Below are 144,179 nucleotides of genomic sequence, written 5' to 3'. Positions count from 1 at the left end.
AGTATTGAATTTTATTTGGAAAGGCAGTTATTTTACTGTGGATCACCTGCATCCAGTCGAAGCTTGATTTTCACCTTTGTTAGGGCAGGTCTATTTGATTTTTGCCATTTTAAAGCATACCTCTTACTTCTAGAACATGGCTTTTCTGTGGCTCTATTGAATGCTGAAGGTGTTCATCAAAGCTTCTTCACTTGGGCCACAAAGAATCTCTAATGTCTCCCCAACTCTAGACAATCTCTAAAATCTCTGTTCAGTTCCTAGGCCCTACCCCACAGCTCTTTCCATTAGACCTCCTGGAGTCTTGGTTTGTGTATGCACATCTGAGGATTAAGCTAAGGATTCAAGAAAACCCCTACACAGATTTTTGATACTCCTTCTCTGTGACTTTCTTATCTTTAGCATCATATCCCTCCAAATCCCAGCCTTTACGCTAGCAGCCCCAAACTCTAATATCTGTTTCCTCCACCCAGCATGACTTCCTCTCTCTGCTTGGGTTCTACTTTCTTGCATCATAGTTAGGAAAATGCCTCCAGGAAAGAATCCAGAGTAAATATGGAGTTCATTGTGCACGTTTCCCTTTTCTTAAGGTTTGCAACCTTGCACTGTTAGGTATCCAGTGTCCCCCCAAAAATTGGTGGTTATATTTTTCAATATTTAGTGGTATGTGTGTATATGTGTGTGTGTGTGTGTGTGTGTGTGTGGCAAACAGGTTAGTCTTGTTAGTAGATACTGACTACTTCATCATGACCTTAAACAGAAGGATTTAAAGATGAGGAAACCATCAGGAAAGTAGAATGAAGAGACATTGAGATGATAAATATGAGTACAACAATTAGAAAATTATAGAACTAGTTCAGGAGATCCAGCACCCAATAAATGGAGGTAACAGAAAGAGAGTATATATTAATAATCTATTGCTGCTTAACAAATTACCCCAAAACTTAGTGTCTTAAAACAATAGTAAACATTTTTATCTCTCTTAGTTTCTGTAGCTATGAGTTCAAGACTTAGCTGAATGGTCTGGCTCAGGGTTTCTCATGGGGTTCAGATGGACGTTGGCCAGGGCTGCAGTTTTCTTAAGGTTGACTGTAGCTAGAGAATCTTTCAAGGTGACACACTCACATGACTAGCAACTTTGTGCCCTTTGTTGGTGGAAGGTCTCAGTTCCTCACCATTTGAGTCTCTCCATAAGGTGGCTTGAGTGTTTTCATGGCATGACAACTGGCTTTCCCCAGAGTGAGTGATCCAAGAAAAAGGTTGAAATGTCTTTTATGACTAGCCTTGATGTCATCCATTATCACCTTCACAATATCCTCCTGGTCACATAGGTCATCCCTTTCAACGTTGGAAGAGACTACACAAATGCATGAATAGTAGGAGGCAAGGATCACTGGAAAGGTGCAAAAACAATCAAAGAAATAGTAGAAGAAAATTTTCTATATGAGAAGATCATGAAATTCCAGATTAAAAGGCTCTTCAAGTTTCTAGTACTGTGGACCAAAGCAGACCCTCCTCCAATGCACAACATCATGAAATTTCAGGACACTGAAAGTCTCAGAGAAAATCTCACAAGTTTCTAAGAAGGAAGGAAAAGGATATCACATACAAATGTTTAAAATCAGAACGACTTCATAATTCTCAAAGTCAATGTGAGACAATGAAGACATAATGAAGCAATGTCTTTAAAATTCTGAGAAAAAAAATTATTTTAAACCTATAATTTAATACCCAGGACAAATCATCAGTCAAGTTTTAGTGTAGAACAAAGACACTTTAAATATGCAAGTTAAGAGAAATGATCTCCCACACACCCTTTCTCAGAAACCTTGGGAAAACAGAGGATCCAGGAAACAAGGGATTCAATACAAGGAAGAGGAGAAGGAAATTCCCAGAATGATGGAGAAAGGATTTCCCAAGACAACAGCCATGTGCCAAGATATTTTAGGGCAGGGCTGTCTCCCTGGCATTCTCAGATCTCATCTTGTGAAGCAGCAGCCCACTGGGGCCAGGTATCCAGCTTGCCCTGGTTGAGCCTGGGCCCCTGCTGTTCTGAAAAGCTATTTGGAAGGAGTTACCTTTCCTTCTCCAATTGTCCTCACCACGAGGTGGGATGGACTCTGTCTATCAGGGTCTGTCTGCTCCAGGTTAAGCCTTCTCTTGCCCTTGTTCAAGGACATAACAGGGATGTTGTAGAGGAATGTGCCCCCTTGGCTTGAGACAGCTCTTGGAGGAACAGAGAATAACTTCCTCTTTTATGTACCACTTAGGTCGGTTCATTGAGAATGGACCCTGTGTAGGTTCACAGAGTAGAATAATTGAAGAGCTTGAATAATGGTTAACTAGGATGAAGTTCCACCCAAACACACATCACCTCACCACTTCTCTGGTGCACTCCTCAAAGCCCAGAGTCACCGTTCTTTCTCTGTCCATCTGTCTTTCTTGGTATCTGTCTCTCTTTCAGCAGCCCTTAGGTGGTCATCTTCACTATTTTTCGATGTCTCTGTGCCCCAACCCTTTGGAGCCTCCTTACCTAGACCCAAGAGGAGGGGCAGAGTTCCAGCCAGAGTCATTCAGCTGTGGCTTCATCTCGACCCACCTGAGATGTTGGTCAGGCTTTGTTGTTGAAAGCCAGTTCCTGCCTTCCTCCAGGGTAGTTCTTAGCTTTGCTGTGGCCTGGATGGCTGGAAGGCCACCACTGCAGTCCCACGGGGACACTGGCAGGGCTCTCAAGTCTGGGCGGAGCTCCTTCTTCCTCATCCCTGCCATTTTTGTATACCCTGGAACTAGGTTTAGGGAAGATCCCATAGACAACCAGAGGCCATGGGCAAGGACTAGATAGGAAGGGAAGGATGACCCCTTCATGGAGAAGATAAGTGGATCTGTGGGCCAATCCTAGGCACAAATTGGTATGGGTGAAGTTGTCTCCTTCCCCCTCTAACCTCATTGGGCCCCTCTTATCAAGAGCCCATCCATCTCTCCTCTTCCTGCTAACCCCGAGCTGTCTTAGAGTGCCCTGGTTATGGCTTGAGTTGTGCCCCCAAAAGATCTGTTGAAGTCTTAACTCCTAGTACTTGTGAATATGACCTTATCTGAAAAGAAGGTCTTTGAAGATGTAATTAAGATGAGGTCATTAGGGTGGCCCTAATTCAACATAACTGGTGTACTTATAAGAAGAGAGACATTTTGATACAGATGCAAGGAGAATGCCATGTGATGTGGTTTAAATGTTTTGTCTCCTCCAAAAATTCATGTTTAAATTGAATCCCCAAAGCAACAGTATTTCGAGGTGTGGCCTTTGAGAGGTGTTTCAGTAATGAGGGCTCCATCCTCATGAATGGGATGAGGTCCCCTTATAAAAGGGCTTGACAGAAGGAGTTCACCCCTTTTGCCCTTTTGCCACCTGCCACATGAGGACAATGCTCCTTCCCTCTGGAGGAAGAAGCAACGTTCAAGGTGCCATCTTGGAAGCAGAGACCTGACCCTTGCCTTGATCCTTGGCCTTTCCAGCCTCCAGAACTGTAAGAAAACAAATTTCAGTTTTTTATAAATTGCCCAGTCTCTGGTATGCTGTTATGCTAACACAAACAGACTAAGACACCATGTATGTGATCACAGATATTGGTATGTTGCAGCTACAAGCCAAGTTCCTACAGGGAATATGGCCCACTGACACCTCAGTTTCAGACTTCCAGCCTCCAGAACTGTGAGACAATACATTTCTGTTGTGATTTAAGTCACTTGCTTTGTGGGACTCTGTTATGGCAACCTTAGAAAATGAATACAGCCTCCTTCCTTCCCACTCTGTCCTCCGAGAAGGCCAAGGAAAGAGAATGGGTACAGACCTCTCACTTCTCCCACCTGTCTTTGCTGTAGCTCCAGGATTCCCACAAACCTTCCATTACCTGCTGACATGAAGGAGGCCTGGGCTCCCCAACCTGGACTCTCTCTCTCTTCTTCCTTCCGCCCTGACCCACTCCCCGGGCTAGCTCCCTGCTGATGTCACTCACAATCATGTCTTATAATGTTCTCCAACTCTACCCGTTCCCTTTCCCCAAACCTGTTCCTCCTCATGGTCTCTGCACCTGGGAGGCTCTGACTTTCATCTCTTCCCCAGTGCCCATCCACCTATCACCAAATCTGGTCTATGCTACCTTCTTCAGTCTGTCCCCCCACAGCCCCTGCCCAGGTCCCCTTCAGATCCTCTCAGGGTCGGGGAGTGCCTCCTGGCTGCTTTCCATTCTGCTGCCAGAGGGACCTTCCCACACACCTCCAAAACCTCCCAAGTGCCCCACTGTCCTTGAACTAGAACTCTGGCCCCCAACCTGCCCTTCCAGGCTTGTTCATTATGATGCTAATTGTAAAGATCAGGTTGCTTCCTGCGGTGGATTGGGGGGGCCAGGTGAGGCACAGGGGGACCAATCTGTGGCTAGGACTTCTGGCAAAAACTGGGACAAGCCATCAAAAAAGGTCAAGGTGGACAGCAGGGTCAGGGCTTGTGGAGACTGGGGCACAGATGGGGGGGCTCAGAGGTGGGTCCACCCACTCCTCAGCTCTGTGCCCTGTGCTCAAAGAAGGACACATGCCCCTCTGATTCTCTTTTTGCCTTTTCCCTTCTGCTCTCACCACCAGCCAACTGTCTTTTCTTTCTTTCTTCCTTCCTTCCTTTCTTTTTTTTTTTTTTTTTTTTTGAGATAGAGTCTCGCTTTGTTGCCCAGGCTAGAGTGAGTGCTGTGGCATCAGCCTAGCTCACAGCAACCTCAAACTCCTGGGCTCAAGCAATCCTCCTGCCTCAGCCTCCCAAGTAGCTGGAACTATAGGCATGCAACACCATGCCCGGCTAATTTTTGCTATATATTTTTAGTTTTCCAGCTAATTTCTTTCTATTTTTAGTAGAGACGGGGGTCTCATTCTTGCTCAGGCTGGTCTCAAACTCCTGACCTGGAGCGATCCTCCCGTCTCGGCCTCCCAGAGTGCTAGGATTACAGGCATGAGCCACTGCACCTGGCCTTTGTCTTTCTTTTTCTATCTTACTACTTCAAAATCCTCCGGGGGAAAGGATCTATTGATCCAATGAATCCCAATATTCCATGTTTTCGCCAGGCCCCAACTGGACTTGGAGCAGGTGCCCAGGCTGATCCAATCAGCTAAGAGCAGGAAGGTGGGTCACAGTTTCTGGAGCTGGTCTTCCCGTCTTGGGGTGGATGGGCCAGCCCCGAGGCACCACCTCCAGGGGACCAGCTGCTGAGATCACGCGGCACCCTCCAGCCCGCTTCATCTTGCTCATACTCCTCCCCTCACCAGGGACACTCAGCTTTCAAGCTCAGATAAATGCTGTCCCTCCTTCCCCTCCTAGGAAGCCTCCCCAAAATCCCTCTAGCTAGAATGAACCCCTCATTCTAGGCCTTTACTGCTAGTCACCTACAACTTTTTATTATTATTACAACTTTCTCTTATTATTGTGAGTTGTTACTAGTCTGTCCCTTCACTGGGCTGTAAACACTGTGGAACCGGAGGCTATTTTATCCATCTTTGCATACAGTCCAAGCGCCTAACACAGAGCACTGCATATAATAAGCTTTCAGGGCAATATTTTGGTGGACAAATAAGTGAATAAATGATCTGTATAATTCCACAAAATAAGTGGTCCTAAAGTTCATTTTCTTTTCTCTTAGATGCATCTTACAATTATTTTTAAACACTAAAACCCCGAGGGCTCAAAGACCACCCCCTCCCCCCTCTCACCCTGCACCAGCTCCTCCTCAGCCAGATCCAGGGTCCTGCTCTCTGGCCCTGTGGGCCGCGCAGGAGCCTGAGTGCCAGGGCTCTGCATGGAGGTCCTGCCAGGGCATCCTGGGATGAGGCTGGACGGCTGCGGTGGCCTGGGCGGGGTAGGAGGCGTGGACAGCTCCCCCGTGCTCTCCCTCACGTCCTTGAAGTTTCCCCATGCTCTGACTCAGCTCCAGCATCTCGCTTTGTGGATGAATGCCCTGCTCCTAGACAGAGAGCCAATTCAGCCCAGCAGGGCTTCTGGAGGGCTCCCAGGAGGGGGAGGCCAGGAACATGGCCCGCAGACAGTGAAGTTGGGGTGACGGCCAGTTCACTCCAGCTGCAGCCCGGGGCACGTTCCTCTCGGGCCCCCTGCTCCACCCACATGCTGCCAGTGCCCTCCACGGTGCCCGGCCCTGTGGGCAAACAGGAGACTGGAATATACCTGGGAGCCCAGCTGCTAGTGTCCCACAGCTCCTCTGCCCTGACCCTCTCTCCTTCCTTCTAGGTGTAGGTGTGTGCACGAGTGCGTGTGCCTGTGTGTGCTTGTGCGTGCAAGCGCACACACCTCTGACAGCAAGATGCAGATGAAGCCTGCACTCGGGGTCCCTACACCCCACCAGGACTGCCACAAACAGACCCGCAGAGGGAGTCCAGACCCCGTTGAGCTCAAAGAGCCCCAAAGGCAGGCTTAAACTTCTTTTTCTATATAACTGACATAATTATGTCAAAACTTGATATCAGTTGATAAATTAACATATACTCAAATGTACATATCAATTTGATAATTTTTGACAATTTGGGTGCAGCTACCACCCAAGTTGTAGAATAGTTCCATCTCCCCAGAAAGTTCTCTCTTTCTCAAAGAGACAGGAACACCATGGTGCAGGGAAGGGCTCTGACTCGCCTGAGGGAGCTCATGGCCAAGGGCCTGGCTTGCTGATTGCTGGCCTGGGCTTCTCCTGGACGCCTACTGGGACGAAGCATGAGGCAGCGGGACGAACAACCCACCCCAACCCCAATCCGAAGGGCCCCCCACTATGCCGTGCGTGGGTCGGCCTGTGGGCCTCTGTGTCTGCACACAGGTCCGTGCTACCTGCGGTGAGTGGACGTCTCTCCGTGATCGCAGGGAGGCTCTGTTCAGCCACACAGCTCTCTGGGCATCTCTGTGTGTCTGCTGTGTGCACGCGTGTCCCACTGCATGGGCTTGTGTGCATCTGTGCCTGTGTATGTGTCCATGTCTTGGAGCATCTGTTTTTTTTAAAGCAGGCCAGGATTTACAGTGCTTGTTAAATGGAAATGCGGCGCCTTCGTCTCTAAGCATCTGGAGGCCTGATGACTGTGTTGTGGAGTGTCCACAAGGGCTGCAGAACCATTCCTCAATGCAAACGTCTCAGCCTGGTGCTCAAGGGCCTCTGTAGCCTGGCACACAGGGTGTCCGCGACACAATCGTCCATTCTCGCTGGGCACAGACAGGAGAGACTGCCACTTCCCGGCTGTGTGACGTTGGGCTTGTCACTTTCCCTCTGTGCCTCATTCTCTTAAATGTAAAATAAGCTGTGAAAAGTGTCGAGCATGACTTGCTCATGAGGGATGTTTCCTGCAGCTTCCTGGCCTTTGGTGCGGAGTTTCTGTTTTACGATATGAAAAGTTATGGAGCTAGTACTGGCAGTGGTGGCACATTATGAATGTACTTAATACCATTCAACTTTACACTTAAAAATGGTTAATATAGTCAATTTTATGTTATATGTATTTTACCAAAAAATTGGGGGGAAAAGGACTTTTGCCCATGATTTGGCCCTGTGCTGTGTATCACGAGGAAAGCAGGGGATGGCCTTTGTAATCTCTTCAAGCCTCTCTGGAGAGACAAGGTTGGTCTTGGTTACAAGACTGGCTCTGGGGAGACAAGACTGTGCCCTGGCACAGTCTAGGGCAGTGTGGACTAACTGCAAGGGCCAGACAGCAGGACACAACAACTCATCAAAGGGGGTAACAGTAAGGGCCAGAGAAGGCAGGAGATACTTGCTGGAGAGGCTGGCACTTGAATAGAACTTTTAACTTTGTTAAAATGTCCAATCATGTTTCACATGGATGACTTTTCTGCCCATCCTTTGAATTTTTTTTTTTTTTTTTGGTAGAGATGGGGTCTTGCTCTATTGCCCAAGTTGGATGGAGTGCAGTAGTCTGATCATAGCTCACTGCAGCCTCAAACTCCAGGGCTTGAGCCTCAGCCTCCTGAGGAACTGGAACTACAGGCACATGCCACCACGCCTGGCTGATTTTCTTTTTCTTGGTAGAGGTGGGATCTTGCTATATTACTCAGGCTGGTCTTGAACTCCTGGCCTCAAGCTATCTTCCTGCCTTGGCCTCCCAAAGAGCTGGGATTACAGGCATGAGCCACTAGGCCTGGCCTGAATTTTTTTATGTTAGTGTATTAGTTATCTATTGCTTCCTAACAAGTTATGACAAAACACAGTGGCTTGAGACAACAAGCATTGACTATCTCGTAGTTCCTGTGGGTTGGGAATTCTGGAATGGCTTGTCTGGGTAATTCTGGCTCAGGGTCTCTCATGAGATTGCAGTCAAGATGTGGGCAGGGGCTGCACTGTAATCTAAAGGCTTGACTGGACCAGAGGATTCACTTCTAAGTTCTCGCCCATGACTGTCGGCAGGAGGACTCAGTTCTGCACTGGCTGTTAGCCTGAGGCCATGGTTCCTCAGCACATGGGCTACTTGAGTGTCCTCACAACCTGGTAGCCGGCTTCCCTCAGAGTGAGTGGTCCAAAGACAGAGCAAGCAGGATGCTACACGTCCATTTATGACCTAGTCTCTGAAGCCACACACCACCACTCCCACTCTGTCTCTATGAATTACACCCAGTGGTGTGGTCACTCCTCGCAGCTAAGGTTCCCTTCCTTCCCACCACATTAGGTAGCAATACTAATCCCAAATCTGGCATCCTTTGTTCCTTTGCACTCCTTTTTAATAGTCTTATTGTATCTTCCTAAAATGTTATTTTTTTAATTGTACCTATCTGTAACTTTGCAAAAATTATGTGCTACATGTAATTTTGGGGCACATACTTTTTTCACATCATGTTACACTGCTGAGGTTTATTCTTATTGTCTACAGTTTATTTATTTTAACCCTTATGTGAGAATATACCACAGTATAATCTTGCACTCGCTGGAGCTGGACATTTGGACTGTTTCCAGGCTTTTGCTATTGTGAAGGGAACTGCTATGAATACTCTTGCACATGTTTCCTGAGTACATGTGAGCGAGCGAAAACCTGGGACATAGATTATGTCCATTTTCAACTTCAGAAAATAACACAAACTGTTTTTTAGAAATAGTTCTACCAATTTATGCTCCCACCAGCTATGTACAAGAGACCCTATGGATTTGGATCCCTATATTCTAAAAACTTGGTATTGCTAGACTTATAAAAAATTTACCAAATGAATGGGTATAAAATAGTGTTTCATTATGATCTGATTTGTTTTCCTGATAACCAGCAATGTCGAATGTCTCTTCATGTTTATTGGCAATGTTTATGGCTTCCTCACTCTGAAATCCCTGTTCATGTCTCTTGTCCATCTTTCTGCTATGTTAATTGGACTCATCTTATTTAAAAAGATTGTTTATATATATATGTGTGTGTGTATATATATATATATATAAATGTTCTTGAAACTAATCTTTGTCAGTTGTGCATGTTGCAAATATCTTCTCCCAATATAAGACTTGTCTTTTTTACTCTCTTTAAATTTTCTCTTGAAAAACAAAAATTCTTAATTTTAATACAGTCCAATTAATTCATCTTTTGTATTTTAGCCAATGCTTTTTTGTGTTGTAAGAAACTCTTTCTGGCTGGGCGCGGTGGCTCATGCCTGTAATTCCAGCACTTTGGGAGGCCAAGGTGGGAGGATTGCTTGAGGCCAAGGAGTTCAAGGCCAGCCTGGGCAACAATCCTATCTCTATTAAAAAAAAAAAAAAAAGAATAGAAAAGAAAATAAGAAAGAAACTCTTTCCAATCTCTAGGCACAAAAGATATTCACAATAGTCACACATATGGCCTGCTAAGAATATTAAAGTTTTGTTCTTGACATTAAGTTCTAACCCATATGTAGCTATTAAGAAGGGATCTGATTTAATCTATCTCTATTTAGGTAACCATTTTTTCCTAGTTTTCTTTATTGACTTATTCCTCTTTTCCCCACTGGTTGAATGTATGACATCTGCCATATACCAGAGCCCCATGCTGCATGAATCTGTTTTTGAGCTCTCTGTTCTATCACACTGATCAATTCGTCTATCCTTGTACCACACAGGGGTGCCACACTGTTTTAAACACAATAGCTTCAAAATAAGTCTTGATATCCAGTAAGACCATTCCCTGCTCATTTTATTCCCAATTGTCCTAGCTATTCTTGGTCCTATAGTTTTCCAAATAAATTTTAGAATTGTTTCTTAAGTTCTACTAAAAAAAAATCTCTTAATGAAGTTTCAATGGAATTTCATTTAATTTACAGATCTGATTGGAAAGAATTGACATCTTTATGATAATCACTTTTCTTGTCAATATAGTGTTTTTCATCCATTTATGCTTTTTAAATATCTCTTAATAACATTCCCCTGTTCTTCAACATCTTTTGTCAGATTTATTCCTGCATATTTGATATTCTTTAATGTTATTGTAAATGATGTCTTCTCTTCAATTGCATTTTCTACTATTTGCTGCTAGTATTTACAAATGCAACTGATTTTTGAATATTAATTTTATATCCAGGCAGCTTGATGAATTTTCTAGGCTGTTAGAATATTTGTTCTTGCTAGTCTTAAATTTCACTGTACTATAGATAGGTTTCAGTCTTTCCTTTTTTCTCCTCTTTGGCACTCTGTATGTCCTTTCAATCTGAGCTGGCTCAGTTCTTTAATTTCAGGAAATACATTTCTATTATTTCATAAGATATTTTCTCTTCTCCCTTCTTATTTCTGATAACACCTATTATCCAGATATTAGCATTTCTACCTCTAAAATTTATAGCTCCTAACTTTCCTTACATATGTTCTATTTCTTTCCTTTCTCTGTTTGAGAGTTTTTTTTAAATTTCATCTTCTGGTTTGGGAATTCATTTCTCAGTTGTAGCCATCCTGCTATTTATCCATCTATTGTGTTCTTTAATTTAAATAGTGTATGTTTGTAGTTAATATTTCTACTCCGTCCTCTTTTTATGAGCTTTTCAAATGGCTGCCTATTTTGGCTGGGGGCCCATTTTCTCCCAGGGGTCTGGCTATTGTGGCAGGTATGCCATGCAGGGAGGGCCGGCCTCTGTCCATGAAGATTCCTAAAGACTCAAGAGATGGCAATGAATAAACCTTAGGGCAGAAAGAGTCTCAGGTACCTGAACACAACAGTCCCCACCTGGGACCAACTTATCCATTAGCCCAGCAAACACAGTGCCTAGGACCCACAATAGTTTTAAGTGCCCACAGAAGTGTTTTATTTCTAATTTATTTTAACATCAAAAAAGAAATGTATAAAATAATAATAAATAATAATGAATCCACACTGGATTATATTCATCTTTATATCAATGTAGCTGCAAAATATAATTTTTAATATATTTTATGAGGGAAGGGTGCCCAGGACCCACTGAAGTCACAACAGAGCTCTGTCCCATAAAACACTGTCAATCACTGCCCACTCTACAAAACAGCTGTCAGGTCAGGTCTGGCCTTCACCCTTCCTCTGAGAAGAGGAAGAGCATTCCAGAGAGAGCATTGCCTTAGGAGGACACACTCCACAGAGTGTAATTCCCCTGCCCTTGGGGCTACAAGGAGATGGGATAGGAATGAGGCCAGCTGGTCCCCATCTGTTTTTGTCAGCTGCTCTTGAGCCCAGGGCTCTTGCACTGCCCTGATTTTACCTCTGAGGCACCAGATTTTACTTGTGAGGTTTGGGGCAGCACCTGTTCGGCCCAGGGAAATGGTGGTGGTGAAGCAAGAGCAGACCGCCAACATTTTCCTTCCCATTTTATCCTCCCAGGGAGCGTTGGAAGCTAGAATGTTTCTAAGCCCCAGGCCAGTCACTACTTCCCACACCACAAATCAAAATAGCTGCCATCATGCCAGGGGGTCCTCACAGTTCCTCCTGGGTGGATCTTGGGGGAGAAAGCCAGCAGCTATGCTCCTTAAAGATGTGAATCTTACTTTGTTACCCACCTGGCTAAGTAGACTTTGGTGCTTTCCCATTGAGCTACTGGATTCTTACTGACTCATTTAGGAGAAAGGAGAATTTGTTACAGCCTGTTCCAAGTTCATCTCTGCTATTTCTTCCCAGCTGGCTCCCAAGCAGAAGTGCTAACCTGAATGTTCCACGCTGAGGACTGCTGATTTGGTCCCATATAGAGGTAAGAGGAGAGCTGAGCATTGACGGATCAGGAGCATTGTGTGTTCTCCATCCAGCTGATGGGTAAGTTGACTTAGTAAACTGAGCCAGATCTTACTCTGGTCATATTACTCCCCTCTACCCTTGATTTCTGCCAGGCAACCCCAGCCACAAGTTGGTGAGCTCACAAACTTTGGATCTGGGCCTAGGGAGAAATAAGAAGTTTTATTCAGCTTAGAGTTTAAGTCCCATGTTCCAACTCACCTTTTGCCCAAGACTTGCACTGCTGCAGCTATTAAGTGCAATTTTGATTCCTATTTTGTTCCTGTTCCTTCCAGTGGAAACTTTAAGAGGAAGAGAGTAGAAATGATCAGTAGGACAGGGGTGTGACTTTCCAGAATTTCTCACCCTATGCCACCAAATGCCAACCGCACCTCTTCCTCTGTGATGGTAAAGGCTTTCCAGCCCCTCCATGAAACGGCTCCTACCCTGGCATTCCAGTGTTCTTGCCATTTCGCGTCAGCCTGTGGCATGGTCCCTGGCACTTGGCATATATATGTGGAACAGACAAGTTAGGTGGGCATTGCCACCCCCATTTCCTGGATGCAACTCAGAGAAGCTAAGTGATTTCCCCAACGCCACACAGCTAGTAAGAGTTGGATCTGGACTTGACATCAGGCTGGCCTGATTCCCAGTCCCTGCTCCTGTCCGCAGGCGAGGCAGAGAGCTGCTTACCCTGGCACGGCCCCATTTGTATCCGGAGAGGGAAATTTCAGCTCACGGGGATTACATGCTCCAGCACTGACAGCGTGTTCATCTCATCCACTTATCTGCTGTCTATCTTCCTTCCTAGCGGAGGTACTGTGGGCATAGTTCTTATTAAATTAAGCATGAGATGAAATCATTTATTTAAAGCCTTTTACCTGCCCATTTCCCCAGGGCAGTTCTTTATTAAGTGATTTCTCACATTTTCCAGGTGACTCAGTCGGTGTGGTGGGTGCAGAGCCGGGGGGAGAGAGGGAGGACAGAGAGAGAGACAGAGACAGAGAGAGCCAATAAAGGCCGCCTGGGTGGCTGGCAGGAAAAGGTCAGTGTCCATGGTGTGGGGGCAGAGAGGGTATTTGGCACTAACTGGGAAGGCCCTCTGCCCCCAGAGAGGCAGGGGAGCTACCCAAAACGCCCTCGTGAGAAACTATGCCCTCTGAGCCCCTTGCTCTTAAGTGCTGATTTCTCCCAGGAGGAAAAGCAGCTTCTCTGTGTCTCGGGGCAGGTCCTGTGTTCCCAGAGGCCTGGGGAGCAAGATGGAAAGGCCTAGAAAGGAGAGGGAGGTAACAGCAGAGGCCAGACTTCTTCGAGTATTGAGGGGCTGGGCCCCTGCAAGGGAGCAAACCTCCCTCTGGCGGGGCTCAGGGCCTGAGAGAGCGGCAGGGCAAATGACAAAAACATGGCCAAGCTCTCAGGGCCGTTGCTGTCAAGACTTCGAGAAATCCAGGAGAGTCTGTGAAAAGAAGAGGTAACTGGGCTGGAATTCAAGACGCTAGGCTGGGTGTCACTCTTCTCTCAGGGCTAAAGTTCCTGTATGTCAAATGGGGGTGTTAATCTGATGGCTCTCTCAGGCCTTTCAAGCCCAAGGGAGGATCTTCTGCCTGGGTCAGCCTGTGTGTGGATCACATACAGGGCACGTGAACCTCAGGGTAGACGAGACATTCTCATATACCTCAGAGCTCAGGGCAGGCTGGTCACCCAGGCAACCTGAGAAAATCAAGATCAGGACACCTGGACCCTAATACCACCTTTCCTGTTTGACTTTGGTCAGGTCTCTAACGTTTCTGGGCTTCTACTATGAAATGAGGAAATTAATACTTACCCTTCCTACCCCATGGGGGTTGAGAGATCTAAATGGAACCCAACTGTGAAGGAGCTTAGAAGAATATAAAGTTCCCCTGCAGAGAAAGGCATTATGATCAATACAGGCCTTACCATGCATCTATGAAGAGGAGATTACAATATTTCAGAAGAAGAGATGCTCAGTTTTATAAACAAAGAAGTGTCTTTCTTGGATTTATTTTAAAAGTGTGTCATTTGCTTTAAAGAAAGGGCTCATCCCAGACTGGCCATACAAAGTTTGGGTCAGAAACACTTCCCCCTATCCGGACACCTGGGTGGCTGCAGTGCCCACCCAGGGGGTCGTCAGGCTTGGTGCCACATGACAGCCCCAATCTGAGCACAGCCAAAAGACAAGGCATAGGTGTGGACAAACCCAGGCTGACAAAGTGGCATGTATGAGCTCTCTGCCCCCTAGGGCTGTGCTCAGCGGGATGCTGGTTGGGTGACCCATGATACATGGTGTACCATCCCCCATCCCCCAACCCCAAAACGTTCCCGCTACCCCAAACCCAGTACAGCCTCATTCTTCTGCTCCACTTCATTTCAAAACACCTCAAAAGAGTTGTCTAAATTCGCTGTCTCCTACAAGGAGGAGCTCCTCTCCAGTCATTTCTTAAACTCATCCAGGTAGACTTCGGCCCCCATGCTTCACTCCTGTCAGAGCCACCACGGGCCATCGTGTTGCAAAATCATGCACAGTGGTCACTTCTCAGTCTTCATCTTCCTCCACCTCCCAGCAGCATTTGACGCAGTGGTTCAGATCACTCTCTTCCCCGAGGCATTTCTTCTTTTGGTGTCCAGGAACCCCCTGTCTTGGTTCCCCTACACCGTCATGGGCTGCTCCTTCTTGGTCTCTTTTGCAGGCTCCACTTATTTTCTTGATTTTTGAATGTTGGCGAATCCCAGGGTTCAATGCTCTTTCTTTTCACCATCCATACTCACTCTCTAGTTGAGGTCATCTGGTCCCATATTCAACCATGAATATCCTGATAATAAAAAATATATGCTTTAGTCCAGACCTTTCCCCTGAACACCACCCATGTATTCAATTCCCACCCAAAATGTCCACTTGGATGGCATCTCTAAATATGTTCAGAACAAGACTCCTTACATTCCCCACCCCTCCTCTCCAGTATTTCCCCCTCTTCATGTAATCCATCAGCAATTCCTGTCGGCTCCCCTCACCCCGCCCCCCGACAGCCACCACCCAGTCCCAAATCACCTGTGCCACACCCAGAGACCTGCAACAGCCTCCCGCCCTCTCCTTGCTCCACGCTTGGCCCCATCTGCCCGTCACAGCAGCCAGAGTGGTCCTTCATGACGTAAAAGGAGATCACGACACCCATTTGCCAACACTCAGAGGCTAATGCTACACAAAGGGTGACCCCTGCTATGAACTATGGATTTAGTTAACAATAGCATATCAGTACTGGTTCATCAGTGATAAGAAATGCACCACACTAATATGAGAGGTAAATAATAGGTAAAATGGCAGGTAGAGGGTATGTAGGAACTCTGTACTTTCCCAGAAATTTTTCCGTAAACCTAAAACTGCTCTTAAAAAATTGAGTCTATTAGTTGAAAAAAAAAAAAAAAGTAGATCACATCACTCCTGTGGTCTACCCCCTCCAGTGGCTTCCATCTCTCCTGGGGAGGAGAGAAGCAGAGCCCCTACGATGGCCCCAAACACCTCACAGGGTGTGGCTTCCTGTGGCCTCACCATGCCCCACCGCACAGGCCCTTTGCTCCTCCGCAGACACAGCAAGCTCCCATCCCTGCCCCCATCCCCGCACTCAGCATCCTCCCATCTCTTGGACAGCTCCTCCCTGGATGTCTGCCCGCTGTCCCCAGACCTCATCTTGAAGCTCAGCTTGTCAGAGGAGTCCTCCCTTGCTGCTCCACGAGACTCGGCCCCTCCCCTCACTCTCCCTTTCAGATGCTTTATTTTTCTTCTATGCATGGAGCATCTCCTGATATTTTTTAGCAAGTATATCACTGTATTTTCCTACAGATCATTTTTCTATAGCTGCAGCATTTTCTCTTCAAAATTAAATGAGCAGAAATTCACAAAGTTTAGAATTGGATCACTCGGGACTTTCTCCTCTCATCTCCTCCCAATTCAAAACACCTGCTTCTCTTAATGGCCAGCGTCCCCTGGATCCGCAGTCAGGCTCAACACATTCAGCCTCAGCCCAATCCTCTTTGAGGTTTTAGCTTCCTTCTGGAAAACTGGCTTTGTCTGCCCACCCTGGCCGTTCTGCTTCCTTCCCTGGGCACACAAGGAATCCCTGCCCTTCTTACCCTGGGTCTCCGTGAGGCTGATGCCCGCCACAGCTCTTCCAGGAAGTTCCGTGGGTTCCAGGTACATTGACACCTTTGCAGTCCCGACGTCTACACAATCAAAGTGGGGAATTTGTCCTCTGCCCTCTGCGCCTCGCTCTGCCCGAGCCTCCCTTCTGTGTGTGTGATGTTTCCTGTCTTCCTCCGCTAGAGTGTAAGCACCATGAGCACAGGGGCTTTGGGCGTTTTGCTTGGTGCCACATCTTTGTTGCCTAAGAACAGCCTGGTACCTAGTAGGTAGTTAATAAATATTTTTTGATTTAATGAATTAAAAAACTATTAGAGCAAATGAGAGTCCTTATGGAGAGTGTGCCCTGGAAAGGCTCAGAAAGTTCGTATCAGCAGGCTCAGGGCAGCCAGACGACGAGAGTGGCCCTGTGGCCGTAACGATGGAGTTTGACAGAAGGAACTTCAGCATCTGTTGCTAAGGGGGTGACCAAATACCCATGTCACTCCAGCTGTGTTGTTCCTAACAATAACATATTTTCCAACTGGTGATTCAGGCTCCCTGAGATCTGGCTGTGTAGTGCATTTGAGGTTGTTTCCTATTCTTTACTTCTCTGTACTCTTTCAAAAAACCCTCATTTAGCTAACCCTCATTTAGTTAACCCTCATGTCTCCTTTATTTGCAAAGAGAAGGAACCAATTCACACAGAGAGGTCAAGAACCATCCTCACGCTCATGTCTACAAAGTTAGTATTAGTTTAAAAGTTTTTACCTGCTTGTTAGTTTCTTCTTGACCAACTCCAACTTGTTCCAGGTTTCAGGGAATCGAAAACAACAGATGATAATGTTGTCTCAAAAATGTTGATGTTATAGATAACCTCTTTCCAAATAAATCTTTGCTGGCATCTCTGGCCATTTCCTTTGGCTCTGTCTAACAGTAGCATGATGGGGCCTAAGGCTATGAATCCTGATTATGGCCAGCTGTAAGGTGCGGTTTTCTTTTTTAAGGTAAATTGTTCCTCAGAAAAGAAGAAATCCCTCATTGTCAAGTCCTTATAAATGCTTTTATTAGCAGCACTTTTAAAATTATAGTTGACCCTTGAACAGCCCTCGAAAATCCTTGTGTAACTCTTGACTCCCCCAGAATTTAACTACTAATAGCCTGCTATTGACTGGAAGCCTAACTGATAACATAGTCAATTAACACATATTTTGCACACTATATGTATTATATACTGTATTCTTATAATAAGGTAAGTTAGAAAAAAAAATGTTATTGAGAAAATCATAAGGAAGAGGAAATATATTTACTATTCATTAAGTGAAAGTGGATCATCTTGAAGGTCTTCATGCTTATCATCCTCACGTTGAGTAGGCTGAGGAGGAGGAGGAAGATGAAGGGTTGGTTTTGCAGTTTCAGGGACAGCAGAGGTGAAAGACAATCTGTATATAACGCGTATAGTGGACCCACATAGTTCAAACCTCTGTTGCTCAAGGGTCAAACTATACTTTATTTTTAAGAGCAAAGAGTTGCTGCATGGAGATACCTAAATCCAGTGCTTCTCAACCCTGCCTGGAATCTTAGGGGTGGAGGGCTAAGAAAATATTGATGATTGGGTCCCACATGAGAGTAATGATATTGGAATCTCTGAGGGTGGTGCTGGGCATTGGTATTTTTTTAAAAAGCTTCCCAGCTGTCACCAGCGTACAGCTAGGGCAGAGAGCCCCAGGCCCTGAAATGACCTCAATTCTTGCTAATTTTGTATATTTATAAAAGTCACTTCTCAGAGTCAATGCCTAAGGAGCTAAAGAAATTTAACTTTGATTTGTCATTATTCTTGGGGGTGTGATTTCCTTCTCTTCTTATCAACCCATTCTCAGGAAGCTGACAAGCTCAGCCACTGAGGTGTTAATGACTGATAACACTTCATGTGCTCATTAGCTTTTTAACAGGACATCCCTGGCCCTGAACAGGAGAAGCATCCACGCCCCCTTCTTCCCCGGCCTATGGGTGAACAGCTGCTTCCTGTAAGGCCTGTCCAGATTCCTGAAAGAAGCTTTAGGGCTTCCAGCCACAAAAATAGAGTGTTCCAGGGCCATAACCAGCTCTGGGCCTGTGAGCAGGGCAGTGTCCCTTTAATTTGTTGCTGGAATTGGGCAGCATCTAAGATCAGGACCTTTGAAATATTTATCTGTTTGTTATTTATCTGGGCAGGGTGCAGGGGAGGGGGGCCATCCTGGGAATCATATCCAGAGCCAGAGATAGTGCAAGGAAAACTTCACTAAATTTGTTTTAATAACTTTCACTGGACTTTTTTCTTAATATAAAAGTAACAAATGCTTACTAGAGAAAACTTGAAATACACAAGAAAGTGTAGAGAAGGAAATAAATCATCCATAGTCCCACAACCCAGAGATATCCGAATGCTAACAGTTTGGTTTAGTCCATCCAGAGCTCTTTTTTAAGCACACACGTGTACTGTGTGGAACCATATAGAGTGTTGTGTCCTCTTTTTTTCTGTTTCTTGATAAGCACATTCCTATGTCATTAAAAGCTTTTTTGAAACATAATTTGGAATGGCTCCATAATATTCCCTCACTTGCTGTCTCATAATTTATTTAACTAGTTTCCTACTTGTTGGATATTTAGGTTATTTCCAAGTTTTTACTTTTATGAATTTTAAGAATAATGGAACTGGCATCCATTCACAAATCTGTTTACATGTCTGTTTAATTTCTAGTTTAGTCTTTGACCAGAAAGTCAACACGGTATTAAGAAAATCACACTTTTTGTTTTTGCTTGTTGTTTTCCTTTTTTCAATATAAATTTATCTAATATAAATTTATCTAATATAAAATTCAGCATTTTAACTATTTTAAAGGATACTTTGTATGACTTTTAGTACATTCACAATGTTGTGCAACCATCACCACTAATTCCAGAACATTTTCGTCACCCCAGAAAGAAACCTGTATTCATTAGGCTGGACGCCTGTAACCCTAGCACTCTGGGAGGCCAAGGTAGGAGGATTACTTGAGCTCAGGAGTTCAAGACCAGCCTGAGCAAGAGCCAGACCCCGTCTCTACTAAAAATAGAAAAATTAGTCAGGCGTAGTGGTGCGTGCCTGTAGTCCCAGCTACTGGGAAGGCTAAGCAAGAGGATCGCTGGAGCCTGGTGGGGTTTGAGGTTGCAGTGAGCTGTGATGATGCCACTGCACTATAGCTGGGGTAGCAGAGTGAGACTCTGTCTCAAAAAAAAAAGAAAAAGAAACCTGTACTCATTAAGCAGTCACTCCACATACCCCTGCCCCCCGCCCCAGCAACCACTAATCCATTTCTGCCTCTATGGGTTAAGAATTCAAACCTTGATTTACCTGCTGACTGTGCTTATGACTGTAGGAAGTTAGCCTTCTTCAGCCTCAGAATCCTCATGTGTGAAAACTGAGCTGTTGGCAACTTAAATGAGATGTAACATGGGAAAATTCACTGCACATAGTAGAGGCTCAATAATTTAAAAAATGAAAATATTACAGCTAAAATGGACTTTTGGAAAAAATACAATATGATCTATGCTACAAATGAGGAAACTGAGGCCCAGAAGGAGAAAGTAAGTGTGGCCCTCCCAGTGTCGCTATAATTGAGCTTATATCTACACTACTTTGCATGCATGTCCAAAGTGTGCTACTAATCCAATGTGCCCAACATATATAGCTACAGTTCGACATAGCTGCACTTAAGCTTATGTCTACACTAGTTTGTATTTGTTTTGGACTGACAATGCTCTGCTTTTTTATAAAAATACAATTCTCATTTCCAGTGTTTACAGACAGCCCTCAGGCCCAGGGACCCCAGCTTGCAGAGGCACTGGGGTTCCAATGCAGCTGGCCTCAGATTAGTGTTTGAGAACCCAGGCATCTGGTAACTGTTCTACCATTGTCTCTTTTTGTGTTCCCAAGACACCTGCAAAGGTGCTAAATGAACCAGAGGTGACAGTCTCAAAATATTACTCATTAGTTATGAAGGGAAAAGGACTACTTTACAATGGAGAAAGTCAGTGGAAACCACCTTAACATTGTGGTCAAACTTGTCCCACCAGGAGGGTGGTGGCTCACGCCTGTAATCCTAGCACTCTGGGAGGCTGAGGCAGGAGGATTGCTTGAGGTCAGGAGTTCAAAACCAGCCTGAGCAAGAGTGAGACCCTGTCTCTACTAAAAATAGAAAAAATTAGCAGAGTGTGGTGGCACGCGCCTGTAGTCCCAGCTACTCGGGAGGCTGAGGCAGGAGAATCGCTTGAGCCCAGGAGTTTGAGGTTGCTGTGAGCTAGGCTGATGTCATAGCACTCTAGCCCAGGCAACAGAGACTCTGTCTCAAAAAAAAAAAAAAAAACCAAAAAAACCTTGTTCCCCCAATAATGGGACAAACTGACATCATTTACCTCCTGATGGGATACACAAAGGAGGATATAACATTACTTATATAGCATTCTTGCCAAAAATGTCTGACCTTCTGTCACAAGAATACCTGTGATAAATCCAGACTCAGCCTTCAAACAACTATCCTGGGCTCTTCTAAACTGTCAATGTCATGAAAGACAAAGAAGGCAAGGGAACTGTTAAAGATTAAAGGACACTAGAGGGGCTTGACAGCTAAGTACAATGTGTGATTTTGGGTTAGATGGTGGATTTAAAAAAGAAAAAGGAAAGTATTATGACAATTGGAGAAGTTCAAGTATCGAGTGTGTATTAGATAATATTGCACCATGGTTAGTTTCTCAAATGTGACAATTGTATTACGGCTATGTAGGAATATGTCCTTGTTATTAGGAGATACATGCTGAAGTATTTAGGGGTAAAAGATCATGGTGTTTGTAACTTACTCTCAAACCATTTAGCCAAAAAGAAAGTGCCTGTATAGAAAGAGAGAAAAAGAGGGATTAAAACAAGTGTGTAAATGTATAAAATGTTAACAATGGGCAAGTGTAGGTGAAAGGAATATGGATATTCATCTTACTCATCTTTCAATTTTCCTGGATTTGAAAATTTTCAACATAACAAGTTTGGGGGGAAAAATCAAATCTAGCTTATAGAAATGTATTATTTGAGCTTTATAGTGTTTAAAATTTGGCGGGCCAATATTTAAATATTGGGAGATTTCACTTAAAAATCTAATTTCTGGCTGGGTGCAGTGGCTCACACCTATAGTCCTAGCACTTTGGGAGGCTGAGGTGGGAGGATCGCTTGAGGCCAGGAGTTTGAGACCAGCCTGGGCAACATAGTGAGACCCCATCTCTACAAAAAATAAGAAAAATTAGCTGGATATGGTGGTGCATACCTGTAGTCCCAGCTACTTGGGAGGCTGAGGCAGGAGGATCACTTGAGCCCTGGAATTGGAGGCTGCAGGAAACTATGATTGTGCCACTGCACTATAGCCTGAGCAACAGAGTGAGACTCTGTCTCTAAAAAATAAAAAAAAAATTAAAAACTCTAATTTCCAACTATTTTAAGAAAATTATCAGATCTGGCCTCACTAACCCCTGTTTTTGGCAGGGCAGCAGTTGGTGCTGCTAAGTGGTTTATTTCTGCTTCAAAATGTCCCCTGCCCCACTCAAAGAATGCATGCCCAGGCTCATACACTGACTGGTATAGGAGCACAATTTGACCAGGAAAGCCTAGATAAAGGAAAATTTTCACATCAAGTTTTACATGGGGAAGGGAAGAGGGTTCTGGATCAAAAGCCCTCAGAAACCTACAGAGCAGGTTGGGTGGCCAATCAAAGCAGCATCACCTGACAGCATGAACACATCACTCCTTCCACACAGGTGGCTAGCTAGGATGGGGACTGAGCCTCCTCCTCTGGACAGGGGACCCTCACCAAATGAGAGGTTTCCTGAGAGCAGAGACTATAGACTTCTGCCCTTATATTTTTTCCAAAGACAGGTGTTTGCTAAGGCACACATAATTGACTACAGGCACCCAAATAACATTTTAGGAATCTTGACCACACCAACATCCATACAGACCACTCCTAACAAAATATTTCACGCAAAAGCCTGCGGGCTATTGGTGGCCAACATGTCACTGTGGTGCTCATCATGTTGGCCAACCAGTCACACATCAAAGCAGGCTGGGGCAAGAGCAACACCTCATGTCCTCCCAGAAGATTACGATGCTTAATTGGCTGAGATGAATCTAATTAGGAGTCACATACACATGCCTCACATGACATCATCATTAATAGGATAATGTTCTTGTCATCGGTAGAGGGGAAAGAAAATTCCAATTCTGGTCTCAGCTGCACCACTGACTCCCTCTACAAGGTTGGGTGAGACATGTAACCTCTCTGAGCCCAGATGCTTCATCGATCAATTGCAGATAATTGTCCCTGCCATGCCACTTAACATGATGTTGTGATGAGAAAATAAGATAATATGTAGGAAGGTTTTAAAAAATATTAAGAAGTACTGACATGATATTGACGTACTATTTGGGGACTGTATTATTATTTTTTTCTCCCTAGAGATATCTTCCCTACTCTAAGGTCGTCTAGTTTATTTTTTTTCAATTATCTCTCCTTACTTCAAACTTTCCCTAATCCCATCATAGAGTTCTTAAAGCTGTCAGGCATGGCTCTCCTTGAAGACTCTGGCCTCAAAACATGCACGGTTGAGGCCTGGACACTTGAGCTGCAGGACTTCCACAGGAGCAAGGCTGAGTCTTCTCTGTCTCCCTGGCCCTGCACAGATCATCAAGAAGTTCTGCCCTGGAACTGGTTTCAAGCAGGAGCTCAGTTTGTGTTTGTTGAGACAATGAGTTAATGACTCAGGGATGTGGGTGTGTCCCTGCCTGAGGAGGGCTCAGCTGGGGAAGGGAGGAGGTGGCACAGGTACCAGCAGCCAAGTTCTTCTGCACAGTAGGACGGTGCAGGGAGCAGAGAGGAAGGGCCTGGGTTTGGGCTGAAGGAAAGAGAGGCCTTCTGCTCTGTAGTGAGGAGGAACCCCTGGTTTGGGCAGCCTTCCTCTCTCAAACCCAGTGATGTGGGCACGAGCTGGGCAATGTAACTGGATTAATAATGGCCTGTAGTTGGCAGGGTTGAGAAACTCCTCACCTTACCCACCACCCGGCAGAAGGGCCTCCAAAGCCACCGTGCATGGATTCAGCAGGATAAATGGAAAAAAAAAAAAAACAACCCTCACTTTAAAGCTGTGCAGTTTCACTCTGTGTTTGCCTTACATTTCTTTGGTGTGGGAAAGATGTGGACAGGAAGCCTTCGTTGTTCTGCTTAGGTACAAAATGTCAGCTAACTGGATTCAGCTTCGAAAACAATAGGTTAAGCAAGGTGAAGTGGGCCCTGCTCTGTGAGTGGGGGGGTGTATGCAGGAGGTAGGATGTGGTCAGCTTCTGATACGTTCCGAAGTGAAATCCACAGGTCCTGCTGATGAATAGGATGTGGATATAAAAGAAAGAATGAAGTCGATGGTGACTCCAAGGCTTATGGGCTAGGCTACTAGAAGGGATGGGTGACCAGTAACTGAGGGGAAGACGAGAGGGGCTGGTGGGGCCTGGGGAAGAGCAGGAGTCTGGCTTTAGATGTTTTAGTTTGAGAAATCTCTTAGACATCCAAATGGAGATGTCAGATAGGCATCTGGAGATGAGCATGGAATTGTGGGAAGTGGTACAGGCCAGACACATAAATTTGAGAGTCATCGAATTTATATTATTTGTATATGGGTAGATCCATGAGGGCAAAAAAACTATGTCTTACTCATCTTTGAATTCCACATGACCTAGAAGTGGCTTGCTTACCTTACCCATAGTAGACATTCAGTAATATTTCTAGAATACATGAATATATCTGTCTGTGAAAATAAAGTCAAAATTATTAATAATTGAGTACGAAAACAATAGCACCCTCACTCCCCCAACACACACACACACACACACGTATGGATAATGGCAAAAGCACAAGCTCTAGAATGACTTGACCGAGACAAGAGTCCTGGTTCTGCTGCCTATAACTGGGTAAGCCTGGGCAAGTCACTTAACCTCTCCCAGCCAGTTTCCCCATCTGTAAAATGGGAATAGCCTCAATAAGTACCTCAAAGAGTGGTTTTCACGAATAAAGGAGGTTGTGGTGTGAAATAAACAGGTACATTGTAGACGGTAGTGACTAGTTCCAAGATGAGGCAGAGATTGGTGAAGACATGCATCCTGCTCCTCAGGTCTGTTGCTGTCTTTTTGTTCATGAAGGACTTTGAGCCCTGGGGTCCTTAGGGACCCCAGCAGCTGGGATTCTGCCTGGCCAGATCCTGCCCACTGCTAAAGGGCCAGTGTAGCAATATCACTCCCACCCCACGCCCATCATCCGGGTGCTTTGCTGGACTCACCTGGCTGAGTTTTCCATCCTCTCCCCCCCTACAGCTTTGGTCTCCAAAGAATCAATAGTTACATAATATTGGGGTAAAGCTAGAAAATACCAGGCCATTTACTCATATTTATTTTTATCTTAAAATATAAAGAAAAGTTGTTCAACATCATTAGTCATGAGTGATATCAAATTAAAACCCACAATGAGATACCACTACACACCCATTAAATAGTAAACAAATAATACAAAAGACAACTACAAAATCCCTAATAATACCAAATGCTGGCAAGGATGTGGAGCAATTGAAACTCTCATATATTTCTTGTGGGAATGCAAATGGCAAGCCACTTTGGGAACAGTCTGCAGTTTCATATTAAGGCAGCATGCACTGACCATGTGATCCAGATTCTGAGTATTTACCTTAGAGAAATGAAAACTTGAGTTTACATAAAAATCTGCAGCTGGATGCCTATAGTAGCTTTATTTATAATTGCTCCAAACTAGAAACAACCCAGATGTCCTTCAAGCAGTGAATGGACCAGCAACTATGGTACATCCATACAATGGATGGGCTACTACTCAGCAGTAAAAAAGAATAAAGCATTGGTTCAAACAACAATATGAGTGAATCTTAAATGTATTTTGTCAACGAAAGAAGCCTGAGCCAAGAGGCTCCATATTGTATGATTCCAATTATATGACATTCTGGAAAAGGCAAAACTATAGGGGTAGAGAACAGATCAGTGGTTGTCAGAGGGTTGAGGAAGTTGATGACAAAGAGGCAGCAAGAAGGAATTTGGGGGTGATGGAACTGTTCTGCCTCACGTGTGGTGGTGGGGACACTACTCTGTGCATTGGTGAAAACCCGTATAGAACTATATGTTACAAAGAATGAATTTTACAGTATACAAATTTTTAAAAATCAATTAGGGTATGGGATGAACTCAAAATGGACACATACTGTAACAAATGAACCTAGCTTTATTATATATGAATAACATCACCACACTAAAGGGGGTGATGAGAAAAGAACTAACCTAAGTAAAGAAGCAGTATTTTGACAGGATATTGTAAGGTTAAAGAAAAATGAACTGTGTGCAAACAATGTAGTTAGTAAGTTTGTTTCTCACAGGAATATGCATTAACAAATCTGAAAATGGATATACTTAGGTTTAGCAATAAGTAAATATATTAGAGATAAGGAGAGCTCACTTTCTTCCTGTTGGAAAAAGAAGTTACAAATAAAAACGGGGAAGGCTAGAATGGACTGCATGTTGTTGGATTGGATTCAGAGGTATTAACATGAATTTATGTTAAAATACATGTAACATAAAATCTACCATTTTAACCTTTTTAACTATAATACAATTCCATGACATTAAGCACATTCACAATGCTGTGCAATCATCACTACTATCCATTCCCAGAACTTTTTCATCATTCCAAACACAAACTCTGTAACCACGAAACAATAACTCCTCATCCCCAACCCTTCCTAGCCCTGGTAATCTCTATTCTACCTTCTGTTTCTGTGAATATGCCTATTCCAGGCGCCTGAGATAAGTGGAATTGTACAATATTTGTCATTCTGTGTCTTGCTTATTTCACTTAGCCTACTTACTTGTTAGGTTCATCCATGTTGCAGCATCTGTCAGACTTTCCTTCCTTTTTAAGGCTGAGTCACATTCCATTGTACTATGTATATGCCACATTCTGTTCATCCATTCATGTCTTTATGGACACTCATGGCCTTTTGATACAAAGACAGAGATAGCTACAGAAATAAACACAGATGCATGTGCATCCATGTATCAGTACACACACATAAATCTCCTATCTCTGTCTGCTGAAAGAGCCTAGACGCAGTGAGCACACCAACACCCAGATCTTGGTTTATAAATACAATTCTCCATGAAAAGGAATCAAGGCTCTTTGGAGAAGTGAATGATTCCAAGGCTGGGGCAGGGAAAATGCAAGATGATCCTGAAGCATCTTGTGGTACCAGAAAGATGGGAGCCAACACAAGGGAGCTCCCAACAGCCAAAGCTGGAACAATTTGAGGAATAAAATAAACAATAATATTAGATTATAGCCATATAAATATCCATGAGTTTATACTGATATAGATATATAAATAATTGAAGAAATAAATAAATGGGGGTGAAAGGACATCTCTTCCTTTCAGAAGAATTCTAACTATTAATGTAGAAGGAATGAAGGACATAGAAAAATCGCCATTAGAACACTACAGTGATGCTCGCTGAAAGCAAGATCCACAACAGATGTTAAAATTAGTAGGCAAAAGTTTGAGGAAAAGGAAGATATTTGCAAAGTCTCAAAGTGTCTTCCCCCAAATATTTATTCATTACAAATTAAAATTGTAGCTTGACAGTGGGGAAACCCAGCAGACACCACCTTAACCAATTGATCAAAGTCAACATCACCAGTAATAGAACATATGACTCCCCATTAGCCCCTGATATGATACACTGAGCAGAACACATTGGCTCTGTGGTATTCTTGCCAAAAATGTGTAACCACAATCGAAACCTCAGAAAACCTTATACAAACTCAAATTGAGGGACATTCTGCAAAAATGTCCCAGTTATAAAAAACAAGGAAAAACAGAAACTATCCCAGAGTGAGCCAAGAGGCTAGTGACAGGACAACGAAATGTCATGTGGGATCCTGGCTTGGATCCCAGAACAGAAAAAAGATATTAGTGGGAAAACTAGAAATCCAAATAAAGCCTGCAGTGTGGGTAATAGTATTGTACCAATGTTATTATCTTAGTTTTGATAAGTGTCTTATGATTTTGTAAGATATTAACATTAGGATAAAGTAAGGGAAGGGTATATGAAAACTCTGTACTATTTTTGCAACTTTTCTATAAGTCCAAAATTATTTCAAAATAAAAAGTTTTAAAAAGAAGGAATAAAAACTTCACTGCTCTCTGTATGTTTTCCAATATACATAATATATTAGTAAAGTGGTATAAATGTATTAATTATTTTTTTTAATGTTTAGAGATAGTGTCTCCCTCTGTCACCCAGGCTAGAGTACAGTGACGCAATCATAGCTCATTGCAGCCTCGAACTCCTGGGCTCAATCACTCCTCCCACCTCAGCCTTCTGAGTAGCTGGGACTACAGGTGTGCACCACCACGCCTGGCTAATTTTTTTTTTTTTTTTTTTTTTTTACTTTTTGTAGAGATAGGGTATTGCTATATTGCTCAGGCTGGTCTCAAACTCTTGGCCTCAAACAAGCCTCCTGCCTCAGCCTCCCAAACTGCTGGGATTACAGGCTTGAGCCACTGTACCCAGCCCCTAATTTATAAATTAACAATTATAGATATATTGGTGGTATGTGTGGGATATTTAACTGGTAAGAGTTCATGGTTAAAAATATTTGGAGACCACTGTCCTTCAGCATGAGCAAAAAGTTCTATAGATAGCCAAGAGTAGTCAAGCTCATAGAGACAAAAAGTAGAATAGTGGTTCCAGGGGTTGGGCGGAGGAGAGAATGGGGAGTTATTGTTTGTTTAATGGGTATAGAGTTTCACTTTTGCAAAATGAAAAGAATTCTGTGGATAGATGGTGGTGATTGTTGCACAACAATGTAAATATTCTTAATACCACTCAGTTGTACACTTAAAATGGTTAAGATGGTAAATTTTATGTTATGTGTATCTTATTTTAAAAAGAAAAAAAAAAGGACTGCAGAGTTTTTCACTCAGTTCTCCATTATCTCGCTTCCACATAGTTCTTGCAGGTTTGATTTTTCTTCCCAAGGCTCCATGTGATCTGGGTCTGGAACTCACCTTGTTCTGTGAGGCAGAGCCACAGGGCTGGGTATCAGCTCATGCTCAGTCCACAGATAGGGATCGACAGGAGACGGGAAAGGTCAGAGTGCAGAAAGGAAAGCTTTCCATATTTGTCCCTTTGGGGGAAACTATTAACAAGGTTTCATTGAAGATTATCTTAATCTCCCGGAGACAAGACAAGCCTTCTCCCTCAGATATTTAAGGCCTGGCCACTCCGTGCTCAGAAGTAACCTGGGAGATGCATGCCAGCCCTCCATCCTCCTTGCCCACCCCCCTGAGGGGACTCAGCCCAGGTTACCTGTGTTCCTTGGTTCTGTGGGATCTTCCTAGAGGATTTACACTTGGCCCATTTGTATTCATGCATAAACCCATCCATATAAGCAAGGTTACGTCATGGTGATAAACAGTCCCCAATCTCAGTGGTTTCGAACATCAGAGGTTTATGTTTCACTCATTGTACATGTCTACCACAGGTTGGTGGGGGTTCTTCTTGGTACCATCAACTCTCTGGATCCAGGATGATGCTGCAGCCAGTTTCTGGAACACTGTGGTGACTGTGGGTGCTGGCTCTTGCAGCCTTTGCCTGGAAATGACCCAGGTTGTTTCTGCATACATTTCATTGGCTAAAGTATGTCACATGGCCAAGCGTGACTTAAAGTAGGTAACAAATTATAACCCTCCTGCAGGGAGAGCACTCTCTATTATTGGTGAACGGTAATACAATCCACCACTCTGTCCCAGTACCCCTGCTCCAAACACTGACCTCCCCGCCCCCCTGGGGGAATATGTTTGGGGGCTTGAGAGAATGCCAGCCCCACTTCCAGCCCCCACACACTCTGCCCCACTGGGAGAACCCTCAACGCCTCTGCCTCCTGGAGCTGAGACCACAAAGCCCAATTAGGAGAATTTGTTTTGGGTTTAGAGATTGCACCCTTGCCCCCTTGGAGGGAATCTGTTCATTTCCTATTCCATTTGCACACTCCAGGCTGGCTCTGCCCAGATGGCTGTGGGGGTCCCACCCTGCTCCTTCTGGGAGAAGACTCATAGTCATTGGTGAGGGGCAAATGCGGGCTGCCCACAGAGGCCCCCCATGACTCACTGGCTTCCCAGAAGCGAATCAGCAAGTGGTGATTAGTGATTCTCCAGCCCGTTTCCCCCTCTCACCCTACTGGGAATCAGTAGCTGCAATCCTGGAAGATTAGGAGAATCCCTCCCATCATTTGCATTTTTAAAGGCAACAGTACTAGTGATTTTTTTTCTTTTTAATAATGTAAGCTTTATTTGAAATTGGATGCTTAGCAACAGATAAAGACAGACGTGGGAAGGCACAGTGAGTGTATCCGTGCGTATGCGTAATTTCTGTGATTTAGCTGGATTTTACCTTACACTTATTTAACACATTATTCACTTTCAATACAAATTCACTGCATTCTTAAAATAGCCAGTTCTCATTGTGCATTTAAAATACCAGATTGTTTCATAAAAAAAATCTGACTTACACCCAGCTTTTCGGGAGCATTGTTCCTTCATAAAGCAAAGCCTTACTTTGTTGATGTTTCTCAGCGAATTCCTAGAACTATAGACAATATGGAAATGGAGGGTCTTGGATACAACAATTGGAATAATTGTGACTCACCCAAAACTTGCTTCCTTTTTGAGATGGGGGATTTCTGACAGGGAGGAAACAGATTCATTCATTTGTTCAATAAACATTTGTTTGGCTGAGTGGCTTCTAAGTGCCAAGGGCCCTAGAAGATTCAAGGACTGATTAGCACCCATTACTCCCTGCTAGCAGTTTACAATGTGGCTGAAAGATCATATTTCATTTGCATGACATCCTTCCTGGAGAAGTAGCTACCTGGCTAAAGACCTAGAGAGGAAAGTGAGACCCAGAGAGGTTAGGCCTGTGGCCCCAGCCCACACAGTGCCTGGCTGAAACCTCCACACATCCAGCTCCACATGTATCCCCCTGGACAAACCCCTCAGCAGCTAGAAGCTGCTGGGCTGTGTTTGCCTTACAAACAATTCCCACCCTCTCCTCCCCTGCACACTTGCCCTTGGATGTCATCCTTAGCTGACATGACCCTCTTCACCAACCCTGTGGCCTCCCAGGGCCCAGCCCTGCCAAAGAACAGGCTGTGGCCCCAAATGAGACAAATCAATCTGCACATGGAGTGTCCAAGCTCAGGTTTCTCCATGTGCTTAAGTTAATCCCTTGTTATTGTTCAACATTAACGTCTTATTAAATCAGGGCGGACCTTAATGGGCATGTGAGTGCTGGTAAGGGTAATAGCTGTGCAGAACTGGCACAATCATGTTCTGGGCCCAGAAGCCAGCACCTTGGTTTGCCTGGGTGTAGTGGCAGCGGCAGTAGCCTGGAGCGGTTTGTCAGGACCTGGGAGATCTTGTCAGTCACACTGTCAGGAGGTGTGACTGTTGTGACTGAGAAGGGCCCCTGGACAAGGTTGGTCCCTTCTCTAGGGTTAAAGCACATGTTGCCCCAAAGGGAAGACAATTCTAATATTAACGGGGAGAATACTAATAAGCTGAGAAACTTCTCCAAACCTGATCTGCCATTTGGTTTCAAGGCCTCTTCTGTGGAACAGTTTTACTAAAGGGTTGGGAAGACAACCTGGGCTCCTTTGGGGACTGCTCTGAGGCCCCTGTAGCTTCTGCAAGAACACTTGGGGAGCAGATCATTTTCATTGTCTCCCGAAACCCTGCAGGAAGCAGCCACATTGAGTGCAGGGGTGCTGGGAAAAGCAGTCTGGCTGATTGGGGACTTGTGTGGGACTGTTGTTTCTCTCCTTGAGGGATTATTGCTCTAAACATAAACACCCCTGCAGTGACAGTCTGGGATTTTAAGAGGTGATCTAACCAGCCTAGTCCCCTGCTCTGGACAGGATGTCATTTAAGCTAAGTGGTTTTCTCAACGCGGCCGTGCTTGCTCTCTCACCAGGCCTACGCTGTATCTGCTCACCTTCTTCAGAATGTCTCCTGCAGACACGTCGCTTCTACCCCTCCCTCTGCACCTTACTCACGCCTCAGTTCCAGGCCGCACAATGCGACTTGGCTGTAGCTGAGAATGTAGAAGCAGGGATCTTGCATTTCTTGTATTCCAGATCCTAGCATGGTGCCTGGCACAAAGTGGGTGCTCACAAGTGTTGCAGAATTGAATTGAATTCCTCCCTGCTCAACCGAGAGACTTGACGGCCTCTCTCAGTGGCTGCTTTCCAACTCCCCCCAGCCAATTCCTCACCAACATTCCTTACTCCACATCTCAATCTTCTTTTCCTCAGAAATAAATTGCTAGAGATGGGGTGGCTTCTTCCCCACTCTTTGGTTTTCAGGAGGAGGGAATTCCTGGCTGCTTATTCTTCCCAGGACCCCGCCAGGACACGCAGGTGAACTGCCCGGGTTGACTGAGTGAACAGCAGGACCTGGGCAGACACGCCTCACAGCAGGCGGCCTGCGCTCACGCTGCTCTAGCCGAGACATCAGTGAAGTACCCACCCTGACTGGGGGCCGGTAGTTGGGTGGGGGTCTGCTGAGGCTGGGCTTCTCGGGGACCCCATTAGGAAGTCCTAGGTGCTCAGCAGCTCTGTGCACAGCAGAACTGACATTTTTACCTCCATCTACGGATTCTGCATTTCAGCACTTGGGTGCCCACACAGGCCCAGAAAGAAACCAAAGAGGCATTTTTAAGAACTGTCGTGTAGCCCAGAGGCACAGGGGAAGCCGGAGCCCTGTTTTACAGAGTGGCTGTTTGGGTCTCTAAATCTGCTCCCTGTTGCTCTCTCCCGAGGCCTCTTGACATGTACGGATGCTTGGCTGGGTGCTGGGAGCTGCAGAGTGTTGAATTAGACACTGTGCTCAGCCCAGTGTAATTACCCAGGGTCAAAATGAGTCAGCAGGCGGCCCAGATTAAAAACTGTGGCTCCACACTCGGGCCCTCCCTCCCTGTGCCCGCAGTCTCCTGAAGGAAATCTCTGGGCAGAGGGGGAGAGAGCAAGGGGCCACCGGGGAGCTGAGCTAGATTCTGGGTGAGGCAGGAAGGAGGATGAGGTGGCTTAGGAAGAAAGTCCAGACACCCCTGCACCCTTTCTTCCTTTGTAATTGGAGTCCCCACCCAGCCAGCTCTCTGGAGATTAGGAATACTGGCCAACACTTCCTGTTCAGAACAAACGTGCTAGAGCTCAATTTTGTGTCCAAGCCCTGAAGTGGGTACTTATGAAGGGCCATCTGAACCTAAATAAAACATGTATCTTAAAGATTTTAGGTTGTATTAAACTGTCAGTGTGTGTATTTTCTGAGCCAATTGTGGAGGATTCTTAGCTTTCCATTTTCCCGAGGAATTAATACTTGAAAACTTTCATGGAACAGTGATTTAAAAGATATTCCTAATAAAGAAGTCCTGAAATTTCTCAGCCCGATGTGAGCCCCAAATTAAACAATTTTAGGAGGCTAGTCTATCTTCAACTAACTCTATGATCCAGCTGACCAGGAAGTAAATAGCTCTGGGTGATTATATGGCTTGGTTAACTCCAAGTCTTCACTTCCTTGGCTAGTGGATTGATCATTTACCAATCTTCAAACAACAGCTCTGTCAAGCAAGCCTTCCCCATCCTTCTCTGATGTGTCAGAGGTATTTCAGGATCTCTTAGGATTTCAGAGTACTGTTGGGATTATCATTCCCATTGCACAGACATGCTCACTAAGAAAGTAGGAGGCTTAGGGGAGGCACCAGGCATTTATCCAGAGAAAGGACAACTTGGTCTGCAAATACGGGAAGGACTAGACAAATTTGGTACAGCCCAGAGAACAGAACTATGTCCCTGGATGGAGGGTGGGGGGAGCTTCCTGCCACGGGAAAGTTCAAAGAAAGATTGCATATGCATCAGTCAGGATGTACAGAGAGGGTGTTTATGTCGTCCATGAGGGCTGGTTCCCAAGATACTTCCCACCTGTTATGGACTGTGTTCCCCCAAAATTCATATGTTGAAGCCATAAACCCCAATGTGATGGTGTTAAGAGACAGGGCCCTTGGGAGGTAATTAGGGTTAGATGAAGTCATGGGGGTAGAGTCCTCAGGATGGGCCTAGTGCCCTTATAAGAAGAGGAGGAGACACCAGAGCTTCTGAGCCTCCAGAACTGTGGGAAATAAATGTCTCCCAGTCTATGGTTACAGCAGTGTGAGTAAAATACCACCTGAGAGTCACTGATCTCGTGAAGGTTAAAGAGGTGGGGCTGAGTGAACACCAACCTTATGAGATCCTATAAGATGCCCTGAACATTATTTAAAAAAAAAAAAAATGTTTACTCCCTTGTCCCTTCACAAAATCAGGAAAAAAACTCCTATGGTTTGTACTTGCATTGGATTGTGCATAAACAGGGATCTGCTAAATTTTCATGTGTTTCCTGGAATCTGGAAGGTGCTATTTAAGACTGGCCTGGGGGTGGGGGTATGCTGGGTTTCACTGGATCTCACGAGTCCATGAACACCCTTATAAATGCCCTGTCACTTGGAGATTGCAGTGATAGACACAGACCTGAATTACCAGGAAGTGACACCGGCTGCCCCTTATTGCCAGAGAACACTCTTGGGTTTTCTTATTTTCTGCTCACCCAACTCCTCCACCATCTAATTCATGTGGCAATAATTGGGGTCTAGGACAGAGACAGAAAATAAAACATGCAGGAAGCCAAAGAATTAAGGCTGGCCCTTTATGTGGGAAGAGCAGGTGGCTCTCTGCACGGTGAGACTTGGGAGACACTTAGAAAGTGCCTTTGTGTCCCGCCCTGTCCTATCCTGGCCCCCCCACCCAGCAAACTTCCTCTGCCCACCAGGCTGTCATGGTGCCTTGGTCTCCAAACTGGTTACACAGCTGGAACACAGGATATTTATTGATGCAGCGAACCTCCAAGTAGTCTTCATGGAAAAGAAAATATAAACTATCTTGCTCTTCTTTAAGTGTATTTTATTTTTAATCATGAGATATTTTAAAGTTACAGAAAAGTGAAAAGAATAATATAATTTGCATCCATATTTTCATCACCTAAAATTTAAGCTAAGATTTCTTTTTCACATCTGTTTCCAATCATTTTATTTTGCAAGAAATAAACATTTCAGGTAGAGCTAAGTGCCCTTCTATTCATGCCCCAATCCTATTCTTATATAGCTGCTTGTGTAGCTTTCTTTTTATATAAATAAATATAATGTAATTCTAAAATCATAAATGGGGACGGGGCACTGGATATTTTCAGTGCTTGGGGCCCTACTTAGAGGGAGTCAGGGGTGGGAGAAAGACCCGCCCACCGGGGCTTTAGCCTTAAGACCCCAGTTCTCTCCTTCTCCAGGCGGACCCGCAAGGCAGGCAAGGGCCGCTTCCTAGAAAACTCCGCCCAGGCTTCCTCGGCCGCTGGCTTTTCCTGCTAGCCGACCCATTGTCGCGCGCTGCGCTGGGAGGACCGCGCCGGCCTTGCAGGGGAGGCGTTTCCGGGACGCATGGCCCTGCCCGGGCAGCCTGGCAGGGCGGCCGCGCGGAGGAAGCGCTTTATTCTCCGAGTGGCACGTTCGCCGCAGGCCATGCCAAGTGCCCTGCTGGGCAGCGGGGGGTGGGGGAAACCCGCGCCACATTGGGGCGCCCAAGCCAGGCCTTGGGGTCTGCTGGGGAGCCTGGGGGCACTGGCTTGTTGGCCCCTAATGATAGCATTTCTTACATACATACACACTTCTTACAGCGCTGTGTTGGACACTGGGATTACAAAGACGGTTTCTTCCTTTATTCATTCATTCGTCCCACAAATAGTTACTGAGTGTCTGTGTGTGCCAGGCACTGTTCCAGGTGTTGGGGTTACAGCTGGGGAACAAAACAGGTAAAGACCCTTGCTCACCTGGAGCCTTACACTCTAGCAGAGAGAGACAGTAAATAATAGACATAATAAGTGAGTATATTCTACAGTAGATGCTAAGCGCCATGGGAAGAAAACAAGAAAGAAAGAGGAGGGCAGGGGAAATTAATAACAGAGCGGGGCGCGGTGAGAGAGCTGCCAAGTAGGTCTCTAGGGGAGGGGCGTTCTAGATAGAGGAGACAGGTCGTGCAAAGCCCTGGAGTGGGAGGCTGCCTGGCGGAAGGTGAGTTACACAGAGATGGTTTTCTCCCTCAGCCACCTGTGCCTCAACTGGACTCCCAGAGCTCGGCTAGAGGAAAAAATATCCCTGAGGTGGGGCCGGCAGTGAGTGGCCATGTCTGAGCTCCAGGATCCGCAGGATAAGATGGATGCACCTTGGGATGCTGCAGGTGTCCTTGTTTACCTCTCCAATTCCATCCCGCCGCACCCTCCTTTCCACTTGCACTGTACCCCGCAGCCTGGCTGTGACTTGTGGTTCTCTGTGTGCACCATGCTGCTTCAGGCCCTAGCACAGGAACGCAATATACCTGACAAGCCCCTACCATTCCCTTCAAGATTCTGTTCAATGTCACCGTCACCATCTCCGTGAAGCCCTTTTTCACTTCACCCTGAATGTTCCAGCTCCCTCCTCTGTTTATATGACACCTGGCAGAGAGGCCCACTGACCGTTTGTGTGGCCACAAGTGTCTGGCCACATTGCAGTTGTGTGTTGACTTGTCTGCAGCCCCTCTGGGCCGTGGCTTTGCTCCCTCTGTGTCCTCAGGTACTCAGTAAAGGTACTTGACTGCTTTGGGCCCCTGGGAGGGCCCTGGAGGCCTGCACCGGGCAGCCCCAGGCCTGGGGCTTTAGCTATTTAACAGACTGTATTCACAGCTGTGAACTCCCGGGACACGGATTTCCTGTGGGTGAGGGACTGGCGGGGAGAAAGGCCTTCATTCTAACCACAGAAAATGGCTGGCTGAGGCGCATTGTTGTCCAAGAGAATAGGAGAAGCCGCCCCTCTCCCTGACTCCACCCCTGCCCTGGGTGCCAGTCCCGGCTGGTGCACAACTCCTGGAAACTCTGGTCAGAAATGTGCTTCCTCTCCCTCCCCCAGGGACTCTGAGCACTCCTGGGGCAGTGGCGCCTCAGCAGCTGAGGCCACGGTACACCAGAGTGTGCCAGGCTGCCAGGTTGGCCTCCACTCAGTCCCCAAGGCCTGACCAGTCCTCTCTTGGAAGTTCCTCACCACTGTCCTTTTCTTCCCATTCCCACCTCCACAGTCCTAATCCACGCCCTCATCATCTCACCTGGATGGCAGGGAATGTCTGACTCACCACCTTGTCTCTAACTCCTATTAGTTCCAACCCTCTCCTGACAATGCTAGAATCACCTTGAGAAATTTCTCTTTTCCAAGTCACCTCTTTGCTTGGAAACCTGTAGAGCCTCTCATTGTCCAAAGGACGAAGTCCAGACACCCAAACCTGGCATCCTGGGTCCTTTGAAAACTCAACTCCCTTGAGTGCTCTTTTTCCTACTCCTCCCTTTCACCAACCTCCTTCCAACAGTCTACAAACTGTCCCTCAAATATTTTCTCAGCTCTGTGTTTTACCTGTCCTGAATGCCTTTCCCAGTCCTCTGCGCCTACCCAGTCCTAACAATCCTTCTGCACACGAAGCTTTCCCAGGCGATCCTGGCTCAAGCCATCTCTGAGCCCTATATCCCTGTGCTTATTATTACAACAGTTATTTCACAACCCATTAAACAGTCAACCTGGAAAGCTTTTAAGGTCCCTTCAATCCTGCAGTTCTATTCTACCATGTGTTTTTGCTGTTATTTTTCAGAAGTTTGCCTTAGTTCTCTGCTTACAGAGTCAGAGACCTGAGAACCAGACCTTGCCTTGTATTGGTCTGCGTCTTCTACGATGTAGCAATGTCTGGCACATGGCAGGAGACTCAGTACAAGTTTGCTAATGGAAAGATTCCAGAGCCCCCTCCCCGGGTATGTTTATTCTCAGTAGTTCCCTGTTCAGCTCCCACATGCTGGGCCTCTCACATACCTGCCTTCTGAAGGGGAGCTGATAAATGTATGCATATTAAAGGACCACAGCCTTAATATGTTTGCCCACCAAAGGGAATCTGCATTGCAAAAGGTGTGTGGAAAGAGTATTACATAACCATCGTTAAGCTTTAACGGTGGGATACCAGTTATTGGCGAGGGAGGAACCTTTCTTGGAGCCATCTCCCTGCCTTCTTTGCCTGATGGTTCTGCCAGCTCTAGATTGAAAGGGAGGAAGGAGAGAAAGGAACCATTTACAAGGAAGCTCACCTCTCACTATGCTCCGTGCAAACCGTACCTCCCTGGATGTCGCCCTGAGAAGAAAACATGTGCATAGGTTACTGGAGTGGAGGGAAGCAGGTGTTGTCCCTAGTCTTCTGTCCTTAGTCAGCAAGGCTGCCTGGAGCTCCTGCTGGCACCTTGTCCAGAAGGAAGAGCTGTGGGAAGGAGCTAGCTCAGTCCTCTTGGGCCAGCAGACCCTCTGGGGAGACAAATGTTACTGAAGTGAAGGAGAGTGAGACAGACCGTCAATGGCACATGGAGTTCATTCAGAATGAGGAAGATGAGTGTGGGAATGGAAGCGGGGAGGGAATGAACCTGCATTTATTGAGCACCTGTTATGTGCTAGTCACATCCATGCATGTTACCTCATCGAATCTTCTCAACAATCTTGATAATTGTCCTTAGCTCCGTTACCCAACACAGAAGTTTATTTCCTCTTCCACCCTTTCTCCATTGTTCTTTTTTTAAGTTCTGGTCATAAAATAATTAGTGTTCATTATAGACATAGTATATAAAAATAAAAGTAGATGGAAGAAAATAAAAATCATATATAATCTCATGACCAAGATAAACCGTTGTTAGCATTTAAGTGTGTATATTCCAGGTTTTAAAATTGTTTAAACATAGTGATATCATATTGTATATACAATTTTATACTTTTTAAAATGAACTTTATAACAAAAATATTTTCATGTCATTAAAAATTCTAAAAAAGCATCTTTAGTGCCTTCACAGTGTCCCATTGTGTGGAGACACAGCTAGTTTCTTAACCATCCTCTAACTGCTAGATAACTGTTTTTCTATCTTTTGAAATTATAAACAATGATTCAATAACATCTTTGTACCAACATCTTTCACTGAATTTCTGATTTTTTTAAAGGATAGATTTGAAGAAGAGAAGTTACTGAGTCAAACAGTGTAATTGTGATTTTAAACAGCAGTTTTATTTTCTAATTTTACAAGTAACTCTTGTGTATTGTGAACAGTTTAGAAAATATACTTCACCATTATACACTATATCATATAACAAATCTGCACTTGTCCCCTCTAAATCTATAAAAATGTTAAAAAAATAAAATATCTATAACCTTTTAAATTACTATTATTAATATTTTGGTCTTTTTTATTAATATTTTTATTATTAATATTTCTTGGTCTTTTCTTCTTAATGGCATACATATATGTGTAAATAAATATGGCTGCATGAAATTAGGATTATATATTATATACAATACTACATCCTGCTTATCAGCAAGTATTATAATCAGTATATTATTAATCTTTAAAAATATTCTTTTTAATAGCTGTGTGATTACACTTTAAGAAGGGATTATAACCAATTTAAGTATTCTTTTATTCATGGCCATTTATATTTTTGTTTCCAATAATTTCCTTTTAATGACTCTATGATGAACATCTGAACATCTGTGAATATTAATCTTTGACCTTATCTCTGATTATCTCCTTCAAACAGATGCCTAGAAGTGAAATTACTAGGTCAAAGTGTACAAGCATTTTTAAGCTCTTGGTACATATTTCCAAATTGTGTTCCAAAAAGCATTCCTAATAATCAATTAGAAGATTGTCCTTCTTACCACACACTTGCCAATATTGACTATTATAGATTCAAAACTATAGTAGCCTTTTATAAGCAAAATGTGCTTCATTTATTTAATTTTCACTTTTATTATTAATAATGTTAAACGTTTTGAAATGTATTAACTACTTGTAGTTAATCTTTTGGAATTATCTGTTCATGACCCTTGTGCACTTATTGTTTTTCTCTTAGTGTATTTCCTGTCGTTTTAGATGAACTCTTTATATTTTAAGGATATTAACTCAATGTCCGTTATATTCATTCTTGAAGAATTTTCCAAATAGAGAAGAAAATATCCCCATTCTTACAGATGACGAATCCAAGCCTCAGTGAGGGAAGTGAATTATCCAAGCTCAGCCCACTGGTAAGTGGAGTTCAATTCCCAACTGGCTGGGATTTGAACTAGGTCTGAGTGGCTCCAGAGCTCCAGAGCTTTCCTTACAAGAGGAAAGGAAACAATTCCAGTAGCTGTGGAAGCCTTAAGAGTGGAACTTGAGTATGTTCTCTAGGATGACTAGAGGTCAGCTATTAGAGGGGTTGAGGACATTTATGGAGAAAGAGAAGGAACAAAATACAGGGGACTTGGGAGCCAGGAAGGGGCCTGGCCTGGTGCCAGCTGTGCATCTCTCTGATCATTGCCTCCAAGCTTAGGGACGTGCTCCTAGCATCCCTTGACCCTTCATAACCCTTCAGAGGACGGCCCCCAGCCATTCACCCATATCCTCACCAAAGCTGCCACATGTACAGCAGCACAACCTTTGATTCACCCTCACCTGTAGATTCCCAAGGCATCGAGGAGGACTTTTCTTATCTCTTGCACTGATATTTAGGGATGGGAGGGGCCTCAGAGGCAGCATCCTCAGCAGAGCCCAGAATCTAAGGACTTCTTTTGACCATCTTTTCCTACCTGATCACGTTTATTCCAACCCACCGTTCTGCTGATCTTTGCTAATTGGCAGGAAAAGAAGGAGGAAGAGGAAGGGGAAGCATCAAAAAGGGAGGACTGGATTGCTGATTTCCTTGGGATGGGTGTGTGTGATCTCCCATCTATTCCGCAGGCCCCTTGACTTCCCTGCAGCTGCTCCACCTCCACTTTTCTCCTCACCTACCAGAGGGCCTGCGCTGAGACGGGCTTGATGAATACCCAGGGTGACTGAAGGGGATCAGACCGCTGCTGAAAAGAGTTTGATGCTCTCCTTTCTCCCCTAGAAAGGAAAGAAGGCGAAAAGATGATAAATCCAGTAGTTCTCCTTTGGGGGGAGGTGACATTAATTGCCCTCTTTTCTCTCTCATGGCTCCATCTGGACCTGTATTTAGGGAGTTTGGAAATGCCTAAAAATTTATCTTGGCAGCTAACTACACTATGGGAAATGGATTGAAACTTGCAGATTTTGGAGCCTTTGTGGAACAGGAATGGAAGGGTAGAGAGGCTAGAGTGTCCACGGAGGGGGAAGAGAATTGTGAAGTTCTGTGGGTTGAAGGGAAATAATACAAAACAGAAACTTGATCTACAGAAAAGAATGAAGAAATTGCAAGTATAGGGGTAACTTTAAAAGAATAATCAAGGCCGGGCGCGGTGGCTCACGCCTGTAATCCTAGCACTCTGGGAGGCCGAGGTGGGCGGATCATTTGAGCTCAGGAGTTCGAGACCAGCCTGAGCAAGAGCGAGACCCCACCTCTACTAAAAATAGAAAGAAATTATATGGACAGCTAAAAATATATATAGAAAAAATTAGCCGGGCATGGTGGCGCATGCCTGTAGTCCTAGCTACTCAGGAGGCTGAGACAGGATCGCTTGAGCTCAGGAGTTTGAGGTTGCTGTGAGCTAGGCTGACGCCACGGCACTCACTCTAGCCTGGGCAACAGAGTGAGACTCTGTCTCAAAAAAAAAAAAAAAAATAAAAGAATAATCTTTTCAGCTCTTGATTTCTTGAAAATACAATAATCTAAAGCAACAACAACAACAATAGTGGGGCTTATAACATACTCGGGACTAAGATAAATGATGACAGTAGAACAAAGGGAATTATCCTGGTTTAATTCTTACATGTGAATTCCAGGTAGACTACATGATAAGTTAGGGGGGCATATTGTAATCCCTCAAACAAACGCTTAGAAAATAAAACAAAGAGGTTTAACTAAAAAATAAATAGAGGAGGTAAAATGGAATACTAATACTTGATTGATCTAAAAGAGGGCAAGAAAAGGGAACAAAGAGCCAAATAAAAACTCAATGATAGCATATATTAATTTATAATATTATCCAAAAAAAGTAAAGAAAACAGATGATCTCTGAGGTTTTTTCCAGCATTCAGAGTGCCTGATTTTAGTCCACACCCCTTATCGCTTTCCACTAAGGGAACTAAGGCAGAGTTGGTTAAGACGACCTATGGCAGGGCGGGGATAAGGGGAGGGCCCACTGGCTCCCTGGGTCTGGGTCTAGGACGAGCCCATGGAGTAGAGGGGATCATGCATATGGGTTTGGTTTGCCACTGAGGCTAGAATACCAAGTTAAGGGCGGTGCTTACGGGCAGGGATAAAGTTAGAGAAGGTGTTAGTTTTAGCAGTCAGGCCTAGGAATAAAGCCCCATCTGGAGTCAAAGTCCACTCTGGAATCACTGCAGGTTTGGTTTGTTGAGCAGATCTGTAGGGTGGGAGTGACCGTCGGATTGGGTGGGGCGGGGCTGATCCAGCAGAGCTGGCGCAGTCTCTCACAGCACCTATTCACTCGTTCCCCATCCTCCTTTTCCTCTCTCTCCCTGGCCTTTTTTGCTTTCTTTTATCAATGCAGTGCAACATCCATTCATTCAAAAAACCTTTATCGATTACTTTCTATGTGCCAGGTACTATTGTAGAGACTAGGGATGCAGCATGAACAAAGCAAAGTCCCTGACCCCATGGAGCTGTTGATCTGTGGGTGGGAGACAGGAAACACACATGTAAACGAATGATAGCAGACAGCAGAAACAGGCAATGGGACACAGTGACCTGGAGGATGGGAAGACCCTGGGCTGAGGAGGAGGAGGCAGGCTGCGGAGAGCCCGTGGGGAAGAAGGGCGGCATGCAGGTGCCGCGGCCCAGCTCGGTCAGCTGTCCAGATTGTGCTCTGTCTCTCCCAGGAGGCCACTGGAGGGTGTGAGCAGGAATGACATGGTCTCCTTTGAGGCTTAAAAGATGACTCTGTCTGATGTGTAGAGAATAGCCTGTGGCAGTTACAAGAGAAAACCAAACAAAACACACAAAGGACTGAGAGATAGGAGCCCTGGATCCCTCAACATGCCCTGTGATCTTGGAGAGTCACTTAGTCTCTCTCTGTAATCTATCTGTAGGGTTATCTGTCTTAAATGCCAATAGTAACATCTACTATTTACGTCAGAGAGACAAGGCGGGAATCCCTAACACACTGTTTAAAAAGTTACTTTTAAAGAACAAAGGGCTATAGAGAAGCAAAGGCTGTGGTGATCTTTCCTCCTCCTCAGTATACAGGACACTTGCTAAATGCAATTTACTAAGTGGGATCTGTGTGATAATAATTTGAGTTAATTTCCTCCACGAGTGCTGTGGCTTCTAAGATGTCTCTTGCACAGTGGCTGCTTAGCTCATGTGGTTAATGAAGCCAAACTCAACTGGATAACCCCAGTGCCAGCCAGATCCTTCCTCCTTGTTCCAGGCCAGGAGTGCTCCAAGGGCCTGATCAGACATCTTTTAACTGGGTGTCACTGATCACCACAAGCCCCACTGAGAGAGTGAGAGTCATTCCCTGTGGCTTCCCCTCCGCTGAGGCAGCCCCTATGCAAGGCATGGGAGGGACATCTGGGTGTGGAGACCAGCTTCAAGCCCGGCCCCACAGCTGAGTCGCTCACATCTCCTATGCAATCAGGAGATGTGGGGTCAGCAGAAACTCCTGAGGAGGGCACCACGTGTTAATTGTGGGTTGTTGATGTTGCTGAGGGACCCACTGCTGTCCTCAGTGAGAAATAAAAAGAACTAAAGCCTGTGACACATCAAGGAAGGGTTTAGTGTCCCTCCAGCAATATGTTATCTGTGTCCAGCCCTGGCCCTGCAGGCCAGATCTCAATGATAGGGCATTTTGCTTAAACACACACGTGCACAAAGCAAAAACAACCAACCAAACAACAACAAAAAAATGCAAGAAGCCAGACCCCATCCACACATCTACCTTGAGAGGTGCTGTGGGTGAATTTTGTGCCTGAACATTGAATATACGTTAGAGATCACTTAATCTGCACAGTATGTTCTGAAGAAGGTAACTGTCTCCCCATTTTACAGATGAGGAGACTGATACTAAGAAAAGTTAATGGATTTGGCCAAGGCTGTAAGATGCACTACAGAGCTGGGAGTCGGCCCAGGTCAGACTGGTTCCAAGACCTTGTGCTCTCTTTACTGTCCGCAAGCGTACAGTCCTAAAGCACTTGTCACACCTCTCTGTTTCAATCCAGCAGAAGACAAGTGCTCAGTCAGTTAGCAAATGTGCACTGAGGGCTGTGTGAGAGGATGGGGGCAGGCAGGAAGTACGCACGCATCCCGAAGAATGGTTCACGAGCAACACGCAGCCATGAGCCATGTCTGTGCCCCATAGAGGAGCAGTGACCAGGGGCTGAGGGCAGGCGGAGTCAAGGGATGCAGGGAGGCTGGTGGAAGAAGGGGAAGCCAGACAGCCTGACCACTTCCCTTCCTGGGGCCTGGGGCTCAGGGTGCTGGGTCCCTCTGGAGCGTAGGAGAAGGCCAGGCCAGTGCCCCTGGGAGGGCTAAGCACAGCCTGCACCCACTCATCAGGCTTGTCCAGGTGGCCCCCCATCCTCCCCTCTAGAGTCATCCTCTCAGCACTGCCAGCTTCTGGCTAGTGGCGGAATGAGCACCTGAGCCGGCCCAGGGCCTGGATGGAGGAACTGGGCTAGGTGAAGGGGTTTCTTTCTATGTGCAGGGAGGATGGCGGAGAAAAGGGGAAATCAGGGGGAAGGACAGAGCCTCATGGAAAGACTGTGGGGCCAGGGCAGTGCAGCACCCTCTAACTGTGGGGCTGGGCTGACAGCTCCTCTGAGGTGACCAGGTGACTAGGGTGGGGCAGGTGGGGAGGGAGGGCAGGAAAACCTGCCCTTCCTGTCAGGTGAGCCCTCCCTGCCTGCCTCTCTTTCTCTCTCAACACTATTTTAGAAACATAACCAGAAGCTTACCATGCTCCCGCCCATCTGCTCAGGGAGCAGGGAGGGAGTTCAGCTGAACAGCCTCCAACTCAGCCAGGGCACACACACCAGGGAGAGGGGGCTTTCTGAATCTGTAGAAATGCTTCGGAATGTTAATGCAAACTGATTTTAAATTATTTAAATAAAAACTCAGTTTTAAAATGTACTGGATCTGTATTATCTTAGTGGGCAAGATTTAGTTTTTTCAGTTCCTTCTGAGACTATTTGATCTTGTGAATGCTCTCCCTTTGGAAATCCATCATGGTAAAAGAAACACCATGATATTAATGATAGGATGTTAATAACCACCTTTGTATTAAATTTTATAAGGTGATTTGGGGCTCAGTATTGCATTTGATTTTGCCCCTAAGTCTGTGAGTTGAAAATTTTAGAATTCTCATCTTGCAGATGGGGAAGCTGGGACTCAGAGAGGTTGGTCAGGTAGATGGAGACCTGAACCTGGGCTCCAGGCTGCAGACTCTAAGGCACACTCTGCCCACCGCTCACCTCCACCCCCAGCAGGCTCTGCAGCACCCTCTTATGCACCCTCTCCTTCCTCCTTAGGCCCAAAGGAGGAAGGAGCAACTGTTAAATTGCCTCCTATTCCAGGTCTATCCCAGCTCACCCTCAACCAGTTCAGTTCAGGCCCTTATATTTGTACTGGGCTTTAGACTTTTCTTGTCCCATGTCTCATTTACTTCTCTGCTGTATGAAGAAGATAAGTGTCCTTTAATTTGCAGAAAAATAAATGTAGGAACAAATAGGAAATGGGATCTCATTGTTTGTTCCTAACGTCGTCTCTGGAGCTCTCTCTGCCACACCTGTCTAGCATTCTTGTCCCCACGTCCGTCCGCAACAGCGCCACCCCCAAGACCCAGCACAGTGTTGGGTTCTTGGTACTGGCCTGGGTGACCTAAAGCCACTCATCTTTCCCTCCAGCATCTCTAAAACAGTCCAGCCAGGCCTGTGGAGAGGAGCCTCATTAATTCTGCTGTCCGAAGAAAGTAATGGAAATGGTCTTCTTATCTCTGTGATTGCCATGGTTGTGACAAGTCTGGTCATTGAAACCTTTGAACTCAGTAGAAACTTCTAGGGGGAAAAAAGACATATTCACTGGGCAAGAGGAATGCAGAAAGGGAAAGGAAGAAAAAGAGAGGAGAGAAAGAAGAGAAGGGATGAGCACAGAGAGCAGGTGGGGGCAGTGCCCAGGTGAGGAATTTAGTAGAAACTTGCAGGGCCCAAGGACTCCCCCTGGGACCACTTGTCCCAGCTCTTGGGGCCTTTCTTGTGTTGTTTATGCCTAAGAATAACTCCCAAGTTGGGCTATGGGGGGAAGTTTGATTTGCCTTTGACCCTATTTAACATCCCCAAGGTGCCATTACCTCCACAGCCACCCATCTACACTTCCAGGGCCACTCATACCAACTGGTGTCCCCTCCAACCTCAGGGCTGCAATAATTGACTCTTTGCTTAGAGAGAGTTACTCTAGAAGATTCTAGAACTCACAAGAATGTTGCTCTGATGCTAATGCCTATTGTGCAAGATTTCAGTGTAAAGAGAATATTAAGATTTTGTAAAAAATTGGGTTGAACAAGAAAGATAAACTTTTCTTGTGAAGAATTTGAAGAAGGTACCTGGTAACCTGAGCCAAGAGCCACACAGGTCAAGAACATTCACGCTCGGTTCCATAGATGCCCCCACAGGTTGCAGAGAAATACTCACTGCTGTGCTTTGGGCATTACTGCTATGATGGCCACTTAATTACTGGGGACAAATCCAAGGTGGGAAAGCTGGAATGTCATGGCTAAAAGATGAGGATCACAGCCCACTCATCTCCAGCACAGGTGTTCCTGCCATCCTCAGATGCCCTGTCAGACACCAGCTCAGGTGTTTTAAGTACTGTACAAAGTCAGTCACAGCTGATGATCTAGGATGGACAATAATAACCAAACATCCACAAAGGGTCTTTTGAGTCACTTCTTTATGGCCTGTCTTTTGCTTTGAGAGTTTTAAAAGAAGACTCAGTTCCTAGTCTCAGCCCAGAATGCTCTTCTTCCCCTGCTCTGACTAGGAAACTCCTGGTCACCCTGCATGATCCAGCCAAAATGTCACCTTTTCTGGAAGACCTCCCTAAGTTCTCTTCCCTCCCATTCCCATCCCAAGACAGAGTGGTTTCCCATTCTGAGCACCCAGAAAAACAGGGTTTTCACTTTCGAGGTGTGGTACTTTATCTGTTTAGAAGTCTGTCTCCGACAGTAGAGGGAGAGCTGTGGAGGGGAGAGCCAGGTGTCCTTCATCTTTCTCAGCTGAGTTTCTTTTTTTTTTTTTTTTTTTTTTGAGACAGAGTCTCACTCTGTTGCCCAGGCTAGAGTGAGTGCCGTGGCGTCAGCCTAGCTCACAGCAACCTCAAACTCCCGGGCTCAAGCAATCCTCCTGCCTCTGCCTCCCAAGTAGCTGGGACTACAGGCATGCACCACCATGCCCGGCTAATTTTTTCTATATATATTTTTAGCTGTCCATATAATTTCTTTCTATTTTTAGTAGAGATGGGGGTCTCACTCTTGCTCAGGCTGGTCTCGAACTCCTGAGCTCAAACGATCCGCCCACCTCGGCCTCCCAGAGTGCTAGGATTACAGGCGTGAGCCACAGCGCCCGGCCCCTCAGCTGAGTTTCAACCACATCCATGTATATGGAGTAGACGCTCAATAAGCTGAAGAATAGAATGAATGGATGAATTAATTAACTCCACAAAGATCAGAAGGCATGCAGTCGAAGGGGATGATGCTTCAAGAAATCTGCATTGTGTAAACATGATCATTTTATTACTTATAAAATGAGCTTCCTATGTACTCTTAACAGGTAAAGTTATAATAGCTTGGGATTGTCTTTCCAGTACTCCTGTAATTAGGGCCTTAATTATTCTTTAAAACCTCAGGCATATGAACTTCACTTTGGGCTCTCTGTCTTGGAGTCATCTACTTAAAGCCTTACCACTGGCATGTTTTTAGGCCAGAAGGCATCTCTCCATCATAAATTACTGTCTGATCAGGATACATTTTAATTTAGCTTAAGATAAAAATAATTAGGAGAGCTAATCTGCTATGAAATAAAATTAACAATTAAGAAAGGGCATGCTGAGACTCATTATCTAAAGATTTTGAAATGTGTGTGTCTCATCTTCCTTCCACCGGGCAGATCACTGCAACAGTGGGCACAGCTGGCCTTGCAACCTCAGGATTCATGCACCACACACTACAACCCTCTGATGAGACCAGGAGGAAATCCTCAGAGTTTAAAGTCTTAAGTATTTACAGGCACATTCTCAGCATTGCATCCCTGGTTTTCTTCAAAGGGCAAAGACAGAGGTATGTACTCAAGAGAAATGAAAAGTTTACAGTGAAGTTTGTGTGCGAACCTATTTCTTGCCTTGGTACCTGGGGAGGTACATGAGTGTATGTGCGTGTGCATGCAAGTGCATGGGGGGATGTGTCAGAGTGTGCTTTAGGTGTTGCCCTGTACCTCTCCCCTGTGACACCAACACCTTCCGTCCCCAGAATGATGCAGATACAGAAAGCCCTTATACAGCCACTGGAAATCATAAAGGGGCACACATTTTCTGCATTCTTTTTATATTATTTATTGAGTGCCTGTATTATGCCAGGTTCCCTGCTAGGCTTTGAGGATGCCGACATTTCCCCCCCAGCACCTCTACCCCTAGCCCCAAACTACCCTGCCTTAGCCCCTCCTAGGGGAGAGAAAGTAAGGAGTAGGAAAGGCCTTTCTTCCCTCCCTCTCTCCTTTCCCCTCCCCCGTTTCTTCCTTTTTTTGCTTCCTTTCTTCCTTTCCTTTCTTCCTTTCTTGCATGGGTGCAATTTCTCTTTGATCTTCCCTGGCCATGGCAGGTCTTTCTCTGTTTGGTATCTTTGTGGGGTCTTTGCATGTACCCCCCTCAGTTTCCTGCTACTGCATCCCTCGTGGCTCCAGAAGGGCCTCTCCTTCAGCTGGCCACTTATGGTGCTCCCTCAGCCTCTGCCTCCAGTGGCACCTCCACAATTTTCCACCAAGGTCTCCTTGAAGAAGCTCACATGAACAGGATTCCCTGAAAAGCCCCAGGTGGTTATTCCTCTGTGGGTTCCACATTTGGTCCCTGGATGTCATATACTGTACTGGACCCTGTGATCACTGCCCAGATCCTCCCTCAGGAATGGAGGACGTATTTCCCCAGGAGCTGTTGCCCAAGATCACAGTCCTTCCCCAAAGCCAGCCAGCCAGCACCAGTGACAGATCAGTGCAGGGGCAGAAAAGTTGCTTCACTCTGCCTTGGGACAACTCTGAAAGGTCATCTCAGCTTCAGATGGGGGGTGTTCCGCTAACTCTCCAATCCTGTTTCCTCCCCTTTCCTCCCCCAGCTGCTATCCCAAGAACACTCCCTAATAAACCTCTCTCATCTTCCAGAAACCCAACCTGCCACATGCTGCATTGCCATGATGTAGGCGAGAGGGAGTAATCTCCACATGCAGCCCCCTGCAATGGGCCACTTCAGCCAGCCTCTCACTGGCAGGCAGTCTCCTGTGTCCCTCAAGCCCCAGGGGCAGGTATCAAGCTCTCCACATGGCCTCCTGTAAGCCCCAGTCACTGGACAGAAAGAGAGGAGCAAGGAGCATCCTCCTTTTCTCCTTGGTATGGGGAGGCGGACTGTCCACAGTGCTGACAACTATATCTTAGAACTCCAGCTTCTAGTCCTCTTTACACCCATCCCTCCCGGCACTCCCTTTAGGTGTACAGTGGCTGGAGAAGGCATGCAAAGCCATTTTCAAGGATCTCTTTCTTATGTTGTGCACTTTGGAAGTGAGGATAGTTGGCACCTATTGTCTTGGGATCTCAGTTGAATTTGAGGTGGAGAGTCCCATTTTAAAACCCTGCTACAGGCCAAAGCCACACCACAGGATGAGGAGGGTGTCTCTGACCTCCCACTCTGTGCCACTCTCGGTTATCCAGGCTTCAGGGCAGCTTGGATGCTTGGGGCCCAACGTCATCATTTTTAGTGACAGAGCACCTTCATTTCTGCTCATGCCTTCTCCTAAGGTGGGGCTGGCACGTCCTTCTTATCGGCCATGCCTCCCACATGGGTGTTATTTTGCCACCTCAGAGGTCACACCCATCAGCCTGGCAGCTGGGCCAGTCCAGGCGAGGCTTCTCTGGGTCCTAGCAGTAGACGTGGCTAAGACTCCAGATTTTTCTGCTTGTTCACTCACTCTCTACCCTCCCGCCCACTGCCACCAAATTCTTAGCACACCTATTATTTAGACTATATGATTTTGCTCTAGGTTTTCATATTTAAAAATTTTAAGAGTCTATTAATTGTATATATTTGCTAATTTAAAAATAGTTTGGAAGAGAAAAAGGGAATCATTACCACATTAACAGATGCGTGTTGATTTCTGAAGTGATTATGAATACACATTGTAAATGGAGTGTGATCAAATGGACTGTGTCCTCCTGGAGGGAAGGAAACCATGAGTGCTTCCACTAGACTGAAACCTTATGCTTTCCCCGAGGCAGTGCATAGTGGCCCTGGACCAATGACTCCTTCACGATTGTTTAGATGACAGTGTGACAAACACACAAGACCTTTCATGGGCAAAAACCTTATCCCTAGACCTAGTAATGGAGACATTAGACTCTAAGTCATTGGTAACCCAGATGGGAGGGATAAGGGGGTCTTTAAAACTGCATCCTTCTTATCAGTAAGCACTTAGGAATTCAAGTAGAAAAAAAGTTTGGTTCTTTCCTCAAAAAAAAAAAAAAAATCACTGAACTCTTTTTGAAAGATGACAAATTCTGGATTTGTGGGGTCAAAAGTCACAACGTTTAACAGTAGATACAGCATATGTCTGTGAGCAATATCTCATGGCATTGGCCTGAAGCCAAACACAGGGGGCATGGTTTTCTGGTCCTGGAGTTCAGTGACGGGGAGTGTAAGGATAGACTTTTTTCTTGAAGTCACAAAAGGGGTTAGTTTCATTTGGATGGAGTAACATGCAAGTGTGAGGGAAGGAATGACTCAGCCAAAGCTTCTCATAGAGGAGGAACTGTGGCCTCTGCCAGCTTGTCCTTCCTTTCTACCTCCCATGCTCCCCACTCCTAAACCAGCTAAATGGCCAGACAAGGGGCAGATGGGTATTACGTGAGATCACACATGTAGCAGGACAGGGACTGGTGTACTGGCACAACCCTAAGAGTGGTCTTTAGAGTTTGAGCCCTAGGGGCCTCTCTTGCCTTTCCTGGTCCCAGCCCCAGTATGTGACAATGCACTGGAAGTTGTAAAGTGCTAATGGGAGAGTCCAGCCTTGCAAGACCTCTTCCCCTGTGAGATCCCATCCATTCCAACTTAATTTCCAACCACATCCTGGACCATACTATTACTTTGATAGGACCACTGATAGGACCATCTTTCTCCCACCAGCCCACTACATCCCAAGTGTCTGCTTGATACCAATTTTGTAAGTAAACTCCTTATCTCTACCCTGTCCTCCCAAGGGTGCACTCTACAAAGAAGAGAGGAAGCAAGAGACCCAGGCTCATCCCTTGTGAAAACAAGTAGTTGTTCCCCTGGTACCATAACCTTTGTCTCCAAGCTGTCCAATCCAGAGTTGGGAGACAGGTGGGGAGATTTGCTGGGAGGTAGGCAGTTTGTTCCCATTTTAAACAGCTGGGGAACTTTGCTTACGGGTGTCCTCTGCTGCCCCCTGTGGCCAAAACATCAATGTCTCTAGAGACACCCCTCTAAACCCTGGGATCCAGCTCCCTCACCCCCACTCCCACCATCACCTTTCAAAAAGTTTTTCCCCTTTAGTCCTCCATGAGCTCTAAAAAGTAAAATAGGCACTCTAGCCACAAGCCTGCATCTGGTTTACACTCTTAGCTCCTTCCTGCAAAGGTTGTTGAACTGAATCCTGCAAGAAATCTTAAGAGGTCGTTGGGCCACCCAGCTCCACTCTAAGCAAGGCTGGGCCCAGTCCTTTCGGGAATTATATAGGACTTTTGGTGAATCTCAAATACTGCCAAAATCTCAGACTCTTCAAAGTCTGGGATTTCCACAAAATCCGTCCAGTTGTTTATTTTAGCTTGGGGACCTTTCACTTATAGGGCAAAATCCCAATTAGGAAAACAGGGAGGTTGGCCCTGGGGAAGGAGCTTTATTAATTAATACAACTGATGTGCTCTTGAGTGACTTTTTACCTTTCCTCTTTAAAAAAAAAAAATCGAAAAAGCTAATTTCATAAACTTAATCCTGCTGAAATGTTCTCTATGGGTTGCAGGTGTTGCTTTGTGACCTGCCAAGCACAGCCCAGGACTCAGAAGCTCTTGTGGCAAACGACTTTGGGGACCTGGAAGCCACCAACGTGGCTTCCCCTACTCCAGTCACAAGTGAGGGAAATAAGTTTATGGCAGATTAAGGGAGAACTGTCTACCAATTTGAATTCCTCACTAGATAATTAAATGTGTCCACTAGAATTGGCTGGTTGGAGAAACCCAGTACAAAATCATCCCATTCCCGAAACCACCAGCCCCAAGAAATAGCTCCTTAGAGAGAGATTTGCAATCTTCGTTTGAATTCATTGACTGTCAGGCATGATGTTTGATTTCGAAGTCTGTATAAAGCTCAGAAAATGAGAAATTTTCTGAGCTAGGAAAATGAGAAAATGTGTCTAATTCCCAGTTCACCTTGGATTTTTCCCCTTCTGCCTTCCCAAGGCTCCTGAAAAGTATTCCCACCCCTCTTCCTGCATACAAGGGGGGAAATACGGGTTCATTGTGTAATATGGCACTGAAACAAACCTACCCTCCCCCCACGATCGGTTTATGTATTAATAGATTATTCTAATAGGAAATGTGGCAAGAGGCTAAAGGGAGAGGTGCAGCACGGCTTCCGGTTCCAGGGCGCACCAGTTCTCTTGCTCTTGCTTTCTTTTCAACTCACACCTGTGAAGCCGAAGGGCCTCCCAAGTCCCTTCCTGAGATGTTTCTGCGTAGGTAGGGAATGGCAGAGCTCGGCACGGGGCAGAGGTGCACCAGGGCCAGCGCGGGTCGAAGCAGCGTTTAAAGAGCAGCTGAAGAATCCCTAAGTTCTAACTGCCTGCGTGAGCCCTTAAATCTACAGTCTCCCGACACTTGTAGCCATCACATTCCTAGGACTTCAATCGAACCCCGGAGTCGCGGAGGGGAGGCCCGAGATGCAGTGACTTGCGGACACGCTGCTGTCACCTCACGATCACACTGGGGAGCCATTCTGATCTCTCCAACTCTGAACACGCCCGGACCCGCGCGGTGGTGGCGGGGTGTTGAGAGCAGGGGGCGGCAGGCCAGATGGCCCGAAGGCCCTCCTCTCCCGCATCCCGCCAAAACTAAACCGCCCAGCACAAGCCTGCAAGCAACAGGTGTGCTGGTTGAAGGAAGGGAAGAGCAGGCACAGCCCTAGCTCAGTATAAGTGCACTGTTTCTTCCAGGCCAGACCCGCAGGTCTCCCTGCCTCTCCTCCCAGACAGCAAAGTCCGCCAAAAGGGGCGCAACGCCTGGGCCCGGAACGCGGCGGCTGGGGTTCTCGTAATTATCCCCACCCCGCCCGAGGGGCCACGCGCGTGGCAAGGGAGGCGGGAGGGCAGCATGGTAGTGTCTCTGTGAGGCCCAGCCAGCGCGGGACGCTTGGCGCTCGGGGTCTGTCCTCGTCCCAAGGGCACGGCGTGGGTGGGAGGACACCCGCGCTGTGGCGCACTCGCGGAGCCCCGCTCCTCGCTGCTGCCTAGCCCCGCACAAGCTGCACCTCCGCAGCATGGGGGCCCACCCGGCTACCCGCCACCCCGGCGACCTCATAAACAACTCCTGGAACTGCGGAGGCAGGAGGCGGGGCGCGCGGGCGGGCCGCTGCGGAGCGGAGCGCAGGGCAGGAGGCGGGCCGGGGTCAGGGCAGAGGCTGCGGCCGCGCCTCGCCATTGGCCGGGAGGCAGTGGGCTGCCCGGGCGCGCGGCGCGGCGCGGCGCGGGCGGGGCCTCCCGGCGCGCGCCCGCCCCCGCCCCCCGCGCCCGCGCCCCTCGCGCCCTCCCCTGCGCCGGCCGCCGGAGTTTTTAAAGTGGGCTGGCAGCCGCGGGAGCCTTACTTTCGGGAGCGGCCCGCCGCACAGCTCCGGCGCCCGCCGCCCTCCCGCCCCAGCGATCCTGAGGCGGCCGTACAATCCTCGGCAGTGTCCTGAGACTGTATGGTCATCTCAGCAGCCTCTCCCGCCCGGCCTCGGACTCCTTCCAACTCCGGTCATTCGAACCACTTCTTTTTTTGAAAACCCAGAAAAGTGACTCCTTTTCGAGGGAAAAAGGAACTTCGGTTCCCTTCTCGCTGTCCTCTTTTCGCGTCTGACAACCTCCACCCACTCCTTTCCCCGACCCCGCCTCCGCACGCAGGTTCCTCCCAGTCACCTTTCTTCGCCCCCCTCCCCCGCACCTAGCCAGCCGCCCGCAAACTTCCACCTGACTGTGCGGGGCGCTCGGGACCTGCGAGCACTAGGACCTTTAACACCCGCCCGAACCGCGGGGAGCGGACGAGGGCCAAAGCGAAGGAAGCGGCTGCAGCCACCACCCGCCGCCGGGGAGCCCAGGTGCTCGGCTTTTCAAAGGGCCACAGCGACAATGACAGCTGACAAGGAGAAGAAAAGGTAAGCAGGCGTCCGAGCAAATGAGGGAGCTGGTTTGTAGCAATGGCCCGGGCTGCGCGGGGCTGGCGCAACTGAGAGCGATTGGGAGAGGAGTGTGGGGAGGTCTTCGAGGCCCGAGGATCAATTTGGAGGGTTTTGAGGGAAAGAGCAGGTGCCCCGTCTTGGGACGCGGAGCTTCGGCTTCGCAGTGGAGAGTTCTGTGGCTCAAAGGAGTGGAGAATCCGCGCGCGCAACGAGGCCAAGAGGCCGAGGGACCTGGCCCTGGAGGTCGGAGGTGCTCCAGCGGTGCCTTTCAAAATCTCCCAGCCCTTGTACTAGACAACTGTGGCCAGCGCTTGAAAGGTTTCTCGGCTGATGGCCTCGACTTTTTCAGGTCTCTCATGCTGGGGCAGCATCCACTCTTATCTTTAACTCTGGATCCCCCGGGTTTTTCCAAATGCTCTCCTATGCCCGCACCGAGCCCCAAACCGGCCAGGGGCTGGAGGAGGAGCGCGACGCAGGTACGCGCCCCCCCGCGGAGTTGCCGGACCCGGCAGTGGGCCCCGCTCCCGGGCTCCACACCCCACCGAAGCTTGTAGAACCCCCTTCCCTCACCCTGCGCCTTGGCTCCGCCAGAGAGTGGGTAGTGACCTGGATTGCCCTGCGGGGGCAGGTGTCTTGGTGTTCAGGGAGAGGATGGCGACACTGGGCTCCCCTGGCAGGTCCGGGTGTCTTTCTCCTAAGAGGACAGAGAAGGGCAGCCACTGTCTGCCTGCCTGCCCTCGCGAGCCGCCCGGCACTGGGTGAGAGGCAACTCCGGCCAACTCTCGCTGCCCTCCCGCCCCCTCCCGGCCGCTCCCAGTCCGGGCTCTCTCTGAGCTAGGGTGGGAGCTTACAGCACGGCCGCCAGACGTGGGTACGGCCTCACCTTGCGCAAAAGTGTGCGGCTTGCCGCCTGGCCCCTCGCTCCTCCGCTCTCCATTCGTGCTGTCCCAGTGGGCTGGAGCTTCCATCGCCGCACTTGGCGGCGGATTGTCAGGTCTAGCCTGCTGGGGACTGGAATCGAACATGCGTCTGGAGACCCGTGGCGGGGCGGCGGTGAGGTGGTGCGGGGATGAGGAGGAGCGAACCGCGAAGGGAGGGGGTGACTGGCCCGGAGGGCTCAGTGCCTGGGTTGATTTGCTCCTGTGCTGACTGCCACTGCGGGACCAGAGCCAGAAACCGTGTGTCCTCCGGTTCCCACCTCCGGGCACCGATAAGGATTTGATAAACGGGAGCGAATCGCGCCCGTTCTGGCCAGGCGCCCAGGCCCTTCACTGAGGGATCACTAGGGGAAGGGATTGGGCCCCGTTCCCTCTCTCCGGCGCAGTCCCCCGGCTCGAGATCGCGCCCCCAGGCCTGGGACAAGTGAGGGAGCCCTGAGACTGCGCTGGCGGTTCCCGGGGCTCTCGGAGCGGCCTTGGGGTCCTGTCTTTTGAGGGCAGCGAAGCAAGGAAGACTTTACGATTCCAGTGCATTTTGTAAAACCAATCATGATGACAAAAATATTGATGAAACAATCACAAAAACAAATTTATAGACAGCCCCTCTGCCAGCGCTCTCTGCTCCGGAGATGGCAAGGGAACTTAAACAGCACATTTTACAACTGTGATGCCGATCAGATCAGCGAATGTCGCAATCATCAAGGTGGGGCCTGATGGTAATCTTGACAAATGTGTGAAATGTCAGCGTCACCTGCGCGCCTCAGCGCCAGTTCTGTGCAGTTTTGCGCTGTATATTAATCGTCGCGAGAAACTTGGGAACAGGGAAAAAATGATTGCGACACACCTGGCTACAGTACCTCCTTCATTAGCGGGCTGACGGAGAGAGAGAGTCGGAGTGGGAGCGGGAAGAAAGTTGCCTAATTAGACCCCAGATTATTGGCGAGACTGGCCGCTTTAAGGACCACTGCGGGGACTGCCTGCGAAACGCCTAGGAGGCCACTGTGTGAGCTGGGGCACCTGGCTGCTGACCGCGCCAGCGTGTCCGCCCTCTGCGACCTGCCTGGATTTTTGTGTAGCAGAATGGCAGAACAAACAGCGTGGCCCTCACCATCCACAGTCCGGTGAGGCTGTCCAATTCCTGTTGGACTAATTCTTTTGAGATTCGTTTTTTTTACGCCTGGCTATGTTTGCAGGGGGATTCTTTAGGGACCAAGATGTAATTGAAATATGCGAACCAATACAGTGAAAGTTGGCGTTGTCATGTAAGTGGCCGGCTGTAGTTTTCCTGAGTACCTCTCAAGAGCGCTTGACACCAAGGGAGCTCTCCCTCAATGATTATGCCTCCCGGGTAGTTCTTAAATGTTTGCGTTTCTTTGTTTCAGGCTGAGCTATTTCTTCCCCAAAATGTAAAATGCACAGAATATTTTCAGTGTTCCTTCTATAATAACAATAGCCCCTCAAGAAATGGGCAGATTATTTTGTCCCAAAACATTCGTGTGCGGATGGATATGTTAGTGTTCAATAATAAAGAGTTTGCTTTCTAAACTTTGGCTGGTTGGCTGGTCTGGATAGAAGGTACCAATTTTGGTGGCAGTGGGCATTTGCAATGACATCAAAGATGTCAGAGCTGAGGCTTGGTGAGGGTACTGTACTTTCACTCATCTTTTTATTCACCCATCTGTCAGGAGTGAAGTGGAAGGCTCGATAACCAGCCAGGGTTCCTGATTCTAGGAGGAGCTAGAAAGTGAGTGACTTACCTCCTGATAAAACAATTTCTGAGTCCTTTCTCTGGGAGAGAAAAGAGTGTGGAAGTTCTTAGATGTGTGAGGATTGGAGAATGGGTCATGTAAATGTAAATTAGGTCCTAGATAATCAGGGCTCAAAGTCCAGTCCCAAGCACCTTCCAGGAATGCTTATCTAGTATTGCTTAGTGCAGGGTGAGCTGTGGAACGGCAATTGGAGACATCTGGAGCAGAAGTTTGCAGGTTACCTCACCCTACCCCTGACAGCTGGACTTAGCTGTTCCTTTGCTAAAATCAAATCAAATTCCATCATTTTTCAACTCTGAAGGGAAAAATATTGCTAGATGGGTTTTCTCAATTTAAGCATTGTTTAATAAATATTCAACACTTGATATGTTTCTGTTGCATTACCAGAAACACAGAATAATGCAGAATTGATATAACACATTATTGGTTCAGATATTTAAATATTAATTCATACAGGTTTCATGAAGTTCAAAAGAATGCTGTGGCTTCAGATTTTTCAGTGTTGTTTAAGGGGAACCTAGAATTATTTTATAAGAGATCATGGAAACCATCTAGTCAAATTTTTCTCTTTCTGGATAAGAAAACTGAGGCCCAGAGAGATTAAATAACTTCTCCAGTGTTGGTAAGAATCAGAACCCTGGTTTATTACTTTCATTAAGTATGTATTTTGCTATTCACAAAAGAGTAGTCCCAGCCCTGAAATGCCTCTAGACAGGATGATTTCCAAAGGATTAGAGCACCCTCCCTCACCACACCCCCCAAACCACTGAACCTGATAGAAAGGAGATTTGCTTTTCTAGATAATTGTAAAAGCCTTCAGGCTGCAGCAGGAGTGATTCTCTTTGCTTTTTGCACAGAAAGGAAGCAGAGTTGGTGCTGGTCCCAGTGTCTGTAAACTTTGGGAAGTATGAATTCACCGTCGTTGTGCTCTCCCTTTATTTCAGTTAGAAAAGAAAATGTACTTACATAGGTCGAACTCATTAAGCAAAACCAAGGACTGCTCCCGAATGTAGCAGATTGTTTTGTGAAGTAGAGAACATTCAAGCAGCTCCTAGACCAGGGGTGGGGAACCTTTTCATGTTGAAAGGCTGCATTAATTTAGCAGTAATTAAATAAGGCCCCATTCAAGAAACTTCAATTAGATATGCTTAAAAATGTACAATATTTTGTAAAAATCTAACTACTAAGTACTTAATAATTTCAAAACTTGAAAACTATTTGTTAATTTTAAAGTTAACTAACCTTTTAATGACTTTGTTGTGTCTGCTTTTTGTTGGAAAGCATTTGGATATTTGGTTGCAACATGGAGGTCCGCAGTTTCAGCTGATCCTCTGTAATGGGTGTCAGTCATTTGTGACCTTAAGGGCGTCTTGACTTGGGTTAGGTAGGAGCATGTAGATTCACAGCAGTAAGTGGTTGAAAAACAAGAAAGCCTTTTGGGGGCATGTTGCCAAAGGCATGGGTATTCTGCAGTTTTCATATTTCAATCTGATCTTTCTTAGCATCAAACAATGACTTTAAAATGTCACCTGCTGAGAGTTCAATCAATTCCATCTGTAGTTCTTTAGGTGCCGTGGTGATACCACCTAGGTGAGGCTGAAATGCTAATTTGAGTGTGATGTCATGATTCTCAAAATCAGTGAACCTTGTTACCTTTCATTGTATCCTCTAATTAATAGGTCTATAACAGCTGTGTATTCTTCAGATGATTAGCATATATCATCTTGCTCATCAATGACCTTTGCTAAGTGGGGAAGATATTCATCCAAAATTTCTTTTTGAAGAAAAAATGTTTTGGAAAAAAATAGCTTTTTTGAAATGCTTGGTTTTTTTTTTTTTGCCACATATCATATATAGACTTAGTTTTACTTTGCAAAGAAATATCCAAGTCATTTTGATTTGACATGTCACACAGAAATGCTGCATTCCTGCAGAAATTTTCTTTTAATAATTCACATTGCTGATTCTATTCTTCATAAAATTTAACTATCTGTTCTTGCAGAGAAAATTTTGGCTAACACCTGTCACTGTGAATAGCCAACTTACTTTAGAATGATATGGGACATTCACACTGAATACCTCCTCTTTCAACTTTAGCATGTTAGGAAACTGATAATGCTGTGTTGCATTTGCAGGAATATAGTTAACAATACTTATAACTTGTTGGAAAGTGTTACTTAAAATAGTAGCTTTAGCATAGAGATTTTGTTAATGCAAGACACAGTGAAAAGAAATGAGCATCTGGATCTGTTAATCCTTTTTTTTATCTGTACAATAAAACCTTCATGTTTTCTTGTCATGGCAGGTGTACCATTGGTACATATGCTCACTAAATTTACCAAATTAAGTCCAACTTCATGGCATTTATCTCAAAAGTTGTTGAAGATATCTACTCACTGTGTTCTGTTCACGAGAGTGCCCAAAGTGAGTTACTCTTTGTAGCAAAGAAAATCTTCTATTATGACCAGAATGAAGTACAAAACCTGTGCTGAGTCAGTAGTATCAGTTGATTCATCCAAAGCAATTGAATAATATGTATTTTCCTTTTGAAGTATTGCATGAAGTTGTTCTATTAAGTTGAAGGCTAATTCATGTTGCTGATCAATTATGGTTCTCCTTGAAAGAGGCAGTTGTTTATACTTTGAAATGTTATCAGGGTCTAAGCATCCTACAACATCGACAGTGCATTCTTTCACAATTATACATCACTGAATGGCTTCCCTTTTTTCCTGAGTATATAAGCTACTTTATAAGTTGCTTCAGTGGCATTATTTCCAGGTCTTATTGCTGCTTGAAAGCATTGTCTTTGCTTTTGCTTTTCATCTTTCAATTTCTGCAATACAACCTTTTGTACCTCTCTCTCTAATTTAAAATATTTGTGGTCCTTATGAGTGTTACAATACTGATGAGCGTTGAATTTGTTTAATGTTGTTATTGCAATATCACAGAGCAAGCAAATCATCTTATCTTTGGCAGAAAAAAGATAATATTTCAATTCCCAGTCCTCATTAAAAAATCTATTTTCTTCAGCATTTTCTTGGTCTTCTTTGACATGATGAGAATTAAGCAGACAGGCTTAAAAACTACTGTTAAAGCTGTGCAACTATTCACAAATTCCACTTCAAACAGAAATACAGTGAACTGTTGTCAAAAGCTGATAACAGACTGGTGTACTCCAGCCCTGTAAACTCTCACCAACCAGCCTGGTGTGTAGTGGCGCCAGTCAGGTGGGGGAAGTTAGAAGTAAATCATGAGTGTAGCAGCCGTCAATTTAGCACTCATAGCTTACTAATGTTCTAAGTGTGCCTGTCAATCTGGGAGGATTATTCATTGGAAATTATTTTACTCTTTGGTGTTTTAAATACAATCATTTTAAAAATAAAAATTAAAAGATGAACAAAAATCTATTAATGAAAATAAAAGGATTTGTTTTGTAAAATTTGGATTCAGTCAAAAAGCTGCACTTAAGGACCTAGAAGGCCACATGTGGCCTTAAGGCCATAGGTTCCCCACCCCATCCTAGATTGTTCATTCTTGCAGTGTGTAAGTTGGCATTTTTACTAGGAGTGGAAACTATGAGACTTTAACAGTTTAATTTACTTAGAATGTAGATCTGTGTGTGTGTTTGTGTGTGTGTAGGGTGATTCTCAACTTTCTAGGAATTTATTGTGTAAAGTGTTTAGAAATAGAAAGAATCAATTAGATAATTATCAGTGCTCCAGAATTTTAGCCCAATACACTTGAAAATACTTGCTGTCATTAATTATTTCAAGATTTAGGCTTTTCTACTTTTCAGGAAGTTTGTTCTATCTTGTAGTATTTGCTTTTTGTATTTTCCCTAGTTCTGTCCTATACCAACATGCTAGTTTCCCTTTTCATTTTAGCCAAATGAATCTTCCCTTCTGAAGCCAAATGAATCTTTCCTTCACTGGTGGCTTTCCGTACTGACTGCCACTGGTGGTTCATAGCAGGTCTAGCTTTTACTACTATTGTTAAGTTAGCAATGTTTGCTCCCAGGGCCCAGAGCCCTTTACTCCCACCCCCCTCCCCCAGGACCAGACTGCCTATTCTCATGATGGAAACCAGCTCTGATATTCATACCAGCATATAAATCCATGAGACAGTAAACTTGTGCTGAACACCTCCTAATCTAGCTAAAATGCTGAAGAGAAGACTAAGAAATAGGGCACATAGTCCTTGTTGTCAAATTACTTAGACTGGGGGGAAAAACAGAGACACAGGAAGTTAACTGAAAATATGCGTAGCTGGCAGCTTGCATGTGACTTTTTTTGTAGGAATCAAATATTTTGAAGCTAAAGATAAGAAGCTCTGAGGAGCATTTCACGTAGTAACCACATACTCAAGCATACACAATTATTTAAGAGTATTGTGTATATTTGAGGATGGAGAAGTTGGCTCATAGTGTCCTTGGAACCAAATGGGGCAGGTGCTGACCAGCAGGGTACAGACTGGCTCTGAGAGAAGGTCAGATGGGGGAGTCAGTGTTGGAGTAATGAGAGGGAAGAAAACACGGAGGGTCCCTATCGTGCACTTCCACGCCACAGACAGAAAGGCCCCCTAGACTGAATGTTTGTTCTTTACTACACACTTGCTTTGGGTGAGGGGAGTGGAGGGGGAATCTGGTAGGACTCCATGTACAATAGGCCAGAGGTGTCTGTTCCACTGAGGGTAACAGTGGAGACAGCTGTGACTCCAGAAAGGCCACGAAGGGGGAGAGGGGGCTTCTTAACTAGGCTTTGTGAACGGGGTTCAGGGGATGTAGAAACGTCTGAAATTGTGTGCAAGGTATTATGTATATAAGCATCTTTTTCTGAAGGAAATCTGTTCAGGTCGCAATAGCCTTTCAAAGGTTCTGTGATCTGGAAAAGGCAAGCCCTTGCTCTTGGATGTCTGATTTGGTGACTGTCATATGTATGTTTTGGGATCTTTCTGTTCAGGTCCCAGTACGTTGCACTGCCAGTGTCTTTACCTGTCTTAGGGCAGAGGAAGGTGGTGTGTGCATCTGGTAGAGATTCTACAGTGCAGTGTAACCTTTTTTGTCCCTGGCAGCCTGTCCACCTAACGTCTGCCCTCAGTCTTGGACGGAGGGGGAGCCGAGTGCCCTGCACGGGGTTAAGACTGATGTGATTCATTTTGTTAATGCTTCTAAAAAATGGCTGTGAAAATAAATTTATCCTCACATTTTCCATCATCCTCAAATAGTTATTTAGAGGCCCTCCCTGTTCCAAGAATGTATATGTCCTTAATAGAAATCCTATATGCAGTAGAATACAATAAAAAACTGAACACTTAGTCTTATTTGCCAGCACTGTTCTCAGAACTTTACATGGATAAATTCTTTTAATCCTCATAACAACCTTGTGAGATGAGCCTTGTTATTATTCCCACTTCACTGATGGGAAAACTGAAGTATAGAAAGGTTAACTGCCCAGGGTCATTTGGTAGCCTGGGCAGAGCTGGGATTCGACGTGGGTCAGGTGTCTCCAGAGTCTGATCTCCCGATCGGTGTTCATACCTCCTTACCTTACCTAAGATAGCTATGAAGTGTTTAATACCATGACTGACTCGTGTAAGTACTCTGTAAATGATAACTGCTTTTGTTACATTTATAATTATCATAATTACTTTTCTCTTTTATGACTCATCACTTGTATCAAACCTCACAAGCAGATAGGGATTAAAGATCTGAAGGGTGGACTTAGAACTCCTGAAATTTCTTATTTTTTTTTGTGGGTTTTCTGCAACTCTGACAGGAGGTGGTTCTCGGCTACCCCAAGAAGTTCAAAGCTTTTCACCTCCCACCTTTTGCTGGTGGCAAGACTTCAATAATTCCTTCAGCCTTTGGATTCCATTGTGCAGGAGAACCTGTTAGAAGCTTTTCCTCTGTGGCTTCTGAAGAACCATCTACAAATCAAGATGCACAGGACTTCCTCTAGCTCTTTTGATCCTTTGAAATTGCAAGCACAGGAAGGAATGGATGGGGGGATAAAGAATAGCTATGATTGTTGCAATAATAATATGTTGCATTTTCATAGAACCCTTTCTCTCATGAGCCCTGAGCCTTCAGTCATCACACCATTGGCCTCCACACTGTGAACCTGGAGGGCTTCTCGAGTTTTCCCAGTGATGTGAAACAGATCACACTGACGCATGTCATAACAGAGAGAGAAGCAAGCCATGTCGGCAGTTGCACGTGACAGTCTGTGTGGGGACCATCCGTGGGTACGTGCCACTAACAGCATCTGTGATTTTCAAGCAGAGGTTGGGCATAATTTGGTGCCAGTTGTCTGATCTCGCTGTTGGAAGCCACAGAATTGATCTGAAAGCACAAAGTCAAGAAGAGCGGAGACGCCCTTTGAGATCCCTGGAGCTGAAGAGACAGGTGTGGAATGGACAAGAATGTTATCTATTTCTAAGTGGCTTTGTTTTTTTTAATTTCTCAAGAAATACTGGTTTGCTTAACTGCCTTAGGCTGTTTACAGGGGCCTCTTGTACGTCAGCAAAACTCTTATTACCTGGTGTCACCACCAGAAGCTTCCCATGCTCCCAGGAGGCACATTTCCCTCCCCCTTAACTTGGAAAGATTCTTCAGTTTTAAAATTACAAGTAATTTCTATGCCAGATAGTGACTCTGAGAAGTAGATCCTTTTCTCATGTGGAAAAATATTTCAGAAAGGTGGCTTGTCAAAAAGGTAAATGACCTCATTTAAAAAATGTATTTATTTGCCATGTACCCATCTGGCATTTTCTCAATTCTACAAAGCCACGAAAGTGGGTTGTTAGGAGTCTCTTATATACTCTCAGTGACTTCCTGAATACTCCTTCTCCAATGGAGCCCTCCAACAAAAAAAATCAAACCTAAGAGGTAAGTGCTAGGAATCATAACAGATTAGTGATTTTATTTGGTTAGGCTGTGCAATCAAACACCTGGGCAGGAAAATGGATCCATTATGTTATACCCATGGTTGTGATGCTGGAGTTTAATCCCCCACTGCCATGTTGGCTGTCCCAGATGCTGAGGGTATGGCCCAATAGTATTCTTAGAAGTTAATCAACTCTGTAAAAGTTTTAGTTGTGTTTTTTGGTCTCATTTTTAGTCCATGGTGCCCTGATGTTAGCCTATGACTGCACGGAGTCAGTAGTTTGCTATGAATAAGAGGACACCTGGGCTCAGTCTGAGAAAGTTCAGAAACATTTTATAAATCCTTTAAAATATATCAATTAAAGTATATGATTACCAGCGACATGGGAGGGAGGATTGCTTAAGCCTAGGAGTTCAAGACCAGCCTGGGCAACATAGCAAGACCCCATCTCTAAAAAAAAAAAAAAAAAGAAGAAGAAGAAAAATTAGCTGAGGTACTAGGTCAGGCCTGTAGTTCCCACTATTTGGGAGGCTGAAGCAGGAGGATTGCTTGAGCCCAGGAGTTTGAGGCTGCAGTGAGCTATGATTATGCCACTGCACTCCAGCCTGGGTGACAGAGCAAGACTCTCTCTTTAAAAAAAAAAAAAAAAGTATGTGGTTATTTTTTTGCTAATAATCATTTAAATCATTGTGCTGTGTGGCTAGCCAGATGGTGTTTGTCTCTCTGTCCCTTGATATGGTATTAATATAGTATTAACAAACACATATTTTACTCTTGATAATACACTTTCATACTGTCACCACTTTGTGTGAGATTTGTTCTGATTGCCTCCGGGTAGGAGGCAGGGAGAAAGAAGAGCAACACATTTTCCTCATTTGATATTTGGGAAATGGAGCTGCTGAAAGAAGCAAACCACACCGTCTGCAGTGGACCCAGGTGTGGCGGTAGGGCTGGACCCCTGTGTACTACCTCGGGCCCTTGTTGCAGGTAATGAGCCACGAGCATAGAGGGGTGACTCCAACTTCCATGTCGACTCTTCTCATTACTAAATGAGTAATTACAGCAAATATTTACAGGCCTCCTTTACGACTTCCTGTTGCCAAAGCACTTTGGAGTATGGAGAAAGATTGTCCTGGAAAAATACGTCATACACAGTTGCAGGAAAGAATGCCTTTAAGCACACAGAAAAAAATCAGTTACTTGGCTTTGTTTATGAATTCCACGTAGAAACAACACAAAATTATGCTTATGGAGGGGCTGTTTGAGAATCCTTTCTTCTGAATTTCAAGACAAAATTTTAAAAATCACTTATGGACTATCAAATGTATGGGGAAATGGGACAAACTGTGATTTTAGAGGGTGTTCTAGAAATAAATAGGACTCTGGAAAGTTAGGAAAGTAAAATTTTGGGTCAAAGCACAGGTCATTTGATAAATGTTCTTTTATGAACATATTACCCCGATGATATTTTTGTGAGCGAAAACAATTGTGCTTAATAGAGTAAATCAGGATATATAACATATGCCAAATGCGGGGATTCAGTGAGCTAGAAGAGTATCATTCACCTTATAAAAGATTCCCAGGGTAAGTCCTCATAACACTCATTTCCTGTATATTTAGTTAAAAAAGGACTCCAGTGGAATTGCCTTCTCAGTAGGTTTCTGTAAGCCACTATACCCTTGTATTTTTCTCCTGTGTTTCCAAGAGTTCTCAGATGCTATTTTGGAATGGCAGCATTTACTCCAGCACTGGCTGAGGTTGACGAAGCTAATTTTGGTGCCCTAGGGTAAAGGCAGAGGGAAGGCATCTGCAGAGCCAAGAGGGCTTTCTGGTGCCTGGGTTTGGAGCAGCATGGTGTTACCGGACACACCACATTTCACCTTTAGAACCTTTATTTGTGTGCTTGCACAACAAATGTTTACCCAGATATTAAGATAAGGAAAGTATGAAGGTCACATTTTGCTGGTGACAAGGGAGCTTCTATAAATGTAACCATATCGAGTGCAACAGGAATCTGTCTTTTATTCTATGCCCAGGACTTAAGGGTATTAATGATGGGTGGGGCATGGGAGCCAAGGCTCTTCTCTGGCCTTTTGGCTTTCTTGCCTCCACTCTGCTTATCTTGCTCAGCTGACATGCCCCTCCCTTTTGGGGAGGCCCTGTCTAGTGGTCAGGAATTCAGGGCAGATTCTGGTCTGTGTGGCTAGGCCACCATGTGCCCCTTTCCCCCCCCCGCCGAGTCTCCTGGCATTCCGTGGAAATCGGTGCCCCCATGCATTTCCCTGCTGTCTGACTGACTGGGAGACATCCCAGCTCCCACAGTGGCTTTCCCAGACCCTCAGTAGAGTTTTCCATGTTGCCCATCCTGCCCCTATTTTAGGCCTCCTTGACAGGATTGCCCTGTCCTGGGTGCACAGAAAGTCTGCAGAGTGGTAAATGGGTATCTTTCGTGGATTTGGGTGTTTCTCTTCAGGATCTCCAAGACTTAGCCAGACACTGAGAGCCTGAATGAAGACATGGGTCCTTGGCCTAATTTTCTTCCCAAGGCAGCCTTCATGGCAGTGGGGGTTCACCTCGCTGTCAACGAGGGACCTCACCTCTGCTCTCTGCCCCTTCCCCACCATTCAGTGTGCTCCTGAGTTCCTAACATACAGACCTCCTCCCTCTGCCCCAGAGGCAGTGTTGCAGTGCTCATTCCCATCCCTGTTCCCTCTCTTCCTACTCAGATAGCTTGAGCCCAAGCTCCATAGCTTACACAGAACCTTCCATAGTATAATAATTCTCACACTGGCACCTCCCCCTCCATGTGTTACGAGCTTTCAGTTATGTTTGCCAAAGATCCTGATTATATTTCCTTTTTATCTAATGACATTTTATTTGTTCTTGCCTTTCTAACAATATAGCATGTTGCCGAAGGGCAGGGATGTCTAATTTTTTGATGTGTCTTGTAATACCTTGCATTTTGGGGGCCCTGAAATCATGCTTAGTTTTTTGGAAATGTCATAGTATTGCTTTGTTGATATCCCTTGGAAAGCCTGCTCCTTGCGCTCTGCTTTATCTTTTCATGTGGATTTGAGCCCTTTACTCATTTCTCTTTAAAAAGAAAGGAAAAGAAAAAATTGGGAGGATCACAGGCAGGTCTTGTTAATACGTAACTTTACATCAATGCAAACATCAGGCTAGTACTATGTCAGCACTTCTCTGCAAGAATGCCCTATACACTAAGGCAAGTACCAACCAAACAGAAACACTCCAGCTTAATCCCAAGGTTAAAAAGCCAAGTGGAGAAGTTGTACACGAGGGGACCGGCTCTCAGTTCAGAGATCATCTTCCCTGGGAAGCCTTCCCTGAATAGCTGCACATTGGTTACCCCTGTGTTTATATGGTCTTCAGTCTGTATGTCATTATTTGTATGATGCTTTTACAACTTGCTTTTGAGTGAGTGAGTGTGTGTGTGTGTGTGTGTGTGTATCTGTCCCTGATCACCACTTAGATGGTAAGTCCTTCGAGAGCAGGGACCCAGTCGTCTTATTCTGTTCTTTCTTCCCACAGCATTGAGAACAGAGGTCTGTTTAGGTGCTCGGCGATTATTTGTAGATTGAGTAATTCTATCTGTGTCAGGAACTTTGGGAGCTTAGTATGGAGGACTGGAAGCACAGGCGGACACCTTTGCTCAGAACAACGTAACCTATACTTATTGGATATGCACCATGCACTAGTGAGGTTTGTGGCATCATCACTGTGTATAAATGTTTGTAGATTACCTACCAAATTCAGGATCTGTACTATACAGTGAGGTTACAAAGAGGCATTAGATGGACCCTGCACTCAGTCTGCTAGAATGATTTGTTCAAAACAGTGTAAGATGTTTTATGTTAATGGGTGTCCCAGCCCTGTCTTTATGATGTTTCCATCTTTTTAGGAAGTCAAAACTAGCTCAGAGACAATATTGAGCCCACTGTGGACAGTAATTGAGAGTGAATAAAGGTAAATAGATCTTGTATGTTGGGGTTGGTTAGAAAGAGAAGTGATTAGCGTAGATTAGAGGGAGGTTTAATGGAGGGGCATTAAAATCTAGGTCTTGAAGATTAGGTAGAACTTGGGTAGGCAGATGGGTATGGGGTGTTCCAGTTGAGGTGAGCAGCATGAATAAAATGAGGAGGCAGGAATAAACAGGGTGTGCAGGCCGGGGCTGGTGAGCCGGCTCCCTCCGGAGCCGAATCTGGGGCTCTGTTAACAGACAGGAGATGAAGACCAGGCCTGGGCTGGTGCTGGGAAGTTTAGGGACAGGCTTCCCTGAGTCATGCCGTGGTGGAATCTTTGGCTGCCTTGGGGCTGCAGGAGCAGTGCATGCCTCTTTTGGGACATGAGGAGCTGCTCAGGGAACCCCCACTCTCCCTCCACCCAGGTGCTCTAGTGTGAGCACCAAGGGGTGGCTGGAGGGGCCGTGGTCATCCTGCACAATGTTGACCTCAGAGCCCCTCCATAGCCCTTAGGACATCAGTCATCTGTGAATGTGCCAAATCACTCTGGTGTATATTTCTTTTTGGACCATACCACCCCTCAAGGTATTTAATGCCATGTGTGAGTCTCCCAGTGTGCAGAGTGGGAGCTGGAATAGGACGGCCACACCTGAAATAGCAGTGATGCTCATCCCCATGTTGTCGTTCTGTTGGTAAAGCCTTTGTCCCCTCGAGGATTTGATAAGGTCTTCATTTTGTCCCTTTTTGCCCTTTCTCATCCAGATTCTAGGTTTTTGAGTCTGATCATTGTAGAAAGTTAGGGCAGTCCCTTTAACACCCCACTATTTGTAGGGAATGAGACAGCCAAATCCAAGTCAGACCACCCCTTTTGTCATTCTCTACCAATAACTGTTCACTGCATCCCCTGTACAGGGTGCTGTGGCCAAGCTGTTCCTTGACCTTCTCCTCTCCTGGTGTTTGACCACACCATTTTCCTAAAGCCCTGGCTCTGATGTTCTTGGGCCAGTGTTGCCAGAAGAGGGAGAGAAAAAAAGAGCTATCTCTTTGGAGTCACCTGGGTAGGGCAACTGGGGCGTTTCCCCTCCCCCAGCAGGTGTAACCTTTCCCCTGGAGGAATTTAGAAGCACTTAAGGTCACGGCTGAACACTTGTGGGCCAGGCCTTGGCCAGAGATCCCAAATCACTGGAGAAGATCCCACTCTAGGGACCAGCTGAGGCCAGCAAGTCTCATCCAAGTCACTTTAGCTCACTCTGCCCAATGGCACTTTGAGGGAGGCTATAGCTCCTAAAATCTCTTGGCTTGGAATTTAACCTCATAATGACAACCACATGTCTGGTCTCTTATTCCTTTTCTATCTGTCTGGTAATTGATAAACTGGGAAACTGCTGCCCCATCCAGGCAGTATTGGTTGGCTCAGTGGTTGGCTCTGCAGCCATTCACTCCACAGGGCCTACTATGTGCAGGCTGCTGAGTGCCGGGCCTGAGTCCAGGGAAGGGTCCTCTGGAGCCAGGTGGAAAGAAACCCAGACTGTCAGGACCAGCAAGGGACACCAGAGAGCACTGGAGAACAGTATAGCCCAGCCCAGCCCAGGGGGCTGTCTGGGGCCTTGGGCATTCCTTGGGAAGTTGCCTGAGGGATGCCCAAAAGCACTCTCTAGGCCAGAAAGTGGTGTTTATCCAAATATTGCCATGGCTAGAAATTTGATTCTAGTACCTACCTTCTTACAGCTCCAGGTAGGCCTCAGGAAGAAAAAGGAAGGTGTCCTAACCAAGCTAATCTGTGACCAGGTATCTATTAAGGTGTGAAGCCTGTGAACATATCCATGTCTGCTCCCTTGTGTTCATTTTCTTTTCTCTTCCTTTCCAAAGTAAAAAGTCCTTTAGAAAAATTCCAACTCTGCCACCTTGCCTCTGCTGAACTCTTTGCGAGCTCCTTTCCCACCACGGTTAGTGAGGTGGTGGGACCTGGGCACACCTGAAGGGGGTGTGGTCACTGTGGCCACCAGCCAGCCCAAGGCCGTGGGAAAGCCGGTGACCAGAGCACCCAGGCAGAAAGGAGTCTGAGGCGGCTGCGAGCATTGATTCTTTCTTTCTGGAGCCACCCTTTTGAGCACATTTGAAACCAAACGTAAGCCTGGGCCACCTGGCGCTCCTTGTATGGGTCCAAATATTACCAGGATAATGACGACAGCTTAATTCTTCTTGAGTTAGATCTTCAGGGCCAAGGCAGAGTACATGTTTATTTTGGAGAGGGACAAACTTTCACCCACTTGAATTTCTTTGCCTCCAAAATTAGTGTCGGGATGACCACAAGGGTTCTGTGTTTCTTGGCCTTTGTCTTGCCAGATTGTAATTGCTCCCAAGTCACCTTCTGTTTTTTCATGTCCCTGGCAAAGCCTGCCTCTACTTGAGGTTCAGAGGAGCCTGAAAGACTATTCTAGATCTTTCTCTAATGTATGTGACCTCTCTGCACTTTTCTAAATGGGAGTTTGATGTACGCTCTTCATTCTTGGAGTACTGTTATGAGATTGAAATGAGCTAGAGTTTCTGTAAAACCATACATTTTTAAAGTGTATTTTTAAAATCACTTTTGCAACTATTATCTCAATAGAAAGACCTTTGAAAAGTATAAAGTGCAGAACTTCAAGGCATCATTATTAACAAGCATAGCAATATAATCATTAGGGACATTATTACCAACTGAAGTGATTTGATTGCAGGTGGCAGGGAGCCTTAGGAGAATCTAGAAGGACACTCTTGTTCTCAGGCCCTTAAATTTCCCTCCTGGCTGGGCTTTTCAGGATTATGGGGTTTTGCCAATAATGATTTCAGGGTATGAGTTATATTTTTGCTCATATCCTGAGAGGTGAGGAAATCTGATAACACCAAGAGATCGAGGGAACTCCCAGGACTCCTGATAAGTGGTCTGGCCTCAGATATGCCCCTTTCCATCTCTGGTCAGTTCCCCCCTCACCTGTGGAGATGGAGAGGGTCCTGCCAGCTGGGACCCTGTTAAGAATGGGAATTTGCCTTCCATGTAGCAAACACAAATCTCTAGACTTAAAGGGCTCTCTCTGCACCGTGTCCTCTCAGGTCCTGTCTGTTGCTTTGTGTCTCATGAGCAAGACCTAATTGTGGGCTCCCAAAAAGAGTAAGGGACTTGCCCAAGGTCTTTAAGAGGTCAGACAACCTATTGGACGATCTAGAAACAGAGTGATTACTGACACCTAGAAGATACTTTGGCTTCCTGGTATTACTAGAAGTAGGAAAGGGGTTTTAGGTGCAGAAGCCTGGCTTTGCTGCATATAGACCACGAGACCTGGTGGGTCACTCAGATCTCACCCCAGATTCATCATCCATAACATCTCCTTACCTCTTGTGCCTAAGTTTGTCCCTCAGCCCCACCCACAAGGCTGGCCTGTTGAGTTCGAGTCCCAGTTTAAATGTCACCTCCTCAGGGAAGCCTTTTCTGTCCTCTCTCATTTAATCTCCATCCCTGCTCTCTTTTTTTCCTTTAACAGCACTTCCCACAAGTTGTGATTTATTTTGCTTATATCTCTCTCACTCACACTCACACTCACAGACACACACACACACACACACACACACACAAACATACTTCCCCCGTTTGTGAGATCAGGGAAGGTGAGGACCACACATTACATGCTTGCCACTGTATTTTTAGTGTTTGGGGCAGTGCCTGGCACATATGAGCTGCTTCTTAAATATTTTGTTAAGTGAAATAGTTAATCCAGGGTTGAGTCTTTGTCCTCAATGTTATCATTTCTTGTATTTGCTCAGTGCTTAATTTTTTCCCAAAGCTCTTGATAGAGATTAAAGCAGTTGTTTTTGTCATATAGATGAAACAATCGAGGCACAACAATGTGATCACAGAACCAGAGAGTGGCAGCGCCTACATGAATAGCTGCCAGCCCTAGACTCCTTCCACGGACCCGTGCTACCTCTCTTGGCACCTTATTTTTCTGCCGTGGTGATGTTATTGTTTGTCTTATTTGGCCATGTTTGTACCGGAGGAGTAAAGGCCATTGTGTGTTGGTGGTGTCTGGAAATACACAGCAGGGTCCCAGGAGAACGCCACTGTCGTTCTCACCACAATTAGCAATTGTCAGGAGAGGGACGGTGATTGGGAGGGTGCTGCTCCCTACGTGGCCGGTCCTGCGTGTGGAAACTCCGCTGCCTGTTCCTCCACAGAGGCTGAGTTGGGCGGGGTGTCCTAGGACCACAGCCCCATTTCTGCCCAGCCCTAGCTCTCGCTCCACTCACACCTAGGCACTTTCTACTTGGGAAAATGTGTCTGGTAGAATTCCTGAGGCCTGATGGACGGGAAAGGGAGTGATAACCAGCTGGATGACCTCTCTGGGCCTCAGTTTCTCCATCTTCAGAATGGACACTAGGTGGGAACCAGACAAGATGGGCTCAAAGATCCCTTTTGGGGTTCCAACCCCACTGTAAGGTGGATTTTAGTGGTGCCTGCTCCTGACTCCTGTTCTGTTTGCTTTCTTGGGGAGAAGGTGGGAGAGTAATGATGATCGCAGGGGGTGGAGGAAGGAGTGGAGGGGAAGAGACCTGGAAGTCGCTGTTGGGCATGCCCCAACCCACTTCTGTGACAGCAGCAGGACCACCATCCTCAAGAAGGAAGTGGGCTGAGGTGTGACAGAAGGTGGGCTGCCCAGTGGTTTCTACAAGAAGGGACAGCTGTGTCAGCAGGAGGGGCAGTGTCTGTGTCACCTGATGCCAGGGAGAAGAAGGCAGGTGCTGGGGTGAGTGGGAGCACCCTGCACGAGGAGACTTGGCTCCCGACTCTGACACCACCATGCTGCAGCTGTCATGGCCTCCCTCTGAGCCTCAGTTTCCACGTCTGGCAGATGGCTGCTGTGAGCTCTGCCAATTGGATTGGGCCTTTGAAAATGTAAATTACTTCAAAAGAAAGGGTCATTATTATGATGCATATATATCAGTATAAAACAATATATATCACATATGTATACACACAAACGTATTATCTGACGTGAGACGACTGTCACGAGCAGTCTGAGGCAGTGAGAGAGAGGACTGATCTAGAGAGCTGGTGGCCGTGAGAGCAACAGGTTTGAAAATTACTGAATGAAGTCATATTGTGCTGGGGGAGGGGGGACATACTGTGGGACAGGATGAGTCACAGCACATAAGTGTTGGGGAGTCACCTTGAACTTGGGCCAAAAAAGTAGAAATATTGGGACTTGGGTTTATCTGCCTTACATCAGGTACATGAAGTTCTGGATAGCCGCCCGCTGTCCAGAAACAAGAGGCAGACGGCTCTCCTCTGCTGCCCTGGGAAGGCTTTCTGCTGGCCTCGGCCCCGCTGAGCAAAGTCTGCTTGTTCGCTGGAGTTCACACAGACTCCTTGCCAGGCCTGCCCAGAATCCTGTCTCCTCTGACTTCCTGTGCTCTTGCATAATATTTCCTTGCTTCTTGAATGGCTGGCCCTAGTGCAGGAGCAGCTCCCTGACGTTGCTGGATGGGGAGGGCAGGATGTGGAGGGAGGACGGGGAGTGTGAACATCACCCAGGGGTGTTCTGGGCCCAGAGGGTTGAGGACAGGAGGGGCAGGGCTCCCCAAATTGTTTGGTGCATGATTTTAGCACAGAGGGAGTCAGGGAGACCCTGTGAGCATATACACACACACACACACACACACACACACTCCCATCTCCATGAGTCGTCTCCTGTAAAATTATTTTTAAAGTAGTTAAGTTGTTTTCTTCTGAGTATAAAAAATATACGTGTTCCCTGTAAAAAGTCACAGTAAAAGAAGGCATGGAGATAAAAATAAAATTCACCAAAATTCCACCACCCAGAGATAACTACTGTTAACACTTTAGTGAACATACTTCTATATAATAAATATTGATATACAATTACAGAATACTGGTATACCTCAGATATTGTAGATTTGGTTCCAGACCACTGCAATAAGACAAATATCACAAGAAAGTCAGTCACATGAGTTTTTTGGTTTCTCAGTGCATATAAAAGTTATATTCACTCTATACTGTAGGCTAAGTGTACAGTAGCATTATGTCTTAGAAAACAATATACATACATTAATTTAAAAATACTTTATTGTTGAAAAATGCTAATGTTCATCTGAGCCTTCAGTGAGTTGTAATCTTTTTGCTGGTGGCGGGTCTTGCCTGGAGGATGATGGCTGCTGACTGATCAGGCTGGTGGTTGCAGAAGGTTGGGGTGACTGTGGCAATTTCTTAAAATAAGACAGCAATGAAGTTTGCCGCATCCATTGACTCTTCCTTTCACGAAAGGTTTCTCTGTACCATGTGATGCTGTTTGATAGCATTTTATCTGCAGTAGAACTTCTTTCAAAATTGGAGTTGATCCTCTCAAGCCCTGCCACTGCTTTATTGACTAAGTTTATATCATATTCTAAATCCCTTGTTGTCATTTCCATAGTGTTCCTAGTATCTTGACCAGGAGTAGATGCCATCTCAAGAAACCGCTTTCTTTGTTCATCTCTAAGAAGCAACTCCTCATCATTCTTTTATTATGAGATTGCAGCAATTCAGTCTCATCTTCAGGCTTCACTTCTAGTTCTAGTTCTCTTGCTGTTTCTACCATGTCTACCATTATTTCCTCCATTGAAGACTTGAATCTCTCAAAGTCATCCATGAGGTTTGGAGTTCCAAACTCCAGTTAATCTTTATATTTTGACCTCTTTTCATGAATCACAAATGTTCTTAATGGCACCTAGAATGGTGGATCCTTCCTAGAAGGTTTTCAGTTGACTTTGCCCAGATCAGAGAAATCATTATTTATGGGAGTGAAATATTATTTCTTAAATAAGACTTGAAAGTCAAAATGCCTCATTGATCCATGGGCTCCAGAATGGATGTTGTTGTTAGCAGGCATGAAAACAACATTAATCTCCTTGTACATCTCCATTAGAACTCTTGGGTGACTAGGCACATTGTCAATGAGCAGTAATATTTTGAGAGGAATCTTTTTTTCTGAGCGGGTCTCAACGGTGAGCTTAACATAGTTAGTAAACCATGTTGTAAACAGATGTGCTGTCATCCAGGCTTTGTTGTTCCATTGATGGAGCATCGAAAGAGTAGATTTAGCATAATTCTTAAGGGCCCTAGGATTTTCAGAATGGTAACTAAGCCTTGGCTTCAGTTTAAAGGCACCAGCTATATTAGCCTCTAATAAGAGAGTCTGCCTTGTCCTTTGAAGCTTTGAAGCCAGGCATTGACTTTTCTTCTCTAGCTATGAAAGTCCTCAATGGGATCTTCTTCCAATAGAAGACTGTTTCTTCTACATTGGAAATCTGTTGTTTAGTATAGCCACCTTCATCAATGATCTTAGCTAGATCTGGATACCTTGCCATAGCTTCTACATCAGCCCTTGCTGCTTCACCTTGTACTTTTATGTTATGGAGACAGCTTTTTCCTTAAACCTCATGAACCAACCTCTGCTAGCTTCAAAGTTTTCTTCTGCAGCTTCCTCACCTCTCTCAGCCTTCATATAATTGAGGAGAGTCAGGGCCTTGCTCTGGATTGTGTTTGACTTAAAGGAATGTTGTAGCTGGTTTGATCTTCTATCCAGACCACTAAGACTTTCTATCAATAATATGGCCAGTTTGCTTTCTTATCATTTGGTGCTCACTGGAGTAGCACTTTCAATTTCCTTCGAAAACTTTTCCTTTGCATTCACTTGGCTGTTTGTCACGAGAGACCTGGCTTTCAGCTTATCTTGGCTTTCGACGTGCACTCCTCACTGAGCATCACTATTTCTAGCTTTTGATTTAAAGGGAGAGACGTTGAGACTCTTTCTTTCACTTGAACACTTAGAGGCCATTGTAGGGTTATTTATTGCTCTAATTTTAATATTGTTGTGTCTCAGGTAATAGGAAGGCCCCAGAAGAGGGAGAGAGATGGGGCAATGGCTAATCAGTGAAGCAGTCAGAACACACACAACATTTATTAAGTTTTCTGTCTTATATGGGCATGGTTTGTGGTGCCCCCAAACGATTACAATAGTAACATCAAAGATCACTGATCACAGATAATCATAATGAAAAAGTTTGAAATATTAGAAGAATTACCAATATGTGACACAGAGACACATGCTGTTGGGAAAATGGTGCCAGTAGAGTTGCTTGATACAGGGTTGCCACAAACCTTCATGTGTAAAAAATGCATTATCTTCAAAGCACCGTAAAGCAAAGTGCAATAAAATAAGGTGTGCATATGTTATATGCTATTGTGAAAATGCATTTTCTATACAGCAATATGTCAGAACTATCTCTTGCTATCAAGATGCAAAGATTTAATAAATAGCTGTATTAAGTTCCACTTACAGAAGTATCATAATGAAACCCCTATTTATTGACATGTCCAGGCTCAGAAAACAAGCTATAACCAGCCCAAAGATTATTTTCAAACCTGAAAGGCAGCACCTCTCCTCTATTTCTGACCAATGTGTTAGCTCTGGTGTCCCAGAAATAACTACAAAATAAAAGGTTATGTGCCATGTAGGCCTTTCTGTAGGCTTAGAATAATTCACTTGATTACATAGGAAGAGGATGCAATGATGACAGCTTCCAGGGCTGGGCTAGGTCTCACTCTGGGTAAAATGATCTCCCAACGTGGCCCATATGTGTGCTTTGAGCAAGGAGCCACTACCTGGTAGAACAAGTTTTTCTGAAGTGGTGTTCCTGTGACCAAGATTTCAAATAAGCTCCATTTTAAATTCTAATTGGTTATTGCCCTCCTGAAATTTTGTGACATAATCCAGATCTCTAAAAAGGCATCTTTCTTCTTTATACAGTAGTGTTTTCATGATATTGAAAACTTTCAAGAATGTATAGTATCATTTCAGTTTGCTTACAGTTGGGAGGTTATTTTAAAAATGCAACAGTTTACCTGAAAAAGATGCTGTCAACACAATATTTCTATCTCATCCCTGAAAATTGTATATTTTTAAGGGTGGTGATTAGTTTTTTCCTCTTCCATTGCTGGTTGTAGTGGGAAGTGTGGCAGAGTTTTACAGTAAACTTCAACATAATGAAGTTAGCATTTGCTTGCTTGCTTTGATTCATTTTTTTTAACTGGATTGAATATTTCTTCGATTGAATCAGAAATTTTAGTATGAGGCTGGGGTAATTGCTTACGGTTGGGAATTGCTTGTTAGGTTTACTTTTTAGTTAAGACGAATTGATTCCTAAAACTCTGTTTCAGATTTTTTGTCTAAATCAAAAAGCATGATAATGCCACTCAGTTTAAACATTTAAAAGCTCACAGGCATCTTTTAAAGAAAAATTTGCAACAAAATTTGTCAGCAGTAGAATCCAAGGATTTTACCTCATTTTGTTTATAGTTGTCCACTCTCCAGGCAAATGATCTATTTCAACAATTTGCATAATTATAGTCTCTCCTTCAGTTTATTCACCCTGGACTCCTTTTTCTAGAATTACTGGCCAAAATGTTATTACATCAAATTCCTTGACTCTGTACTCTTAAAAATTGAGGATGGAAATAAGAGTTAAAGAGAGGAAATAATAATCTTTGCCTGCTTTTCAAAGTTTTCAATGTGTAGAAATTTAGCAAGTTGATTTTGTAATTGCTCCCTTACTTGGTCATTACCTGATTTTGGTGGCGTCCTTGCCATGTGTGCACATTTGGGGAGTGGAGAGGGACAACAAGACTGAATTGGTCCTCAGAATTATGAAACAAGACTTTGTTGAGATTGATACTTCTGTACAATAAACATGGAGCAGCTGTTGGCATGGCAACTCCTACGTGGAAAAGTGCACGCCGCTTGCAGATGACTTTTGCAGTACCCAGTGTTAATGTGATAAATGGCTTTTTTAATAGTAGTTTGTGGGCTAATGGAAAGGTCGAAGCAAACCTTCATTAATGGAAAGGAGGATGGGATGTTGAAGCCACTGGGTGAACACACCGGAAAGCCACAGCCAGATCTCCATTTTCAGCAGATACGTTTGGAGTGTGGCAAGCCAAAATAAATTAGGAAAACTGTTTGCCTTGAAAGGATGGTATCTACTGTTATCATTTTGTATTTCAAGCATGGAGAGGTTTCAGAGCCCTTTCTATTCAAGACATTGACTTTAATGTGTGGGAGTTTAATTTAAGAGTACTGTAGGTTTGCATCGGGTTGTGTTTTTCCTTTGGTGGTGGTGGTGGGGTTAAGGTGGTTAACTACTCTTTTTTTTTTTTTACTGTGGTAAAATATACATAACATAAAATTTACCATTTAAACCATTTTTAAGTGTACAATTGTGTGGCATTAAGTACGTTTACATTGTTGTGCTTCCATTTGGATTTTTCATCATCCAAAATCAAAACTCTGTACTTATTGAACAATAAGTCTTCATTCTTCTTCCCCTGCCCCCCCAGCCCCTGGTAGCCACTGTTTTACTTTCTCTATGAATTTGATTATTCTAAGTAGCTCATATATATGGAAATATAAAATATTTGTCCTTTTGTGTCTGGCTTATTTCACTTAGCATAATGTTTTCCAAGTTTATCCAAGTGATGACATGTATCAAAATTTCATTCTTTTTTAAGGCTGAATAATATTCCATTACATGTATATACTATGTTTTGTTCATCCATTCTTCTGTCAGTGGACATTTGGGTTGTTTCCACTTTGGCTGTCGTGAATAATGGTGGATGTGGGTGTACAAATATCTGTTTGAGTCCCTGCTTCCAGCTCTTTTGTGTATATACCTACAGGGGAAACTGCTGGGTCATATGGTAATTCTGTTTAACTTTTTGAGGAACTGTGGTGCTGTTCTCCACAGCAGCCATGCCATTTTACTTCTCACCAGCAATGCACAGGGGTTCCTGTTTCTCCACTTCCTTGCCAACACTTGTCATTTTGTTTTTTACATAATAGCCATCCTAGTGGGTGTGAAGTTCCATCTCACTGTGGTTCTGATTTGCATTTTCCTAATGATTAGTGATTTATTTGTCTTTGTAAACATATTATCCCCACCACCACCCCAGGTACACACACACACACACACACACACACACACACACGATGGCCTGTGTGGCTTTGGAAATCACTGCCCCACTGTTCATACCTGTGAGGCAAGAGAGATTATCAAAGTAATGAACTTTGTTGTGAATGAAAAGTGTCAGGAGGAAGGAAGTCACCATATTATTATCATTTATAGTATAGGCACCTCGTAGACTTGTTTTCGAAGTTTCTACTGTGCAGCAGGTGAAACTCTTTTAAATAGAGGCCTTTGGGATTTAAATAACCAAACCTCCGTGAATGAGATTAAGGCAAGCCTGCTGTGGGCTGGAGGTACCCTGCATAATCCTTCCTGGTTTAGGGTGATGTTTCGGTACCTTTCCCTGACAATCTTCCCTGAGAATAATCACTGTTGTCATCTGCTTCAGCAGCCTGAGTCCATTTTCTTCCCTCTTCTTGGGGAGGAAATCACCCAGACAATCTTGTCAAGCGTTTGCTTAGGTCTTTGAACTGCCCCACTAGCTAATTTCTCTGCCTGAAGCAATATACAAACCCCTTCTCTTCCCCATACCATAGGTTCTTATTTTGGCAGCATGTATTTTGACAAGAAAGGAAAAGAAGTTAGAATTTGTTGAGCACCTGAAAAAGCCTGGTACTTTGCTGGTCACTGTGTAGCTAATGAGAAACATGACTTCTATCCTTGCAAGTATTGTAGGACTTACAGTTTGATACGTGACTTTCTACATTAGAGGTTCCGAAGTTTAGCCATGCATCAGGACCACCTGGGGGGCTTATTAAAGCTCAGATTACCGGACATCATCCGCAGAGTTTCTTATTCAGTAGGTCTGGGATGGGGCCTGAGAATTTGTGTTTCTGACAAGTTCCCAGGTGATGCTGATGTTGCTGGTCCCTAGACCACACTTTGAGAACCACTGCTTTCTATCAACCCTGTGAAATAGGTATTATTCCATTTATAGACAAGGAGCTGACATGTAAAGTGGGCAAATGACTTGCCTCAGGTTTTATAGACCGAGGGTACCAGAGCTCAGATTTGAAGCTGGGGGCCCTCACTTCAAACCTGCTGCTGTTTCCATTGTATCAGGAAGGGCATTGGAGGCTCCTTCATCTGCTCCACCCCAGAACAGGCAGTATTAATCGATCACAGCACCTCTGAGCCCAGAGGTGGCCTTAGAATCCCTCACATGCTGTTCTGGACAGCCGGATATACCCATCCGTGGGAGCTGAAGTTTGTTAGTCCTGTACCAACCTACACAGCCTCTCTCAAATGGAGACGTTACCAGGAAATCAGTCTGCTAACAGCTGAAGAGGGACCTTGCCTGAGTTCTAGTCTAGTCTGCTTAAGAGGGAAGTGATTGGTGGATCAGGAGCTATGAGAAGCTCAATATTCCCAAATTGTGCTAGGACCTCATGGGTCATAACTAGAGTTAAAAAGTTTAAAATCTAGGTGAAGATAATAAAGATATCTTTTTAAAGCTGCCATATTTTGTCTAATTCATATGTTACATTTTGTTCTAAAAATTAGTTATTCCATTAGTTGTGGCTAAGTTCAGTGACGGATATAAAATAGTACTTGATAAATACTTGGTAAGAAAGATAAAGTAGGTGCCAGAGGCAGCTGTGTCCACACTCAATGAGGTCTTCTAACAAATGGACAGGAGCAACAAACAAGATTGAACAGGGGAATAATACTTTGAATTTCCATAACATCTCAGTCCCAAGTCATCCATAGATTTACATTTTTTCTGTCTTCTTATGAAATTAGAGTTTGTTAGAAAACTGACCAAACTCATCAAGAGAATAATTCTCTCCCCGCCTCCAAAAGGTGTGAATTGTATTAGGTATTGCCACTGTTATGTCCCTAGGGCACTTGCTTATATGTTTTCCAAAGGGAAAGCAAAGCAGAATTTTGCAAAGATACACATGAGTGATCAAACCAAACTGTATTGGGTGTGAGTCTCCTGTTTTCTGAAATAACCTACCACTATCTTTCGCACGTTTCTGCCAGCCCACACGATGTCTGGCCTTCATCACTACAAACAACAAATATTTAGTCTATGGCTATTATGTATACAGGGTGACCTCTTGTCTCATTTGCTGTTGGTAAGCAGCTTAAAGGCAAGGGCAGGATGAATTGTTTTTATGTCTCGAGCTCCCTACAGTGTTTAGCAAGGCCTGTGTGCAGTAGATGACCAATAAATATTCATTCTCTGAAAATACAAATCTTATGAAAATACAAAGCATAGATGTATGTTGGAGGTGGGGAAAAGCAAAGTAACCATGAGAACAGATTGGCCCAGGGCTGTCTCTGGCCAAACCAGGACACAATTACAGGGAGCATTTATGTCCCACTTTGGCTGTGACATGCCCCATGGTGGGCAAGACTGGGGTGGGCTGGTTAGAATGAAAAATGGTCATCCTTGGGCAGCTCCCATATGCCAGACTTTTTCCACAGTAAGTTTTAAAGACATGTGTTAAAAGCAGTTACGTAAGTGGGGAAACTAACTGCACTTATAAAAGGCTTAACAGGAGAGAGAGAGAGTCCTCCATTTGGAGCTATTTTGTTAAATGTCAAGGATAGAGAAATCCAAACTGGTTGATGTTTCTGCTCTGTACTGGAGACACATTGGGCTAGAGCCAGTCTCACAGCCTGCCTGAGTCTGTCTTCTGTCCCACCCAGCTCGGGTACAGGCTTTTCGCTATACTAGTGGGTCGGGCAGCTCCCCATTGACAGAGAGGTTGTTTAATATTTAGGCATGTTCTGTAGGTCTTCTAACATTATTTTCAGGGTGGGCTGACCTTTCCAGGTGGAGCAGGGCAATCTCCTACGGACAGGCCCCTGGGAGGAGCCCATTCTTCCGTGTAATAGTACTGCAAGGAAGGCCTCTCCAACCTGCTTGAACCAGTGCTCTCCAGGGGACAGTGGTTTTTGGACATTCTAGATTAGAGCCTTACATAAGAAGGGATTCTAAAAACTATTATTGCATTGCATTAGAATATTAATATCCTTTGGAATTTTTTAGTTCCTTTTGGGGGGAAATCTGTTTTGCCCTGTCCATTGGAGATGAGAATGAGAGCATGCAAGACAGCATAAAGAAAAATTCTGCTGATGTGGGTGTTTCCTTGGGACTGAGGGACTGGGTGAGGCACCAAGGGTGTGCTTCATTTGTGGTAAAAGCCCTAATAACCTCAGTGTAAGAATGTCCTGTAGGCAGGTGAAGGATGGCATGACTCACTCCGGTGATGACCTCCTAGGAGTTCAGCTGAGAATCCAGGCAGGTAGGATCAGTAGAGGGTATGGTGATTTGTCAGCCTTTCCATTGCTCAGCACAATTCTGGCCTCTGTGCTGGTGGTGTCAGGCAGGTGTCAGAGGATGAATTCCATAACCATTTTTTTTGTTCTTGCCAATTGTTACAGAAAAACTCCATTGGGATATATACCCTCACTTCCAGTGTGTTTTATATTCATCCATAACTACTACGTGGATAAATTTGGCAAAAAACTTGACATTCTGCTACCATGATGATTTTCAGAATTCACGTTAGGGCTTGCTTTTCTATTCTTGTTTTGTTTTTAAATTGAGACAGAGTCTTATTCTGTTGCCCAGGCTGGAGTATAGTGGCGTGATCATAGCTCATTGCACCCTTGAACTCCTAGACCCAAGCAATCCTCTTGCCTCAGCCTCCTGAGTAGCTGGGACTATAGGCCGTGCCATTGAACCTACAATTTTTTTTTGAGACGGTGTGGGGGTGGGTGGGTCTTCTCACTATGTTGCTCAGACTGGTCTCGACCTCCTGGCCTCAAGTCATACTCTTGCCTCAGTCTTCCAAAGTGCTAAGATAACAGGCGTGAGCCACCACACCTGGCCAAGACTTTTTGTTTTTGAAACAAGGACATAAAATACACAATAAACAGAAAACTGTTATATACAAGGTTAGTGAAAGCCCCTCACCTTTACCATATTTAAATTCCGAAGAGAGAAAATAGCTAAGCTGTAGTGATTACTTCCTGCAAAGAAAACTGTAATTATGGGGCCCAGTTATTCTTCATAAGGGGCAGCCTTGGAATAGCATGGCTGCTATTTTGAATATTTGAGAAAAGAGTGACATTCAATCTGAAATGGAAATGATTCTGTGCTTCTGGGATTGGGGCAGTTCCCTCCAGGCGTCAGTTTCTCCTAGGGATAGCCTAGTTTCCCCTCCTGTGTGGATTTGGGAAACACTCAAATCGTGTAGTTGTTGCTGACTCTTCCCCCAGCAGGGGATCAACTTATACTCCTGGGAGAAGCTGGGGGAGTGCACAATCTGCTCTTCCCTTTAAGCTTCCAGTCCCAGCTGCGTAATAGCAAGGGAACTAAGACTTCCTGACGTGGCTTAAGTTAAGCATGGGGTCCAGGATGAAGTCCTCTGTGTAGAGTGAAAGAATATGGGGGTAAAAACCATGAATGGGCACAGAAAGGAGTGGCTGGATCACCTGCCTAGAGGATGAGCCTCCCATGTGACTTCATGGTTGTGCAAGAATTGGGCAACATTTGGCCAGGGTGGAGAGGTCTTGGCAAAGGCGTTTGCACTCCTAATAGATTCCTATCTCCTCCATGGGGAAAAACAAGTATTTAAAGTTCTGCACAGCATTTCAGGAGGAAGAAATTGATTGCCTTACTAGCCTAGCAAACTTCCTTTGTACTGTCTTAGAGTTTTATTCACTAAGTACCCACGGTAGGGAGGGTACTAGGTTGAAGACGTCAGAGAATTAAAGGACACACCTTTGTTCCTGCCATAGAAGCTATAGTCTAGTGGGAGCCAGGTAGGGGTAAGATAGGCATACAAGTGATCACAGTCAAGGCAGGAGATGGTATGTACTGTACCATGATATGGGAATTGTTCTAGGTGTTTTAAGGGGGCTAAGTATACAGGCTCTGGAGCCAGATTGCCTGCATATTCCTCTTATTAGCTGTGGTATCTTGGATAAGTTACTTAAACACTCTGTACTTCTGTTTCCTTGACCGTAAAATGGGGGTCACTGTAGTCCCTACGTCAGAAGGTAATGGCTTAATGCTCATAAAGGTTGGTCTTAGCTCCAAGACCAGAAAGGAGAGGCTGCGCTGACCTTGAGTTAGTGACTTACAACCTCTAAGTCTCTGTTTCCTCATCTGTCCAATAAAGGGATTATACTGGGCAAATGCTAACATTTGTTTATTCTAAAATGCCATGATTCCGTGGTTGAGTATATAGTAAGTACCTGCTGTGTGCCCAGCACTCTGCTAGACATAATGGAAAAGAGAAGAAGTAGAATATGTGGTTCCTGCTCTCCAGGAGCTATAATCTAAGTGAGGAGAGAACATTAATATACAGGAGAATATAAGAGGATAGTAGAAATTCAAAACTTGGTGGCATGGATGGTAGGAAAATAGGAATAGAGAGTTTAGAGTAGAGTTGAGTTAGGAGATTTCATAGCAACCTATCCAATATTTAGATCCACAAAGACTTTAGACAGGAGCTCAGACTTGTTTACCAAATCCCTGAATTCTGAGGCTTGGAACATAGGCATTGATATTTAAGTTAAAATTAAACTGCAGAAAAACAAGTTTCCTATGTGGGATTTAAGGTGGGACAAAGTTTATAAAACTCATTGCCTAAAACAATAGGATGGATTGAAACTATAAAAAAGTTTAAATTAGTTTTCCATATATTCTTGGATGATAACTGCATTAGAATATAGTGCCTGGCACAAAGTAGGCACACACAAAAAAAAATTCGTCTGTTGAGTGACTTGTGGAAAAACCCAGTGCTCTGCACTGTTCAGCTTGGAATAGCTGTGCACACAGAGATTCTCAGCCCCACCTCTGGAGGGCAGCATGGAGGAGGCTCTGCACAGCCCCTGGCCACAGCTCTGTGAAGAGCCTGAGCCAGCCCTCTTTATCAAAGATGAATTCTTCTGTGCCCTAAGCTTTCCCCCTCTTAGCGGGTGGTGGGGAGCTACAGACACTCCCTCCCCAGCAGCGTCTGAACTTAGGTTTGGAGAAAACTTGGCAACAACTTCAAGTTTCTCCTGCAAACTGTCCTCTGGTTCCTCAGGGTTTATATGCAGATTGGGCTGTTAGTGACCCTGGCTTACACAGGTGACAAGAGACTTCATACTTGGCAGAGACTGCTAAGTGCCAAGAGTGGTGTGAGTGAGGTCACTTGCAGGGAGTAGGGACCCCTTCTGGAAGACATGAGCTAGGGGCTTGCATGGACCTTGAACGAGTAGAAGCCACATTGGCAGGTGAGATGGGTGGAGGCATCACATACTTCCTGTCCCCCCATCTGTACCCCCATCCCACTCCTCACTAACCAAACATGGGAGGTAGCAGTTCATTTAGATCTAGTGCTTTATCCTGGGGGAGGAAATGAGGTGGAAATGACAGGTGAGGTACAAGCATGAACTCCCTGATGGGCTGACAATTCCTGCCCATCACCCAAGCAGTCAGCAACTATGGCCTGGCTTGATGGCCCAGTGTGTGACCTCCTGGCTTCAGATCAGATTACAACCCCTCGCAGAGCTCCCTGCTGAATTTCCTTCCCAGTACAGAACCCAGAAATCCTAGTGATGACGTGTCACGACTTTTTATGTATATGGTACCCTCTGTGAAGGCACAAGCACATATCATATTTGCAACAAAACATACCTTCACACAAGCACCTACCACAATAGGGAGGACAGATGGGGTCATGGAGATTCAGAAAGGCAAAAGGCACAGTAACTTCCCATTATAACTCTTCAGAGCAAATCAGAGGTGAACAAGCTCGGAACACAAGTCTGTCTTCCAGGCTAGTCTTCCAAGCACCTTTTTCTGCTCTCCCAGATTTTACCCTCGCCTCATTCCCTGTTCCCTCCTCCTTTTTGTTCATAAAAAAAAGTTGTTTTTTCTTTTTTTTTTTTTTTCCCCAAATAAGCAAGATGGAATCAAACTTTGCAACCTCGAAATGTATGAAATAAACATTATTCCTAATGAGCCTCTGGGAAAGTGCTCACCTTTGAACTTGGCCAAAGATTATGGAGAAAAGAAAAAGTCTTAAGAACTTGATAGAGTGTTAGAGCTTCCTGGGTTTTTTAAGTGGAGTTACGTATTACATTTTTTTTCCTTAATAAGGGCAGCTCCAGAAATCCTTCCTGGATGGTTAGGCCATGTCTGAAAGTGGAGAGCTGGGGTTGGTTACTGACTCTGGTTCTGGGATTGTCATGTAGGTGCTAGGCAACCACAGGGTAGGAGCCACCATTTCTAGAATGCTCTTTCCTTCCTAGGACTCAGCCCCTACTCTGATGGTCCTGACAAGGCAGGAGGGGAACATGTAGGCTGTCCTAGTTTCAGGTAAGGGGATATCCAGGAAAGAACAGGAAGATAATCAAGGGAAGTTGCAGCTAAAAGGCAAGTGGACCAAGTTCTCCAAGACAAGTTTTTTTTTTTTCCTGGAGACCTTGCCTGTTCTTTAGACTGTGCTCATCTCTGTAGCCTTTCTATTTTTAAAAGAAACCAAAAATATTTCTTAAAGGCAAAAACACCACTGACGTCTGTATAACCTCTGCCTGCCTCTATGGAATATTACACATTTTAATTTCCCTAGCTCTTGCCCTACAGCCATGAAGTTCACCTGCAGGCATGGAGATGAATCAGGCGCAGAATGACTTGAAAACAACCAAGAATATGTAACTGCTCAAAATATTCTGATTGAGGTCCTAGAACATTTACGATGCCCTGTGTTTGTTGTAACATGTAGAAGTATCAGTAATATTTTGTTTACCTTTTCTTGAAACTTTTACTCCAAGTTTCTATCTTAATGCTTTTAATCATGACAGAAGCAAACAAGCTCTGAACCCCTCCGCCCCCACCCCCTGTGAGGGCATGAGCTTCACCAGGCTCTCCCATTCCCACAGAGATCTGGAATAAAAGGCTTTACAGAATCCACAATCCAGCTCCCTTTCTGAGCTGTTATCGCTTCACAGCACAGGCTGCCTTTTCTCTTCCCTCAAATCCCTGAGCACAAAGCTAGGCACACATAGATGTCTAGTGCACAGTTCCTGAACTGAAGCTATCCCATGCACAGGCTATCTTCTGCCCCGCACCTGTGTAGTGTAGCTTATGTTAATAAAATAAGCCATCCTGCAAAGAGCAGATTCCCTGGTGGCCTTGAGGTTTGTCAGAGATTCTCTACAATTGGCAACTTAGCTGTGACCTCAGAAGTCTTGGCTTTGGCATGGCAAGATCTTTGCGCTAAAACAGGCTCAGTGCCCATGGAGATAATCACCTCTTGTAATATCCACACAATCATCTCATTGTCAAAGCATAAGGAATGCAAAAAAAAAGAAGAAATACCACAATAAGGTTGCCCCATGGTTTAGCTGACCCAGGATTCTGCTTCCGGCTGAGGGCACCTTGGGACACCTCAGGAGGGATGGTCCCAGTCATCGTTCTGGAGGTCAGCCCTGATCAGTAAGGCCTGTACACCTACAACCTGAGCCTCACCAGGCCTGATTCTGCCCCATCTTGTTAGGACTCCTTCACCACCTCCTTGTTTTGACTGACTCCCTTTTGTCCTTAAAATCTCAACTGAGAAAGCCCTCCAGGAGCCGCCTTTTTTCCCCACTTTGGGTTATGGCGTCCTTTTTGCTCCCAGAGCACTTGCGACTGACTTCTGCAGCAATAGCTTCCACACTGTTGAGTGCATGGTATGTGTTGGGCACAATTCTAAGCATGTTACATGTATGTATTATTTATTTCTCACAAGAGCTCTATGAGAGCAGGTACTTGTAGAGTAACTGTTTCACAGGACACTGAAGTTTAGAGAAACTTGAGTCACTTGCTCCAGGGCACAGAGTAAGTATCTGAGCCTTCAAGCCCAGGCAGTCTAGCTACACCCACCTGGCGTGTGCCCCTTGGCCTAGTCTGCTTGTCCATCTCCCTCACTAGGCTGTCAGCTCCTGGAGGGCAGAGACCTGTCCCCTTCTGTGTCCTCAGTGCCTGGAGCATGGTTGGCACTCACTAAATGTTAAGTTAATGAAAGCTAAAGCTCACCAAACATAAATACCAGATGGGGTTTAAATCCCAAAGAGCCACACTTTTTACAAAAATGCTAAAGTGCAGTGGAATACTTGCTTTTTTTTTTTTTTTTTTTAGCTAAGTGAGAGTGGCTTCAGAACTTTCTTCTAGGTGGCATAGGGTGGCAGTCTGCTGTGGGAAAGGACAGATGCATTTGTCAGAATCTTTATGGCCATCAGAAATCACTCCGATGAAACCAAAGCTACATCTAATGTTTTTAAAATAATTAAGGGAAACAACTATGCAGGAAAACAGAAAAGACCATTTTTTAGTTGATTCTGGAAAAATGAACCTATTTTCTTTCTATCCACTGGGAGCAGGATTTGGGATGTCCCAGATGCAGCTGAGAGGCAACTTAGGAGAGCCAGTGGGGTTACACAGCCACCTTCACTCTGGTCCCCCCACACTCGGGCTAATCTTCTAAATCATTTAATCGAACACAGCGCTGCCTCTGAGGCTTCAGGACTTTGGGGTGGTTTTTTCCCCAGGCTTAAAGTCTTTCTCTGCTGCTGACTCACATGTTAATTATTGCTTTCCACAAAGTAGAATTAACAGTGCTCCTGCACTCGCCTGCCTGGATGTTATACAACTGTCTTATCTGCCGGGGCAGAGCTGAGTATGCAGGCGGGCTGGCCATGGTGTCGCCAGCCGTCCCTTCTTGAGCAGTCAGGGCAGCCAGCATCACAGACACAGAAACCAACCGTTGCGAAGAGGCTGCCCGGTGTGCTCTGCTCAGTCCAGGAAACAGAGTGCTAAGTGCCAAGTCTTTTAACCAAAAGCTCTTGAGAAGTGTGGCCCAGGAGTTTCAGTTCCCTGTCACCTGTCAGCATTAATGGACAGAACTGGTGTTTCACAGAAAAAAAAATCAATTTGTTTTCTCTTTGACTGCTGGGCTAGATAATGAAGTAAAAATGACATTATCTCTAATAAAAGTGATTTGCAGAAACCACTGGCAGAACCTCCTGGCAGAAACTTGCCATTAGCAGGTTAGCCAGATAAGAGGAGCAGCTGGCTTCTGTTAACCCCTCCTGGTCTGGTGTGTGTGTGTTGGGGTGAGGGGAGGCAGAAGGTTGGGGGAGCAGAATTTTAAAACTTGAAGTTTGGGCTAATGGAGAGTATTTATTCCAAAGTGTGGGTCATTATTTAACCCCACTTGATGGTCTTTAGAGTTGCCATTGGGTTTTTAATTTGTTTGTTTTGTTTCTTAGGATTTTTGTGTTTAGTAGCGTGTGTGTGTGTGTGTGTGTGTGTGTGTGTATATGATGTATGTGTGTTTTTCCTGAGGCGTGGCCCATTTGCTCACCTCCGTGTTCTAGCACCCAAAGGGTGGAACCCTGGCCAAGCCCTGGCATCCTGGCATCCATCTGCCAGCAATCTGACTCCAAGCAGGGTACCCACACATGTGAGGGCTCCGGGCAGTCGGTGGTATTGGGCAACAGATTGTTCTGTTGTGTCAAGGAGGTGGGATCTGAGGCAGAAACTTCCCTGGCTTCTTGGGGACGGGAGGGGTCCGCCCTTGTCAGGGCTTGTTCACCTGTGTCAGAAAGAGCTGACTGGCAGCTGGCTCACTGAACACACCTGTGATGTGGACAGCAGGCACCGCCAGCCACCTCTGTGTGAAAACATCCTGAGGATATGCGGATCTATTTCCTGGGGACAGTGAGGAGTCATGGGGTGTTAGGTAACCTAGTGATGGATACAGACACCCTCACTCCTCTGTATTCATCCACTTTCTACTGGAAAGCACCGAAACGTTAAACTCCGCCATGCTGATCCTACAGCTGGGGATGGGGTGGCCAGTTTAATCTTCACTCCAGCTCACCATACCATGACTGAAGGAGCTACATGACACTTTATTGTTGGGGTAAGGTACTGTGATACTTAAGAAGTTTGACATTTTCCTGTGCCCTCGGAGGAAACCCTTAAGATAAGGAATAATAAGGTGATGGTGCCTTGCAGTTAAGTGGCACAGATTGATTCTCTGGGTGTTCGGGGCAGGGGTGTGGAGGAGACCAGTGTAGGCTGGGTGGAGGTGGAAGCCTATGTTGGCTCTCAAAGTATAGGGTTTGGAAGGTCGGAAAGGAAGGAGAGCAGGTAGAACAAGTCCACTGGGGACATGGCTGGGCAGCAGAAAGGGGTGCTGAGTTTAGGGGTGTTTGTGCACAGTGTGGTCTGGCTGGAGCAGGCACGCAGCCACCGGCCAGTGGGAGCTATTAATAAGTTTGGAAAGCAAGGTTGGAGCTGGGGGACCCATGAGGCATGTCGAGCTTGGACTTTGTCGTGAGGGAAGCAGGGAGCCATTTCCATGCTGAAAGAGGTTTGGGGGAAAGGATGGTGGGCTTGTGAGCTGTTCCTCTCTACAAGGTCTGATTCAAATCTTACTCTTGATCAGCAGTAAAGAAAGTGAGAACAAGGGGAAACAGCTGGAAGATGGGGGCTAAAGTCTGGACATAAATGAAACACCGCTGGAGCCAGAGGAGGCATGTGCCCTGGATGCAGTTTGTTTTCCATCCCATGGGTAACATGAGTTACTGCTAAGCAGAAATGCCTTGCAGAGGTCCCTGTGGACTGTGCCAAAGCTATAGTCTGTGGCAGCCCAAGGGTTGCCGCCATATTTAGAGCTTCTAACAAAGGGATTAATTTTCCCTGGCTTTGATGCCAAAAAAAGAGGGTTTCTCATACTGCATGGCAAAAGTATGACCAGCAGAAGGGGCATGGAGGCTGGGTGCTTGCACTGCCCACCACCTGGCACCTCGGCCACTAAATTCATCAGCAAGATAGGCTGTTATCTGATCATCTGACTTTATTTACCTGTCCTTTTGTTGTTTAAATCCCTCCGTTGTGCTTGGCACCTCGTGGATACTCAACAGGGTTTGTTTAATGAATGGATTCTCCCCACCCTGACTTCCACAGCCTTGCACCCTGCTGTAGCCTGTCTCCTGACCAGTAGCACACCCGCCCCCCCACCGGCTCAGGCCTGCAGTGGTATCTTGGCCTTTGTCATCCCTCTGCCCTCTGGATTGCCTCCCTCCTTCAAATCTCACCCCCAGCACAGAGCTCTACCTGTCTGCTCTAGGCATGCAGGCTTTCTCAAATTCCTCCTATGGCATCGACTGACTACTAAGCCTGTCCCTTCAGGACATAACTCTTCACTTCTCTGCAAGCTCCCTGAGGTCAGGAATCATTGTTCCACGGTTCATTCTAGTGCTCACAGCCCCAGCACATGAAACGGGAACCATAAATATTTGTTGAATGAGTGGAGGGAATAAGCCATTGCTGGGGGGAAAAATACAATCTGATTTCCCAAATTGCTCAATGTTATCATTTGACAGCATTATGGTAATTTGGGAAAGACTTTTAGCATTTCCTGTGGCTTTTGATGACTTCTTTGCAAAGGAATGGAGTATAGCCTCCCAAATGACCAGACATCTCACTTCTCATCAGAGTAGAAGGGGGAAGAGTTGGGAGAAAGTGAGTGCTTGCCCTTTGGCGGTGAACCAGATCCCACAGGGCTGGACATGTAACCATGTAAATGGGCCCCGAATCGGGTGCTTCATAAAGTCCAGGAGAGATTCTCCACGGGCTCCTTTCTCTCGTTCTCCTTTTTCCTTTCTCTTTGCTTTCTTTTTTCTTTTCCTTTCTTTCATAGGGTGGGGAGAAGGGGTTATGGGATGGGGACAGAAGAGTGAGGGATACTGTGCTTCCCCCCCCCCCATGGCTGTGTTGAAATACTTTAAATTCCAGGCACCAGAAGTTCTGGCATCGAATTGGGATTAGTAAGGCAGATCCTAGGATATTTCACTATTAGCATGTGATCAAGCATCAGTCCTGATTAAAAGACCACAAATATTATTTTCTTTGAAATTTAAGTGTCTGAAATAAATTAAAAGACTAAACAAATGTTATTTTCTTTGAAATTAAAGTGCCTGACCCCTTAAAATCATATTCTGTACTTGAAAAGAGTTCTCTCTGACAACTGTCCATTCCAGTTATGGCCTTTTTTTTTTCCACCCAGAATGTCTGACGACACTGCCAGGGGAATTTCTGCCCCCTCCTTCCTGAGTATACCCAGCGCTGGCCTCTGAGGCAGCCCAGCTCTGTTTTCTCATGACACAGGGATTATTTTTGGCATTGCAGATATTTTCTCTAATGTTATTAGCCTCCCCCACCTCCTTGGTTGCCTTTTGGGGAGCAATCTGTTTAGCAACCTCATGTAAATCAGAGGGTTCATTTTAGTTCAGCGTGGTAAAGGGAGTGGGTGGGAGGGAGGAGGACCGACTTCTGCTTCTACTCCTCTGCAGTACCCCGCCCCCACCGTAGCAGGGAGGATGGGGTCCTCTCATGCCTGCTCATGAAAGAGCTTGCTTTCACTAGCTCTGTGCTCACCATTCATCCTTTTTGCAGGCAGGCATGAGGATATGGGTACCCAGAGGTGACGCTGGGGGCTGCACCTCGGGGATGGCATCTTAATGACTTGACTTGGCGGCTGTTAGAAGAGCCCCATTCAGAATGAGTTCACTCCCTGCACAGTTGGCTCGCACAGCCTCTGTCCATAGAGTTCTCTTGTTCATGCTGCAGGAGGAAATGGAGATTTCCAAGCGGGAAGAAGCCTTCCCAATGCTTTAACTCTTCACTGAAGGGAAGAGGAGCTGCAGAGAGCAAACTGAAATCTAAGCTGGCCCAGCTGCAGCTCCTGGGAGAGGAGCGATGGCCCTGGGCTGGGGATGGAGGCCAAGGCAGCTGGGATCACTTTTTCTTTCCTGAGAGGGAAAGGAAAAGAGTAAAGGGCACAATTGAATTGTGTCCCTACAGGCAATTAGCAAATATTTACACAGTTTGTCTGTCCTGGCCCAAGGTCCTGTGAAGGGTACACAAAAGTAGAAGATGTTGTGTCTTCTACTTACAGTCCAGTTATAGGGGCAGGATGTTTGCATGGAAAAGTCAGCAAGAGAGGGGGCCCTTTAATAAGGGCCAGTGAGTAAGTGATGTGGACAGGAAGTGCCACGGGGAAGGCTGCTAGGGGGCCAGGGACATTCCTGTATGAAGTGGGGCTTGAGCTGGCCCTGAGGGATGGATTTTTAAGAAATAGGGATGAGGTGATAGAGGTGGGGAAGGATGCCAAAGTAGGGCTTAGTGAAGTCCCATCAAAAAAGGTATAAAGAGAACAGGATTCTTCCTGGCAGAAGAGAAGACCTGATTTGTTAGACTTCAGGTCCCTGTCTAAGACTGGATAAAGATGGTATCAGGTAACACCCTGCCATATGGCATCTTCGTTGTGTCTTTGGCTTCAAGATCTTATGTGTCCCTGGGTCTCTTTCTATTCAAAGTGTGAGGTAGCATCACAGACCAGTAGCATCAGCATCATCTGGGAGGTGGTTAGAAATGCAGACTCTCAGGTTCCAGCCAGACCCTGCTGGATCAGAAATTGCCCTGTAACAAGATCCCCGGGTGATGAGGTTGGGAAGTGCTACTGTGCGTGACTCCACAGGCAGCTGTCAGCAGCACTAGTTCAGATCCCGGATTTGATTCAGAGCTGACAAAACACTGACACACGCACACACACACACACACACACACACACACCCCTTTGAGTGTGTATACACCATGACTCTTTCCAGATGGAAACCTTTTATTCTAATTAAGAGTTGGATTAGAATTCTTATGAAACATCTAGAACAGTGAACGGCTTTGAGGAATTTGCAGAACTTAAGTCGCAGAAGTGGTTTTAATCCAATGTCTCCAATTTGAACCCATTTGTACTACTTATGCTTTATTTGTTTTCAATTCAAGACCAATGTATTCTCAAGTTTTGCCAACACAAAAATAATTTCGTTGGAGCGCATTAAATCTTTCAAATCACTTTAACACCTCTTGCTTAAAATTTCAACTGTAATGCCCATATTCCTATGGATACTAATTCTTAACCTTTTCCTGTATTTTATTATTATTTTTTGAGACAGGGTCTCACTCTTTTGCCTGGGCTAGAGTGCAGTGGCGTCATCACAGCTCACTTTGACCTCAAACTCCTGGGCTCAAGCGATCCTCCTGCCTCACCCTCCTCAGTAGCTGGGACTACAGGCATGCCACCATGCCTGGTAACTTTTAAATTTTTTGTAGAGATGGGGTCTTGCTATGTTGCTCCGGCTGGTCTCAAACTCCTGACCTCAGGTGATCCTTAAGGTGGGATTTTAAAAGAGGTGATTAAAGTAATATGAAGTCTGTGTGGAGTGGTCCCGGCAGGTGCCCCCAGCCAGCAGTGGTATAGCTGGGTAGCTGGAGCACACAGCCCCATCTAGGTGAAGAGGTCAAGGTCACAGGCAGGTGGGCAGACCCATGTCAGCCTACCTATCCTTGGAATAAAAACCAAGCACGAACTGCAGCTGCATGGACTTGGGTCTCAGCAGCCCTTGGTGGCAAGCCCGGCTGTGAGGGTACAAACACTCTGGGTCGCATGGTCCCAGAGGGGTAAAGCCCACAGCTGCACCTCCATTCCAACGTCTTTCTCGGCCTCCAGATCTTGATCTGGCCGAGGCCACGCTGGCCCAGTCATTCTGGCCAATGCTCACGCTGTCAGTGCATCTTCACAGGTTAGCAGTCGCTTTCCCGTCAAAGTCCCAGCATCCCCTACAGGTGCAGTCTCCAGTGGGCAAGCTCCCTGCAGGCCCAACACACCGCCAGTGGCCAAGCCACTAGGGCTGAGCAGCACCCGGGAGAGCCAGGCCACCCACACCTGCCCCGACAGGTGAGGCTGGAAAGTGAGGCCTCTACTTATGGTTTAGAGCTGCTGTCCCCAACCCCCTCAGCCACCTTTTCCTTTATCCTGATGCTGTGTGATTTGCTTGTCAACTTACTTAGCTGAAGGCGGTGTTGTAGGAACAGGATGGCTGCACACACAGAAGGGTTTGAGCCAAACCGCAGATTATGCTGTTGGAAGCCTGAAAGATCCAAAGGAAGAAGGCTGCTGATGGGTAGAAGCCCCAAGGAAAAAAATCTAAATCAGATCTGGTAGCAGCTTGGGTGTGGGGAAATACCCTCAAGCCCAGAGAAGTGGCACCAAAGAACACAGTCTAGTGAGAATGGAACACTTAACCTGTGACATCCGTAGGCTCTGCTAGCAAAGTAAAAGTAAGAGTTTGTTTTTTGCTTTTTTTAAAGACAGATCTCTCCAAGCCAAGGAAGGAAAACTATCCCACAGGGGCTAGTTTGCCAGCTGACGGGCTGACCTAGGGCAAGAGGATGGCTAGGATGTCCCTCTTTGCTGCTCCCCAGACTGAGTGTATATATCCAAAAGCTCAGCAAACTAAGTATCCTAGGAGCTTCACCCGCAATATACCCAGCTCAGCTAAGTCTTTGGAATCTGTGAGAGGGACCTGCTTGTTGGCATTTGGGGGAAGGTTGCCCAATTACAATCAAGAGTGTGGGATTTAGGGCCAGATGATGCAGGTTTGAGTGCTGGCTCCCTCACTGGTGAGGGTGCAGGGCATGCCACTCCCATCCTTGGGGTCTGTTTCCTCATGTGTAAAATGGGAATGGTGTCATAGCTACATCACAAGATTGCTCCCGGATTAAACTAGAGGCAGTATGATCAGAGTTCTTTATTCCTGGAGAGTATTATACGTGGTTGTTTCCTAGTTGTATAGTAGCAGCCGCAGTATCTCAGCTTGCTGAAATTAATTAGTCCCCTAGCTGGAGTCTGCACAGTGTCAGGGGTCGGGTGGTGGCGAACATCAGAGGCCACAGAGAGCAATGGAGAGCCAGGCACGTGCCCCTGCAGCTGCTAGCTTCCTCCCCCTTTTCATGGGTGAGGGTGCCACCAAGTCTTCTGTACATGTCACCGCACTGGATATGGTGAGGGGTGGGGAAGATGGAAAGAACACTATTTTTGCGTCAGGGGGAGAGATCCTGCTGACCAAGAAGAGTGGCCATCTTCCAGCTGGAGCTGGATGGAATCAAAGGAGAACTCCAGTTCGGCATTAGTGGGTCATCTCTCTTCGGATGTTCTAACCTGTGTAGGGCACGAGGAAAAGAGGAAGCCGAAGAGAGCTGGTGACTAGATAGAGAAAGGAGACTGAGCCCCCATCCAAGGCTGAGACAGTTGCACATTCAGTTTTCCTTCCCTCTGATCTCTCCCTCTGAAGCACCTCTTCCCGGGCTCAGTGGTGCTGGCTGTGGTCCCAAGGATGCTGATGCTGCCAAATCTGTGTTCTCAGCTTTCAGAGGGGCAGGGCAGGGGGATGTCACTGTGAGGTCGCTATGGGAAGCTGGTAGCAAGCTGGATGCATATCATCTTTTATTATAAAAAAATAATTCAAAAAGCGATACCTGATACAAAGGTAGTCATCATAGTGTTATTTATAACAGCTAAAAATTAGAAGCCGTAACTGAACAACAGTAAAAGAAGAGTAAAATGCATTGTGATCCATCCGCACAGCATGATTTTGCTGGCTATTGGGAACATTTTGAAAGAATTCTTGATAATGTGACATAATGTTGAGTAAAAAGAGCAAAGTAAAAATCCATAAATCCAAGGAGATCTCCATTTGTTTCTTCATGCCTTTCTGTGTTTTTTAAGCTGCCTATACTAAATATGTATTACCCTTATCTCCATCAAAGCATTTTTTAAAAGAGAATTGTGTATCAGAAAAAGCTAAGTTACCAGATGGACAGATAATGAAGGTCTGTCTGTAATTGTGCAACGTGTTTAGTGCTGCTTGGCAGCCTGCTCTCTGTTCGTGGGGCCTTGAGAAAATCAGAACTCAGGGGATTTCCAATTTCACCTATTCTCATTTTTCTAAGCCTCAATTTTCTCATCTCTAAAATGGGGATAATGGTAGCTGCTGTTTCTATCCTACTGTGTAAAATTTACAGATTTACTTATAGATTTACAGATTCACTTATAACATGCTTTATAAACTGTAACGTATGATACAAATGTAAAGTGGTATTATTCACTAATGTGTAGAATAAAGAGTGCCCCACTGTCTTTATTTGGTCTGCTACAGCAAAATACCATAAACCAAGTGGCTTAGAAACAACAGAGATTTATTTCTCATGGTTCTGGAGCCTGGGAAGTCCAAGGTCAAGCTGTCAAAAGAGTCAACATCTAGCGAGGGCCCACTTTCTGATTCATAGATGGTGCTTTCTCACTGTGTCTCTGCATGGTGGAAGGGGCAAAGGGTCTTACTTAGGCCCCTTGTAAAGGGGCACTAATCCCATACATGAGGGCTCCACCCTCATGACCTAATCACCCCCCAAACACCCTGTCTTCAAATACCATCACATTGGGAGTGAAGATTTCAACATATGAATTTTGGGGCGATACAAACATTACGACCATAACATCTGCTAAGGCTCAGGCTTGGTGAAGCCAAGCACAGGGACAGTCCATCACAGCTCCTCCTGTACAGTGCATGCACAGCTTTCCCAGCTGGGCTGGGGACACCACATGTCCTCAGGTTATGCAAGGAGCTGTGTTATCTGGAGCCCCAGATGGGCTACTTGGTAATTGAATCTGCTGCTCTCTTCTCAGAGGCTGCCTGGGGCAGGGAGGCCAGCAGATAAGCATTTCCAGCCAGCCCCAAGCAGAATTGACCATTAGAGGGCCATGTTGGGTGGGCCCCAGACATTACTGTCAACTCTGAATGCAGTCCAGGCCCTCTGCTCCAGCGACACAGACCATCTGAGTAGGTCAGGGAGCTGCGGCTCAGCCCCAGAGGAGGAGGGGCCTGGGGAGGTTGAGATATGGGAGACTTGCCAGGATTCCTCCTTCAGGGAAGGGGCAAGTGAAAGCATCCATTCCTATTTTAGCCACTCTAGCCCTCATGTCTTCCCTCTTCTTTGTCCCCCCTGGTAGGACTTTTGATATACTAGTCTGTATTATTAATCTCCCAGCTGAGCTGTGGTCTCCTTCAGGACAGAGCCCATGCCCTCACAAGAGGTATGTGTGTATATTAAAATGTATTGATGCCGTTTTACCCTTGTCAAGGTCTGTCTGATCTGCCCAGTTCCTCCTGAACTTGCTAACTTAATATCTTCTATTTTGGCTGGCTAACACTGATGCCTTTCCCTCCACTAAATAATAGATTCCCCTACTAATCACTACAGGCTTTGAACATGAGAATGTACCCAGAAAGTTGGCCGCTGGAACATTGCCTTCATCTAAAACATTCTTGCCACTCCTTTGCAATTGCTCTCAGAGGCAGGAGCATTCTTTTGAATACCTTCAATTGTGGCATAAGCCTTATCTTTTGAGGGCACATTGTATTCTTTCAAACAACCATGACCTATCCACAGCCAAGTCTGGTGACTAAAGGGCTGGGAAGGCTGGATGATATTGTTTGGAGTTTCAAGTGAGGTGTGTCCTATGAGGAGTTGTGACTGATTTTCTTATGTGGCTCTGAAATTAACTCTACTTTTCTAAATACTTAGAGCCATGGCCACCTGCTGGGACTAAGATATAGGCTTCTCCCAAGATGGTAGTTTGAGGAAGTAGCTGCCTATTTTGTGGCCTCTATTTCAAATCTCTGTCTCATTATTTTCACCTCCCTCTTTCTATCAGCCACAGTGTCTGGTCCACTGATAGTCACACCCGCTCCTAGATAAATAACTGTTTGGCTCATAAAGGTGGCTCCAAATTTGCTGGACACAGTGAACATGAGTGCAGTGCGTGATAGAGGGAAAGACCGTGGTTAGGTTTTAGAAGTAAACTGGGTTTTCAGTCTTCTGCAGATATGTGATCACAGGCCCAGGAATCTCTGTGTTAATAAGTTTTCCAGGTGATTCTGATGCAAAGCAAAGTTGAGAACCACTGCTCTGCACAATGGGACCAAGAACACTGTGTAATTTAAGGGAGGATCAAATGAGATTGTTTATGAAATGCACCTGGCCCCAATATCGTTTTCCACCTACTCTCTAAGAAGGTGACACAGCTGTTTGCATCTCCAAAAAACATTTAACTCCAAATTCCATCCCTTACACCCCAAAAAAGCCCTCCTGAAACAGACTGCTTTGAACAGTGGTCCTCAGCCCTGGCTGTACGTGGGGAGCTTTTAAACACCAATGCTCAGCCTGCACCTCAGACCTATTAAATCACAATCTCCAGGGGCAGGACCCAAGCATCTGATTTTCAAGGGTCCTCTGGTGATTCCAGTGAGCAGCCAAGACTGAGAACCCCGGCTTTGGTTCTCCTCTAATTTAATCTATGAAGCAATCAGCTACTAAGGTGGGGGCCAGTGACTCCTCTTGGCCTCTGGGACCTGAGCTGGGTGTGTTTCTCTCATCAGGCAGCCCCTGTGCAGCAGCCACACAGCCCTATTGAAGGGTCACTAGATCCCTCCCAACTGCATTTGACCTTCACCTCCTCCATTCACAGCCTCCTGTGAATTGGCACCAGCTCAGAATTTCACCACCAACCAATAGACTGATCCAAGCTGGCTTAATTAGCTTCAGTGATGTGCTGAAATCCATTCTGCTTCTAAGCCATTTAACTGTATAGGGTAATAGGCATATTGTTTTGATACCTGGATGGCCCCAGGCATTAGGCACATGAGTCCTAATCACTCTAAATGTCAGGAATCTAGCTAATTAAGCAACCACCCCCTTGGTGCAGCCAGTGACATCTTAGGGCCCCATTTGAGGCTGTGTTCATATGGAAGTCAGAAGCCAGGATCATCTTGACCAAAAGCAGATCATCTTTAGATTAATGACTTAAGTAGGGATCCTTAAGCCATGCTTGGAGCAATGACCCAAAAGTTAAGAAGATGTTTTTAAGATAATGAAGCTCTGGGCAAAGAGGTTTTCATGGTCAAGCTGTAGCACATACCTGCTGATGTTTTTCTGCACAATTTTGTTTTATCTTTTGACTGGCTGCCGGGTTCTTACGTGGTCATTTCCTTTAGTTGGGATCAAATGTCTCAGAATGTGAGTTTCCAACTTGGGGAGAGTGAGTATGTTTGTGCATATTAAAATGTCAAAAAAGAAAAAAAAAAAACCCAGAAACTGCTTGTTCTCCACCTGCTTTGTGGATAAGTACTGCAGCAGGGTCAGACTTGCTGCTTTTGCAGAGCACTGTGGAGTTGCATCTGATAACACCCCACCACACTCCCAGCCCTACAGCAAGGGACCTGCATCTGCTAACGCCCACAACACCGATTCCTCTTCCTCCCCCCAACACGCCATTGGAACTCAGACACTGGTCCTTAATCCTACTCCTAAGGTTCCAGGTCTTTTCCTAGGGTGAATGGGTACTCGCTTAAGGACAGTCTTCCACCACAGAATTTTTGTCACTATATCTTTTTCTAATCTCAGCCTTCTTCTTCTCCCCATAGTATGTATGAACATCCAATTTGTGGGAAATTGCACTGGGCATGTCAAAATTGTACAATAAATAATAGTTTCCTTGCTGCCAATGGAAAAACTTTTGATCTTGGACCCAGAAGAACTAGGTCTGAGACAATGTTTTTTAGCAAATTATTTAATCTCTCTAAATCTCCACATCCTTTTCTATTAAATGGGAATAATAGTTCCTATCTCTCAGGGTTGTTATGAGAATCAAATGAGATGACACATGTAAAAAAAAAAAGTGCTTTCTGAACCCCTAAAACATTGTAAGGACTTTGTAATTTGTCCTTCTAGGTTCAGCTGAAATTCTACCTCCTTGGCTTTTAAACCAAGAAACTGCCTAAGATTCTCAATCTTTTCTTCCCTAAAAGTTAAGATGTTGCTGTTCCTTTATTTCTTGCCAAAGCCACTATCTCCTACAGTTAAGCAGTGAAAAGAGTATTGGCCCAGGAAGAGTAGGGTTCTAGCCCTAGCTCTGCCACTGATTAGCTGGATTGCCCTGAGCGTGTAACTTAGCCTGGTCTGCTCTCAGTTTCCAGATCTGTGAAAGGGGGACGATGGTAATACCTATCTTGCTCACCTTGGTTGCAAGGATGGAATTAGATAGGGAGCCTCTGTGTGTCTCAGGGCTTCTCAGTGTGTCTGCTCACTGACTATAGACCCTCCAAGGGCTTATATTGGCATTGGCTTTGTGACCTTAGGCAAATGACATATTATATCTGAGCCTCAGTTTCCACGTCTGTAAATTGTGCAAACAATACCTAACATATTGCACTGTTAGGAAGATTACAGTGAAATAATACATGTAAAGTTCTTGGTGCAGCACCAGGCACAAAAGTTGGTGTCAATAAACGTTTGCATGGTTGGAAGAACATGGCAGGACTCAAATGTCAAATGCCATTGTCAGACAGAGCACTGACTCTGCCTATTCCCTACCTGGCTCTTCCTCTCTGCCTTGTCAGCTCTTCTACTCGTAAGAAGGAGCAATGGCAAAGGGAAGCTTGTGCATGCAGATGTTGGTGTGAATGCCACAGCCTGTGCTGGGATCTCTTCCGCCCCAGATGGCTTCTCTAGGTGCCCCCAGTGACTGGGTTACATGTTGATGATGCTTTTGTTGGAGAGTGCGGGGTGTAATGTTGGGGAATGGAATTCAGTGCCTTTTACCTGGTCCTCGTGACCCAGGGCGTGATGTGTGCAGTTTCGATGGCCTGTCCCCTTCTCACCTTCCTCTCCTGTGCCAGAATGCCTGCAGACCTTTAATGGCTTTTTCTCCACAATTGCAAGTCAGGATTAAAATGCAAACAGGAGGGACTAATACACAAACTTCCACTAAAGGTTTAGTTGGGGCAAGTTCTGAGGATGGGAAAGGGTGGAGTGCAGGGGTAGGAGTCTTGAGAGTTGGAAGTCAGGGAGAAAGGGAAACGGGTTAAAGGAAACAGAAAAGGGACATGGGACAAGAAAAACAGTTTCGTTCATTGCACAATTTTTCTGAAGGTTCTTCCCAGCCATCAATAGCTATTGGTCGATTCTTCCTGTAGTCTGAGTACATGATGCTTCACCCATCTATGGAGGTGGACATTCTTTTTAAGTGAAGCATATCGTAAAGTCAAAACAGTGCTTCTGCCCCAAATCTTGAGGGGTTTGAGAGGCATGTCAACATTCCATAAATCCCAAAATACTGATTTTTCTGTCCAGATAACAGGCTGCAAAGCCAAACAAAAAGAGAAGCAGCCCCTGGCTTTGGAAATCTTGCAAGGCAGGACAGAGTGAGCCCACTGGAGCTGGCTGGACTGAGGCCTTGAGAGCCATCAACTGCATTGGACACTTTTTTAAAAAAATAAAAAACAAGCTTGTTTCTTTATTAAACAAGCAATATAGGTTATTTTTAGAAACATAAGAAAATACTGATAAGCACTACAAAACAAAGCAAAAACCAAAACAAAAACACTTTCCCCCCAACCTCAGTTCCCTTTGACTGCTAACAGTTTTGAGTAGAGACAGGGCGGTCATTGGTGGTTAAGTGCCTGGATTCTAAAGCCCACCTGCCCAGTGCAGAGCCTGGGCCCAGTGCAGAGCGTAGGCAGTGGGCATTTACCTGCTAGAGGCCAGGGGTAGATTACTCAGCCTCTCGGGGCCAGCTTCCTCATCTGTAAATTAGGAATAGTAATAATACTTGCTTCTAAAGGTAGTTGTGTGAGTTAAAGATGCTAATGTACTGCTTAAGATGGTACCTGGACTATTGTAAGTGCTATATGATACCTATAATAATGCTATTATTTTATTCTAGGCTTTTTCCTATATAGTTTATAGGAAGTAGTATGTATAATACATAAATTGCTAAAAAATGGGATTGTGCTGTACTATTTTGTAACTTCTTACCTCTCATAATCATCTTTTCATGGACAGATTTTTAAATTAGTATTAACTAACATTGGTTGCTTATAGTTAGGATAGGCCTGGTGCTAAAGATTTTACCTAAATTCCTACATTTGGTTCTCACTGTAACTCTGAAGGGTAAATACTATTATTGTCATTTTCTAAATTAGGAAACTGAGGCTAAGTATTTTAAATAATTTGTTTACAGAGCCAGCAAGCAGAAAACAACCCAGACATTCTGACTTTTAAACTTGCCCATGTTAGAACGGCTTTATAAGAAGATCCAGGATTTCTTGAGGACTTCCTGAAAGAGGCATGCTTTGGTGTGTGTCACCTTTCTTTCCATCCTGCAACAAAAGGGACCATGAGCGTGAGACAGGCTGGCAGCCTGTTCTGGCAGGGTTTAGGAAGAAGACATATTTTTTCCCACTCCTTTTTAACCCTTGACAGGTGTACGCTTTGGTGCTCCAGACTGATGAATGTCTGACTCAGTGTTCTTCTCGGGCTGTAACAGCATTTTCAATTTTTACTGTGGAAATCGCTCTCTGAAACGAAATGGCATCTAAGGTCCAGTACTGGGCTTCATTTTTTCTCAGTGTGTCTTATCCAGGAGAAGAGAATAATTTTTTATCTTGTTCTCCAGAGCCTTTGACAGAGCCACCTGGGCCCCAGGTCATAGCTTCCTCACCCTTCTCTTTCCTTCCCTGGATACATACCCCTGTCCCCAGATAACCCAGGACCAGGTTAGGTCCAAGGCATTGCTAGTTAAGTCATTTAATCATCAAGTCTTTGCCCAACCCCCACCCATGTGAAGCCCTGCTCTGGACACCATGGGGAATGCAAGAGGAGGAAGGTGGTTGAGAAGACACCAGTACACACAAAGGCAGAGCTAATGATATAAAGCAGGTTTCTTGTGGCTTGCATGTGGCTCAGAGGACTGGTGTGGCCCCAGATCAGTGCAGTGGAAGAGTCTGACTGCACTGAGGTTGGGGGACCAGGGGGATGTCTTGGCCAAGGATATGATAGGATGACAGTGACTTTTTAGGGCTTAACCCCCTCTCTCTCAATTTAGGAGTAGCTCGGAGAGGAGGAAGGAGAAGTCCCGAGATGCTGCGAGGTGCCGGCGGAGCAAGGAGACGGAGGTGTTCTACGAGCTGGCCCACGAGCTGCCTCTGCCTCACAGCGTGAGCTCACACCTGGACAAGGCCTCCATCATGCGGCTGGCTATCAGCTTCCTGCGAACACAAAAGCTCCTGTCCTCAGGTGAGGCTGGCAGGCCCCCCAGGCTGGGCAGAGGCAGCCTTACCAACACGTCCCTACACACAGGGGGCCCCTGTTGTGCAAGAGTTGGAAAATTTTCCTTCCCAGGAATGTCCACTCTGCAGAACTTTCAGAAATGCCATCATTAGTGCTTTACTCTTTCACACTAAACATCTGCTCTCCAGCAATGACCCTCGCAATGAATCCAGCCATGGGCAAGGGCCAGGGCAGGCAGGACCAAGGAAGAGCATAGGCACCTGGAGGCTGGGAGAACACAGGAGCTGGGAGAACCAAGAACAGCTTTTATTGACTTGCCAGCTTGTTGTCCTCTGGCCGTAAGACCCGTACCCCACACTAGATTGAATCCATAGGAAGCATTTTAATCTTTAGCTGCCTTCTCCAGAGTGGCGAGGAGGTGTGCCCATACGATTTTTGCCCTCCTGCTAGCCAGTTAGGCCAGGCCGATCATTTGGTCTCTTTGAATGTTGATTTCCTTATCTGTAAAGTGGAGTTCAAAATACTTATTGCTCAGAGTATCTGTAAGTATTGACCGAGATGATGTCTGTAAAGCACCTGGCCCAGCTTCACTCATTCACCCTGGGGAGTCCTTGATGAATGACAGCCTGAAGCGTCACCCTCTCTGGGAACCAACCAATTCTCACCCTCCCTAGTATCTCTGCAACTTGCAAGCTCACAAAACATTTTTTTTCTCGGAGAGTTACATACTTCAAAAAACCATTTCCTGTTAGTCCTGACCAGAAAGAGGTGTCCTGAGGAGTCTTCCAGCTTCAGATCCCTTGTGAAAATATCATCTAGTGTGTCAGTTCTGTAAGGAAACTGGGCAGCACGAAGTGCCCTCCCCACGCTGGTCTGGTGCGACAGGTGGGCAGTGTCTGAGGGGGTGAGCGCAGGGAGACCGTCAGGGAGGGAAGGTTCTTTTGTGGTTGGTTTTCCTGAGTGAGCTGGTGCCTTGGAGACGGGTTGATTCTGTCATCCTGTTATGAAGTGGCTATTCTGGGAAAGAAACCCTGAGCAGAGGGAATCCAGCGTGAGGCGGGGAGGCCAGACCAGCGTGTGCTATTCTGGGCCCTGCGGCGCAGGAAGGATATGGGGGGAAGACTTTCAGAAAATAGGACGGCTCAGTGGGCCTAGGGGTTAGAGGGCTGAGCCTGTACCGTGAGCCTAACGAGGCCAATTGTGCTGGCAGCACGGGGAGAACCAAGGGCAAAGACATGCTCTCTGAATACTTTCAAAAAAACAGTGCAAGGCAGCAGCAGAGTCCTAGTCATGGATGCTGCAGAAGGAGCACCCTGAGCTGAAGCCCTGGCGAGGCTTGCATCGCTGGATGTAAGAAAGGCTTAGAGACTCCCTCACAGGGCACTTGTGTACCTCCTTCTTTTAAAGAGGCTTGTCTTCCTGGACAGCCGAGGGCAATGTCTGGTAATGTTGGAATTATCTTTACACATATACAGAGTAGACAGTGGAGGATTTAATGATTAGATGGAGACCCCTTCCCTGCACCCAGCACTGTCTTCTCTACTTCCCTGCTGTGGTACCTGGGATTCTACTCTTAGTTATTAATTCCTTTGGGTTAACTATTGCTTCCTTCATCACCACCCCCATTCCTCACCAACAGAGAGCTCCAGAAGGAGTGATACAGGTTGACTATCCCTTATCCGAAATGCGTGGGACCAGAAATGTTTCAGATTTTGGAGTTTCTCAAATTTTGGAATATTTGCATTAGACTTACTGTTTGAGCATCCCTAATCTGAGAATCCAAAATCCTAAATGCTCCAGTGAGCATTTCCTTTGAGCATCATGTCTGATTTCGGAGCGTTTCAGATTTTGGATTTTCAGATTCGGCATGTTCAACCTGTGTATCAATCCTAAGGCACCCCTCTGCCTGAATTTGGATTTGCAGGGTGTTTCTCCTTGTTTCACAGATAAGTGAGACACAAAAAAATTAAGGTTGCTCAAAGTCACACATATAGCACATGGTGAACCTGCATGTGGAATTCAAGTCCTTTTGAATCTTGGTCCATCGGAAAGACGGACATGGGGTGGCGGGAGCATTCTGCAAACCTGGTCAGCACAGATGTTAACAAGGGGCGGGGAGCTGGGGGGAGAGGGAGAAAGCAGGGAACCAAAGTCAAACGGAGGCACCTGAGGGCCGGCTGCAAGCCGTGGGGTGAGGAGGAGGTCCCCACGTGTTCAGAGCATTGTTCCTATCCTTTTGTGTGGTGCAGGGCCTTGCTTTCCATGTTTGCCCATATGTGAGCCTGCCGTCCTTCTCAGTGCAGTGGTTCAGAGGTTGGCCTGGAAAGAGCCACGATGTGGGGGCCGGGCCCTCTGAGCACATCTGCCTGCATGTGTGCTGGTGTGAACCCCTGTGTGCTAGACATACTCACAGAGATAGCACCAGAGTGGACACGACAGGACATCACATGTCCCAACTCAGGAGCTGTTGAGAGTTGTGGACACAGACTGCCTGCCCTCTGGCTCGGCCCCAGATAGACCACAGCCCTCAGCAAGTCAGCTGTGGTCTTCTCTGTCCCAAGGAAAGAAATGATGGAAAAGGATAAAAAGTTTCCACTTTTGGCCATCTGCTCCTGGTGTCCTTGAAAGCGAAGTTCTCATGAAACACGCACAGCCAGGGGAGGAGGAGATGGCTTCTCAACGTCTCCTTTCCTCTGACTTCTCTCCCAGGGTCCTGCCACACGTTCTCTAGACCAGTGGTCCCCAACCTTTTTGGCACCAGGAAACATTTTCATGGAAGACAATTTTTCCACAGACCAGGGGGGAGGGGATGGTTTGGGGATGATTCAAGCACATTACATTTATTGTACACTTTATTTCTGTTATTATTACATTGTAATACATAATGAAATAATTACACAACTCACCATAGGTTGGGAACCCTTGCTCTGGACCAACTGTTGAATTGTTTTCAGAAATTGTAAGGCAGGCTCTTTTTCTTTTTTAATCATATTTTACTTTTCCCCACACATGTAGGATAATGAAGGGGGGTACAGGATTTGTGGGCAGATAGACCTGCACTGGAATCTCAGTTGGCTGCCTTCTTTCTCTGCAACCTTGTACAAATTTCTTTCTCTCTTTGAGCTTTAGTTTCCTCATCGGCACAAAGGTGATAATGGTATTCACTCTGCAATGTTGTTTTATGATTGAGATAATAGATATAAAAGGCCCTTTATCCTCTAGCCTGCCGCATATTAAGCTCTTAAGTTATAGCTTAGAAATAGAAATTATTATAAGCAAGTATGTTGATTTATAGTAAGTATAGGCTTCTGGAAAATGATGTAAACAGAAACCCAATGTAAGCCCTTACTATCCCCTTACCCACCTTTTAGCAATTTCTATCAAAATGCAGAGTTGCCATGCTTTTCCAAGTCAAAACAAACCACAAATTCATTATTTAAGCATTTCTAACAAAGGTGAGTACCAATTTTGGCTAACTTTATAATAGGAAATAACTGGTTGCATACCTCAGAGTTCAAAAGGCTAAAAAATACCAAGTTTTGCTTTAGAAAATTTCTTCTTTACTTAGTAACACGTTTCCCTTTGATTTTCACAGTAGGCTGTTCTGTGTGGGAATGTTGGAGAGGAAACCTCAACGCTGAGAAATTCAGGCTGTGGGTCTGGGCTGCCGAATTGAGATTCCTATCACAGGAAGCAAACTGAAACAATAGCTTTATGATACGAGCTTCCACGCTGGGCGAGGACAGAACACACTCTCACAGGAACATCAGTGGAAATACCACTGGATTGTCTCAAATCCCCCTTCAGGATGGGCCCCACGAACCGTGACCCGGCGGGGGTCAGTTCTGCATTCTGAGGGCATTAAACAGCAGTGAATATACAAACTTTGATTTTCACTGTAAAATTGATTTCAGCCTTCTCCAAAGTCATGATGGTGAAATCAAATTCATTTTACATGGAGCTGGAGATCAGCATGCAGTGAGGTTTCTGAGGAGAAACGGGAGGCATTTGTGTAGTGAAGGCATCCGTCTTAACGAGAGATTCCGATTTCCTGACCTTTAGACTACTAAGGGAAAGACATTCAAATGTGGGACAAGGGATTTTAAAGTTCACCATAATCTTTCCATGCAGGAAAAGTGGGGCAAAGAACGCAGAATTGTGGAGGCAGATACGTTTTCTGGTGCCCTCTTACACCCTACTTTCAGACTTCTTTTCCCAGGCTTTCACCCCCACATTTTCACTGCTCCACCCCCTTTCCCACCCACTCTCCAATCAAGGCCTTGTTCATCCTGTTTGGAAAGAAGCCAATACACTGATTCATGCAAGGATGCTAATGGCTGAGAGCAGCTAATGTACGATCTCTTCCAGGGACACTGACCTTGTGCAGAGCATTCCCTTAGCTAAAACTAAAAGGTCTGTTCAATCAGCAGGTGTTTGCTGAGCCCAGCCCTGTGCTACATCTTTTGAAGGGTAATACAGAGGGTTAGAGAGGATAATAAGCTATGTGAAGAGCACAGGGATGCCTCTCTGCTGGTGGACTTTGGGGGCTCTCTGGGAGCCCAGCAAGATCAGGTAGGACATAGTGTCGTCCGCCAAAGGTGTGAGCATACCCCAAGCCTGCTAGTGGTGGGGTTTAACGTTGTGGCTAATGATCCAGTAAGTGCTTTTGCAGTCAGCACACCCAGGACGGTGGGTCTGGGGGTCCAGGCCCTGGCAGAGGTGGAGGGGACGAATCAGTTTAGGCAAAGCCCTTAGCAGGAAGCTTGTGTGATGATAACCAAGTGGTGACTGCCAAGCACATCTGAACTGAGAAGACCCCATCAGAGTGGCTTTAAGTACGGTCAAAGCAGTCCTGGAACTTCTCAGAGTAGGAAACAAAGAAAGAAAGTGACTTTGCAGGAATAAAACGTAGCCAGCATTCTGACCGGCAGGTCCACGAGGGCAGCCTGGCCTTAGAGACGGCCAGGAGGCTTCTGCCCTGCCGTCTTGCCCGCTCAGCCCAGGTGCTCAGCTCCTGCTGCCCGGGAGGCCCCGCCCCGCAGGGGCAGTGCTGCCTGAAGGAAATGAGTGGTGCTCCGGAAAAAGTGCTCCAGAACCTCAGCCCGCGCATATCCTGGCTGTGGGGAGTCATCAAAGCCTGTTTACTGTGATTATTTTTAGCATTAAAGAATCTTGTGTTCCCCAGGCCGCGCATGTGCCGTCTCTGCAGAGCGCCTCTGGATTTAACAACCCGTCCTTCTTCTTTGGGGTAGGACCCTGAAGGGGCCTGGGAAGCATGTAACTGAGACCTGGTGCCCAAGGGGATTTAAGGTCCCCTTGGCGGCTGATTGAGCACTTACTGTGGGCTCCTCACTTTATCCTGCACCGAGGGTTTCTGCTCGACTGTTGTGTGGCCTTACAGCCGTTTATCTTTCTCTTCCCCGCCAGTCTGTAGATTCCTTGAGGGAAAGGATTGCTCTTACACCTCTCAGAATCCCCGAGTCTCCCTAGGACAGGACTGAGCACACAGTAAGTGACACCTGGGGACAGATTACTTTGTGTCTAGCATAAGGCAGACATGTACATAGTAGAGACCTAATAACTGCGTAGGACATGAGTGCATTTCTCCACATACCTAACACTGAGTTGCTATTAATGATACATCAGGGAAGACACAATGTTTACAGGAAAAAAGGCAGAGGCGTCTCCAGCAGATTTGTGGCACGAGCCTCCTGGTGTCCTGGGTGAGGGTCTGCCTCCTGGACCTAGTTCACTCTCAACTCCCAAGGTGCAAGTGACCCGGCCAGCTCCTACAGAAGCTCCCAGAAGAATGGGCAGGTGCTGCGAGAGCAAAGAGTTCTGCAGAGGGAAAGCCTCCCCAGCCCTCTGTCCCAGGGTCCCTGGGGGCCGCCTGCTGGCTTCCTGGTCCTCCAGCCATTGTGCCTTCAGTTTCAAGACGTTCTGTTTCCCTTCATGGCCCTAGAATGCCCTTGTCCCTCCCGCCCAGAGGCCTGCTGACCCGATGCTGCTGTAGCCAATTTCGCCACCTCCTGGAAGCAAGTGCGCTGGGCATGGGTGGAAACCCGTTTGGCTGTGCTGGAACTGTTAAAAACAGGAAATTTTAAGCAGGACTATTTCCTCTGGGCCTAGTTAACCCAAATAGGGTTGTTTTGGGATTCCTCCAGATCTTGAAGTCAGTGTTACCACTGAGATCAAAGAAATTGAAGAGAGAAAATATCTTCTCAATAGGCCAGAAACTACAGGGCTGGCCTGTGCTTATCTGTAGGAGGTGGTCACCTATCTGGTGTGATTTAGATGGTGCTGAAAAACCTCTTCTCACCCATCCCCCAACTAAGTCACCACTGACAAAACAGGCTGATCTCTCTAGCATGAGGGTCACTCTAGGACCTTGAGTTGAGGCAGTGGTGCTCAGCATGTGGTCCTGCGAGTAGCACCACCAACATCACCTGGGAACTTGGTAGAAAAGCAGATTCTCAGCCCCCACCCGAGACCTACTGAGTCAGACACTCTGGGGTGGGGCCAGCGTGTGGGTGTGCACCTGTACAGTCTCAGAAGGCTCCACACCTAGAAGGGTCCCAGGCAAGGTTTACGTTTTCAATAAGAAATCCAGTGTTTTTACTGTTTTTACTTTGCACTGTGCCATGCAAATTCTATAGCAATCCTGGTCCCGATAGTCTTTGTGTTAGCCAGCCCTGCGGTGATTCTGCTGTGTACTCACACTTGGAAGTGTTAATTGTCTCTCCTGAAGCCCCATTTTAATGAAGATGTTACCTGGGAAAGCTAACAGTAGTAGTGGCAGCACCTGTGACGTTGGTTCATCATCAGTTCAGCTGACTAGTTAGATGGCAAAGAGCAGATCTATCCGCAGACCCTAGCAGAGATCAGGTGTGTGTGTGGGGGGGAGGGGGGTGGTATAAGGCCCTTCCCATGGCTTGTGGTCCTCTCCGCCAATGACTAGCTGCCTGAACCAGAGTGTGAAGATGAAAGAATTTCTCTCATTTTGTGCCACCATTTTCATAAAACAGAGGGAAAGCCAACAGGATGCTACTCTGTACAACCCAACTCTTGGCTCCGAAGGCAGGGACGGGCCCTGTTCTGTTCCTCTGCAGAAACAGCAGCATCTGTGACTCCAGCACATTCTCTGATCCTATGTCCTGAAAGAGGACTGGTGCCATGGAAGCCCCTTGGTAGGAACATCTCCTAATTTGGATTTGTTCTCCTTGAGGAATAACAGCAGATAGCCCAGAGCTTAAATGTAAGGGGCTTGGGGAAAAGCGGAAAAGAGAACTAAGTCCAGTGCCCTTGCAGCAAGGGCCTTGAACCACATTTCACAGCACTGATGTGTCCCTTGCCAAGTGGCCCATAAATTGAATTGCATTTTACATTCCCTAGAATAGTCTCCATCTGAAAGACTCCTTTTAGTTAGGAGAGTGACAAATTACTCTCTAATCACCTTGTTCTAGAAATCAAGTGAGGCATACTTGGATTGATGTTTACACTGGATGAATACAAATTTTCATAAGTAAATGTATCTTTGCAGTTAAATAATGAACTTAAAAAAGAGGGGCTGAAGTAAAGTCTGTGGCCTGAGTATAAGAACCAAGGGTCAGGTTTTTTTGTGGGACCAGAGCTGAGTCTACATTCTGCAGATAGCAGAGGTATACTCGACAGGCCAGGGTACTCAGAGTGGATGGTTTGGGGTGATGTTTTCTCAGGCTGCTTCTAGGACCTCTCTAGCCTTCCCGTGATGCAGTTGCCTCCTCACTCTGGCTGGCACCTCTGGGCTTCACTCTCTCCAAACTGTTCTCCATGCCATTGCCAGATTAATCTCCCCAAAGCAATGTTTTAAGATGCCACTTCTCTGCTCCTTTGCCTGAAATGTGAGGCCCCTTCAGGACATTGGACCTATCTAACCAGTCCAATCTCTGAGACTAGGAAATGTATCCTCCTCTTCAGCCAGATGGGCCTCTCCTCAGTCCTAGGAGGGAGCTTGCTCCATATGTTTTCCAGGTTCACCCAACCCTATCCAGCCCAGAAGGCCCTTCTTTTATTCTACAGAGTGAAATCTCTATTTTTCATTAATTTCCTCAAATACTACTTCATTGATACAGTTGTCTCTGAGCACCCCACAGTGACCTCCTCCTCCTCCTCTGATCCTCAGGGCACTTACTGTCCATAAGCCTCCTTGGGCACCCTGCTATGACACCCTTGAACTTCTATTTAGGTTTACATCTCTGTGCACAACATATTTCTCATCTACGCTTTAAGTAATTTGAGGGTAGTGACAGTGTCTTGGAGGGAGCAGAGGGGGAAAGAATTCAGTATTGTTGATATCATTTTAGGCATGTTACATACTTATTTAATTCTTACCATTCAAAGAGATAGAAATTATTATCTCCATTTAGCTGATGAGGAAACCAACGTTCATAGAGGTTGTTACTTACCCAAAGTCATAGCCAGATGAGAGGCTGATCTAGGAACAGAATTTGTGTTTAACTCCAAAGCCTGTAAATGGTTGAGTGTGGCTTCTGGATTTAGCTACTGGGGCTTGCTAGCTCTCCAGCCTTCCCAACCTTGGGCAAATGGCTTAACCTCTCTAAGCCTCATATGTAAAATACACCTAACAGTAGTACCTACCTCGTAGGTCATTGTAAAGATGGTATAGCATGCTTAGTGCAATACCTTTTATGTAGTAACTGCTCAGCACATATTAGCAGCTAAAATCTTTGTTCCTACTACTACTATGACTGTTATATCTATGACTGCTACTGCCACTGGGACCTCTAGTACCACAAGCACTGTTGTGACTACAAGCACACTGTCCTCCAAGCCCCTGCCAGGGTGTCTTCTGTGTGGCAGTGCTCATCTGTGCCACTTGAGCACATGGCAGACATATAGATGGTTGGTAGTGTGTGTTTCCAGAAAAGTTCACTTGATGCCTCTGAGCCATCCCTAGCAGACACCTACCTATGCCAGTCATGGCTGGTTTTACATCACATTCACACAAGCCATCTAACCCCCTTCTCTCTCCAGTTTGCTCTGAAAATGAGTCTGAAGCTGAAGCTGACCAGCAGATGGATAACTTGTACCTGAAAGCCTTGGAGGGGTTCATTGCTGTGGTGACCCAGGATGGTGACATGATCTTCCTGTCAGAAAACATCAGCAAGTTCATGGGACTCACACAGGTGATACTCTCCTCTGTGTCTTTCAAAAAAGAGAAATGTTTCCATTTGGGGGTAGAAGTTAGTGGAAGGTGCTGGTAACAATGACCCTTGACCGCCCCCTGCCCATGCCCGCTCTGACCCTCACTGACCTCAGGTCACAGCCTCAGTAACACGCTCCCCCTCCCTGGCATTGGGTTCGGCACTGCTTATGGCTGTCCTGGTGGACAGCTCTCTGCTGACTGGATTTAACAGGCCAGCCCTCGTGAGTCAGGTCTGTCCTCATCAGTAGTCCCCTATTACGTCCCTATGTCTGTGTATCTAACGCTGGACTGGGATTATGAGAAGACTTGGTTCAATCTCCTCCATGTCTCTAAATCTGGAAGGTGGCTCCGCTTCCTCTCTGGGTCTTTTACTTTGATGTTAGGAATCATGAAGCCTAACCTTGTTTTTGAAACAGGTGGAGCTAACAGGACACAGTATCTTTGACTTCACTCATCCTTGTGACCACGAGGAGATCCGTGAAAACCTGAGTCTCAAAAATGGTATCCTTAATTGTATGTTTACTTCCTTCTTGCCCCACCTGGGAGGGAATCCGCCTTCGTTTTGTCTTAGACTATAGGAGAGATGGCTCAAGACCATTATGATGCAGGAAAAACTGGCAACCATAAAGAATCTGCTAGGCTGGCCCTCTGTGTAAGCATGTAGCCTGTGAAATGAGATTGGGGGGCATGGAAACTATCCATTACTCAGAAATATCTCCTGCTGATACCACACTACTTAGGGGACTCCTTTGGGTTAGGACACTGTCTCTAGGAGGTTTCATCACCTGGGAGTCAAGCATCTCTGCCAGATGATGCCACTCAAACCACTAAACTCCTCTGTGAGCCAAAGTTCCTATAGAAACCACTGTAGTTGTCTATTACTGTGTAACACACCTCCCAAAACATAGGACTTAAACAATCATTTATTAGCTCTCAGGATTTTTTAGGTTCTGTGGGTAGGTCTTGTGTTCTAAGTGATGTCCGGCTGAGCTGTGGTCATCCAGGGCTGGACCAGGCTAGGGTGATCAAGATGGCTCACCCATATGTCTGGGACCTTGTGGCAGGTGGCCAGAACCTTGGGCTCAGCTGAAAAGTTGGGAGATCTGGACTGCTTTCTCATGTTGTGGAGTCCTAGAGCCTCTCCCTCTTCACGTCCTATCTCCAGGGTAGCCAGACATGTTACCTGGCAGCTCACGGCTCCCACAAATACAACAGTGGAAGCTGCCATGCCTTCCCAAGACTTAGTCCTGAGGTTGGCACAGTATCACTTCTGCCCTATTTTATTGGTTAGAGCACTTTACAGGCCAGCGTGGGAGGGAACTATACAAGGCTGTGAGTGGCAGAAGGTGTGGCTTATTGGGGCCACTTTTGGAGACATAGGACAGGTAGGTTTGATGGAGAAGAGATTTTTAAAGTCCTAGTATATAGGACCCTACCTGTGGGGGTACCCAGCGGGTGCCAGTGGATGAAATGATCTACAGAGGCAGAAAGCACTTTGCAACGACAGTAGAGCTTCATCTCTCATAACTGGGGCCATTCAGGCAAAGGCATGAATGTGGATATTGTCCAGAGGACTGAATCTTTGGGCAGCAGTGGGGCTCAATGGCTGTCAAGGTCCCTTCCAAACCTGAGATTCTGTCACTGGCCTGGGCAGATTCTGCCCACGTCTAGATGTCCTCTTTAACCTCTCTGACCTGTCACTGCCATGGGGCTTGTGCTTGTCCAAGCTGAGTTAACAGGGGCAGTGGTACTAAGCCTACGAGGTTTTGTTCCTGTTAGTACCCACGCTGCAAAAGCAGATGTTTCATTGGCTCACCTCCACCCTTGTTGCAGACAGAACCTACAATCCACGTTCAGGCCTGCAAAACACAGAGTTACAACCACCTCCCTTCCCCCACTGCCACTGCCCTCCTACCCATCCCCTCTGCTATGCCCCTCGAAGGCCTTGGGCCACCTGGCTCCTAGAGTGCAAGGCTGGAAAGCACCCCATGGCAGTTCACTGCCTCGTCTGGGCTGCTGAGAAAGTCTTTGCTGCAAAGAACATTTGGTACCAGACTTTCTGAATCACTTTCTAGAACAGATGCTTGAAGCCTGAGAACACCAAAAAGTCTCTGATGTCTTCTCTACTCCAGAAACCCTTTGACCTTTGGGTTCTTAGTTCAACCACTGACTATAGTCTCAGTTGGACTCTATGACCTAAACCAACTTCCTCACTTCTTTGTTCCTTGGAGTCAGTCTTTTCATTTTTATGGTATTGGACCAGGCAAAGTCTAGGACCTTCCCGCCCTGAAGTGCATGATTCACAGCCAAGTGGCCTCTATTGATCTGAGTAGACCTTTAGATCTCTTGGTCCATGTATTGGGGCCTTGGGACTAGTCAAACACTGAATCAGCAAATCCTCATTGAAGGTGCTGGCCTGTCGTGGACTCATGATCTGGAAGTAAAGGGCTAGTGTGAGTTCTGAGAGAAAGATAAGGCCATGAGGCAGATTACAGGAGACTTTGAATGCCAGGTGGAGGGCTTTGAACTTTATCTGGTAGACAGTGGGGAGCTACTAAAAGTTTTTGGGCAAGGATGGGGTGATCTGCTTGGAGCTATGCTTAGGAATCATGATAAAATGTCAGAATGGGGAGAATATATTTAGGGGGCCTCAATAATAACCCAAACAGCACAAGTGGGCCCCTCCAGCACCCGCGTCCCCAACACCTGGGCTGGTCCTGGCAGTGGGGCCAGGCCCCAGGATATAGGCATATCTCACTATATGCAAACCCCACCTGTGAGAATTAAAATTGTAAGAAACATAATTAAGAATGGGAGAGATGGCTTTATTACCATGATGGAGGAATACTCTCTCTTGGAAAAAAAAAAAAAAGATTCACCGTTCAGTCTGTTACTTAGTGGGCTCTCCTAAGGATGTTTAAGTTCAGTGTAGGTGCCACAATTCCTTTCACATGTTGCTCTTCAGGAATACATCAGTCAAATAAATCAAGGGGTTTCTGAATGTTTAAGTGCAGAGGCAGTGGCTTTGCCTGGAGGGAGGAGTGTGACTATTTGAAACAAGGTTCTAGATTATTCTGTAATGCTGGAAGTGGACAGGAGTGTACTTTGGCAAGCCCAGGACAGGGATGGTGGGTAGGCAGAATTTAAACATAGACAAGAGGGACTCAGAGGCATTGCATTTATTGCTTTGTTTTACAAAAAGTGGGAAATGTGTGGAGTGAGTAGGCAGTTTGGAGACTCTAAGGAAGAAAGCTATACTGTTGGTGATTTAATTCTGGCTGAGAGAAGATATGGTCCATGTTGAGTTAATCCTCAAAGTGGACTTGCTTACCAAATCCCTGGGAGATTTGGACCAGAGGTCTCTCTAGAGCCTTGACGTCTCTGTCACTTTAGGGAGGAAGCTAATGGCGTATTATCCCAAATGCAGCTATTGCAGGTCGCAAATAGGGTGCAACAGGGTTTAAGTTCCTGGGAGACAGGTTATAAAGAAGATAGCAGTGTCTGAGGGACATTCTGACCTATGAGGTTATACCCTTGGAGTGGCCTCACCCAGACTGTCCCTTGAAATTCCCACTAGAGACTCTGGGTCTGCCCCAGGAGAGGCTTGCAGAGATGGTGGCTAGCAGTCCCTCATTGCCTTGCTGCTCTGAAGTGACCACTGACCGTGTGCCAGGTGCAGTGGGAAATCAAATGACAGAACAGCTCATGCCTTTCAGGAGTTTATGCTTTGGTGGAGGAGACAAGCTAGAGATGAGAAACCGTCAGTCCACAGGCCAAGGTGGAGCTCAGTGCCCATGGCAGGCCACAGGAGCTAAGAGAGCAGATGCTTGGGAAACACAAATGATAAGCTTCCCAGAAAAACGGCAGCTGGGCCCCTCCTGTGAACATAAACATAAAGCTAAGTTCAAACTATTCCATCCCTGCCACACCCTTCCCCATCCAGGCTCTGGTTTTGGGAAGAAAAGCAAAGACATGTCCACAGAGAGGGACTTCTTCATGAGGATGAAGTGCACAGTCACCAACAGAGGCCGAACTGTCAACCTCAAGTCAGCCACCTGGAAGGTAGGGCAATGGGCCTGGGCCGGGGTTCCAGGTGTGGGGCGGTGGGGTGGGGGTGGAATCCCTAAAGCTCTGGCCGTACCCCAGCACTCTCAGCCCAATGTCTGACCCCCTGTTGCTGGTCCCCAGGTCTTGCACTGCACTGGCCAGGTGAAAGTCTATGACAACTGCCCTCCTCACAGTAGCCTCTGCGGCTACAAGGAGCCCCTGCTCTCCTGCCTCATCATCATGTGTGAACCGATCCAGCACCCGTCCCACATGGACATCCCCCTGGACAGCAAGACCTTCCTGAGCCGCCACAGCATGGACATGAAGTTCACCTACTGTGACGACAGGTGAGGGTCCAATAGTGTGTGCTGAAGGCAGGGCTGGGTCTTACCTGCAGGTGTGTGTGCTTGTGCCTGTGTTAAAGGTATGGGACTGGGACGTAAACATGGTATTGCCAGGTGCATGTTTGTGGGCCTGTGTCACTGTTTCAGTCCATCAGTGCATCTCAGAGGTTCCCAGTACTGTATTGGGTGGTCTGCGATTGACGCGGCTTCAGGGTCTGTCTGCAGAGCTGGTCTGGGACTCGACTCTGTTGTCATCATGGTGGTGTGTCCATATTTCTTCATGTATGTATCAGGCTCCTGACTCCTGCGCCAGGAGAGAAGAGTCTGGAGATTTCCATCAGTATTTGCAGTGGGGAAGCCAGTGGGAGCATCGGCTTCTAGCCTGGAAACTGACCCATGGCTGCATGGCTGCCATTACTGACTGAGCCTTCCCTCCACCTCTGCCCCTCCTGTGTGCGGCTCCATTCTGACCTTTGTCCAGCCTGGTCTTAAAGGCTTTTCGGTAGAGGGAGATAAGCCAGATTCAAACCGCCCAATGCCAGGCCCAGCTGGAAGTTCTCTTGGGGACATAGTAGTGGTGGTGGTTAAGAGCATGGACAGCCTAGGTTCAAATCCAGCAATAAATTTTCAGTGTTAGCTCTTACTCTCATCTTTATTAAAGTTGTTGAAAGGGCACCTAAAGACTGTACATGCAAGCCGTCTCATCCCTAGTTCTCCGCTCAAGGTGAGGGTAGGAACAGGTGGGGAAGAGGCTGGGGTGTCGTGGGAGGGTATGTTTAAACCGCCCTGCAGCTCCTAACTGCCCACTGGCCCTGCCTCTGGGAACATGGGGCCTAATGACCAGGCATGGGAGGAGGAGGCAGGTAGGGAAAAGAGATGCTGCGGGCAAAGGCTGGGCCCAGGGAAGAAGGGAAAGCCAGGAGGAGGGCCTGGCGGGAGTCAGCACACTATGGCTGCTGACTCACATCCTCAGATGCGCCTTCAGGGCAGAGATCGCCCAGCCTGACCTCAGCTTTCTGTGGTATCTAGAGTCATCATTTTTTGCCAGGGTCACAGTTCCTGTGGCAGTTCTTTGCCACTCCCCTCTCATCTTCTAGGGTCATTGTAGAATGAGATGATAGCTAGGAAAGCACTTTTCAAAGTACAAACACCGTAACACATGGAGGCTTCTTGTTATTGCTTATACTTCCTGTCCTTGGCCTCCCCCGAAGCAAATTCTCCCACTAAACTCAAGGAGCCAAGATCACTTCTGAAGGCACTTGGTGGCTGAGGGCCTGGAAGAGGACGGAGAGACCACCAGCTGGAATCTGCCTTGTCTTCCCCAGGCAGCAGGAAACCATCAGACTCCAGGGAGAGAGCTCCTACTCAGCCGTCCCCAGGCCCACACACCTTTCTCCCATCAGCTGAGCATCCTGTGGATATATGTTTCTTCCCTGCTCTCTGGATTAGGCTGTTTCTCCCCTGTGACTCCAGATTGACCTGGTGTTGGTGGTTGGCCCCTTGTTAGAATTGACCACCACTTGTGGCACAGTTTCAGAACTTTTGTAGAAGTTTCCTCGAGTCATTACTGTGCCCCAGTTCTGACCACAGTGGGGTCGAGACTTAAGGGTTTTGGAGGTTGTGTAGTTACATAAGCAGAAAGAAGTGCTCTCACCTCGGAGAGAAAAGATGGCATGAGTGAAGCCTCCTGGAACTTTGACACAGTCAGTATTTGTTATAGTTGTGAGTTTGGCTGATGATGATGACGATTAGACAGAAAGATTGCTCCCAAAGCAGACACCAGAGGAATCCATGTTATAGGTAAGGTTATTTATCATATGCAGTCTTTGTAGTCAAATAAGCATTCTGGGCAAAAGACACAGCCTTGTTCCATGCACCTCTCAGTAGTCTTCTGAGATAATGTACAAAATCTCTATCAGAGCCCACATGCCACTGGCTTTGAGGTGAAGTGGCTGAGGCTGCCTCAGCCACATGGCCTGGGAGTGTCTTCAGTGCTGTGGATCAGGAGCGTCGATGTAGCCCTTGGTGAGCGAACACATCCCCAGTGTGACTCTATAAGCACTGAGAAAGCCCTCTGTCCTAGAAAATAATCCCCCCCACCTCCAGCTAATAGAAAACAGTAATTTTTATAAAGAGCTTAGAACTCTGATCCTTGTTAAAGTGAGGGAAAAAATCCCCTGGAAAGAGTAATTCAACATTATCTTTTATTTATTATCTTGGTTTGAATGCATTTCAGGTAATTTTCTGAAAGCACTAACCTTGGATAAAAGAAGGTGGGGGGTGGGGGACCGCAAAGAATTGGGTGCCTAAATGTGGTGGGAGAGGAAGTATACACAGAAAGGGGAGAGACACTGTGCTGACATTTTACTTTGGTTCAGGATTGGTGGGCAGAGTAGATACTGGCTTAAAGGAACCTATGATTTAGGGCTTTGTGAGTCATGGTGTGGAGGGTGATACTGCTTATAAGTTGTGCAGGACACATTGCATTTTCAGCAGAATCTTGCCTTTCAAGAAACCTAATTACATGGCCCCAAGTCTGCATTCAGTGGTGCTGCAGAGCTGAATGCAGAGGCATTTAAAGACATAGAATGCTGTGCCACACAGAAGTTGTGTTTAACCGATTAGCAGATTAGTTAACAAGGGCACAGACATGGCTTAGACAGTTTATGAAATGACTATTTTAAGTCCTTAATCCCTAGGTGTTATTTCTCAATTGCTTTGATGAGGACTGAGATTTTTTTGGTTTTGGTAGCTTGTTTTGTTTTCACTCTTTGTGTTGGATGCGGAGAAGTGCACACACGCACACACTCTCTCTCCTTAATACCCTTCAGAGATAAATGCTTCTAAAACCAACACCTACATATGACGCCAACGGTGGGTGGGGTTGTCCATGTTAATCAGGAAATTCACTAGGTTTAATGACATCTGACACACATGAGGGGCTATGATTTCCTACAAAGGGGACTGTTTTCCCATAAGGAAAGTTAGAACAAGTGTGAAGAAAATGTAAGGCAATTAGAATCCACAGAATCACTTTTGAAGCAGTTTGAGACTTTCCTTAGATGTATTGAGACCACAGACACAATCAAACAAAAGGTTCAGAGAGAAAGAGAGAAGGGAGAACAGAGAGGAAAGGGGGGAGAGAAATAAGAAGAGTGAAAAGATGACTCTAATCTTGTGTTGAACTCCCAGATTTCTAAAATCAATTGAACCTAAACAACCTGCTCTGAAACATCTGAAATTGAATAAAGGAGTACGGATGGTTTAAAATGCATTTGTCCTCCCCTTAACAAAGGATCAGAGGAACATATTATGTCCTATATTAATTGTTTGAAACATAGTAAATATTTTTAAAAGCGAACTCTGTAACAATTTATATGCCAATTACATTTATGTGTGTATGGTCAACTGCACTAGACAGGGGAGCAAGTTGAGTAGCAAGGTTAAAGAAGAACAATGTCATTAATGATGTCTTCTCCATTTATGACTCAAACATAGGCATTGTACTGTTTGAGTATAACAGTACTCAACCAGTAATGAACCATAATTTATCGAGCATCTGCTGTGTGTCTCACCCTGTACTGGGGACTATTGTATCAAAGAAATAAAAGATGATTCCTGATCTCCAAGAGTCTAGAGCTTGAGATATAAGCAACTTAATGAAACCACAGTGAATGGTACAAAATAGAGCATTCCATTCATCCAAAAGGAAGACAAAAGTGGTTCCCAGGTAGTTTAACTTTAAAATGGGGTGGTTCTTAAATTCATGGGAGGTGCCATCTAGTGGCAAAAGAGAATAACCGTGAAGGAAGCCAGGCCGTCAAGGAGGCTGGGCAAAGTCTAATTCACACATAATCCAGCTGCAATTTTGTCAGTTTTACGATTCTTTCTGTATCTTAGAAATAAATTATAAAAGCAAATTATGTGGATAGGAGCAGTATCACTGGGGAAAAATGTTTCAAAATTACAGTAAACATTTCAAATTAAGAAAGAGGGTCATGTAATCTTTACAGATAAAGAATTTAAGGGCAACCCTGTTTTGTCGTTGGATTAAGGCAACAGAGGACATAATCACATCGGGACTGACAGTTGAATAAGTTAAGATGCCTGCATTCAACATTCTGTGGATAGACTTATGATGAATTGTTTTTGTACAAGGGAGTTGGGAACAGCAAAGATGGTAAAGTGAGGAAAAAGTGGACAATCATAGAGAGAATGTCAATAAAGACAATCACAAAGAGCCATGAGTTGTACCCCCCCCCCCCCCCACACACACACTCTACCTTCCTAGGTATAAATTCATCCCACAGGGAGCCTGGAATACTCCACAGACAGGATGGAAATTGATTTCCCATTAATTACACAGCTAGTTGTATACATTTCATATAATCGTGTAATATTTGATGAAAACATAAGACTGAAGTACTGTTGTTTAAAGCAAATGGAATCTGGATGAAAATACATGAAAACGAACAGATGGCATTGAAATCCGAGGTAGTGAAGAGTCCAGACATTATTAAGGAAATGCAGTGTCAAAGTTTATAACCACATATAGAGAAAATGAGGGGTGCCTAGGGAAGGCCATTGCCAGCAGGGTGGACGGAAAGAGAGCAGACCTTAATATAGGTATTTATTAGCACACACATTCTTTGGAAAACAAATAGGTGGTTATGAAGTACTTAAAACTTTATCCTCTTAAATAGTTTAAATACTTTCTAGCCATCTTGTTCAGTTGATTAATTTACCTAGCAAATCCTTTACCCGTGTAGGGAGCCAGGGGTAAGAAACGCAGCCAGTCCTTGCGTGACTCCAGGCAGTGGCAAGGAGCGTGGCTGTGGTGCCCCACGTGGATGAGAAGAGTGAGCCATCTTAGGGCTCTGGCTGGATTTCTTCTGCCTTTTGAGGCGACAGCAACTGACATTGTAGCCAAGAGAATAATTTTCTTCCTAGCACTCAGCTACAGGTTCTTCATTTTGAACAGAGCTTCCGAACCTTTCTTAGGATAAAAGACAACTGAAGAGCAATGAATAATTCATTTTACATTTCAGAAGAATTTTGCTGAAATGTAAAATATAAAATCTTGAAGGCATATCCCATTCTGAAGTCCGAAGCCCAAAGCTCTGACCCACATGTTTGCTTGGGCAACACTACAGAATTTAATAACCCTTTTTCCTCTGTATTTTCTATTTTCTTCTTCGTCTGTCTCCTGTGTCTGCATCTCTTTCCTCACTTCATCCTTGGTCTGCTCCTTTTTCCACTTTATTATTAAAAAGTATCTTCTCATTTTTGAAATCGGGTGAATTAAGTCCTTTTACATTTCTCTCCCCTCTTAGAACAGCCCTACTGAGTTGACTTTTAAATTTATCGGTGATGCCAAGCTGATTTTTTTTTTTTTTCCCAGTGAGTTAGGGGCCCTTAATTAGAAAGAAAGAAAAAGACAGTTCCCCTGCCACTGATGGAGAGCGCAGATGGAACTGTTATCACGCCCGGCTCTGGGGCTTGTCAGGAGCCCGGGGAAAGGATCAGGAACGGCCCTTCTGTGCTGTCGGAGTGACCTTATAAACAAGCCCGGCTCATTAACCTCCCCACTGGCGTCTACGTGCCTGCACATGGGGGCGAATGACCATGAGCTTTAAGTTGGGGTTTCCTGGCTTTGTGAAGTTTGACAACTCAAATGTTCTTCAATTGTGTTTGGGATATGTGTATTTCCCAGTTTTTATAGTAGTCTGTTTAGAGGAATGAAGAAAGGGACATTAAATATTTATTTTAGTTGACAAGATAAATGAAAGCTGCTACTGGGAAGATATCTGGCAATTCCGAAATCTAGGTTTGTTTTTCCACTTCCAAAACATGCCCATTGTGTGCCTTTGAATGGATGATACATTAATTAGATAATAAAAAAAAAACCACGTTATTACGAGGCTGGTTTTAATAAATATTTACTTTGAACATTTTAATTTAAAGATTCTAATCGTGAAAGGAAATTTAATTTCTTCAGGGAGTAGAATCGTATCTTTCCCAGAATGCCCATAGACTCATTTTGGAGGGTCTTTAGAAAATTCTAGACTTGCCCAGGAGTAGAAGCAGTTTATCTGGCAAATCAGTGAGCCAGTAAACGCCCAGCCTATTGTCAGCAGGGCTCACCAGTGCAGTTCTGGTTCCCAGGCTAAGCTTGAAAGGCACCTGACCCAACAGCAAAGCTGGCTGGTTGCAGGACCAGCACTATTCTTTCTCCTTGTTCCCCTCAGTGTCTACCCTTGGGTGCCAGTAGCAGGTTCAGGGTGCCAGAGAATACATCCATTGCCAATGAGTTCAGAGACCTCTCTGCTCACGGCCAACCGAGGGGACAGATCCTTCTTCTATGAGACCAGCTGGCTGGCACAAGTGAGCTGCTGGGATCTCACTAGAGAAATCTCCACTGGGCTGAATCAGCTGAGCCCTAAGCCTCTCAGCCCCACTGAGCTGCCCGGTTTGACAAAGGCTTTAACCCCCAGAGTCACCCAGACAGAGAACTTGCCTCTTCTCTGCCCACTTCAAAATCACGATGCTTTATAGAATGAAGAAAGGATGGACTGAATGTCATGAGGGGTTCCGTGGAAGGCTGTGTGTGTGTGTGTGTGTGTGCACGTACAACTGAGCACATGGTGTGCATTGAGACAGTTAATTGTGTTGCACGAAGAAGATAAGGAGATCCTCAGTGCCCAGGTTCCTTGGCAGTACTGGGATAGACAGGGCTCTGCTGGTCAGCTGCTCAGGTATTTACTAAGAGCTCGTGTAGGAGAGGCAAAAGGAGAAAGCCCTCCCTGAGTTCGGGAGTTGACAGCCTAATGTGAAGAGACAAATGTATTTCTCTGTGACATTGTGTACATCCCTTAGGACTTCATGAGAGACATTGGTGAGGGCTGGAGGAACTGGAGAGGGCTCTGTGGAGAAGGTGAGGGCTTGAGCTGGCCCTGTAAGAGTCAGGGCTTGGGAAGGAAAGGAGGAGAGAAGGCATAACGGTTCTGCAGCAAAAATGGGTTTGCCAGATGTGGGGGACTGCAAGGAGGGGGGGTCTGCCAGGGCAGAGGGTGCGTGACGTGCTGCAGATGACTTGAAAATCAAATTGTTCAAAAGACAGAGACTAGATTCAGGGGCTACTTGGAAGTTGAGCAGCATTTACTCTTGATGTGGTTGGCAATAAGGGAAAGCAGTAGATGCTTAAGTAGGGGAGTGGCAGGGTGGACATGGTATTTTAGGAGGATTTAGTCTGACAGATGTACGCAAGCCAGCCTGTTTGGAGGGGATGCTGAGAGTAGAGGGGGAACCAAGGAAGCACTGCTTCTGCTGTCAGCCTTCCTCTCTGTGTTATTAATTCCCAACGTGGATAAATGACAGGACTATACCCAGAAGCCATGCATTCTGAAATAGAGTTGTAATAATGAAACTATAGCATCGCTTCTAACTTGTGATAGTCCAAGTAAACAAGACGGTGAACTCATTAATAAAAATTGGTAAGATAACCAAGATTTTAAGAAATAATATTTAGGTATTATATTAGGTAAAGCAGCCACTCTGGTGGTTCTTGGGCAAGGCTTTGTTCGTTTTAATGATTTCAGCACAGAGCAAAGAGTCCTAAGAGTTTTGAGTAATTCTTCATGGTTCTCCACACTTGCCTTTTCCCTGACCACTTCCCATCAAAGCCAGACACCTCCCAGAATGAAGACAGGGACATTTGGGACAGCCACGCCCTGTCATTTCAGAACTGCCTATTTATCAGAGAGTGTAATGAGGGACACGTTTCTATGACTGTGACTTAATATTTCTTCCTCTCAGCATCTCCCGCCCTCCCTTCTTTCCTTAAAATAGGGAGGGATAGATAGAAGAAGCCATGGAAGGCAAACCTGAGGTCCAGGGGTACTTGAGGTCCCAGGTAGGACCTGTGGGACAGCATCCAAAGGAGCAGTTTAAGCACAGATGCGTTCTCCTTGCCCAAACTCCTCACGCTGTGGTTAACGCAGAGACAATGGTGGCTCTATGCTGCTTCCCCACCCGGGGCCACATAATTTTCATTTTTCATTTGTATCATCTTCTACTAGAATGAGCTTGACCTAGCAACTGGAGGCCCCAGTTTTCATTCTTGCTCTGCCCCTGGACACCTGTGTGAACATCTAGCAAATCATCTGCCTTCTCTGGATCTCTGCTCCCTCATCTGCAAAAACTGGGGGTGAGGGTGTGTGAGTCCTTCCAGGGGTCCGTGGAGAACGGCCTGTGTGTGCAGTGGGGGTGGCAGGAAGGGAGTCTTCTGAATAGGTGCTTTTCCTTCCTCCCAGACTTGACTTCAGGAAGGAGAGGGAAGATAATGTTTGGGCAAACCCATAATTGTAAGTTGAGCACAATGTTGTTTTGCTCCAATAAATGGCACAACCAGAAAGTCTGGATTGTGTTCATCTAAATGTGTGCATTTGATTTATCTTCTGGATTTAGCTCCTCAAGCCCCTGCCCACATGCTGTCCCAAGTTCATGTGGTCTTCCTTCCTCACATGCTACTTTTTTTTTTTAATTCAGAATCACGGAACTGATTGGTTACCATCCTGAGGAGCTGCTCGGCCGCTCAGCCTACGAATTCTACCATGCGCTGGACTCAGAGCACATGACCAAAAGTCACCAGAACCGTAAGTTCCGGGAGTGCCCCTGCAGCTTCCTTGTGTCTGTGGAATCTGGCCTTGAGTGGGATGTGATTGGTGAGACGATGACCAGGTCACGTTCTTCATAGAGACACCATCCTGTGTGGCAGACCAGACTCATGCCCTCAAGATGGTTAGAGAACAAGGCTGCCTATATGACGCCTTCATGCACATTAGAAAAGACCTGTCTTCCAGGGAGACAGACTCACACTAAGGTACACATCTTGCAGAGGAGAGAGTGGGCTGAATCTCAGTCCCACATACCACCTCCGCGGAGTGCCCCTGTGTGGTCAACGGTGTGTACACCCTATGGAACAGCCCCATAGAGTACTGTTAGACAGCATGTGATCAACTTGGGTATGCACTGTAGGTGCAAGTATGCACGTTCATGGAAGAGGAGGGCTGGGGGAGTTAAGGAAAGGCGAGGAAAAGGCCCTTGAGTTGGACGTGGAGGATGGGGAAGAATTGGGCTGAACGGAGGAAGGTAGTACGGGACCAACTTACTGCATGTGCGGAGGCAGGCCATGGGTCTCTGACAGCCTGCTTGCCGGGTCGACGAAAGGCTGTCCAGGCAACCCAGTGATGGCATATGGAAACTCTGCAGCTTGAAAGAAACTCGAGCTATGCAAGGGTTCTAGAATGGGGCTGCCCAATTTCTGCTTTGGAAATGTTCTATGTCTACATCGTCTACCTATGGGCCTCTGCTGTATTTGAAATATGACTAGTACAACTGAGAAACTGAACTTTTTAAATTTAATTTTGATTAACTTAAATTTAAATAGTCACACTTGGCTTGAAGCTACCATATCAGACATAGCAGTTCTAGAGTATTTTTTGGGGGGGGGTGGGGAACAGAGTCTCACTCTGTTGCCCAGACTAGAGTGTCGTGGCATCAGCCTAGCTCACAGCAACCTCGAACTCCTGGGCTTAAGCAATCCTTTTGCCTCAGCCTCCCGAGTAGCTGGGACTATAGGCATATGTCACCGTGCCCGGCTCATTTTTTCTATATAATTTTAATTGTCCAGCTAATTTCTTTCTATTTTTAGTAGAGATGGGGTCTTACCCGTGCTCAGGCTGGTCTCGAACTCCTGACCTTGAGCTATCCTTCCACCTCAGCCTCCCAGAGTGCTAGGATTCTAGGTGTGAGCCACCGCGCCCAGCCAGTTCTAGAGTGTTGACTTGGCCATGTTCCCAATTCAGGCTTCCCATATGCAGGGAATCCAGGACAATTTCCTCGAATCCATACAAGTCATCTGTGTGCAAGGACTCTGGGCCTATAACCCTATACTTGGCCCACTGGGGGCAATAGAAGTTGGTAGAATTGCCCTGATGGATCTTATTTCTGAGGGAAAAAGAGGACTGTGGGCTCCTTGGGAGCAGGGTGGCTCCTATCTTCATATCTTTATCCTCAGTATCTCACATAGTGTCTGGTACAATACAAGCATAAACCCATGGGCAAAACTTATATTTGGAAAAGAATGCTTCAAAACAAGTGCCCACAGTGGTGGTGCCGAGGGGATTATAGAAGGATTAAAAATGGGTAAATTAAGTCCCAGTGGCCCTGCTGGCAATGAAGAAAATGGATATGCAGCTATTTTAACATCATTCCTATATCCATCTATCTATTACAACATTAGGACAGATTGGCAATCCCGTAAGCTGTCCATGAGCACAGTTAATGCTTTCTTAAGAAGGAAGATCTCCTTCTGATTGGTTCCACTGCTTCCCCACGGCTTATGAGTTTGATCTGACAACAGGGCTCGTTATGATATCTCAGAGAAGTTTCTCCCTGTGTTCTCTGGCAAAACAAAACAAAACAAACAAAACAAAACGAACAAACAAAAAAACAAATAAACTAGATTCAGCCCCATTCAGGGACCATGGGTTGGAAGAGGGAGGTGGAGGTACTCTTGTATGCCCATGGATGTGACCCAGCCCTACCTAACGTGCCCCAGCTTTGAGACTGTAGGATCTGGTTCCAGCCTTCCCTTTGGGATTCCCCTGTACTTTTCTGGTCCCTGAGGGGTTCTTGCTCCCAAAGGCAGGTTGACAGAATCATCCAGGCACTGGGACGCAGGGGCCCTGGCTCTGGCCCAGCTGACGCACTGATTCCCCAGGGCCTGGCTATCTGGGCCTTCCTGCTTTTAGATGTAAAACTGGGGAAACGACTAGCCTTCCTTCCAAGCCAAGGGTGAAGCCAAAGCAAGGGAGAAACGTAAAAAGTTTATGGGAATTCTTAGAGGACAGCATCATTGTGCTTTATCTTCTGGGATGGGAAAGCGGAAGAAGCTACTGTCAAAGGGAACAAAAATTATGACTTCTCACTTGGCACATAAAAAGGGCTTTTCCCCCTTCTTCTTCTTAGAACATCCTTGATCCATAAAAAGAGCTGGGATAAAAATTTTTCTTATTGGTTTTCTGCTGACTCCAGGGAAACTATAGTGCTTTTTACTGTGAATCCATGTATTTAAGCGTTAGGTACACTTAAAGGTAATTCACAGCCCAAACAGAAATCACAGGCTCTCGTCTTCCCCTGATGGAGCCAAGTACAGTTGCCCTGAGCTCTGAGACCTGTACCAAGCCAGCAAGCCTACATCCAGCAAAGGGAAATCTACATGGGCTGGAATTGGTTTAATGTCAGTTATAACAAGAGCCTCTCTTTCTCTCTCTCTCCCATTTATCTTGGGTTTTTGCAAATAAAGTTGCACTTCAGACTCATGTTCATGCTGTGGAATAAGTGGAGGCTCAGGTTTCAGGCTGGTCCAGGTTCACAAACTGGGGTCCCAAATTTACGCATGTGCGTGTCTTAGCCTGTGAAGGTGTACAGTTGAAATGACTGGGGAAGCTCAGTCCAAAACCAGATTTAGATCATTGAAAGCCATAATTTCCAAATGGATTAATAATTTATACATTATTATTCTCAGAGGGCGGGGGTTGGGGGCCGGCTTCTCTTTGTTGTATTGAGGATATTATGTGCTCTAGGGAAAACAAGATTAAAGACCATAAAAAGCCTATCTACCAAGTAGCAGGCCCCTCACCATGGCTGGCATTAATGAGCAGATGATTAGAAAGCTGGCATTAATTATATTCTCCTGACAGAGCAGGCCCTCGCCTGCAGTTGCTAGAAATGCAGTTAAAACCTTTGCTTGCTGCACTGTTTGATCAAAAAGAATAAGAGCCTGAATTGGGTTTGCATTAAGAACCGTCTAAATAAGTTATCTCCAGGCGCTTGAAATTGTGCAAGAATCATTTTACTGCAGCAGGGAAGCCTCACTAGCACAGATAAAGGGAGAGCCAAAAGGACAAAAGTTATTTCCTGGGTCAAGGAGTCCACGATGGCTTAGGACGGTAGCAACAGCAAATTTAGTCTTCCCAGTGAGTTGTGGCTCAAGGTATTGTAGTAAGAGAACATTGTGCTAGGAACCATAAGACCTGTTGTCTAGCCTAGACTCTGTCACTCATCCTGTGTGATGTTAAGCAAGTCACAATCCTGTGGCCTGTTTCCTCATGTTAAAAGAAGATATATATCCTCTCTACAGCACAGCATTTTGTTAAAAAGACTTGACTAAGATGGTACAACCACTTTGGAAAATAATTTGGCGGCTTCTTATAAAGTAAACTTATATTTAGCATATAACCCAGCAGTTACACGCCTAGCTGCACCCACAAGAAATGAAGGTATTTGTCCATACAAAGATTTATACACAAATGTATATAGCAACTTTGTTCATAATAACCAAAAACTGAAGACAACTCAAACACCCATCAACAGACGATTGAATAAACTAATTATGGTACATCCATGCAACGGAACACTACTAAATAATGAAAAGGAATGAACCACAAATACCTACGACAACGTGTTGAATCTCAGAAACATGCTGAGTATAATGAAGCCAGACAAAAAGAGTAAATACTCCTGTATGATTCCACTTATATGAAAATCTAGAAAAGACAATTCCAATGTATAGTGACAAAAAGCAGGTCAGAGGTTGCCTGGAACCAGGGGTGGGAATGAGGATTAGCTGCCAAGAGGCATGAGGAGTTTTGGGGGTGATGGAAAAGTTCTGTTCCTTCACTATGGTGATAGTTAAATAGGTGCATACATTTGCAAAACTCATTGAACTGTGTGCTTAAAATGGGTGCATTTTTGATTGAAGGTAAATTAAACCTCAATAAAGTTGATTTTAAAAAATGAAAAATGAAAAAAGCCTAGACAAAGAGCCTTTAATTGGGACTATAATTCTGTCTGCTGTTTCCACTGAGGGGAATTTGCAGCAAATCACTCAATAATTTTCAGCCTCGATTTCTTCACTTAAAAAAGGAATAATAATAGATACCTGACGATGTTGCTTATTAAATGAGGTAACAGCAACACTGCCCCTTCTGGAGTGCTTTATGTGCCAAACACTGTTCTAAGTGCTTTGCAGAAATGAATTCATCTTATGAGACAGTTTTGCATACTGCAAAGCACTACACAGTGTAAATTACAGTCATTGCTGCACCTTACAAGTGCTTGTTAAATTTTCCAAGAGGGTAAAATGTGCCAAGCAAAACATAAGTGTGAAGGATTACAGGCAGCATTAGTACAAACCAAGCTGCATTCCTCGGCTGTGGGGGGCTGGTGAATGGGGAGGTGGCCCACGAGCCTATCAAAAGAACTGAGGAGATTGTTTGTATTTACAGAGAACCTGGATATTTTCCCATGGGGATGCTCAGGACATCATCTACAAACCGTTAGTGACAGGGCCTGGACACCATACATATTAGTAGCTTTGGGAAGGAGGTGGCTTTTCCTATACAACATTTGTCCACGGCATTCAGTCAATGTGTGTGCCTGATAAGCCAGGCAGGTACATTTGATGCTCAGTACAACTAGCTGTGGTATCGTGGGTAGCTAATAATGACAATTATTATCATTGTCACTATTATCATCAATGTCCCATTTTGCAGAGGAGAAAAACCAAAACCAAGAAGAATTGTTCCTTTCCCAAAGGCTCTATGCTAGTAAGATTTCCTGATCCTTCCACCATGCCTCTTCCTAATTCTCTGTGAGTTGGAGACTTCTAGGTTAGAGTTCTGAAGATTGAATTCCCAAAGAATGACAGTCAATGGGCAGTCCAGAAAAATACCAGAAATTCTAACATTACTAGACCTTAATGGGAAGGAATATATTGATTCCTTTTTAATGGGAGTGGATAGAATAGTCTGGATGGGGGAGGAAGATAGTCTGGGATGTGGAACTCCTTCCCCAATGTTTTTAGGTGCTAAAAACACCTTTTAAACGACCATGTAGAACAATCTGGAAGCCTCACTGGGCAGTTGGGAGGAGTGTAAAGGATTTATCACGGCTTAGGAAGAAACCAGGTAGGCTGGTGGATTCCCATCCCTTTCTCCCCACGGCTAAGAAAGGGTGGTTTGCTTCCGCCTTGCTGTGAGTCACAAACCCTCTAGGCCCAAAAGGTGGCAGGCCTGACAGATGACCTGGAAAAATCAGGTATATTAATTAAAAAAAAAAAAAGGCTTCTATTCACAAGCAGGGCATCGGTGGTGGGCCTGCAACATGGTCGGGCTTTCTCCAAGCAGCCTGCCTGCAAGTCCCTACGGCCTGGGGAGTTTGGCAGAGCAGGCTGTTCCTCACCCGGCTGCATGGAGGGGCTTCCTCTCCTTGAACCCCCCTGAGGAAAATAGGGCAGGTTCTACTTACTGCTGAGCTGGTCTGTGAGCCGCCTCATCTAAGGGATGGGTGATGGCCACTCTCCCAGCAGACAGCCTTGGGCAAGTCACTTAACCTCTCTTAACCTCCTTTTCCTGTATTTAAAATGGAGAGCTGGCTGGGATGATCTCCGGGCCCTCGTCCAGGTCACTTTCCCAGGTCCTCGCTATCCTGGCGCCCGGTCCTGTCCGCCCCCCTGCAGCCTGCCCTCCCGTGGGGTCTCCCGAGCCGGTGGTGCACGCCGCTCCCCCACCTCCTGAGCTCCGTTCCGTTTCTCCTCCCGCAGTGTGCACCAAGGGTCAGGTGGTGAGTGGCCAGTACCGCATGCTCGCCAAGCACGGGGGCTACGTGTGGCTGGAGACCCAGGGGACGGTCATCTACAACCCTCGCAACCTGCAGCCGCAGTGCGTCATGTGCGTCAACTACGTCCTGAGGTGAGCGGGAGAGGGCGGGGCCTTGCGGCCGGCTGGGGGCGCCTGAGCTTCCCCCACCGCTGAGGGCGACAGGCCCAGGGCACCACGTCCGGGAGCTCTTCACAGTGCTGAGCCTCAGCCTCCCCTGGACGCTTGGGAACATTGGGACACTTGAGATTTTGTTCTGTCCTTCCCCGCCTCTGTCATTTATGCCATGCCTCTGACAAGGGAAGGGGGAGGCAGATGGCACACAGTTGTCACGTATTTTCTGAATGGGGAAAAAGGGAAAAGAATTGCTCTTGCATTTTGGGAAAACAAGATGTCTTGCCTCCTCCCTGTAACATCTGGGAAGAAAGCTAGAGGAAGTCATGGCTAGGGTGAAACAAACAAGCAAAAGCATTCCGGCCTCTGCACACCACCCAGCTCAAGTCTGAGAGTAAACAGCGTAGAAACAGACATGTTCAGGGGCTGCTCTCATGGTCACTACCCTCACAAGTCACACGTCCATTGTGTAGTTCTTTACAAAATGCCAGCACACAGGGTCCCCACCTCTTTTTGTCTGAGAGCATAGCTATCAGGGTTTCCATGTCTGAGGGAGCAGAAGGATCTTGCTAGAAAATGTGGGAGGCCTGACCGCTCTCTTGTCCATTAGCGAGATTGAGAAGAACGATGTGGTGTTCTCCATGGACCAGACGGAGTCCCTGTTCAAGCCCCACCTGATGGCCATGAACAGCATCTTTGACAGCAGTGGTGACGTAGCCGTGTCTGACAAGAGTAACTTCCTGTTCACCAAGCTGAAGGAGGAGCCTGAGGAACTGGCCCAGCTGGCCCCCACCCCGGGAGATGCCATCATTTCTCTGGATTTCGGTGGGTGCTTCTTAGCTGAGCTGGGCCCATGGAGCCCTCTTGGAGGTTGTGGGGGAAGTTCTTACCTTACCGGGCCTGCCCAGCTACAGCCTTTCCTTGACCAAAACTACCCTGCCCCTTCCCTGGCTCTTGCTAATCACCTGTTAGAGACCAGGCACTGCTGGGCACAGAAGAGCAATATAAACACCTGCCACTGAGCAATCCCCTCCCAGGTCTGACCCCATGGAGTGCTGAGCGAGGAGGGGTTAAGAGAGGACTGACCCCTGAGAGGTCGATTCTGAACCACAGGCAGTGAGGGTCCGAGATGAGAGGGAGGGGAGTTACCACAGAGAGAAGACAGATCCCTACCTGGGTCTCAAAAGACAGTTGCTTGTTTAGGCTGGGGGCTGAATTGGAATGATGCTGAGAGGGATAATTCTAGAAACATGGACGGAGAATAGATTGAGGCCCAGGATTAAGCCCTCAAATGCACGACTTCATTAAAATGCTTGCCTCTTCCTTGGAATGCAAGTCACTGTGGTCCCCAGCAGGGCTCTTAGCCCTTCCAGACCCTTGTAGGACATTTTGTGCTACATTTGGGCTTCCTCTGCCTTGAGATGAGCCTGGGGATTGTGGTGCTCACCACCAGGCCCTTGTCTCCACAGGGTGCCAGAACTTCGAGGAGTCTTCAGCCTATGGCAAGGCCATCCTGCCCCCAAGCCAGCCATGGGGGGCAGAGGTGAGGAGCCACAGCACCCAGAGCGAGGCTGGGACCCTGCCTGCCTTCACCGTGCCCCAGGCAGCCGCCCCAGGCAGCACCACCCCCAGTGCCACCAGCAACAGCAGCTGTTCCACGGTGAGCTGCCCCCCCCCCACCCTTTGGGTGAAGATGTGGAGAGGGTGGGCTCCTCCTCTGGCTCCTGCCAGATGGCTACAGGAATATTTGGGATAGAAGTGCTGTCCTCCTCCTCCTTGAGTTATCACAGAGCCCCCAAGAGTGGCCGGGACACTTAGCTGCCAGGTATTACAGGTGTTTCCTCACTTTTAGTGTCCATCCCCCACCCCCACTGAAGTAAGTTCCTTGAAGGGCTTTGAGCCTCAAGGTCAGCCGCAGTGCAGGGCAGTGACCATCCTGTGCAGGGCGCAGAGCTGCAGTTTACAGAGCCCTGACGGTCACAGCCTCTATCCTGTTTGCTCAAGACAAGTTGTGAAGTGATACTGGCCTCATTTTACGCTGAGGAGACTGAGGTTCAGAGAGGTTGATGCATTGACCCAATTCACATGGCTCGTTAGTGGCCCCTCTACAAACACTTATTTGGTGGAATAGAGTTGAATCTGTGGGTCTGAGGATGTAGTTCTCCTTCCATGCTGGACATCTGAGAACGGGGCCATATCCTTGACTCCATCCCCCTCCTTCCTGGCCCCCAGCCCAGCAGCCCTGGAGACTACTACTCATCTCTGGATGATAACCTGAAGATTGAAGTGATTGAGAAGCTCTTTGCCATGGATACAGAAGCAAAGGACCAGTGCAGCACCCAGGTAGGTGGCATGGAGAAGATCAGGCAGATGTGTGCCCACCATCTGGCGGAGCAAAGGCTCAGGTCCCCTAAATGGATGTGGGTGCAGGGAATGGAGCCTGTGGTCACCCTCTATTTATCTCCTACTTGGATAACTTTCTTAGTGCACATGAAAAAACTACACCACTTAATATTTCTTTAAGGAGGCTCTACATTTAAAAAGCATATCCAGGTTTATAAAACATTTGTAAACATAGGGGACAATTCATCTCTTCACAAAGACATTCATCTTGGGTTTTTTTTCAGTAATCATTTTATTTGAAATACAGTTTAAAATGACATCTATTTGATAAATTTTCATTTACCTACAACTTTTTAGGAACACATTCATTACATAAGGCCTACTGTTCTTGCAAAAACTATGCACCCAGACAGGAATGGGTGGATGCATGTTCACAAAACTAGGGAAGACCACGAATCCCCCATTTGTCTTAGTGTGAGCTGTCTGTCCAGATGTCCACCTTGCTCCTCAGTTTGTATCTTTACCCTACCTGACATAGTTCCAGCTCTTTAGCAAAACTTCCCATTTCAGCCTTCTGTTGCCCTCTCTCTCCTCAGAAGTCCTGTAGGATTTATCACTTAGCTGTCTGCTGCTGTTCCTTCAACACTTCCTAGAGTTGTACTCATTAGTATCTCCCCGGGGAGGGTGTCAGTCTCTGGAGGCAGCAACTGTGTTCTGCATCTCCTTTGAGTATTCCCTGTAGTGTCCATCATGCCACTGTGAACCTAAGGGAGGCTGCCTAGCTGCTGTTGGAAAAGTCCCTCTGCCCCTGGGCCTGGCTGTGACTCGGGGAGAGTCCTTGCTGGGCACTTCCTGCTTGCTTAGGTCTGTGCTAGGGCATAGAAGGGAGATGAGGACAAGCCGTCCTCGATGGCCTGCAGGCCTAAGTGTCATGGAACACAGGGAAAGGGAGAACCAGGGTGGCTTGGTGGAAGAGGTGGGCTGCCCTGGCTGCCAGAGAGAAGGTGGGAGAGAGGGAGTTTCTGGTCAGTTGGGGAGGTGGCACCAGTATGGAACATGGAGAGTCATAGTACAAGGTGAAGAGGGGACACGTGTGGTAAAAGGCTAGTGTCACAAGATAAAAGGCCTTGCACACTGGATGGCCAAGTCTGAGGCCTTCCTGGTAGGCCCTAGGGAGTGGGTGGAGGTGTTTGAGCAGGGGAATGACCCCGTGAAGCTGTGCTTGGGATAAATGGCTCTGGCAGGGGCCTGGGAAGGATGAGGGGCTGAGCTGGAATAGCATTCGTGAGACTGTGCCAGCCCCTGAGCCTCTTGGACGTGCTTTGCTTCCCCCAGACGGACTTCAACGAGCTGGACTTGGAGACACTGGCGCCTTACATCCCCATGGATGGGGAAGACTTCCAGCTGAGCCCCATCTGCCCAGAGGAACAGCTCTTGCCAGAGAGCCCGCAGCCCACCCCCCAGCACTGCTTCAGTACCATGACAAACATCTTCCAGCCACTGGCCCCTGCGGCTTCACACAGTCCCTTCCTCCTGGACAAGTATCAGCAGCAGCTGGGAAGCAAGAAGACAGAGCCTGAGCACCGGCCCATGTCCTCTATCTTCTTTGATGCCGGAAGCAAAGCATCCCTGCCACCATGCTGTGGCCAGGCCAGCACCCCTCTCTCTTCCATGGGGGGCAGATCCAACACACAGTGGCCCCCGGATCCACCATTACATTTCGGGCCCACGAAGTGGCCCGTTGGGGATCAGCACACGGAGTCCTTGGGATCACCGCCGGTGGGGCCCCCCATCTCCTCACCCCACGTCTCCATGTTCAAGACAAGGTCAGTGGCAGAGGCACTTGGTGTGGCTGTGCTGAGCGGGGAGGGGGTAGAGAGGTACCACTGGGCTGGGGGGACAGCTGACACTCCATTTAGCCCTTCTCTGCACTCTGAGAGCTCAGGCTTTGAGGGGATCACCTCGAGGTAAGTGAGGCCCAGAGTGGGACAGGTTCTTATCAGGGATGAGGACAGGAAAAGGAGAGAAAGGGCCTATTGAGAGCCCTGAAACTGTATGGCCATCTCCCTTCAGACCACCTGAGAGTGCCTTTCTCACCCAGGGCTCATCATCTGAGCCACAGAACACAGAAAATTATTGGAGTGACCATATTTTCAATTCTCTCCTGAAACCCTGGTTGAGAAAAGTGAAAAGATGCCCATGCCTCCTCCCTGACTGCTTGGGGCCCCCACGGCACAGCCTCCCTGGACTGTGTCCAGGTGCCAGCGTTGCCTTCCCCTTCCTACCTTCCCTCCGCTCCTCCAGATCTCCCCCCTGTGCCCCATTTCACACAGCTGACAGCTCGCTGGGCCGAGCCACAGTGGTTGGTCCATGGCTCACAGCTCCCAGGGCCCGCTGGGGATGCTTGTCTGGGGTACCTGACTGGTCTCCAGTGGGAACAAAATGGAGGGGAGTGGTTTGGGCATGGCAAGGGAGAGACAGGGGCAGGAAAAAACGAACGTTGCTCAGCTGGGCCCCACACGCGAGGCCAGGACTGCCGAGCTGGGCACGTGTGCAGGGAGGTGCAGGTAGCTCGAGCCATTCACATCTGAGGAGGGAGGCGGGGCAGGTGCTCAGCCCACAGACTCTGCCCTCGGGGTCTTCAAGTCACCACAGTCATGAGTGTTGGGTCCGGAAAGGCCTTGAGACCAGGTGAAGGCCGGGGTGGCACAGGGCTCCAGACTCCCTCACGGCCCGCTCTCTTGGGCTTGGCAGGTCTGCAAAGGGCTATGGGTCTCGGGGCCCAGATGTGATGAGCCCGGCCATGGTAGCCCTCTCCAACAAGCTGAAGCTGAAGCGACAGCTGGAGTATGAGGAGCAAGCCTTCCAGGACATGAGTGGGGTGAGCCATCCCCTGACTGGCCACAAGGGCAGGCTGGGCGGGAGGCTGGCTGTGAGGGCCGCAGGGAGGGGTGGGGTGTGGAGCGGTTCCGCACCCACCCCCCTGACTCAGCCTGGGGACTGGCTCCCTGGCCCTCTCCCCTCTACATCTGCCCTTCCCACACCCAGGGGGATCCGCCGGGCGGCAGCACTTCACATCTGATGTGGAAACGGATGAAGAACCTCAGGGGTGGGAGCTGCCCTTTGATGCCCGACAAGCCCCTGAACGCGAACGTCCCCAATGGTAAGCAGCAGGCTGGGGCCTCTGGGGGTTCTGCTGGAAGGGCTGGGCTCAGGGGCCCGTCCTGGTTCCTCTGCTCACTCACCGCTGGCCTCACCTGCCTCTCTGGGCCTCGTCAGAATGGATGGCGTCTTCTGCCCTGCCTTCCATACGCCCAGCTCCCTCGTTCTGCTCTGGCATGGAGGAGGCTGTCAGAAATCTCCGGGCTCGGAGGCCCTGAGGCCGGCCGTAGTCCTGGTGGCTCTGAGCACCTTTGCAAAGGAAAGGGGAGGCTGGGGGCTTTGCGGCCCCTCCCATCCTCTTTGGGCCAGTGTGACCCTCACTCTCTGGCTTTGGTCTTTCAGATGAGTTCCCCCAAAACCCCATGCGGGGCCTGGACCAGCCCCTGAGACACCTGCCACCGCCACAGCCACCGTCTACCATGAACCCTGGGGAGAATGCCAAGAGTGGGTTCCCCCTGCCGTGCTATGCCACCCAGTACCAGGACTATGGCCTGCCATCCGCTCACAAGGTGTCAGGTGGGTGCACGCAGGCACTGGCGCCCCGATCCTGGGGTCTGCTGTGTGTGAGAGGCCAGCGCCCTCCCAGAACAGGAGGTCAGCACTGGGAGAAGCATCAGAGACTTAACTGCCTTTGCTGAGTGCCCGCTCCCAGGTGCCATGCTGAGTACCGTACACAGGATCCCTCGGCCTGCCACAGTGCTGGGTCCCCTAGGGCCGAGCCCACCTCGCCTTTCTTCCAGAGTATGCAGGGGGTGGTTGGCAATAACTTACCAAAACAGCCACCGGACTCCCAGGGTTCAGGGCCCCTCAGATTTAGGTTCCTTCTGACACATTGGTGACAGGCCTCCTCGGGGGTGGGTCTAAGACATGACTAAAATGGCAAAAAACTAATACAAACTCAGGCTAGAGAAGGCAGACAAGAAGGCCAGACACTGGTTTGGCCACCACTAGGGCATTGTCTGTTCTGCAAACTGAAGGTTACTGGCTGACGGGAGTGCTTGGAGCAGAAAGAAGGGGTGGCCAGGAACTGTTGGGGGTGAGGGCCAGGCGCTGACTGCACAAGGCAGCAGATCTCAGCTCCCTGCGGGGACGAGCTTGCTGCATGGAAAGGCAGCTAACCCGATTGGAGCGAGCTCTCCATCCCCAGAACTAGTGCAGCCAGAGGCTGGAAGGCCATCTGTCCTCAGTGCTTTAGAAGGAGCTCTCCCATAGTCAGGTGACCTCCAGGGCTCGCCCGAGTCCTTTACTTAGGTCTTCAGGTCACCCTACTGCCTAAAGCCCCTTTGACACTCCAGGGGCCTCACCAAGTTCAGGCATGAGCTGGGCTGAGAACGTTCCAGAAAAGAAACCATGGGGAGGGTGGGCTGAGAGCTCTGGTAGGCCTGCCTCAGGGGATTTGTTTTTCTGGAAGGTTCAGCTGCAGCATACCTGCCTGCCTGCGACCCTGGGCTGCCTTAGTCTGATAGCATCTTGCAAAACATAGATCTCTTCACGAGAATGGTTTCTGTTTGGCACAAACGTAATTTGTGGTTTTGTAAAAACATACCAGACCCCTGTCCTAAAGGATGGCAATTTCCTCAGCAACATACTTTGGGCCAAGTCATAGTTCTGTGCTTCAGAGTCCAGGCTGTAGCGTCACCAGGGCTCAAATTCCAGCTCTGCTGTTGACCATGTAAGTTTAGATGAGAGATTTGCACGTCAAGTGTTGAACTCAGTGACTGCTATCCATTTGTGCTCAGTAACAGGTAGCCAGCATTATTCTTCCTGTTATGAAGCCCACAGGTACCTGGAATATTGAAATCAGGGAAAGTCATTCTTTTCAACTAGGGTTATTTCTGACCCTGAATAAAAGGAGGAGGGAACTTAGCAAGGGATGGGGAGCACGGATCCATTGCTGCTGTCCCAGCGTCTGCCCACAGAGGCTGTTGGGGAGGCAGGTGCAGACCCCAGGAAGGGTCTGGGCTAAGAGGTTCAAGGTGAAGAAAGGGAAAGCAGGCCCCTCACGTTGGAGGAACAGAATGTACCACTTCCAGGCCGTTTGCTGCTGCCTGAGCCTTCCCTTCCTGGGTGCTGGGTGGTGATCAGAAACTGAATTTTCAGGCCCCTGAATCTCAGAGGAAGCCGTGTGCATGTGCATGCATGTGCACATGTATATATTTGCATATATGTGCTGGTGCCAGATGGTTCAGAATTCCTCCTCTGCCCAGCCTTCCCTCCCAGCTGCCAGTGCACGGCAGGCACAGGGTGGGCAACCCAACCTCATCCTCTGTGCCCAGGAAGACTTCATGAGGGCTCCTTCTACCCAGCCTCCCCCACACACACCTGTGCTGCTGTCTGCAGCTGGAGCTTCTCTCTTCCTTGGTTCTCAGCACCCTACCTGGGGGATGGGTCTGGAGGCAGATGCATTTTCTGCGGGGTCCATCCCTGAGCATGGAGCAGGTCACAGGAAAGACAACACTGAGGGAGCAGAGTGAAATGAGGGCTGCCCCATCCCTACCCACCAGTCACAAAAACTGGACACGCCTCTTTCTACACGTGCCCGTCTCATCCCCACCGGCCTCTTATGGAACAGACAGTCTTCCAAATGTGTGGTCCAGGCCTTTTAAAATATGACACGAAACCAACCATTCTTGCAGGCATAGCAAGCCGGCTGCTGGGGCCCTCGTTTGAGCCCTACCTGCTGCCCGAACTGACCAGATATGACTGTGAGGTGAACGTGCCCGTGCCGGGAAGCTCCACACTCCTGCAAGGAGGGGACCTCCTCAGAGCCCTGGACCAGGCCACCTGAGCCAGGCCCTCCCGCCCGGCAGCACCCCTGCCGATGCCGTCCCACCAGCTTCACTCTCTCCGTCTGTATTTGCAACTAGGTATTTCTAACGCCAGCACACTTTTTACAGGATGGACTTAACCTGGCAGACTTGCCCAGGTCACCAAGCAGTGGCCTTTTTTCTGAGATGCTCACTTTATCTATATTTTTAAAATACACAGTTGTTTTACCTGTTCCGTTTTGCTCTGTCAATGAAAATGTTCTTAAATTTTATAAGATTTTTTTTCTCCCAACCTTCAATTACTTCTAATTTATATTATCCATAGGTTTTTTTTTTTTTTTTTCCTCTCCCACCCTCTTCCCCAACACACACAAATATTGATACTAACACGTTTGGTGTATGTTTGTTCTCTGTAGGGAAAGCTTTGGCTTCATTTAATCAAAAAGATTTTTTGTTATTGTTGTTGCCAAAGAGAAACAAAACGATTTCGCTTTCCAAACTTGATTTGTGGCTTCTCCCTCTCAAAGCCCTTCTTTCTTTTGTAAAACTTAATCACCATATTGTAAATTTCAATCTCTCTCTCTCTTTTTTTTTTTAAAGCCGACTCTTTGCTCTAATTTTGATAAGACTTTTGGACAAAAAGAAATGTGAAGGGTGAACTCCAACGTCTGTGGTTATCTGTGAAAGTTGCACAGTGTGGCTTTTCCTAAACTGTTTGGTGTTTCCCCCACCCCCCCATTCGGTGGATTTATCGTTATTATTATTCAAAAACATAACTGAGTTTTTTAAAAAAAGAAAATTTATATCTGGGTTAAGTGTTTATGATATATATGGGTACTTTGTAATATCTAAAAACTTAGAAACGGAAATGGAATCTTGCTCACAAAATCACTTTAAAATCTTTTTCTTAAGCTGTTAATTTTATTTTTCTTGGTGTTGCCGACACTGCAGAACTGTACAGTACTCCCGCGGGCCTGTGCTAACACTGCTCAAGGTCTCTCTAGTGGCTTTTTGCTTTTGCGATACGCCATAGGTGTGACAAACAATCCGATACGCGGAGGCATTGAGTGGGATGATTGCGCGCCGTCTCCTCGCGCTCTCTATGCACTATGTATTACTATCAGCGCTGCCAGGAGGGTCTGGTGGCGCGGGGCGGGGGTGGGGAGGATGCTAAGGGAGGGAAGTGCTTTAACTTTTCTTAAGGTTCTGTTGCCAGCCCTCCAAGCGCACTGAGCTCTGTGACCCCGATGGTCTTTCACGCGGCACATCTGAGCATTTCCACGCTACCATGAAATGGTTGAGATGGGAATTCAAGAAAGCAAGCGAAGGATTCGGCAACGGTGTAGTGGTCCTGTCCACGTCCTCCTAGCTCACGACCTGGGAGCGCGTGGCGCTGGATGGGGGCGGGCGCGCACGGGGAGGATGGCGGGGCCGAGGTGCAGCGCCCCCTGTTGGCGAGCAGCGGGCAGACCCCCAGCCTCCGGCCCTCGCCGAGGTCTCCGGGTCACAGGAGGTGACATGTATAGGTAGAAAGCACTGAAAACAGTGTTCCCAGAGCACTCTGTAACTCACTGGGTAAGAGGGACGACCCCTTTGGTTTTTTAAATAGCAATTATGTGGAACTTTTCTGTCATGGGTACAAGGAAGATTCTAAACACACACAAAGCACATCAGGGCAAGAATTTGGTAAGCCCGGATGGACTTATTGCCAAAAACAAAAACTAACTTTCAAAACAAATTTAAGTTATACGAGAAAAATTAGTGGCAATGTTGCCTCAATCATATTTTAGCGGCACGGCGTTGCCCAACACACGGCAGCAGGACTTGAAGGGTTACTGACATGCAAACGCTGGTATTTGATTTCCTGTGTGTGTTGCCCAGGCGTTAAGGGCATTTTACCCTTGCAGTTTTACTAAAACACTCTGAGAAATATTCCAGGCTTCATATTAACCTTACCTGTCAATGTAACGTTTTCATGAACATTATTATATTGTCGAATTCCTACTGACAACATTATAACTATACGGGAGCTTAACTTTATAAGGAAATGTATTTTGACACTGATATCTTATTAAAGTATTCTGATCCTACCGCTGCTGGTGGCTCTTATTTCCTGTGGGTTTATCATGGGCTACACCGATGTCAAGTATATATTAAACAGTTTATAGAAAATGAACATTGGCACTGACCTTTACATATGAGCCAAGTGAGTTGAGCTTCCAGGAAGCTGGGGAAGGGAGGACAGGCTATTATTAATACTTGGCAGTCATCTAAGGCTGAGAAGCCGTATTGTATTTTCCATATTTCTGCAGGTATTTTTCCATCTGCTTCAGGGCCACTTTTTTGTATCCTGTGAGGAACCCAAGCAAAGAAGTCATAGTCCCTGCTTTCAGAAAATGGCACGAAGCAGTTTGAGAGCCATGCTGGGCCATGTGTGTCACACACTGCACTTTGGGATGGGGGCAGCCTGGGCTCTAGTGTTCAGAAAGGCCTTCAGCCTGGAGGTGGCTGGGGTGGAATGGGGCCTTCCCAGATAGAATGTGGTGGGAAGAGCAAAGATAACCTTGGCCAGAGATAGCACAGTGGAAGCCCAGAATTAGACATGAGCACAATGTGTTCCCTAAATTTCATTTTACCAAATTGTGACCTGCAGACCCTGCTGCCCTCTGCTCACATTGTCAGTCCTGGAACCAGCCATTCCAGCAGCATGCATCGTGCCTAGCACTTTGGTCCGTGCAGTGTGGTTTCACACGTTATCTTGTTAGCTCACTTGATCCCGTCTAAGCCATGCTGTAAGCACCCATTTTGCAGAAGAAACGGAGAATCTTACTAAGTGATTTGCACAAGTCAGAGCTTGTGGATGGGAAAAATAAGTTCTTGGCCAGCTTCTCTCCTCTCATATCCTACACTGCCGGCTGGGAGATAGAGTCTATGATAAGACCCTGTTTTCATTTTCAAATAGAAAATTCATATCTTTATTACTTTAACCTTTAGACTGCCTCATCATTATTTTGCTCACTCTTTGCTTCCCAAACATGGGGCCCGGACCTTCAGATTGGGGTTTCTGGGCTCTGCCAGGCTCCCAGCCCCCTGTTCTTTTCTGAAGCTCTTCTGTGAATGACACATCTCAGTGCATCCTTTGGGAGCAGAGTTGCCTCTGAGCATTGGGAATTTCATGATTCAGGCCTGGAAGGGCACCATCCCAGCCCCCAACAACTTCAGTGGGTCCATGGGGTCCACAATGCTGTCCCTGGGCAAAACCTCTGGCCTTAGCCATACCGAAGGCTGTGAGTGTGCCCTGCTGCCCCTGGGGGTACAGGGCAGCTCCAAGCTCCTCTTGCTTCCAAGTCCAACAAGCAAGCAAGAGGGAACATGAAGAAACCATGGTTCCTTATGGCTTAGAGGGGCTCAGCCTCCCTACAGCACTCGAGTGTAAGACACAGGACCCACACAAGGCGTCACTGCTTCATGCTTTGTCTCAAGCAATCCAGGGAAGACTGACTTAAATGCTCCTGATTTTATATTTTATTTTC

The 144,179-nt window shown here is 46.4% G+C and overlaps 1 protein-coding gene across 2 annotated transcripts; it reads left to right on the top strand.

Annotated features, from left to right (window-relative positions):
• The first annotated feature begins 53,980 nt into the window (after positions 1–53,980).
• On the top strand, positions 53,981–142,179 carry EPAS1 (endothelial PAS domain protein 1). Of its 2 annotated transcripts, none has more exons than XM_069495098.1 (16): positions 53,981–54,260; positions 103,756–103,946; positions 112,974–113,125; positions 113,562–113,646; positions 117,089–117,207; positions 117,334–117,539; positions 126,084–126,190; positions 132,205–132,352; positions 132,984–133,198; positions 133,843–134,033; positions 134,606–134,716; positions 136,052–136,542; positions 137,471–137,597; positions 137,765–137,879; positions 138,221–138,394; positions 140,515–142,179. In XM_069495098.1, the coding sequence occupies exons 1-16, from the start codon at positions 54,235–54,237 to the stop codon at positions 140,664–140,666; spliced, it is 2,610 nt and encodes an 869-aa protein (XP_069351199.1). In that variant the 5' UTR covers positions 53,981–54,234; the 3' UTR covers positions 140,667–142,179. The 2 variants fall into 2 exon arrangements, with proteins under 2 accessions (XP_069351199.1, XP_069351198.1); XM_069495097.1 differs by having other exon boundaries at positions 113,562–113,658.
• The last annotated feature ends 2,000 nt before the right edge of the window (positions 142,180–144,179 follow it).

The sequence above is a fragment of the Eulemur rufifrons genome, chromosome 19 (assembly GCF_041146395.1).
Source record: "Eulemur rufifrons isolate Redbay chromosome 19, OSU_ERuf_1, whole genome shotgun sequence".
NCBI classification, from domain to species: domain Eukaryota; kingdom Metazoa; phylum Chordata; class Mammalia; order Primates; family Lemuridae; genus Eulemur; species Eulemur rufifrons.
Note: the sequence above shows the minus strand (reverse complement) of the source record. Positions and strands in the feature narration are given on the sequence as shown.

Excerpts from the sequence above, each read along its gene's own strand:
- EPAS1 (XM_069495097.1), top strand. The coding sequence starts at position 54,235 with ATGACAGCTGACAAGGAGAAGAAAAG. Across the intron at positions 117,540-126,083 it reads TTCACCTACTGTGACGACAG|AATCACGGAACTGATTGGTT; the intron begins GTGAGGGTCCAA and ends TTTTTAATTCAG. Across the intron at positions 134,034-134,605 it reads GCAACAGCAGCTGTTCCACG|CCCAGCAGCCCTGGAGACTA; the intron begins GTGAGCTGCCCC and ends CCTGGCCCCCAG.